Below are 144,179 nucleotides of genomic sequence, written 5' to 3'. Positions count from 1 at the left end.
AGAACAGGAAGTAATGGTCTGAAGTAGAAGAGGGAGAGGTGTAGGTTAGATATTAGAAAAAACAACTTCACCAGAAGGGTGGTGAAGCATTGGAGTGCGTTGCCTAGTGAGGTGGTGGATTCTCCGTACCTCGAGGTTTTTAAGTCCCAGCTAGACAAGGTCCTGGCTGGGATGACTTAGTCGGGGTTGATCCTGCTTGAAGTAGGGGGCTGGAATAAATGACCTCCTGAAGTCCCTTCCAGACCTATGATTCTGTGATTCCTTGCAGACGCCATGTTGGGGTAAGGGGCAACTAGATGTCAGGGATGGTGCTTCCCCCCCCGAGAAGGCCAGGCGCCTGGGCTAGATGGCCTCCAAGGTCCCTTCCAGTTCAAGAAGATATGTTTCCTTAGCAAACTCTCACTGCTTCAGGGAAAAAAAAGAATGTTAGGACACCAATACTAATATTATTTATTCCTATTTCTTATGAGGACATCATTACCAGAACAGTGGGATCATTACTGCTTCCTATCATTCAAACTGGACTAGCAGCATCATTATTATTGGTAGTGGAGGTATGAGACAGACGGGGAAATTTAAGCACTTTCTTACAGAGATTAAAAAATCCGAGGAATTCAGCAGTCCCTTGAAAACATGCCCTGAGGATCACCATTAGATACATTTTTTTTCAGCAGCTCTGCTAATGCATTCTAAATGCATGTTGAAGGACTTGCAGCTGTTTGTATTGGGGTTTTGCTCAGACATCTAATAGCACTGTTTTTTGCTTTGTTCTGGCTTTTTTAAAGCAAAAAACAGCCCAGTCCTTCAGAGCAAATATCTGAGAATCACTTATGTAAATTCTGAAAACACCTTTCACTTCCCATTTTTCTTTTCTCTGAAAGCTTAATTTCCTTGATGAACTAGCCTTGCCCACACTGATCTGGTAGTATTACTGTTGGAGTTGTTGCTTTTTCTATTACACTGTGTCTGAGCTTTCAGTGATGATGGTTGCTATTTTGGGCATTCCACTTCCCTCTCTTCAGTCATGGTGAAAATACAAGAATTTAGCACTTTGGTGTGGTAGCCCAGGGATAAAGCTGCATAGTGGGGCTGGCATCCCTGGTAGCTAAAATTTAAAATCCTTTCCCCAATTTTATCTTGAGCTAATCAAGATTTATTCCTTCTGGCAAGATGCACCCACAGTCCCACACTTAAACTGAATGTGAGCGAGACCCTAATACACTGCGCATGCACTTAGTGAGAAACCTGAAAAGCTTACAGACTCATTAGGTAAGGCAGTAGGAGAAATGGAATAGTACCTCCATCTGTGACACAGACCCCACCTGGCAATGAAGTGTCTAAGCACTTGCCCAATTAGATATATGAACAATCCCATGGAGACACTCGAGTGCAGGGACAGGCAAGGGCTGATGGAGCCTACTGAATCAGGGCCAGAGAGATAAAGGGTCTTGTCCAATTCTCTAACAGGCCAAGGAATTAAACTCAGATTTCTTGAAAGTCAATTGAGTGGCTTACCCACAGGACCTGCTTTCTTCTCAAATAGGTATTCTCTTTTTAAAAATACCTACATTTTGTTCGCTCTACTAGCCACACTTTTGAAGCAACCCTATTTTACTCAGAAGAAGAAAATTCTAACTCCTCTGTACAGATTTAATTCAGTATATTTTGGCTCCAGTTTATTTATTTCTTTTAGAAAAAGAGAAGGAAACATTCCTGTAAAATCCAAAAAGTGAAAACAGAATTGTTCATCTTCAAAACCCAGCACCAAGACAAAATACAGGGAGTCTGATTTCATTTTTTAAAGTATCAGAGAGGTAGCCGTATTAGTTTGTATCTTTGAGAACAACAAGAAGTCCTGTGGCACCTTATAGACTAACAGATATTTTAGAGCATAAGCTTTCGTGGGCAAAGACCCACTTTGTCAGATGCATGAGTGGCCCATTCATTTATCTGATGAAGCGGGTCTTTGCGCATGAACGCTTATGCTCCAAAATATCTGTTAGTCTATAACTGCCACAGGACTTCTTGTTCTCAATTTTTTAAAGTTTCCCATTAAAATATTGTTAAATGAAACTCAATTTTTCAACTGGAAAATTTGTTTGGTTAATATATTTTTGACCAGCTCTAATATAAATAGCTATCTCACATATGAAATATGAGTTTTTGGCACAGCTTTAAATACAGTTAAACATATCATTAACTGTTTGTTTAAAATTATGTAAACAAGTAACTCTAGGCAGAAATTTTGTGTCTAATTTTTCTGCATACCCAGCTTAGGATGTTTTTGATGACTAAGTCCCTGCAGTGACTGAGTTGAGTTTAAGACCATTCCAAAGTGGGCCAAAGAAGGAGAAAAAATGCTTTTGCAAAATGCATCTATTGCTACAAAGTGCAAGTCAGTATCCTACAAGCAAAGCAGCAGTGAGCTAAGGCAGTGCATTACCTTTTAAAGAAGTGTTCTGAATGGGTATCAAGAAACTAGAAATAGCAACAGGGTTTTTAGGGCAGGATAGGTGGTGGTTCCATACTGGCAGAAATTGCATTGAGTGATCTTGAGTAATTATAATAATCACATTTTAAAAACCACAGTATTGTCTACTCGTGGTAGTTGTTTTTTTTTCCCAGGTAAAGGGTAGGAAGTAAAAGTAGCCTTATAATAGTCACAGCATGATATTTTGAAGAAATGGTGACCATTATGCCACAGCTGGTGTAGAGATAGCCCTGTGATATGTTAGTCTGACCATCACTACTTTCCGCAAAAGTTTGAATGTATCTCTGGTCTTTATATAGCCCCATTATCATAGTGCCTCACAATTCTTTTATGTACTTTTCCTCACAGCACCCATGTGAGGTATGGAAGTACTACTGTCCCCACATGACAAGTGGGGAAGATAGAATTCATGCAGAGCCACTGGCCTGGGACTGGGATTTGGAGGTATGTACCTGAGGACTGAATCATGTGGACTGCATGTGGGGAAATGAATTAATTTCCTTTGGGCTGTGTTATGAAGAAGAAGGGGAAGGAGAAGAAAGAGACCATACAGTGACAGTTGGACATGAAGGGCCATTTAGGTGGTATCTAACCCCGATACAGAGTCCCAAGCTTAGCAGAGGCTTCTAGCTGCTACTGTAATGATAATAAACTTCAAAATATGGTGGTCGTTTAAAGAGCAGGAATAACTTGGAGTTTGGAAAGTAGCTTTGACCTTAAGTGTAACTGATCAGTTTTGAGCTAACTTTGTGTATATTGTAAGGTCACTGGTTTTCCTGCCCCCAAAGTTTCTCATTGGTTTCAGTGTTGTGTGCCATGCTTAGACACGCCCCCCCCCCCAAGCACATGTGGAATGGGGAGTGAGCAAGCCATTTTAAGTGGCTACATACTAGGAATTATGTGAAGCCTGCCTAACAGGAGGTTGCCCTAATTTGTGCTATTATTTGGGTCAAGAAATAAGGTGGTATTGGTGCAGCAAGAAGTAGCTATAAAATTCTTTAATATACCATGAGCAAGGTAAGTATAATGTTTGCCTGCTCAGTCAGTGCACTTGGGGTGGTGTGTGTCCATCCCTGCAGTCCCCAAGGTTTCCCTGTCTGACTATCCAGAATAGAGTTTGCACTTTGGAGAATATCTGAGTTGGCTTGTCCCCAGTAACAGACCGTATCTGAAGCAGGAAGTTAATTTCCTTGCAATAAGTAAAAGCTTAATAGAAACGAGATAAAAGTATCTAGAAATTCAGTGGGATTCAGAGCCAGTATACAGTCTAAAACCTGGAAGAGTTTGATTTATATCCATTGCCTGTATTGTGAAGCCCTGGGTTACCTAGGTAATCATTTTTGTCAATCCAAATCCATGTATTTTGTATGGTTTGGGATTCAGAAAGTGGAGAGTTTTGTATTCACTTTTCAGTGTAACTTATTCTTACAGCTTTTATGTTCCGAAGAAACAAACAAGAGTATATGATTCCAATAAAAAGAGTATAATAACTAAAGCAGAGTAGATTGGAATCCACTCCCATAAATAAATATGCTTATAGGTTCCATGACATACAGCTAGTCTGAGCAGATCAGGATCACAGAATTCCAAATACAACATTTAGCACTAATCTGTATATTTGTGCTCAAAAATATAACCATGTTAGTTAAAAAGCTCAGGAAACCATAAGAATCCAGGTACAGAGTTTTAGCTTTTGCATTACATCTCTGCTTACATGCTTGCCTGGATAAAAAAATCTCTTAACAGCTTCCATAATTATTGTTACAATAGCCAGCTTTACCATGAAGAACTTTTCCATAGATTATGATTCTAAGAGTACCAGTGCACAGCTATCATTGTTCTAGTTACTAGTCATAAAGAATTCATCCCTTCCTCCAGAAAACCCTTCAGGAATGCTCAAAGGCAGGCAAACTCCATGAAGCTTCTCTTGTGATTTCCTCAAATCCTCATTATTACGGCAGGAGACAATGTTTGCCTCCCATTGGAATCGGCATGGGAGGAGTTTTGGTTTCCAGATCCCCCAAGATTCTTTGGAGGCCAAAGCCATCTTCACAGAGACACACTTCTAGGCCTACCTTGGAGCCTATGGCAATTAATGTGGTTCCAAATGTTTTCCAGTCACCATCACCCCTCCCCGCCGATCTCTTTCTCACCTTCCCAAGCAAGATTTCACACAGCCAGAATGGCTGAAATCTGAAGGGGTATATTCACTGTTCATTAGATTCCCTCACTAATTACGAAGGAGATGAACAAAGCTAACCCATTCCCTTCACCGTGTGTGGATTTGCTGCCCAAAAAGGAATCTCTGTTGGGCAGAAGCCTTTATTCATTCTCCTCATGCTGAGAGCAAATCTGCAACCAGATCCCTGTAAAATGGTCCTTGCCAAAATGTTTTAATTCTCTTTTTCTAATCAAGTATGTTTACAGTTTATATTAATATCTGCATCTTCAATTTGGGGAACACATCCAAACCATGTCCCAGTTTTGTTTATTTGCTTACTTTATTATTTCTAATGTAAGAGTTTCTAGAAAAAGCTATCAAAGATCAGAAGAGATTTATTTTTGTCAGCAAGACACTCACGCAAAAAACAACAATATATAGAACACAAAAACCATTACTCTACTAAAAATAACCCTTCGATCAGGGTTATCTAGTAGAAGTAAAGTGATATTTTCAGTTAGCAGAAAAGATTTTTACGTAACAGAATAGTATGTGATCTTGCAGACACTCCTGGACTAGAAGGGAATCAATGAAGTTACTCACAATAAGTACCATAGTCCCCAGCCCTGCAATGAGCACCATATGTCTGACAGCACAGAGATTTCTGAAGGGCTGGGGTCTGCACTGGAAACAATCCTGTTTTTACATAGTTGGGGGTGGAAGGGAAGAAGGCAGTATTTCAAAAATTTGCCTGACACTAGATAAATCTGCAAATATTCCATGAGTTGTAACAGTTATTGAGCTTCCTCATACGGCTACACGTACCACAAAAAGTCAATTTAATATGTGACCCATCTGAAAATTTTGCAAAATAGCTTTAACTAGAAAATTATTCTGCTCGTACAGGCTACGTCTACACGTGCACGCTACATTGAAATAGCTTATTTCGATGTAGCGACATCGAAATAGTCTATTTAGTTGAATAACGTCTACACGTCCTCCAGGGCTGGCAACGTCGACGTTCAGCTTCGACGTTGGGCGGCACCACATCGAAATAGGCTCTGCGAGGGAACGTCTACACGACTAAGTAGCACACATCGAAATAAGGGTGCCAGGAACAGCTGCAGACAGGGTCACAGGGCAGACTCAACAGCAAGCCACTCCCTTAAAGGGCCCCTCCCAGACACAGTTGCACTAAACAACACAAGATCCACAGAGCCGACAACTGGTTGCAGACCCTGTGCATGCAGCATGGCTCCACAGCTGCGGCAGCAGCAGCCAGAAGCCCTGAGCTAAGGGCTGCTGCCCATGATGACCATAGAGCCCCGCAGGGGCTGGAGAGAGAGCGTCTCTCAACTCCTCAGCTGATGGCTGCCATGGCGGACCCCGCTATTTCGATGGTGTGGGACGCAGATCATCTACACATGCCCTACTTCAACGTTCAACTTCGAAGTAGGGCGCTATTCCCATCCCCTCATGGGGTTAGCGACTTCAATGTCTCGCCACCTAACGTCGATTTCAACTTCGAAATACTGCCCAACACGTGTAGCCGTGACGGACGCTATTTCGAAGTTGGCGCCGCTACTTCAAAGTAGCGTGCACGTGTAGACGCGGCCACATTGTGCTGCAGCATCAAAGTGCCCCTTGCATCCTTTTTGTGTGGGTTCCATGCCATTCTTAATCTATCGAGTTCTGACACGTTGGAAACGTTTTGCTTTTGAGAGCCCCACTGCAGTCATGTAGTATTTAACAGGTCAGACACTGTAGTGTAATAAACTCTTAACTTGGGTGTAGAAACAGCAGCTACAAGCAGCTTCTTTCCTCAGTTTGTGAGCCCTGCCTGGGCATTAATTGCTGGCTGGAAGAACTATTCAAAAACACTGATTAGACTAGCGGCGGGCAACCTGCAACCCACAGGCTACATGTATTCCATCATGTGGCCCACATGACAATCTTTTTACTGCTGCCCACACACAGGACTTCCTGATTCTGTTGGATTCTATCCAGTGGCACTGACAGCCACCACGGGCCCTGGGGCAAGGTGTGAAGGAGACCCAGTTCTGCGCCCCAGAAGGGGCAGGGCCAATGGCAGAAGGAGCAGGACCTAGGGCATTCAGCCCTCAGTGCCACTGGGATCATGCCACTCCCTCCCCCACCTCCACCCTCCTTCCTAGCCACAGGTAGATGGAGCTGCACTGGTGCAGCAATTCAAACAACCACTGCCACTGCTACTCTGGCGGCAGCAGTGGTTGGAGTTTCAAGCCCCTTCGGAAGGCCAGGCCCAGGGGCAACTGCCCCGTCTGCCTCCCCGTTGATGGGCCTGTTTGTATCTGAGTAGGTTTTTTTTTTCCTTCTGGTATTTCAAAGGTGACAAACATGTAAAGTGAGCACACGTGCAACCAGGTGGATCCTGACTGCACACACAGCATTGATCATAAGAACCGTGGGCTCCCTCTGCATCCAACCAGAGCGCTGCTACGGTTCCATCAGCACAGCCTGCAAATTCTAGGTGAGATTGTCTTGGTTATAATAACCTCGCGGCTTCTTGAGGTGAAGGAGGGCTACTCATGTGGCCCAACTGCTGGCATAGGTTGACCATAGCTGGATCAGACAGTCTTCTTTGGACCCAGCCAGAAAGCAAGAAAACCCTGCTGCTTCTCGTGAAGGCAAACCTCACTAACTTAAACAAGATCTCCAGAACTAAATAACATTCATTCCTATAGTGGACAGGCATCTAACAATCTTTACCACCTGCTGTCGATTAATAAGGCAGCAGTATCCTTATCAAAACACAAGCTTAAGATCAACTTTATGGCATACTGACAACACGATTGGATTGGTCCTTCCTGATCTGATCCCATTTTCTGTATAGTAAAACTCTGAGTTATGAGGGGGTTGTAGTCCTGCAATCCCTGCATAGCTCAAATTTTCACGGAAATCAGGGTGGGGAGCCAGGAACCAGGCTGTCGCTTGGTTCCCAGCTCCCTGCCACTTTCAGGACCCTGTAAACTGGGCTGGTCAGTTTCCTGACTGCTTCTCCTTGCCTTTCCCCAGCCACATGACTGGGGTAAGGCAGGGTGAGGGGGAATCTTAGCCTGCCTAGTGGCCCAGCAGGCGGGCAGACACAGAGCACCTTCAAGTTGTTCTTCACTCACTTTAAAGCGAGTTACATGGAACTTGAAGCTGTGTGTTTTGGGGGTTTACTGTACTTAATTGTGCTAAAAAGTGGGTGTTTGCCTTTCTTGACTTTCTCTAAAACAAGGTCCATGTACTGAATAGAGTCAAAACTCACCGACCTTTCTGGAAGTTCTTTGCTAATAAAGGAAAAAAGAGAGATGTTCAAAATTGTGCTAGTGAAAGTTTTCTCCTGGAAAACACTTGTGTTTAAAGAAAAAAAAAAGTGAAGTGTTTGGATTTTGTCCTGATTAATGACTAAACCAGATGCTGAAATCTTAATTTCCTGTGGGACAGATTCTTTTTTCAGCCAGCCTTATGGTTTAACAAAAAGGTAATAGCAAAATTAATCTCAAGATTCTCCCCAGGATTGGCCACTTCCAAAACTACTCTGAGAGAGAAACTTTAGCCCACCTCCTAGACCTCTATTACTTCCTTTACTTCTCATAGGCAAGGTGGGAAACAGTCATCGTTCTCATTTTGAGAAAAGTTGCCACTTAACTCTCTCCCTGGAGGGATCAATACCTGGTAACACAGTGAGGTGGTTGTTGCAAGTTTTGCCAGCCTGCTACAAGGGGTTCTCCATCCAACTTTGAGAAAAACTACCTGAGGGAAATCATTATCATTTTACATCTGTAACAGGGATTTAATACCACAGCTTTGGCTCCTGACAGGCTGGCATGAGTCACACAACTGTCAGAAAGCTCTCTTAGCTCTAAATGGGCAAGGCAGCACTTTTCAGGATCCAATCCAAAGGGATTTGATGTATCATTCATCCCATTCCCTTTGACTTCCACAAAAGAAAACTTAGAAGACCTGAAGAAAAGTGGTTACGACCTGGTTACTATCATCCTCACTTATCATAGTTTAAACTAAGCTCTGCCAGGGCAGTAGTTGATAGTGATTCTGAAATTTTAGTCCGTCTGTTTTCCCTAGACACAGCACGAAAGCAAGGAAATCCTTCTGTACATCACTCAGGAGAACATTCCTGTGCCCATTTTCAAGTTGCAGCGTCTGTTCACTTTCATTGCTTACCCCATATCTTCCATGCCAAAGCGATGCTTGCTAGCAGAGGATGGACTGTAAGCAAACACGCATGGTATTGTTCAACAGACTTATTTGCTTTTATAATTTTTCCTTACACTTTCAGGAATAATGGAAAAGAAAACAACTGTGATACAGGTGAGATGGTGAGAACTGAAGCTAATCCAGAGCTGGAAGTCCACCTTGCTATTGATATTGCAATGGTGTTTAGGACCCTCATTCATGGACAAGTATTCCATTGTTTTAAGGAATATACAAAGACAACGGAAAGCTCCCTGCCCTGTAGTATTTACAATCCAAGATACTGGTTTCAGACCCTTAGGTGAGTACAGCACATTAAGATGATGCTTAATAGCCATATTCCAGCACAAAAGAAATTAAGCACTCCAAACCTGTAGTAGCAGAGCAAAGAAATAAACAAAAAAAATACAAAAGTGAAACCAAACAAATGAACCTGTGCGTTGTATATTCTGCTGGACACTAATACAGACAAAATATGTCCATGCGAAAATCCACTAGAGGGCTGTTTCCTGTTCCATGTCTTAGGCTGGTGAGAAAAGTGTATGGTTTCCAATTAGAAAGTGTTAATTTAAAGCTACAGCCCAGGAGGAAAATAAAAGTAAGAACCACTCTGCAATTAAAAAGCCTCTGTGAGGAGGAAATGCAGTAGCACCAGATGCTCTTTCACGAGAGAAAACAAGAATTAATGCAGACCAGTGGGCAGATGGTAGCTAAGGGTAAGTGTGAGGCCACAGCATGTAATGAGAGGCTAAGCCTAGATGGGATAATTATGAAATGTAAATCAGTAATGGGATATACTGACAGGGTATTTTTACATGCAATGGATATTAAGAAACATCAAATGTGCACTCTTGGATTTTAAGTTCTCAGAGATGAGACTGAAGCAGAAGTGATGCCTAGTTTTGCTCAGACGCATATCAATAGTGTTGGAATTAGAAAAAGAGGAAATAGTTTATCTATGTGAAGCTCACTGATGTGAAAGGGCACTAAAGCCAATGTTTAAAAAGCAGCAACTGAGTTGGGGCACATAACTTTGGGATACTGAGTTTGCTTTTTGCTTTTTATTTTTTTCTTTTTCTATTTCTATTTCTATTTCTATTTCTATTTCAGAGATGCTGGACACCTATAATTTCTACTGAGGCTCAAACATAGAAACACCCCAGAATCAGAAGTCATGTCTGGAAACGTTGGCTTTGAGGACAATATTGTAGTTTTCCTGAAGCTGAGAATCACATGGGACAAACAGACATTTGAAATAGCTGAAGCAACTTAATGAAAAACAAGCACTGAAATTGGAAACCCCCAAACTGCTGCTTTGTCTGCAAGTCCTGTTGGTAAACCTTTACCAGTCCGTTCAAGGCAAAGGGATTATAGAGATGGCCTAATTGTGCAGAGTATCCATACATCTCTTTTAAAAATTAATAGCACAAAATGATTAAAAAAGTTTGGCTAGAAGACAAATTAATTTTCCAAGCTCAGTCCTTTAAAATTCTGTTATGGGAAAAAGGACTATATATTTAAAAATGAGACAATCAATTTAAGTTACAAATTCTAGCAAGGGAGTTAATCCATTAATCCAATTTAAGAGTCTTAAAATCCTATAGCCCATGTCTAGAAAATACGTTTGTCAGTTTAGAATAATTCAGCTGTAACATGAGCTTTTCACCTTGGAGAGTAAAATGTGTGTGTTGAATATTTTGTATAAACATAGACCTATTTTTTTCTGCAGACAAGTAAGGTTTTGAATACTTCCAAGGGAAGTGGGTACCTGAGGTTCCAATGATTTTAATGCAGATACACTGGAAGTTAGCAACCAAAGTGCAGGTTAGACTTCTAATTGTGTGTGATGAAGGAAATCTAGCATATGTTTGGGACTTTATCACCATCACATATTGGGCATGTTCCTGCCATCATCTGAGTACTTCTGAAAGGTACTGACCATCCTCAGCATCCCTACACAGAAACGTTTATGCGTAGCAAGTGGGTCTCAGTGGTAATTCATTGTTAGCCAGTACACACAATCCTCACTCAGCAGTGGAAAGTGTGCTGTAATTCCAGGTATGCTTTGAGCTCCAACCTGTATTTTCTTGGGCTGCACTGATTTAAACTGAAATTGTACACTTTTTCCCTGTTCCTTACCAGCATCACTTCAAAAGTGAATGCATTAGTGATTTAATACCAGAATAGAGTTCAAGAAATGTCTTACCTGAAGCTAAAAAGGAAATCCAATTGCAAGATTATAATGACCAAAAAGTTGTTTGGTCCAAGACCAAAGCTGAACATGCACATATCCAGTTGATGGGGCCTGATTAAATTTTTGTGGGCCAGGCTCCAAACATATTTTTGTGGCCTGGAGAATGATTGTAACAGAAACTGGAGCATGACAGGAGCATGTAGGGGGAGGTAGTGGGGAGAGGATGAGTCCCCCACTGGACTGAGGCAGGGGCTGGGGGCAGTAGAACAGTGAGGTGAGGGGGGCTAGGGTCAGCTTCTGGAGTGAGGGAGGACTCGGGTGCTGAGCACAGCAGGGCTGGGGGGAGGCAAACTGTCTCTCTCACTGATGTCATGCTCCTCCAGCAGCTGGGGTAGGGCGGGGCTAGGCTAACAGCAGTTTATTCTTATAACAGCTTTTTAGTTTCTGGTAAGCAGTGCTACCTAGATGGGACCCTGCCAGCTCTCCTTTTCTGTCAGAGGCTAGCGCTTATGATTAAAGAAAACTGAACACCTGGCATTGGGGGGAAGGGGGATGGGCACAGAAAAGCCAGCGGAGAGCCATCGTTTTTAAAAGCGGGAAGGGAGTGGAGCGGGAAACAAGGGAGTGGAGTGGGAAACAAGAAGTGGGAACAGGGAGGGAAGCAGAGGAGCTAGTGGGCAGGGCCATGTCTGCTGTGCTGCCCAGGGACGGACACTGTTGGCTGACCCTGGGGAGAGTGTCCAGCATACAGTAGGTTGGAAACTGTGAGATCAGCCAACTGTCCCCAGCCCACACAGGGCAGCACAGGGATCCCTGTTCCAAACACATTTCTTGGGTAGGGACCCCTGAAATAAGTCGTCCTTTTTCCTTCCTGATTCACACTTCCCTTCCTCTGCTGCTGCAGACTCAGAGCTGAGCAACAGCAGGGATTCAATCTGCTCCACTCTGTCCACTCTGCTCTGAGGCTTGGGGCTCCCTGACCCCAGAGGAGAAGGAAATGACCCAGGATCCTTCCTCAGCCCCCTCCCCATCCAGCAGCCTGCCTGTGTGTGGGTGAGGCGGGGGTGTGTGTGGAGACAGGAGCCATCAGCTGGCCACAGGCTGGGAAAAGAGCAAACCTGGGGGGTACAGAGCCAGGAGAAGCCCTGGGTTAGCTAACCAGGAGGAGAGGGGAGGGGCCAGAGAGGAGAGCCTGGGTTGTGGGCCCCATCATGCATGTGGATCTGGAGCTTTGGCTCTATTGGAAATCCAATATTGCTGGTTGTGTAATCAGAACCATTTGAAGCAGATGAATTAGGGACTTGTAGTGCAAGTTACCTTCTGGTTAATTCCCACGTCCTTAGGGGTTATTGTATTGTGTCTTTGCGGACGCTAGCTGAGAGCCAGATCTGGAAAGATGCTGATTGCCTCTTGATTTCAGTGAGACTTAAGGGTGCTCAGCACCACACACTCGGGCTAATAATTACTTGGATTTTATTGTACATAAAGGGCTACCTCAAGAAAGTGATCCTGCCGGGATCTGTCACACGATCCTTGACGCGCACAGGATCAGACCTGGACTTAGATGGTGCTACAGTTGTGCAGAAGCATAGCTCTTCAAAGATTTTGCAGTAAGGAAGACAAGAAGCAGGTGAATATGCGGCGCTAGGGTGGGGGGTTATTTCATTTGTATTTTAGCACTGCACCCTTCCAAACTACCCCTCCCCCGAAAAGCAGTTAAGACCTAAAGCTGGTTTTCATTTAGCAAAAGTTAAATATATGTCTCAAGCTGGAGAGGCTACTGCTCACTTCTGATTAACTGTGACTTGTTCTCAGTCAGCTGCAGTACCCTGGAGGAGGGGAGCGTCAAGTTTAAAGTCAAGACCAGCAACTTGTGGCCCAAAGGCTACGTCTACACATGCCCCAAACTTCGAAATGGCCACGCAAATGGCCATTTCGAAGTTTACTAATGAAGCGCTGACATGCATATTCAGCGCTTCATTAGCATGCGGGCGGCAGAGGCACTTCGAAATTGATGTGCCTTGCCGCCGCGAGGCGCGTCCAGATGAGGCTCCTTTTCAAAAGGACCCTGCCTACTTCGAAGTCCCTAGGACCCCACCTACTTCAAAGTCCCTTTCGAAAAGGAGCCCCGTCTGGACGCACCGCGCGGCGGCAAGGCGTGTCAATTTCGAAGTGCCGCTGCCGCCCGCATGCTAATGAAGCGCTGAATATGCATGTCAGCGCTTCATTAGTAAACTTCGAAATGGCCATTTGCGTGGCCATTTCGAAGTTTGGGGCATGTGTAGACATGGCCAAAATGCGTCATTATTGTTGCCACCTCTAACTTCTCAAATGATGAGAAAATCATAAGAGCTGTAGCAGGTTTATTACTTGTGCTGCTTCAAATGCTCTGCATGAAAAGTTATGCCATTTATTTTGACATTGTAAAATTTAGTTTGCTGTCCCAGTGAGCTCAGAAGGCGAGGCCAAGCAGAGAATAAGTCATATCCACAACATTATAAAATGTTTGTAAATTCAATCAATCAAATCAACACCTGCTGCAAACTACATTTAAATGTGTTCCAATAAATGCACATTCTTCAGGAGCCCTATTAAATTTAAATCTTCACATATCTAATAATTCATAGTAATTTCAATGAATAGGGAGCAGATTATTTCATAGAAGTAATCCAGACAAATGTTTTGTGTCAAACAAGACATACACCGGACTTTGCTGATCAGTCACTTTGCTTTTAGTTGCATCTCATTGTCCCATCTTTCATCTTTATATTATCAGTCCGTACATCTATACTTACTGGGAGACTGACCCAGTCAAAGTCAATCTCCTGGTGTTTGATTTTGTGTGCCTAGTGGAGATGCATGAAATTGAACTATCTGCGGTCAACAGCTAACCCCTGTACTCCTCATTCTCACAAGGAGTAAGGGGGGTCAACAGGAGAGTTTCTCCCATCAACCTCCCTCTGGGGGATGGCCAGAAAAGTTGATTGTAGATATATTAATTCCAGCTACACAATTGTCATAACTGGAATTGGATATCTAGGATTGACTCTGAGCTCTACTGTAGACCTGCTCTCAATTCATACTGCAGTCTGGTAGTGGAAATGTAATTGCACTTATGACAACATTAGGAAGATCTTGCATGTTAAGAAAAAGTCTAATGCCAAATTCAAGTTGACGTGTAATTCTGGGCCTCACTTACCTAAAGAAGAACTTTACTCCTTGAATAGTCTAGTGACTACTGCTACACTAAGGCTGTGTCTACACTGGCACAAAATTTTGAAATGGCTATGCAAATGGCCAAATTGAAGATCACTAATGAGGTGCTGAAATGCATATTCAGCGCCTCATGAGCATGCCACTGGCTGCAGCTCTTTGAAATTGCGGATTTTCGCTCCCACGCAGCTTGTTCATATGGGGGATCCTTTTTGAAAGGACCTTACCAACTTCAAAATCCCCTTATTCCTATCAGTTCATAGGAATAAGGGGATTTTGAAGTTGATGGGGGCCTTTCAAATAGGACCATCCTCTGGACGAGCCATGTTGGAGCAAAAAGCAGCAATTTCAAAGAGCTGTGGGCGGTGGCATGCTAATGAGGCGCTGAATATGCATTTCAGCGCCTCACTAGTATTCTTCGAAATGACTATTACCATGGCTATTTAGGAGAGTTCTGGAAGTGTAGACATAGCCTAAGTATTTCCAATTAGTCTTTTTAAAATCCATGAGAGCTTCAGGTCTTCTGTCTCTGAACTACATTCCCAAAGTCTTTTAATTTAGTCACCTACGTACTAGGCTAGTTTTGAGAAAACCTGCATTCACCTCAACTCGGCTTGAACTAGTGGAATACTATATAGACCTTGTATGTTCTGAGAGAGTAATTTCACCAGTGATATAGGTGAGTTTAAAATTTATCAGCTGGAATGTGCTATTGTAACGTGCCTTTTTCTATACTGTATTATTTCTAGTTCTCTCTGTCATAAAAAGAAAATCTTTTAGGGAAGAAAACAAGGACATCATTGGAAAAGGGACCTATAACTTGCTGCCATATTCTGTTAAGGTATCATTCCTCGAGGTTTCATGATGATCAGAATAATAGCTTAATACTTTTGTTAATCATTGTACATGCAGTGCAAAACTCCCACTTCTAAATGCTTGCTAAACAGTTATTCTAAAATCTACTTTATAACTCAATATGAAGCACTGAGAAGTACCTAGCAATTTCTTAAAAATCCGAAAAAAAACCAAAACAGGTCTCTTTGCAGCTCCCCTTCCGAAACTTCATATGTCATATTTGTGCATTAAGAGAAACTTTCGGCATGTTGCATGAAAAATTTGTCATGTGATTCCAGTTCAGAATAAAGAAAGTCTGGTGCTTCATTTCCCCAAAATGCTATGCTGTCTATAACAACAAGAAGTCCTGTGGCACCTTATAGACTAACAGATATTTTGGAGCATCAGCTTTTGTGGGCAAAGACCCACTTTTTCAGTGGGTCTTTGCCCATGAAAGCTTATGCTCCAAAATATCAGTTAGTCAAAAAGGTGCCACAGGACTTCTTCTTGTTCTCATTTTTTTAAAGTTTCCCATTACAGTGTTGTTAAATGAAACTCAATTTTCAACTGGAAAATTTGTTTGGTCAATATATTTTTGACCACCTCTAATATAAATAGCTATTGCGGCTACCTCTCTGATACTTATGCTTGATATGTTTCCCCTAATCTCATTTGTGGTCTGTAGTTTACAACAGCCATCTGCTAAGACCTCATGTCTTTCTCCAATTCATCCCAGATGAAATTGAAGTTGACAGAAACAACTTCCGCAGGGAGTGGAATTGGACAGGTGAATATAAAGTGTGCATGGCTACACTAGCCCCCACCTTTCAGAAGGGGCATGGTAATGAGCCACTTCTGCAGAGGTGAATGAGGTGCTGCCATGAATGTTAATATGCCTCATTGGCATAATGGTGGCTGCACGCGTTTAGAAAGTGCCGCTTTCAATATGTACACCACCCATGTAGACGGGCCTTTCTAAAGGACCTCCCTGGACTTTGAAAGCCCCTTCTTCCCAAAACCAAATGGCACTTTCGAAATGCATATGGTGGCCATTATGCTAATGAGGCACTGCATATTCATGGAAGCACTTCACTAGCATTTGCTGAGGTGGCTTATTACCATGCCCCTTCTGAAAGGTGGGGGCTAGTGTAGCCACAATCAGTATGTTTTTTGTTTAAGCATAATTTGTTCATTATAACAACTACTTTGGGAGCAACGAATTCAGAGGTGTTTTTTGAAGAGACATAAATAAATATTCAATATTATAAATTTAAACTACAAACAACACAGCAGAGTCATGGGACTGGAAGGGACCTCAAGAGTGCATCTATTCAAGAGTTGTACACTTGTGGCAAGATAAAGATCTTGTAAGGGCAGGGAGAGGTCAGTGGTTTGAGCATTGGCCTGCTGAATCCACAGTTGTGAGTTTAATCCTTGGGGGGGCCATTTAGTAATCTGGGGCAAGTAGATTATATTTAAAAAAATCTGTCAGGGATGGTGATATGTCCCGCTGTGAGTGCTGGGGACTGGACTTGATGACCTCTGAAGGTCCCTTCCAGTTCTATGCGATAGATATATCTCCATAAATTAATGAATATACCCTGGCAGGTGTTTGTCCAACCTGCTCTTAAATCCCCATTGTTGGAGATTTCACAACCTCCATAGGCCATTTATTCCAATATTTAATTATGCTGATAGCAAGTTTTTCCTAACGTCGAACCTAAACCATCCTCGCTCCAATTTAAGCCCATTGTTTCTTATCATATCCCCAAAGTTTAAGGAGAACAATTTTTCTCTCTGTGCTTGGTAACATCCTTTATGTACTTGAAAACTATTAACATGCCCCCTTCTATATCTTTCCTTTCCCAGACTAAACAGATCCAGTTTCTTCAATCTCCCTTATCATGTTTTCCAGACCTTGAATTATTTTTGTTCCTCTTCTCTAGATATTCTTAAGTTTGTCTACATTGCCCCTGGGGTGTTCAATTTAGAACTGGACAAAATACTGTAGCCCATAGGGCTAGCTTGCTTTTATTATATTCACTATGTTACTTCATTATAATCTGCCTTTATTACATTCAGCAGTAATGCAAGGAACCTACAAGCCTGTATCCTGTAAACCACTAGCTTCCACAGTTAAAATGAAGCTTGAAAGCTATGAGTTTTGGCACAGATAAACGAGGCAGTGATAATCCCTAAATTTTGTGGATCTGTGGACTTTTTCCATCAGCCAAACCACCAGAAACATGAGATAACATCTGCTTTTGACCATTTTAGGAAGGACACCCACCCATAGCAATGAATTGATGAATAAAATAATAAACGAAAGTAATTAATATGCTAACCTATAGAATAGTGGTTTCCAATTTTTGAGCACAAAATCACTTTTGAATTTCATTGCAAACCAAGATCTACCGGGCCCTGCTCTGGTCATTCCACCCCACTCCCTACATCACATTCTTGCTATTCCGTGTTCACTTGTGTTTGTCTGGTGCAGGTGGTTATAGTGTTGGTGTGGGCTGGGCATAAGGGGCTTGGAGTATAAGAGGGGTTTCCAGGCTGAGCTTGGGGCAGGGAGTTGGGATGCAGGCTGGGGCTTTGGGCTGGGGCAGAGTGTGAGCTCTGGGAGGGTGGCATGTTGGAGTTGAAAGTTTATTCTCTTTTATTCTCTTTTAAACTTTGAATTTTAAGCTTAACAAGGTAGTAGTGTAAGGTAACGTATTAACACATGTAACACATTGATTTTATTCATTAAGCCCTTTAGTTGAATATATGCCTCCTGTCTTAGAGTTCAGTGAATTTAGTAAGTAAATAAGAGACAGTTTGGTATTGTGTCTATGTTAATGAGATTACAGGATGATGTTGAAGGCTGGTGGAGAATGCGAAGGGGGAGAAGTGTGCTGTAATTATTGACAAATATTGCAGGAAAAGGTGTGCACACTCTGGTCAGGAGGTACTGGTTAATAAGGAACTTATTGGAATTAATTGTGATATTGATTGTTTGTATATGCACCCTCGGTCACAGCATGGGCGAGTAACAGGAGAAAGGTTTAGTATCCCTCTCTCCACCGTGGAGTGCCAAGGGGAAATTTGACTGCGGGGGGCTGTCTGCCTAGGGAAATACCCTGTATTCCTGTTATGCTTAAATGAAGCACATGAGATCTTTTATAGGGGATAAGGCAGTACACCACATTTATTGAGAATATAACAGTAGCATATGTTTTCACACACACACACACAGAGTCAGACTTGAGAGACCAGCAAATTCAAGGCAATCCCCCAGCATCAAAGACAGGGTAACACTCCTCAATGGCAAGAGGGTAAGAAATCTGCAGAGTTGGAGAGGTATTGAGGCTCAGATTGTTTCCTGTTTCTATCACCTAACTGGGCTGCTAATGGGTCCTGGGTGAACCTAGAGCAGGAACAAGAGGTAATGCCTTAACCTCTGCCGAGAGAAGCACAGGACCCACCATGCTGACATCAGCTGTTTAGCTACAAGACATAGATGGATATATAATCAATGATGAGAGTATGCCATTAATGAATGCAGCGTGTCACAACCAAACAAAGGAAATACAACCAAGATGGAGCTGCTGGGAGAAAAATTCCCATAGAGTAGTTATCAGTGGGACACAGTTGCACGGGTAGGGCATATCAGGTAGTGTTTCTCAGGGAGCAGGCCTGGTTCTTGTAGTGATCTATACCCTTTTTTCAAAGGCATAATATATAAATTATTGAAATGAGGAGATCTCAGTGGTAAAAATAAATACAATAAAATCTTTTGTAATTACCCTCTATCAGAGTATTTCAAATACTCTGTGTTATAAAACAAAATCAGTGCAAGTGCTTGCTCATGAGCTATTTAAAAGTATAGTAGGCAACTGGCTAGATGATGTCCAGTAGGGAACAGTCCTGCACTGGAGAGAAGATGGACTGGATAATCTAACAGCTCTTCTCTTTTTTTTGGTGACTATGACTTTGTGAAAATGGATGGAGGATACAAGGGGTCTTTTCTGTGTCCATGTTGTATTCTCCCTTATATAATATTAAAAATAGAGGGATGAATCATTTTCCCATTAAAGTGCAGTGGGAGCTTCATCACTGACATCAATGAGATTGGAATTTGGCCTAAACGGCTATAAAGCTAAACCATTTTCTTTTAAAAAGAAATCCTTCAGTAAAGACCGCAGGGTGTGACTTCGGTTTCAGTTGTCAGCATGTCTATAATTTGTCCTTCAAAATCAGTATCTTACTTTTTAAACTTAGATCTAGCACTGGAAGGTGACACCTTTGCTGAGCTTGTCTTTCATCTACAGGAAGCAGAAACTTCACAGTCTTCCTCACTATGTTCTCTGCCTTTGTTTTTTGCATCTCTTGTCCTAGAATAAACGGGCAGCATGCCATCCTGTTCCCGGTTTGCATGGCATTTGTAGTTCAAAGTTTCTCATTCCTTCTGTTTTTTTCTCTTTAGTCACTGATCAGCCTTTTCTTGCTCTCTTGCTTCTGGTCTATCTAATAATCTAATTTATCAAAGGCAGGGCATTTAAAATATTGATAGCTGGGATAAATGGCTCTATCTTCATTTTCCCTTTTTTAGCCACTCGTCTATCTTCATTCTTCCTATTCATAGGCTCCCCCTCCTCTGTCTCCCATAACAGTATCTTTCTTTGATATTGATCCTGTTCTCTCTTCCCTGGTTTCTTTCACTGATTTCACCTACTCATTGAGCATCTCCTCCTTTTCTGTAAGAAGAAACTGTTTGTGCTGCCATCTTCAGCTCTTCTGGTCTGTATGCAGAAATAAAAAGCACTGCGCATCATCCTCACAAGTTTATTCTGTAGCATTTTAGCTCCTGATCAGGGGTTTTCTTCTAATGATCGCCTCTCCGTTGCACCATGTCAGATTCCAAGCTACTGCATTTCACACTCTTGTGAGCACAACTACATATTGTTTTCCTAGTTGATGTTCAGTAAAAAAGCTGAGCCCTCCTTGTTGTACCTGCCTCTTCCCACTTGTGATCATTCACCACCTAGGGACTGAATGCCCAGCTCCTGCACAGAGCTTTCAAACAAAGCCCATTCAGTACATCATTCAGCAGCTACAAACATGGTGTTAGATAAACTAGCAGTTTTTCTGCCATCCACCATACGAAGTATGCACTTTACACCTGCTTCTGTGAACCAAGTCAACCACTATAGTTCCTGTTGTTTTCCTGCTCACTGCTAAGGTTTTGATTGTTTGTCCTTAGTCACTCACCTCCATCTGCTTAGTCTCAAGACTCCCACTCAGATCAGACTCATTTTCTTGATTAGGATTCACTCTATTTCTTTGTTTACTGGCTTGCTGCCTCTCAAGATGTTGAAATCAGTAGGAAAACATAAGAGGCTTACTTAACATTTCTTTTTATATTTATAACCTAGTTTTCTTACCAGCAGGTAAGTTTTTTAAACCTGGGGCCAGATCCTCAGGTTGTGTAAGCTGGTGTATTTCCACTGACTGTGCTGAATTACTGGCCCTTATTTGTAATGGAAAAAAAAACCACATAGTTCTATAGCTATTTTAATTTCTGACTAATACTTTCTTATTTCATGTTATTGTTTATGCCAAAGTATTACAATGTAGTATCTGCAGAAAGTAGTACATTAAACACACAGGTCAATTCACAGAATCACAGCTAGCTCTCTGACCCATATCAACACAGAGAAAATCTGTGGAATTCAGTGGAGTTACTCTATAATGTCACTATTGCTACTCAAAGTCAGTTCTAGACTAGTTTCCCTAGTTTCTGAGGGAAAGGTACTAACACATAATTTTAAATGGTTATTATTTATTGTTATGATTTTTTTCTCATGGCAGGTAAACGAAATAAACACTTGAAACAGACTTTAGCTTTCACCCCATGGGTTGCTAAGTTTTCAATTCCTTTACACAAAAAGAAGGAAGAAGATTGTTCTTCCGGTCTTCCTAATCTTTCTGTCCACTTCTTAAAAACCCTGTTTTGACCTCTCCATACTTTGGAACCACCATACCATCTTTATTTTTATTTTCTTTGTCAACAACATGTTTTCCATACAGTATTCTTCCACATATCTTTCAAATCTGAGATCAGAACATAATTTTTCTCTCTTGCCTATAACTCACGGTACTTCTTGCTAATGGTACTTACATCTTTACACACTTCAGGATATATGGGTACATTTATTTTACCACCCATCAGTCTGCTTCTCTCTCAGACTTTTCTACTTTCTTCTGCTTTTTCACTTAAGCATAGAAATAGCTCACTGTCAAACTCAGTAAAGCCTCCAGGTTTTGTGATTGCTGCCAAAGACTTATGCCCTTTGCAAAAATCACTGTGAGAGCAGCAGGTGAGAAGTGCTAGGCACTAGATTTGTCCATAGCTTTGCAGGTGGTAAGATCAGATGATTACTTATTAAGAAAATTATTATTTTATTGTTACCTTCTCTTCATTTTCATTTTTCTGTTCTCTCCATCTCCTCTACTTATTGCACCGTGCTCTCGGAGGTAGGGTTGGTACCACAGGTGTGCACACTATTTTTTAAAACTAGTTGGTATGATGTCAAACACAATGGACTATGAGCCTTATTAAAACCTGAGTGCCACAAGAATACACAAGAAATACAGCTTGCATGAGACAGTTACACAAAATAGGATATTTTGGTAGCAGGCACCACACCAAAGAAAAGGAATTGTTAAAACTGGGCTTTTAGTCCATGTTTTATTGTTCTTTGAACCCTGGGCAGTATAAATGTAAATGTGGGGAAAAAATCTGAAAAATGTGAACTGTGTTGATGACTTTGCTTTTTGCCAGCCTATTCAGAAAGTAATTTATCATTGAAAATATGTCATTGGAAATATTCTTGTAAAAGTCATGTAATATGTCGAGGTAGTTTTGAAAATGCAATATGATTGCAAATTTGTGTAGCTTCATTAAGTTAAGCTAAATGGTGCCTTGAAATTATCTTCATAAAATGTGTAAATCCGTACATACATGCAAGGATTTTGGGGGGATCAGAACAGATTCTTTCATGAGATATGTTTAAAGACTCAATTTTTAACAGTCAGTCACCTGCACCATTTTCTCAGTGTGTTCAATGTATGAGGGAAAATAAGTAAATACCTTGGCTCTTTTCTTTCCAAAAGCAATGTGGTTAACTTTTCCTTTAAAAGAATAGTGTAATTTTAAATAATTTATGCATCACTTCTTCTGGAAGTAAGAGTGATAGTGGATACAATACAGACTTTAACTCATTCCACATCAGTTGTTGTGTAGGTGTATGTGACAGCATATTCTATACCTCTAAAACTCTTAATTGTTCCTGGTGGGTTCCCTGCACAGCAGTGGAATAAATAATGTAATCACACGATCAGCTGTCCTGTTTGCTGATGCTCTTTCATCTTGTAAATGAGTTCACAACACCTTGACAAACCTACTTGTGCATTTGAACAGCCAAAGAAGAAAAATATGCAGTTCCATGAAGTGTCTAGTCTCACCTCATTGTTATGTAACTGAAGTCTGCTAATGTGGGGCTAAAAGGGGATCATTTTGTGGGTACTCAGGGCTTCTATAATTATATGAATCCTCTTCCCTGTCTTGCATTAAGCCAAAAACATGAGTTAGCTAACTGTTAAAAAAGGCTTCTAATTTGAACACCGGAGATTTTATAAATAAGTGAAGCCACAGCTGAATAATAAGAGAGAAGTAACCCTGTAAGTCTGTATTCTAACAAAACAAAACAGCAGGAACGTAGCACTTTAAAGACTAACTAAATGATTTATTTGTTGATGAGCTTTTGTGGGACAGACCCACTTCCTCAGCTCAATAGCATTTCCAGTACCGACTGACATCTATGAGTACAGGGGTCCAAAAAAATTAAAAAAAAACCTGATACATCAAGTACATAGGACTGAAGGAGGGAGGCAGGATGAGGGGTGGGAGGATGTTAGGCAGGACACTTAACATCTCCCACCCCTCACCCACCTTCTTCAGTCCTATGTGCTTGATTGGCCAGGTTTTTTTGCAATTTTTTGACCTCTGTAGTTCTGTAAGATTTTGTTAGTCTTTGAAGTGGTACATTACTGCTGTTTTGTTTTGAAGCCACAGCTAGCTAAGTGAACATTTAGAGCCCACCAAAGGGGCCTCGAAAGTTACTTCTGTGCTACATATCATCATTTAAATATTTTTTCAAATGATGTTTTAAATCATACATTTTTCATCCTGACCTGTGTTGTTAGATTTCACTACCTCTGTGTTCAGCCTTGCCACCAGGTGTGAAGGGGTAGTCACCGCACAGGATTAGAAGGGGTTCAAGTGCCCAGGTAGATCAATTTGCTGCCCAGTCTGCATTTCAAGGAGCAGCCAAGGAGCAGCAAGTCGAAGGAGTGTATAACACCCAGGAACTAAGAACAAACAGGCTGCTGGGGAGATTGTTTGAAGTTAATACTGCAAGTGTATTGAGAATATATTGGAATAGCTGGAATCAATCCAGGAAAGGAGCAGTGACATCTGAAGAGCAGAGCCCAGAATCTGGAGTAGAGGGGCTGACCTGGGTTTCCCTATTGACCACTGGGGAAATGCTGTCATCAGGAAAGTATAGGAGGAGACAGCCTGGAAGTGTTTGCATACAACTATGAGTACTTGTGGAAGGAGCAAACACAAACGGTGACCTGACTGGAGGGCCAAGTCATAAAGATGACACTGAAGTTGCTGAAGTGATGCTGGCCAGCAGGGTGAGATAGTGACACAAGAGGCACCATTTGAAGTGAGTGTATAGACTGGAAGCGCTAATCACCATGATCACCAGCAGGAAGTGCTATCTGCAGTGAGTGGACTCCATGCTTTTGTTTAATTTACCACACAAATGTTTGACCACTCTCCTAGCAGTGTCTTGCTAAATCAAATGCACAGGACATCACCATCATTCCCAGTACTTTATGTGCACCAAGGCATGTGCAAACGTGCACCACCAATAGAAACAGTTGTTGCCACCTGTGAGTGCTCTGAAAATCAGCTGGGCAGCACCTGAATCTCTTATGGGCAGACGCCCAAGTGCTCAGCTTATAGGAACAATGTTGTGGCATCACCTGGAGTATTGTGAGTAATTCTGGACCCTACAGTTTAGGAAAGATGTACACACATTGAAGAGGTTGGAGAGGAGAGCAAGAAAAATGATAAAAGTTCAGAAAATGTGACCTAGGAGAAAAGATACAAAAAGAAATCTGGGAAGGTTTAATGTTGAGAAAAGGTACGTCTTCAAATTTGTTAAAGACTGGTGAAAAGGATGGTCATCAATGTTCTCCATGTCCACAGAAGGTAGGACAAGAAGTAATGGGCTGTAATCCACGGAAGAGAGACTAAGGGAAGTTTTAGTAATATGTAACCTAAGAGGAAGAAAGTTACCTTCTGTTTTCCAAAGAAGTTTTGTGAATCTTTCACATTGGATGTAAAGAAAATATTGGATAACCACCTGTTAGAGGTGGTTTAGGTTTACTTGACTGGGCCTCCTTACAGAGGGTTAAGCTTGATGACTTCTCAAGGTCACATCTGGTCTAACGTTATTTATTTGTCCACTTTCTCTTCACTCTTTTCTACCAATTCTGACAAATTTCCTATATTTGACTGCATATTCCTGTAGGTCCAACTCATTTTTAATCTCCAGCCTTCATAGTTGTACTTCACCACAGTTTTAAAATCTAATTTAAAAGAAACTTAGCGTGCTGTACCCTTACAACTGGTGATGGTATACGAGAAGAAAAGAAACCAACTCATGTTTAAGGATTTTGGGTGAGTTTGTAGAGGTGACTGCATTTTAAGGAAGGCAACAACCCTACCATTCTGAGCTCATTTAATTTGAACATGAAAGGAAAATTGAGAATTCACCACAAGTGCAATCACACAATGCCATTTTAACATATGCTTTAGAGACTAAAACTATTCTTTAATGTAGAACTGTTTAATAAAAACCAATTCCTTTAAAATGGTATTTTCCAGGCTCTCTAACACAGTTAGCCTTAGTATTAATAACATCAGCTTTAACATCTAGCTTTTGACTTATGGCAGTTTTATCAAAGTGCTTCTGTGTATTACGCCCAATTTATTCACCTAAAACTATACCTCTGTCAGTTACTGTATGAAATACCGCATACAAGTAATATCTACAACTTCAAAAGTGCTTCACTGAACTGTTACATAATTTGTATAAGAAACAGTCATTTTAAATGTGCTGTTCCAAAAGTTATTTCAATGAATTCAGTTAATGTATTGCTGAAAGTGTTTTGTAAATGGAGAACAGCAGCAATTTTTATTCAATCACTTAAAAAAGCTGTATGCTTTACATTGAAGAAGCTAAAATACCCAGCAGCTACCCACCATTAATGGGTCCAGAGTGAATAAGCTTAAGAGCCTGGTTGTTTGAATAGCAATGAAAGACAACACAATCCTTTGCAACTACTGTACATCAAATAATCCTCACCTCACATCAAATGTTACCTGCATATTTAATAAAAGCCTTTTTGATTAATATTAAATGCAACTCTGCTAGTGATCATATTTCAAAGTGTGTGCAGTCAATAGCTCCTTGGGCAGCCGCAAATGTATGTCACAGAATCTGTCCACTGCTTTCTATTGCAACCTATAAATCTTTTTGAAAAATGAACAGATTATTCACTTTTGCATTTACAGATCCTCTACAATATTCAATATTTTGGTTAGTACGCAAAACTGCAGAAGTTACAGTTTACCAGGTTGGACACTTGTGCATCTTACAGAATCGTTCCTATTTGTCAAGGAGAGTAGCCTCTTTAAAATACTTATTCCTTAGTGAGATGTAGTCAAGACTGAAGGTTAAATTGCTTTCTACATAAAGGAAATGCAGCTTTTTCCAATGCAAATGAGATTTGTCATAGTGGGGAGAGAAAATGAAGGTCAAATACTAAATTCCACTCACTGAAGCTGATTTTCATGGGATTAATGATATAATGCAAATTAGCAAGCCTCAGCATGGCAGCTATTGAGCACTTTTTAAAGTGTCAAACTAAAATCCAAAAGTTGTACTTGGCGCTGCAATCTCTCTAAATCTCCCATTTAATTATGGAAATCAAAGCAGGGTGATCTGTCACCAATAAATCAAGCAAAAGCCCTTATTTTAAAAAGTGTGCTATTGTATTGGCATGTCAAGTTAGCGTATGCAACAATTTTGCAACTGATCATTTGTGTCACATCTAATTAAGCATGTTTCTGCCACTTAACAGGCAAGAGAGGTAAAATGAAATGTGAGGTTCAAAGGACGTGTAGGAAGGCTGCAGGCCTTTGTGTAGGAAGGCTGAAGTAGAGAAGTATGAAGTAAAGCTTATTTGTGTGTGAGTAGCCAAGGGAGGCAGAAACCATGTAACCAGTTTCTGAGGGAGTCTATATGGCTGTGGGGAATAGTATGGCTGTAGCAGGTATGAGGAAAGAGGTTGGGCAGGACTCTACATGGATGGCTTGAGTCATCTGGTCAGGATGTGGGTGGTCTGGCTTAGTGGTCAGACTGGCAATGGTCTTCAGAAGCTGGAGCCCAGGGTCTAGCTGAAGGGTAGAAAAGGGATTCCAGAGCTGAAGGTTAAGAAGGAGTTAGGAGTCAGAGGACTAAGCTATGAGTCAAGCTGGGAGTCAGTTCCTGGGTCAAGCAGGCTAGCAGGAAAGAAAGAATTCAAACAGGGGCAAGGCAGAGACAGGTCTGAATGCAAGGCAGAGGCAGCAGAAGTGAGGAAGGAGAGACAGTGGTAGTCATGAGCACTGGATAGCCAGTGAGCTCTAGCAGTGATACAGGCCTGCTGCACTGATGAGGCTGCCTGTGGATTAGCTCTGCTGCAGATCTTGATTCCTGACAGCAAGTTTCAGCTGTTGCTTGTGTTTGTCATGGTCACAGGGATGCTTTTTGGTGTACTAACACCTGAGCCAAAGGTGATGGGAAGCCCTTTTCCAACTGCTGTGGAGAAAGAGCCTTTTATTCACACTGTGCAGTATGTTACTCAGAGAGTAACCCTATTAACATCAAATGGAACTACAATACTCCAAGGTACCATTTTGGGAGAGCGGGAGTAGTGGGAGCAGCAGCCATGTGTACTAGGATGCTGCATGCTCTACTTCCCATTCCCCTGACTGTCAGGGAGTGAGGGGCAAGTGCACAGCTTGTGTGCATGCCTCTCACTCCTAGCGGCTGGAGGGAAGGAGCAGGGGAGCCTTTCACACAATCTGTGTACTTTCCCTCAGTCCCCAGTAGTCAGGGGACAAGGGGATAAGAACAAGAAGCATCTCATTGTGCATGGTTGCTGCTCCCCCTCCCCTGCACCCCAAAAATGGCACCCATGGAACTACTCAAGGAGAGAATGACTAGCTGCTGTGAATAACGATATCAGAATCTGGTCTCTGGAATATCAGAAACATGAAAGAAACAAAACTCTTAAAAGGGCTAAATCTTGCACTCTGGTGTGACTTCAGTGGGACATGTGCACATATAATAGCAAGCAGGATTTGGCAGCAGGTGGGTTACTGCGTATTGTTTTTCTGCTGTGTCCACAGTGTTGGGATAACCTCATCTCAGCAGAAGGGAGGAGTGTAGGAAATAAATGGAAGCACCTTTCCTTTAAAACCAACGGGCTTGTCTACACTAGCTCCCTAGTTCGAAGTGAGGATGGTAAGTAAGGTGTCAGGATATGCAGCACTTCATTAAGCTAATTCTCCCCCGTGGCAGCTCCGAAGTTTTAAACTTTGAAGTGCCGGCTCGCGTGTAGCTGTGTCTAATCCACCAGTACTTCAAAGTGCCTGAGCAACTTTGAAGTCCCTTTACTCCTCAAAATTTTGCTGAAGTGCTGCATATGCAGAGCAGCAGTTCATTAATAATCTCCTGACACCCTACTTTCCATCCTCTCTTCGAAGTAGGGAGGTAGTGTAGACACAGCCAACATGTTTGCTGCACCGTCAGAGAGAAATAGCTAAGGCACACACCTGTCCTCCATTGTGTTAAGTAACTTATGTTGGAGGAATATCCATGATACAGCCACTGCTAGACTCCTCTCTAGGGTTCTATCTACTATGTCTCCCCACATTTGCTTTTGAGCAACTACTGATTGATTTGACCTATCTGCCTCAGACAGCTGTAGGTATTTTACAAATACGTCCCTTCACTTCCCTATCTTTGTGATTTGCTACCAGGGAGGAGTTTGGGGCACCTTAAAATACATACAGGCTTACCCCTGTTGCAGTCAGCCTTAAATGACTTTTTCTTTATCTTTACTGCAGAGCTAAAAGATTTCCTCTGCCGCCCCCAGCCCCCCAACCCCCTCACCCCTGGTTCAGCAGAATATCCCTGTTGGTATTATTCTGAGTCCTAAAAAGGGGTATCCCAGTTTTCCAGCTAGGGAAGCACTGATTCCTCCCATCTCTGAGAAGCTGTCTGAGTGCCTTAAAACACAAATGGAGAACACAAGACTAATTTGTTAATGAAGGCTGACTTCCATTCCCTTCCCTTCTACGCAGTGACAGCTTGCCCTTTCACACTAATTAGCAAGGCGTTGTAAACAAAAATCAACTTATGCCACTCTTGCACACTGTTTATTGCAGTGTACTTCCCATGACCCTCACAATAATGGAAGAAATTCAATGTTTTTACATATTTCCTATGAATGAGGTCCGGTGAACTGACACAGCTTCAGTATTATAGAATGTTAATGAAGATTCTCCAAGCTGATGGAGCTCTCCCATGAGAACTATAGGCTCATAGAATCCTAGGGCTGGAAGGGACCTCAGGAGGTCATCGAGTCCAGTCCCCTGCCTAAAGCAGGGTCAACCCCATCTAAGTAATCCCAGCAAGGACTTTGTCAAACTGGGACTTAAAAACCTCTAGCAATGGAGATTCCACCACCTCTGTAGGTAACACATTCCAGTGCTTCATCACTCCCATGGTGAAATAGTTTTTCCTAATATCCAGTCTAATCCTCCCTCTCTGTAACTTTAGACCATTGCTCCTTGTTCTGCCAACAGTCATAATTGAGAACAGCATCTCTCCATCATCTTTAGAGCCCCCCTTCAGGAAGTTGAAGGCTGCTATCAAATTCCCCCTCACTTTTCTCTTCTGCAGACTATATGGCCATTTCTACACAGGCCACTTTCTTTGAACGTGGCATGGTAATACGCAGCCTGAAATATGCTAATGAGGTGCGGATGCAAATTCCCCACATCTCATTAGCATACGGTCACGTGATTTGGAGTCTGGAAGACCGTTCTTCCTGACTCCAAAATGCCGTGTAGAAGCATGGCCCCCCCAGGGGTCTTCCAGAAGGAAGTCCTTCTTCCGGAGGCCCCTTCTTCCCAAAAATTTTTGGGAAGAAGGGGCATCCAGAAGAAGGACTTCCTTCCAGAAATCCCTCCCGGCGCTGCGCTTCTACACAGCATTTTGGAGTCCAGAAGAATGATCTTCCGGACTCCAAATCACGTGACCGTATGCTAATGAGGCATGGGAAATTTGCATCCGCACCTCATTAGCATATTTTGGGCCACGTATTACCATGCCACTTTCAAAGAAAGTGGCCTGTGTAGAAATGACCTATAAGCCCAGATCCCTCAGCCTCTCCTTATAGGTGATGTGCTTCAGCCCCCTAATCATTTTTGTTGCCCTCCGCTGGACATACTCCAATGTATGCATATACTTTCTGTACTAGGGGAGCTGGGGGGCAGACCTGAATGCAATCCTCCAGATGTGGCCTTACCAGTGCTGAATAGAGGGGAATAACAAGTTCTCTAGATCTACTGGAAATGCTTCTCCTAATGTACCCCAATACAGGGTAGCCAAGTTAGCCTATAGCTTCACAAATTACAAGCAGTCCTGGAGCATCTTCAAGACTAACAAATTTATTAGGTCCTGAGCCTTGGTGAGTAGAATCCACTTCCTCAGATGAAGTTCCATCAGTGTAGTCTGTTCACCTCCCCAAGAGGTGATAATGCTGTCTGTGTTGGGGGGAGAAGGGCTTAGGGTAATAATTAGGTGTATGGATTTTTTCCAAACATCTGAGCTTATGTAGTTATATTGTTCTGTGCTGTAGCGTGGAGCAGATCTGTGTGACTGCACTGCACGCAGGGTGCCTTTTTGATCTATTTGAAATATTCCCTCCCAACATACCCAGACAACAACACCTAGGTTTCTCTTGAGGAATTCATAGTGGTGCTCATGCGTACTCACCGTCGAGAGTAAAAGTTGTACAGAACAGCTGTTAGTGCTTAATTCTGAAACGATTACCAGGAAGTGTTAAATTCCCTGGTCAATATGAATGGAATGAAAGCAGGCAGGCTGATAGGGGAGCACACAAAGGGTAATTGCATAGGGGACCAGCCTTTTAAATGGCCCTCTTCGAAATGCTGGGGAAGCACCTAGGTGCAGCTCTGAGGGCTGGGGAGGGAGGCCCAGCACAATGTTCCACAAAGTGCTAAAGGCTGGCTGCCCTCAATCCCCATCCCCGTTCTGCCCCAGGCTCCCCCTTCTGAGAGGGGACTGGGCCCCCACGCACCTGCCACCTGGCCTTCGGTGGCTGACAATTCTGCTGAATAAAAGGTAGCTTATTGCAAGGTGTGAGCTAACACTTTAGTGAACATAGTCAATTGTCTTGCTAATAAAGTTATATTGAAAGTGTTGAAAATAACAACAGCTGTTAGTTGATCATTGCTGACTCGGGCAAACTAACTCAGAAAAATTAATCACTATTAAAAATTAATCATGATTAATCACACTGTTAAACAGTAGAATGCCAATTGAAATGTGTTACATATTTAGGATGTTTTGCTCCATTTTCAAATATTGACTTCTATTATAACACAGAATATAAAGTGTAAAGTGCTCACATATTTTTCAATATAAGTATTTGTCTAGATGATCTAGACAGGGTTTGGTCCTGTTGTGAGGGTAGGGGACTGCAATCGATGGCCTCTAGAAGTCCCTTCCAGTTCTAATATTTTATGATTCTTCTGTAAAGTGATACAATATTTTCAACTCACCTCATACAAGTACTCTAGTGCAACTCTTTATTGTGAAAGTGTAATTTAATGAATAGATTTTTGTTACAAAACTGCATTCAAAACCAAAACAATGTAAGACTTTAGAGCCTAACGGTTTACTGAGTCTTACTTCCTCATCAGCCAGTTGCTAAAGATAAACATGTTTGTTTACATTGATGGAAGATACTTCTGCCTGCTTCTTACTTACGTCACCTGCAAGTGGGGTTAGATGTTCTCATATAACTTTTGTAGATGGCACTACGGTACTTTATATGCAGGATATACAAAGTGTTTGTATGTCCTTTCATGTTTGGCCATCATTCCAGAGGATGTGCTGATGATGCTCATTAAAAATATGTTAATTAAATTTGGGACTGAACTTTTTGGAGGAAAATTGTATGTCTCCTGTTCTGTATACCTGTATTCTGCCATATATTTCATGTTACAGCAGTCACATATAATGGTCCCACATATTTATTTTAAAGAACATTTCAAAAGCAAAGTTGATGAAATGCAAAGAAGGTATCAATGTGAGATTTCTAGAAACAGTTTCATCATTTGACACAAGGTTCAAGAATCTGAAGTGGCTTCCAAAAATCTGAGTGGGAGGAGGTGTGGTGCATGCTTTCAGGAGCCTTAAAAGAGCAACACTCTGATGCAGAAACTATAGAATCCAACCCACCAGAAAAAAAAATCAAACTTCTGCTGGTAGCATCTGACTCAAATGAACATGTCTGCTCTGCTTTGGACCATTATTTAACAGAACCAGTTGGCAATATGGCCGCATGTTCTCTGGAATGGTGGTTGAACCATGAAGGGACATTTTAAATCTTTAGCACTCATGTCACATAAATATCTTGCAGCATTGGCTACAAAAACACCACCTATGCCTGCTCTCACTTTTAGGTAACAGTGTGAACAAGAAGTGGGCAGCATTATATCCTACAAATTGTAACCAAACTTGTTTGTCTGAACAACTGGCTGAACAACAAATAGGACTGAGTGAATTAGTAGGCTCCAAAAAGTTTTAGATGTTTTTGTTTTATTTTTGAATGAAGATTTTCGTACATAATTCTATATTTGTAAATTCAAATCTCATGATAGAGATTGTACTACATGACTTGTGTTAGGTGAATTTAAAAAATACTCTTTCTTTCATTTTAACAGTCAAATATTTATAATCAAGAATAAAATAAGCAATGTATGCTATAATGCATTGTAATTTAAATCAGTATATTTGAAAATGTGGAAAACATCCAAAATTTAAATAAATGGTTTTCTATTAACAGCTTGATTAATCACGCAATTAATCCCATTTTAATTCCACCATTAATCATTATTTTAATCAATTGACACTCCTAAAATAATCAAATTACACAAATGAACTTTTCACTAAACAGAGAAATATAATTGTTTTTTTATTTTAATCATCTGAAAATAATTTGACTTCCTTGGACATATTCTTCTCCTAAGAGGTTCTAGTATATCTAAAATTTCAAAAACTCGTACGAAGATGTAAGTTGAGTTCTCCATGTAGGTGAACTCATGGAAAACATGAGCGCCTGGTTTACTAAACAAACTTTTAAGACAGTACACAAGAAAACATGCGAACCAACATCAAGCAGGTGTGTCGATATTGTGATTAGCTGCCTACAACACTGAGGGCTTGTCTACACTAGCTCCCTACTTCAAAGGGAGCATGGTAAGTAGGGTGTTGGGAGTTTATTAATGAAGTGCTGCGGTGCTTATGTAGCACTTCATAAAACAAATTCCCCCTCCCACCCACGACAACATCAAAGTGTTAAACTTTAAAGTGCTAGTTTGCTTCTAGCCGCAGCTCACCTGCCAGTACTACAAAGTGCCCGGAGTACTTCGAAGTCCCTTTACTCGTCAAAATGTACATTGGGCGAACTGGGCATGCATTTTGACCAAGAATGAATGGACACAGAGCTGACATTAGGAAGCTAAACACAAATAAGGCTTACAGTGAGCATTTCAGTGGAGTGGGCCATTTTGTTAAAGACCCGAGAATATGTGTCCTACAACAAAGAGATTTTAACAGCAGATTACATAGGGAGATTAGTCAACTGAGGTTCATACGCAAATTTGATACATTAACACTTGGTATGAATAGGGACAGAAATTACCTCATGCATTACAAGGACTGTTTCCCCTCCTTCGATGTTTGTAATTATCTTGGGCAAAACACTCAACATCCCCCACCCCTCCCCTGCCTCCTTCAGTTCCATGTATTTGATTTGTCAGTTTTTTTGTAATTGTTTTGGACCTCTGTTCTGTATAATCAAGTCTGGACTGGAAATGCTATAGATCTGAAGAAGTGGGTCTGTCCCATGAAAGCTTGTCACCTAATAAATTATTTTGTTAGTCTTTGAAGTGCTACATGACTGCTGTTTTGTTTTGTTACTTCTAAGAAAAGAACTGGATATTGAGATTGTTATACATATCACAGAACTGATCTGAAAATGGCACATGCATAAATTTAAGGGGAGAAGAAATGATTGTTAGAAACATGACAAAGGTACATGATTTAGACTGCTATGAGTTTATTAGTAAAATATAATTAAAATACTCCAAATAATTATTGGAAATGTTAACCTGTGTTCTACAAGGATTTGATCTCCAAACTGCATTTCTCAGTCTAGTACAAACATGATTAGATTAATTAAGTGCCATTATGTATTTGGTTGAGCATTAGGCCACAAGATAATTTTAATGATTTATTTATAACGGATTTGTCCCAAATTAAATCCTCATTAATGTGTGTCATTCTCAAACTTTTATGTATATTTGGTTTCTGCTATCAAAACATTGCTGGAGTAAACAGAGAGATGGTAAATACAACTAAATTTGGAGAATGGTAGCAAATGAAATTGGTCTTCCTTTCCACACTTTTTAAAAAGTCAGTTTGCGGAAAGGGGTATAGTGCAAATTGTCAGTCTAATGTTGGAGCACTTGATAAGTTTGATATTTTGCTGCTGTGATCAGCATAGTCATGAAGAGTTCAGAGAATAGATACACTTCTGTTTTATTGGTAGTTTGTTCCTAGGGACTGCTAATTGGAGGTTATTCTTGATTGTTCACTGCCTAGTGACTTAAGAGACAGGAAAAGAAGCAATACAATTCTTCTAAGGGAGATGGGTCATTAAAGTGTTCCCTGCTGTAGTACTGAAATAGAGCTCCCAGAAAAATTACTAATATCCCTCTGGTTTTAGCAAATGTGCATTTATGAGTATAATAACACCCTAGTTATGTCATCTCTGGACATTAATTCCAGGATCTCTGGTTGCACAGCACAAACCTCTGCCACTTAAGCCTTAATTTTTTCTTTTAGTTCATTAGTTGGGATAAGCAATAATCAGTCATGAATTGGCCACAGAAGGGGAACACATAATATTTTGCCAGTATTTTTACATGACAATATCCCACTGACAAATCTTCACTCACAACAGAAATAGTAACAGCAACGAAGGGTCCTGCGGCACCTTACAGACTAACAGAAAAGTTTTGAGCATGAGCTTTCATGAGCACAGATTCACTTCATCAGCTGCTGGTCTTGGAAATCTGCAGGGCCAGGTATAAATAAGCCAGAGCAAGGGTGGGGATAACAAGGTTAGCTCAGTCAGCAAGGGTGAGGCTTACTACCAGCAGTTGATCTGGAGGTGTGAACACCAAGGGAAGGGAAGCTGCTTCTGTATTTAGCCAGCCATTCACAGTCTTTGTTTAAGCCTGAGCTGAAGGCATTGAATTTGCAGATGAATTGTAGCTCAGAAATTTCTCTTTGAAGTCTGGTCCTGAAATTTCTTTGCTGTAGGATAGCTACTTTTAAGTCTGCTACTGTGTGGCCCGGGAGATTGAAGTGCTTTCCTATGGGTTTTTGTATATTGCCATTTCTGATATCTGATTTGTGTGCATTTATTCTTTTACGTAGAGACTGTCCAGTTTGTCCGATGTATATAGCAGAGGGGCATTGCTGGCACATGATGGCATAAATTATATTGGTAGATGTGCATCTGAATGAACCCACAATGGTGTGGCTGATCTGGTTAGGTCCTGTAGTGGTGTTGCAGGTGTAGATATGTGACTAGAGCTGGCAACGAGGTTTGTTGCATGGATGGGTCCCTGAGTTAGAGTGACTGTGGTGCGGTGTATAGTTGCTGGTTAGGATTTGCTTCAGGTTGGCAGGTTGTCTGTGGACAAGGACTGGTCTGCCTCCCAAGGCCTGTGAAAGTGGGGGATCATTGTCCAGGATGGGTTGTAAATTCCTGATGATGCGCTGTAGAGGTTTTAGCTGAGGACTGTAGGTGATGGCTAGTGGTGTTCTGTTGGTTTCTCTCTTGGGCTTGTCCTGTAGTAAGAGGCTTCGTGGCACACGTCTAGCTCTGTTGATCTGTTTTTTCACTTCCTCAGGTGGGTATTGCAGTTTCAAGAATGCTTGGTAGAGATCCTCGGAGGGGTTGGAGCAAATGCGGTTATATCTTAGTGCTTGGCTGTAGACAACGGATCGTGTGGTGTGTCTGGGATGGAAGCTGGAGGCATGAAGGTAGGTGTAGCGGTCGGTGGGTTTATGGTACAGGGTCATATTGATGTGGCCATCGAGTATTAGCACCATGGTGTCCAGGAAGTGGATCTCCTGTGCGGACTGTTCCAGGCTGAGGTTGATGTTGGGGTGAAAGTTGTTGAAGTCCCGGTGGAATTCCTCCAGAGTCTCCTTCCCATCAGTCCAGATGATGAAGATGTCATCAATGTAGTGTAAGTAAGTAAGTAAAGACGGGGTGTTAGTGGACAAGAGCTAAGGAAGCGCTGTTCCAGGTCAGCCATGAAAATATTGGCATATTGTATCCCTGATGATGCTACAGCACATCTGATGGCTGAGCTCTTTAACTTTATCCTCACACACAACTATTTCAGATTTGGTGACGATACATACCTTCAAATCAGGGGCACAGCTATGGGTACCTGCATGGCCCCTCAATATGCCAATATTTTCCATCCCAGACACACCACACAATCCGTTGTCTACAGCCAAGCACTAAGATATAACCGCATTTGCTCCAACCCCTCCGAGGATCTCTACCAAGCATTCTTGAAACTGCAATACCCACCTGAGGAAGTGAAAAAACAGATCAACAGAGCTAGACGTGTGCCACGAAGCCTCTTACTACAGGACAAGCCCAAGAGAGAAACCAACAGAACACCACTAGCCATCACCTACAGTCCTCAGCTAAAACCTCTACAGCGCATCATCAGGAATTTACAACCCATCCTGGACAATGATCCCCCACTTTCACAGGCCTTGGGAGGCAGACCAGTCCTTGTCCACAGACAACCTGCCAACCTGAAGCAAATCCTAACCAGCAACTATACACCGCACCACAGTCACTCTAACTCAGGGACCCATCCATGCAACAAACCTCGTTGCCAGCTCTAGTCACATATCTACACCTGCAACACCACTACAGGACCTAACCAGATCAGCCACACCATTGTGGGTTCATTCAGATGCACATCTACCAATATAATTTATGCCATCATGTGCCAGCAATGCCCCTCTGCTATATACATCGGACAAACTGGACAGTCTCTACGTAAAAGAATAAATGCACACAAATCAGATATCAGAAATGGCAATATACAAAAACCCATAGGAAAGCACTTCAATCTCCCGGGCCACACAGTAGCAGACTTAAAAGTAGCTATCCTACAGCAAAGAAATTTCAGGACCAGACTCCAAAGAGAAATTTCTGAGCTACAATTCATCTGCAAATTCAATGCCTTCAGCTCAGGCTTAAACAAAGACTGTGAATGGCTGGCTAAATACAGAAGCAGCTTCCCTTCCCTTGGTGTTCACACCTCCAGATCAACTGCTGGTAGTAAGCCTCACCCTTGCTGACTGAGCTAACCTTGTTAACCCCACCCTTGCTCTGGCTTATTTATACCTGGCCCTGCAGATTTCCAAGACCAGCAGCTGATGAAGTGAGTCTGTGCTCATGAAAGCTCATGCTCAAAACTTTTCTGTTAGTCTATAAGGTGCCACAGGACCCTTCGTTGCTGTTACAGATCCAGACTAACACGGCTACCCCTCCGATATTTAACAGAAATGTTGTGTCCCACTTTTCTCTAGCTTTGGAAAACTTCATGCATACACACAAATTCTGGCCTTTGGAGAACCAGATGACAGAGAGGTTTGGTGAAAGTGCACAGACACCTCTAGCTTAATGTCATTGGATTGACTCCTGCTCAAGTCTAGCAGTGACATGCTCTAAAAATATTTAGTGTGATGTACGAAGGGTTGATAAGCCCAGACAAGTTCCTAGTTAAACAGGAATCTGACCAATTTACACTATTTCACAATATAATTGACAATCTTAGCATAAAAGCCAAAAAATCAGTGGGACCAGAGGACGAAGAATCTTCTTGTGCTTGGAGAACATCCTTAGCAAGTTGATTTTAGTTAGCTGGATGACCACTTATCATGGGGTATGGCCAAATTTCCTGTGGCAGGTAAAGTTTCTTTCCAGCCACCAGTTCTGGCTCTCCCTTTCTGTGCTGTCATTTATCTGCAATTTACCCCTAAATGTATTCTAAGAGCCCAGTAAGCAGTGGAAGTGTTGATAATGTTGCTAGACAATGTTGACCTTCCATGGTTTGGAAAATTCTCTCCTCTGGCACTGGTCAGGTCCTGAAGGTGCCAAATTAGAGAGGTTCAACCTATAGTTTTCTTTTTGGATACCTCAGATTGTATGTTCACCTGGAGTTAGCTGAGTATGCCTAACGATGAAGGGCATGTATTCTCCCTAATGTTCATGGATTCTTCTGTGGCATGTTCCTAATTTCCTCTGGCTCTTAGAATCCTGTGAGTGGGCTTGAGAAGGGGCCATGACATAGTCACAGACTGGCAGAGGATTATCTCCCATACCAAACCTGCAGGCCACAGATGCAGAGTTACTGCATCTTACCACAACTCTTCTGTGCCATGGAAATCTTCTGTAACTGAGTAGCTACTGATGCCCCCCACCCACTGGCAAGTGGGGGGAAGGTGACTGCAGTGACCCTGACTCCTGGTTGCTATAGTGAGCCATTAGATGCAGTCACAGAGACCCCTCTCTATTAGTAGACCCCTGAAAGCCACACATTTATGAAGCAGAATGTCCAGACACTCCAATAATGGAGGGCATGCCCTACTCTGAAAGGAGGAAAAAATCCACTGAAGCATGAAAAGGATAGGGCCCCAACTGTTTTTCCTTCTTAACTAACTAAAAATTTCCATTTACACCATTATTCTTGTTGCTTCTAACCATCCCCAAGTCATCTTGCTCTTAAATAAAGTAACCTCTTTCATATCCAGCAGCCCTGGGAATGGGAGGGTGCCGGGTATTCAGATATTCTGGATAATAGAGAGGTATACCTAGCAATGCATAACACTAACGAAAAGCAAGATTAGATATTAAGAAGCAAACAAATGTATTCAGAGTACTTATATACTAACAGTAGTATTGTACACTGTAAACTTGTACTGTATTTGCTGTATTTATTTTGTATTTACTTTCACAACACTGTACTTACAGTAAACATAACTAAAATTTACTTATGGTGAAAAGGTCAGTTATTTGACAGTTCCAAATGATAGAATGCCAGAAAGAGTTTACTGTATTTAGGTCCACTTAAATGTGGAGACAAGGAAGGAGAGACAAATGCTTGTTTCAATATTTAGCTCACTAGTTAGTATCAAGTAGAGCCCTGTCACAGTTCATGATAAAGTTAAACAATACTAGACCCTCTTGTTATTCCATGCATCACTTGTATGCCTTTCCCCATTTTCATTCTGCTTTTTGAAAGTGACATTTTATTAAGCCACCTCATAGCTCCTAGGAAACACAAGCTTGTATGTCATGTAAAGACAACAGATGTCAAAGCACAAGAGGAATTTTCCTGGAGTGGACTCATCAGTTTCATAGTAACAGAGAGGTAGCTGTGTTAGTATATATCCTAACAAAACAAAAAAGCAGTCATGTAGCACTTTAAAGACTAACAGAATAATTTATTAGGTGATGAGCTTTCACGGGGAAGACCCACATCTGCAGATCTGAAGTGAGTCTGCGCCACGAAAGCTTGTCACCTAATAAATTATTTTGTTAGTCTTCAAAGTGCTACGTGGCTGCTTTTTTATTACATCAGTTTCAGTTGGCAACAAGGAACAATGAGCTGTAGCTCAGTCTAGGGTTCAGTTGGCATTCTACACTTGAAACATCTCAAGTTATTTCTCAACAGGAATTGGACCCAAACACTGAACTGTAGTGTAAGTACTTAGATACTTCTGTTCATCAGGAACAACTCCACTCAAGCCAGTGGAATTATTCCTAATTGATGTCATTAAGATCTGAATCTGGCTTCCCTTCATTTACTGAGGCTTACAAAAATACACATGACTAGAAGCACTTTTGCTAACTAAATATTTGTTAAATATACACACATAGCTGAGTACACGATATGCATCATCATCATCATCAGTAACCGTGGGCTCAGCACCGTTGGTGTCTGGTGCCTCTCTCGCTGTTTCCTTCCATCTTTCCCTGTCCAGTGCAGAGTGGCTTAGTTTCTGTGGCCTAGCTCTGCACCAATCTACTATATCATCTATCCATTCTCTGTGGGGTCTGCCACTCCTATTCGAACTGCTCAAATATGCCCAAATAGTTGTAGTTTCCATTTTATAACCTTCTGCAGCAGGTTCTCTTTCGGCTGCATCTTCCTCTATAATTCCTCATTGGTGAACACAATATGCAACAAACTATACTTAAAATGACAATGTGGCAAACCTCAGTGTTCAAAGGTTAAAAATTAATATTTTTGTGCACCTTTAATTCGATCGCCCTTGAGCCCATGTAGCATAATGCTGTCTTTAATTACATAACATGGTATTTTCCCCTTCTCCCGAATCGCTGCATCACTCTGTGCAAAGGATAGATTCTGCTTTCTCAGTATTTGTGTTTTATCCTTGTTGAATATATAGCTAGAGGCCTTATTTACCTCGCAGAGGTTTTTACCTCACAGAGCGAGGTCTTCATGGTTTTTTATAGGGGATTTATTTATCTTCGCTATGCCCTGCAAAATAAAGTGATGCTATTAACCGTATTTAACAGATGTGGGATTGAGATTCAGAGACATTGTCACATGTTTACTAGCTCTGGGAGTTCATGCTGAGAAGCCTTGTTTGAGAATGTCAGGCACCCTATCAGCCAAGACGAATGAGACAGAAAAAGTTCCGCTCAGCTTTTTCAGCTGCGGTATGGAGGATGCTCAGCATAGATGGAGTCTTTGCAGAACTTAGCTGCTACACACTAATGAGCCTGCTGAGCGTTTGCACCCAAACTTTGAAAAGTTTGTACCTGCCTCAAATTCGGCAGGACGTTCAGAGATGCAAAAAGCACATCCTGGCCGCTGATCATAACTACAAGAACTGTTATCAGCACCACCTATCAAATGCACATACCAAAAAGACCACTGCGTGTATAATATATGTACATACACATCTATTTCCACATTTCATTTAGCTGAAACAGTTAATGGAATGGGTCATGCTATTAAAACCGTGGCCTCAGTGTATGCGCAGGAAGTGAACTTCACTGTGGGGTGAGATAGAAAAAATAAATTGTTTAGACCACATTCAGCCAACCCAATGCACATAATTTAGTTATACCGTGTTTCCTTCATTTAATCCAAGATTGTAGACATAGGTCAGAATGAAATTTATTAGACCAATCTCAATTTCTCTGTGTGATGGGCTTGCTATTGTCACTGCCTGACAGTGTTGCCTGCTGGCTGTTTTGGAGACTAGCACAGTCAGGCATATACTCCTTCCTGTTGCTGAATCCTGTTATTTTCTCCTCTGCAGTGCCCCTCTCGCTCTTGGGAACCGCAGCTGTCCTCTTCATGACTCAGGTTGCTGTTGTGATTTCTCCTCTTCTGGGGGAGCATATCAAGGCTCCTACTCTTCAACACTGCCATTCACACAGTAGAAACAGAGAAACACAGGCCAATGCTTTGTTTAGGGTCTGGTTCACAGGTCCTCCATTTCTTGCACCCTGCTGCCTTTCCCTGACCACCTCAACTTCCTCACTCCTCTGGGGTTGCCACTCTCTTCACTCCTTCCTTCCAAGTACTCACTTTAGGCAACTTGCCTCCAAACACTTTCCTCAGGGTGTAACTGTAGCTTTTTTTTCAAACAGCTCTGTTGCCAGCTTGTCCTTCACAGGTGAATTCTCTAATTAGCTGCCTCTAGCCTAATGCTCCCTTATCTGTAGCCTAATTAGCTCAGTGGGCCCACCTGGCCCAATTCGGCTCTTGTAGGATTAGTGGGGGGAGCACATCTCATCACATACCTTTGAACGTGCAACTTTGCAAGCACCATAGTGCTATCTGTTAAAATAATCTTTGGACTATCTCTGTTGAACTCCAGGGTGACACACTGGAGATCCATTTACTCTTCTATGATTTGAACAGCTACAATTGCTAAAAGAAACCTTTTTGCAACAATTTCTCAAGTGAACTGCAAGTCCAAACAAAGACCCACCCAACTTTTGCCTTCAATTTTTTTAGTTTTTTGCCTTAAAGGAAATGAGATTGTCTCAGGCCAGACCAGTTCCTAGTAGTCAGCTGTACACATTACTGAAACCACACAAGTGGCACTCACTGGCAAACTTAGTGGCAGTTTCCACAAAATGAGTAGGTGAAGAATAACTATTTAGCTTTCAGATATGCCTCTTCTAAAGTCAGGCATAAGACACATAGAAAGGACATGGAAAATCTTGCCTACGTATTGCCTTTGTTCATCTATTCATAAGTTAGAGAGAAAAGAAATTCTTTATTTTCATTACGGTTGTGATTGAACGTTCGTGATGGCATAAAACAGTAAGACTATCATAGAGCTAGAATTCTCTCTTGGAACCACAGTTCAAGTAAGAATGTTACCTAAGAGCCCTGGAAATGGCTGGACATAGAAGGGGGGTTGCCCCCTTTATTATCGCCATTCCAAGACCTTTTGCAGATACTCCACAAACATGTTTGTCCAATTGCTGCCCTTAAGCAGTCTGGGCAGAAAAGAAGTGATTCCCAAAACTGAGCCCCCGCAATATGGCTCCTATCTCAGACACCAGCTGAGCTTAGGGGTTCCTTCAGCTGGTCCTTTGCCTGCCTTGGAATTCAACTGGCCCCTGTCCTACTCAGAGCTGACTTCTCGATCATCTCTGGTATAAGAAGCTTTATTCTTGTGATTCCTCCTTGTGCTGAGTGTCTTGGTTTAGCTAATGTAGCAAGCCTGCTCCAGGCTTCAAGTCTCCTGCACTCTTACTGTGGAGCTGAATGATAAAGAGAGGCAGGCCTCCAAACTGAGAGCAATGGTAAGAATTGCATAGGTGAGCAGTGGTTATGCTGCACACAATTTCCTCTGCCCGAATCATATGCCCCTGCAAATGCCTCCCCAGCACTAGATAAGCAAAATATTGACAAGGCAGTGACACCACAGCAGGGTTCCTGTTAACTTTTTCTGTCCATGGGCAGAATAAATTTTATGTGCACTAAGGCATATGGGGATGTACACAGCCAATAGGAACACCTGCGGTCATCCGTGGGTGCTGTGGGTTCTCTGCTAATTAGCTGGGCTGCACCTGACTCTCTCCTGGGTGGCCACCTATGCACTCAGCTTACAGGGAACACTGCACCACAGCCAAATGCACCAGGCATGGATTCAGCAATCATTAATACCCACCCTGGCACTTAATAAAATATTTTCTTAAGAATTGGAGGTTTATAGGTCAAAATGTGTTTTTTTAAAAAGTGATTTTGTACTATTGTCCCAAGAGCCAATAAAGATGTAAAGAAAGGGTGTTCTGAAAGGTGGTTTCTAAAGTAATGCAGCATCCCCTAAGAGCAGAGTCCTGTGACGGGTTAAGCATCTAGTAGTGAAATGAGTATGATTTGAAGTCCTGTCTTTGGCTTGAATTGTCATGCTGTTGCAGAGGAGCTGTTGCTGCTGACTGAATATAATTCAAGCCATAGTATTATGTCAGTTGTCTTCTGACATGTCTCCCTGCTATACAAGTTCCTAGCACTGTGGTGATATTTTCTTTTTAAACAGAAAGAAGGAATACAGAACCTAGAGAGTAAAGTGTTCCATCAATCAACCAATGCAAAAAAAAAAAAAAAAAAAGTGTGGTCATTTTGTTTCCCAGTGATTTTCTGAAAACAATTAAACCTCAACTTGTAAATTAGGAAATAATTCACAGACTTTCAAGCACAGAAGAGACACGCTAGAGCCCATTAGATGGTCAAAAAGCTGTCAGATATTTCTATGCGTCATCCCAGATTAGTGTCTTAATTCCTTTAATTCATTGCTCATGCCACTGGGACTAAAGCTTTGATAGAATTTTTATTCTAAATCATATTATTTGTTAGTTTTTACAACTAAGCTATTGGGGGGCGTGTTCTGGCAAGTCTATCACCTTGAGTTGTAGTCTTGTTTGACAGAAGGTCTTCTACAAAATACTATCTAAAGAAAACCTAGGTGCTGAAATAAATGATGGATGTACAATAGATGAACCTCTTCTCTCACGTATGAACTGAGCCAATTCAAAAAACTTAGAAGGGCCTATGTATTATTGTAGGTGGCAGGCACAATTCTTGGTGAGGAAGGGTGCAAAAATACCTTTAAACAATATTTGTGCTTCCCAGTCCTGGGACTGGTCTGCATTGTCACTAATTATGGGCTCAGGCTTCAGACTGCTTGATGTTCCTGCATGCGGGTTTGTGTTCACCTATTATCGTTTTATACTTAGATTATAAATGTTTTAGGGTAGGAAACACTTTGTATGTACAATTTGCAGCACAATGACTGACTGGCCTCTAGGTGGAAGAGTAAGCAAAATTATTACTTGCACCAGCCTGCCTGTGCTACTACAGCTATAGTTCTTCCCCCAGCTCTGCCTCCTCCATTTGCCGGATGCATGCCTTAGAAGCCATCACTCTAGCTCCATGCTATTCAAACACTTCTGTATGCATGGGAAATCTCAGGGGTGGGCAATAAGCAGCCTGCAGGCTGTCCTCAGTTTGCCAGGCTTAGCCTCTGGAAGGCTGCAAGTGCATTATTTACCTGCCAGTCCACAGGTACAGCCACTTGCAGCTCAAGTTAGCTGTGGCTGTGGTGTCCTGGTCCACACTGTTTCCTGCAGCTCCTGTTGGCCATGAACAGCAATCTGTAGCCAAGAGGAACTGCAAGTGGCCATACCTGTGGTAAATAAAGGTAAATAAAGTGGTAGCAGCCTGCCAGGGACTAACCCTGTTAAATTGCATCTAACTTATTGCCCATCCCAGCCTAGTATGCCAGCTCTTAAATGAGTTTGGCTGAGAGAATTTCATTTTTTTCCTCTTCACTTTCATACTCAGCCAGGCAAAAAGCAGGTTTTGTGTCATGCCCCTCCTGCTGCCAACCAGAGTGAGAGAGTGGAAATGGAGGAATCCTACAACAAAGGCTAGAACTGAAAAGAAAGCTGGCATGGGATTTGTCATGCCAGTACATCCTAAAACATAGAGGTCGTATCATACCATTAGACTTTCTATTCCACTGAGCATCTTTCTATACTTCTGGGAAGATTGACCTGGTAAGGGTTGATCTTCCAGAGTTTGATATAATTACTGCCAATCAACATGCACCCAGGGAAAATAGGGTATGGTGAGAGACTGGAATCAGGAGTGAGATCAGATGCAATGGACAAGGTAAATCAGAACCATATGTAGGATTCAGATACGGGCCAAAGGTGGAAGCCAGGTGGTTAGAATCCAAGCATCTAGGGGGGAAGGGGAGTCAGAAGGCAGAAACACTGCTAGGGAAAGGACAAAGCTGGCTCGAGCGGGGCTGAGTCAGAAACAGGAACCAGATCCCGAGCAAGCTGTGTCTCTGTTACTAGTTAAGTAGTGTCATTTCATATTCCACTGCCTATCTCCATGGTCTGCTCAGGGATAGGCTGCTGCCACATGCCTGAATCACTACAATCTCTTGGCAGTCCTAAGCCGGTGCAGATGAGTTGTCTGGGTCATGGTAGCTAATCAGCTGAACCTAAACTCTCATTATGATGCTGTGGCAGGAAGGGCTCAGGTGAGTCTTAGAGTCACATAGAAGTTATTTTACTTCTGTATTTTGCACTGATGCAAGTAAAGTTGGAACTGCCTGTCCATTTCTGGAACCTAAAATACAGGAAGGCTTTCAATAAGTTGGAGTGGGTTCAAAGAAGAGTCATGAGCAGTTAAAGGCTTAGAAAACTGCCTTTTAGTAGTAGAGTGCAGGATCTCAATCAATTTAGTTTAACAAAGAGAAAATGATGATTGACTGATCCCTTCATCTAGAAGTGTATGTGTGGGGAGAACAAATATTTAATAATGGTCTCTTCAGTCTACAGAGAATGGTATAACGCAATCCAATGGCTGGACGCCAAAGTGAGAGAAATTCAGGCTGGAAATAAGATGTACATTTTTAACATGAGATTTAACCACTGGAATGCTTTTCCAATGGTGGTGGCAGATTTCCCCCTGCTCATTCTTAAATAAAGATTGTGTGGTTTTGTTTTGCTTCTTTTCCTAAAAGATCTGCTCTAGGAATTACTTTGGGAAGTTCTGTGGCCTGTGTTACACAGGAGGTCAGACTAGATCATCACACTTCTCCGTTCTAGCCTCGGACTCTATGAATCTATTGTATTTCTGTTGTGTTCCAGTGTCTGATTTACACCTTGTTATAGTTTCTCCACAGATCTCTCTGCAGCCTTCTACTGTGAGAAGATGGAAGCAATCACAAACTTCTCCTGGGCATTCTTAACTCCCTTGGTAGAGCTCTACTATACCCTGAAAAGTCTTTGCAGTGGGCCACTGGTACTGCTCCAATAAAGAGGAAAAAGTCCCCCCAGGTCTGTTGAAGGCACAATCTCACCATACCGTCTCTCGCTCCTGTTTCACAGTCTTTCCAGGTCGTCTTTCCTAGCTTCCCACTTTCATATTTCCCACAGTGGCATCCAGAGTCAGCCAGACAAAAACCACAACAAACTGCTCATCATATTGGTCCACCTTGGAGACATCCCTTCCATTTTAACTCCCTCTTTGAGAAAACATTAGGCGGGGGTAGCACTTTCAAAAGCATAATTGGTAAATAGGACCCACAGCCCTGAGTGACTGACTGACCTGTTCAAGCTCTGATGGCTTTCCATCTCACTAGGTTGCTGAACCTGATTTCCAGCCTAAGCAGCAACTTCTATGCAGCTACTTTTACAGCTCTAATGCAAGCCCTGCTAACTCAAATCTGTTCCTACAAGCTCCAGAGTGCCATGTAGATCTACACTCAGTGTGAATCAGGCACTTAGCTGATATTTCTGCCTTTGAAAATGTTCTTCCTTGTTTAACATTGTTGTAAATATGCTTGTAGGATATTAATATAGTTATACATAAACAAAGGTGAGTAATGAAAATGTGGCCTCATTTCCCCTCAGTTTTACATAAGGCATCTCAGCAGTAGTCAGGGCTGGTATGCAGGTGGACGTTATCCTTCCAGAACAGCTTCCTTCTCCCAGCATTAACAATTCCAGGATATTAAGTACCAAGGTTATTTGAAATGCAAACTGTCCTATATTAGTGCCAATATGAGCTAATATTCTGGTCAGTCCATTCCAGGATTTAATGTGAGAGTCAGCTAGTTATTTATGCTAGGCTGCTTTTAACAAATAAAGTACTACAAAGCAAACACTTGAGTTTATTAAGCCCAGAGTGAACTGAAGCACCTTCTCTGACACCACAGTTCAAGATGCACCATTTTTTTATATAAATCATGTGGTCATAGGTGTGAATCACATATTTCACATTTAAAAGTTGTTAATGGATTGTACATGGGCGTGGATGTTGAGGGTCTTGTAGAATTACTGTATGTTTTAAACCTGCAATGCATCTCTCAATATCTGTTTTCTGTGCACCAACTGCTGTTCCAGATCTCTCAAATACAGGGACCCAAACTGCTGCCAAGTGCAACTTTCTGTCCATATTTTTATTATTGTATTACAGTAGCACCTACAGGTCTGGGGTTAGTTGGGCTGAGCAGTCCAGCCAACAGGAATTCCAGGTCCCAGGAGATAACAATTTCCCCTCCTTTGGCCAGAGCCCCAAGCACCACCACATCCCAACCAGTAGACCCTCCCTGCCCCCACTGCTTAGAGGAGCCCTGTGCCAGCTGTAACTGCACCTTTCCCAGACCAAACCCAGTGGTATTTGCTACTCAGCTGCCCCCAAACCTGTATAGGACACATAAAAGCATTTTTGAAGAGAGACTTCTCACAGCAAGTTGCATCTGGAGAAGGGGAGGAGGCATGGCTACAGCTGGTCTCAGACTTCTCTGGTGGTGGTGGGTGCTCTGGGGCTTCTCTGGATTGGGGATGGGTTGGAAGGAGCAGAGCTAACCTCCCTTAAGGGGGATCCACCAGCTGCCTGTGCTCCTATGCCTATGGCCCCCTGGGTGGTGCTACTGTGAGAGTGGCCAGCCACCCCACCCCCTCCAGTCCTTTTAAATTGCCCAAGTCCCTGGGCACTTGCCCCCTTTACCCTCCCCATTGCCACCCCTTGTTGGCAGGTCTGGCACTGGGTGGTGTATGTGTATATGTACAGAGTGAGAGAGACCGGTCATAAAGAGCAATCAGACATGGAAGATGCTCTGTCCATGATGCATTGGTGTAGCTACAGAGAAGGCACAGATGCTACTCTCAATACATAATAGCGAGGGAGTTATTGCAATACATGCTCTGAAACAGCCCCAGGTCCTGGAATGGGCTCACCTGGTCCGAAGTAGGCCAAATTTACTAGATGGATGCTGCTGGACTCTCGTTTTGCTTAGCCTTCGTGGGAGGAGGTGGAAGATGGGCTGAGATCTAGGTCAGTGTCTGGCAAAGGTAGTATTTAAGTATTGGCAGTGGTAGAGGCTGCTGTTTGGTGGAAAGATTGAGCTGATCTGCACTGCATTTAATTTTTGTAAATGTAAAATAAGTGGCATGATGATTAGAAGTTGTGAATGATCACGTGAGAGTTAGTAAAATGTGATCAGCTGAGGGACAGAGGTACAGGAAGATTATATGAGTGGACCAAAGTCATGAAACAGCCTATAGAAGAGCTAGGTCCTGAACCTAGCTGAGTTTCAATTCAGATTAAAAAGCAGCGGTAGTAATTTCTGCACATGGTTCTCTGTCAGTTCATTAAAGCCTATTAGATAAGGTTCCTTACCTATGCCTTAGAGGTCTTTATTGTGCAATATTAATAACAGAAAGCTTTATTGAGTAGAATGACTTTGGAGATGGTGCTTCTTAAATACCACACTGACTCCCCCGCTACCCTCAAGGGACCATTCTAACATGAAATGTGGGTCTGCATAGTCCAGGGGGCCTTCTGTCAACAGAAAGGCCTCCAGCATGCTGTTCAGGTGACCTGAGGAACACTCTGTCCACAGCAATCATCGCTCTATAGTTCCCGACTCCAGCCCGTCTTAAAGCCACAGGGAGCCCAAGAAACCCTGTGGCAGGAAGCTCAGAGCCTGTGAACAGAAGAGCAATGCACAGCTGTGTCCCATACCCTTGCAGTGACTCCTTACCAGCCAGCAGTCCACAGGACAGACCAGCAGAGATCCTGCAACTCCCCCTGGACCCTCAAGGGACTAGTCTGAGGGGAGCCAGGCAGCAAGAGGTGAGCCCCTTCCTGGACTGGGGCCACAGTCCAAGCCCTGTTGAACGTGTGGGGGGAGGAGGAGACCCTCCAAGATCCAAAGGCAAAGTGCCTCAACACCCCGATATATATGACAATAGCCAATGCCCCAGCTAAACAACCCTCTCCCACCTCTCGAAACATGGAGCACAGCCAGGCAAAAGTTAGGGCACTGCACCAGGGCTATGGCCAGGCCCTGCCTGCTGCCTGACACTTCAGGGCAGGACCTGCCCCCTAACTCTACTACAGGGAGCTCAGAGCCATCCTGTTTGGAGGAACATCCCCACCACACTGCAGCATAGATACAGTGCTCAAAGCCCCCCTGCACTGCAGCTGGAGCACCCTCAAGAGGAGGGGGAGACCTCCAAGCCCCAACCCCCACCAGAACCAGAGAGAGAGAGACAGAGTCAGAGGCCAGCTGCAGCCTGTACATTGCCCTGGATCTGGTCCCTGCCGGCCAGTCCATGTCCAGGGAATTGTCAGAGCTGGGTGAGACACCCCCCGCCACCCTTCAGCCACTAGCCTGTCAAGTGGGAAGAAGAGGCGCAGCAGTCAGCATGATCCCAGAGACACTGTGGAGCCCCTGTGCAGCAGGGTCCACTGCACAGGCCATGGATGGCTCTGCTTTCAAGACATCCCCATCCCTTGGCTTGGAGGTTGTTGACCAGTGCTCATGGTGGAGGGATACGGCCTCAGGGACAGCATTGCATAAATGACTCCTTGTCTTCCTTATAGCTGGACCTACACTGACTGAGGGCTGAGCCAACCCCACCTCAACACCAGGCTGACGCTGCAGCCAGAGGGGCCATTCATGGGTTTATGAAGAACTCTAGTGGGACCACAGTGCTGCCCTCTGGACCATGACGTGCCTCATGGAGCGGCAGCTGCAGGCCAATAATGGAGTGGTGGTCACAGGCCTGGGACCAACTCATATCCCACTTTGCCACTGTCACCAAAGCCTGGCTGGACATGATGACCCAGCTGCCTGCAGCCACCAGACCCATCTCTGCCTTACCCACCACTCTGCCCCCATCAGCCCTCCTGCAGGGCATCCTGGACCTGTCCAGTGGGCAATAGCCAGAGCTGCCTCCCTGCCCCTCGCCCTCCCACACACCCTATCCCCACCCAGACCCCCCAACGCAGTCCTACCTTGATCCCATCACGGTCCCTCCCTGCCCATACCTTCCCCTGTTCCCAGACCCATCCCAGCCCCAAGGGAGGCCCTGAACCCACAGCAGGAGGGGGTCCCAGGGATGTCACTGCTCAGAGTATCACTCCCTCTCAGGTTTGTGGCCTTCCCACCCACTCCATGTTCTGAGGCCCCACACCCCCTATCCCAAGCCCCCCCATTGTAAATAACTGTTTTCATGGCACTTGTTGTACATAGTTGTTTATTATAAAATTTCTTTTCAACACATTTTCCTTGTTCTGTTAAAGTAGTTAATTGTTCACCACACTCTCATGGTGAGTAATTAAGCTTTATGAATGTTTGGTAGAGATCTTGTATTTTTTGGTCTCTGTCAGTAGTATCAGAGCAGATGAGATCATATCTCCAGGCTTGACTGTAAAGGATAGATCACATGGTGTGTGGAGGATGGAAGCTCGAAGCATGTAGTAAGACTAGTGGTTAGTAGGTTTCTGATAGAGAGTGGCATTGATCAGTCCCTCGTAGATTTGTACTGTCGTGTCCAGGAAATGTACGTCTCATGTTGAGTGGTCAAGGCTGAAGTTGATGGTGGGGTGTAGACTGTTAAAGTCTCTGTGGAATTCTTCTAGAGTCTCTTTACCATGGGTCCAAATGATAAAGCTGTCATTGACATTTCATAAGTAAAGGTGGAGTAATAAAGGATGAGAGCTGATAACAATTTTTAGCCCTCTGTGCTTTGTATATTGAGTCTGTTCTGGTAGGGCTGTGGATCTGAAGAAGTGAGTTTTTTCCCTCAAAAGCTCATCCCCTAATAAATTATTTTGTTAGTCTTTAAAGTGCTACATGACTGCTATTTTGTCCCTTGAGGAGGTAGGCGTGCCCATAGCATAATCAGAGAACAGGTATCTTGGGGTGTCCTTTTAAGGGTGCATCTCATCACGGCTCCTGGAAGGAAATGGTGACTTGTGACCCTTTCTGCTGTGGTTCCAGGGAGCCGTTTTAGTGGTAGAGCAGCTGGGCAGTCTGGCTGCTCTCTGTCAGAGTGGATAGCATTTTCAATCCTTCTTGTGGTCTGGACGTGATCTGGCAACAGAAGTTTTGTCACAAGATATCTTCTGATACAAACTTCTGTCAACAAATCCTTGTAATCTAGACATAGCCAAACAGATCTTAAATTCGTTATTTGTCTAGACAAGTACTAGGAGGGGGCCCAGAGTGGTTTGTATTGAGTAGGTCTGTGGGAGGAGCAGAGTGGTTTGCCTTACCAGCCTGATGTTTCCCCATTGTTTCTTAGCCTGACTTCCCTGTACTTAATAAAGCCATGGCTATTGTTTTGTTACTCTGGGAATTAGGATAGCTTTTTTATTGTTCGTGTTTTTGGAGCAGCTTGTGTGTTAAATATTTCACCAGAGGACAAACCCCCTGTGTTCTCTGAACAAAAGAGAGGCTTTTTTGGGTAAGGGCACCGCTGACCCTTATCGGAGAACCCGGGATCCATACCCTTGAGAAGATAAGGGAGAAGACGGAAGTCATGCCCACGACAAGTAATCAGACCATGTGGAAACTGAAGATTACAAGAAACCTCATCTATTCTAAACAGATTAATCTTATACCATCTCAAGCTGCTGCTGCTGCTTCTACCCTTCTTGGGGACTGTTTTTTATGTAATTTACACACAGTTTAAAGACTGAGGCTTTGTCTAAACTGCAGGGCTCTGTCCACAGAACTTCTGTAGACAGAAGTCTTGTCAACAGAGCATGTGTCCAGATTTGCCAGTTGGGAGTGTTCTGTCGGTATCCCTGTGCACCACATTCCATGAGGAGGAAATGGTATCTCAACAGGGGCCTTTTTTCTGACATTTGGCCCTGTGCGGAGGGTCAAATGTTGGAAAAGTCTCTCCCAACAGAACTGTCAGCAAAATATATGTAAATGCATTGCACAATTTGTGTATCCTTTGCTGACAGTTCTCTGCAATCTAGACATAGCCTCAGAGAGTTAGCCAGGTTAGTCTGTATCTTCACAAAACAAAAAGGCAGTCCTGTAGCACCTTAAAGACTAACACAAAAGCTCATCACCTAATAAACAACATTGTTAGTCTTTGAGGTACTACAGAACTGCTTTTTCATTTTGTAAACACATATTCAAGGTTTATCATGGAAGGACAGGGAAGCTACAATACTCATTTTAAAACTATAGCAACGTTAGTTTCATTAGAATTCACTTGACAGCTTCAGTCTAAATTATGCTGAACAGCTATGTTATTTAGAGAAAGGAAAGCTAAGTGTATAGATATTGGAAAGCATTCCTTTAAATCAGTGGTTTTCAAACTGGGGTATGAGCTCTTATCTGTGAGAAATCCTGTAGTGGTGGACAAAGCTTTTTAGTTAGGAAGAGTTGGCAATCTAATCACAGGTGCATTACGACACTTTGGATTTTATTGGTGTCAGTCTAATTAATAGAATATCTCACTGTTCACTGAGGCACAGATAAGTAAATTTATCTAGACTGCCAATCAATGAAATCTCAATCCTATAATGGTGGACAATCCTTTTTATTTAGTAAGACTTGGCAATCTAATCATAGGTATATGGTGACACTATCTCACATGTGTACATTGTTTGGAAAGGTATATAGCCTAAAAATGTGTTAAAATGGCTGCTTTAAATAATGTGTGAGCTTCTAGTGATTCAGAGTATCTTCTACTTTTGAGAATTCCAGAGCAAAACTGTATTAATGTAGCTAGGCCTAGCACGTTGTGTGTAGTTAGTAAACATGGGTGTTAAGAGCCCATTATTTCCATGTATTTCCTTTTTTTGCCTCAGTCTTCGTGGACAAAGTCAACTTCCACATGACGGTCCTAGACGACGCAGTATGGGAAGGTGGAGGGCAGCCATCTGTGGGGAAGGAACAAGTTCTGAACTATCTAGAAAAACTAGATGTGCACAAGTCCATGGGTCTGGATTTAATGCACGCAAGGGTACTGAGGGAATTGACAGAGGTCATTGCTGAACCTTTGGCCATTATCCTTGAAGACTCTTGGAGATCATGGGAAATACCAGATGACTGGAACAAGGCAAATGTAATGCCCATCTTTAAAAAAGGAAAGAAGGACAATCCAGGGAACTATAGAGCCGTCAGTCTTACCTCATTTCCTGGGAAATAATGGAGGGAATCCTCAAGGAATCCGTTTTGAAGCACTTGGAAGAAGGGAAAGTGATCAAAAGTAGCCAACATGGATTCACCAGGGGCAAGTCCCGCCTGACCAACCTGATTAGCTTCTATAACGAGGTAACAAGCTCTGTGGACATGGGGAAGTCAGTGGATGTGATATACCTTGACTTCAGCAAGGCTTTTGATACGGTCTCCCACAACATTCTTGTCCATAAGTTAAGGAAATATGGATTGGATACTTGGACTATAAGATGGATAGAAAGCTGGCTTGATGGTCAGGTCCAACGGGTAGTGGTCAGTGGCTCAATATCTGGATGGCAGTCTGTTTTAAGCGGAGTGCCGCAAGGCTCGGTTCTGGGGCCGGTGTTATTCAACATCTTTATTAATGACCTGGATGAGGGACTGGATTGCACCCTCAGCAAGTTTGCAGATGACACAAAACTAGGGGGAGAGGTAGATTTGTTGGAGGGTAGAGAGAAAATCCAGAGGGACCTGGATAAATTGGAGGACTGGGCCAAAAGAAATCTGATGCGGCTCAATAAGGAGAAGTGTAGAGTCCTGCACCTGGGGCAGAAGAATCCCAAGCATTGTTACAGGCTGGGGACCAACTGGCTCAGCAGCAGTATGATGGAAAGGGACCTAGGGGTTATGGTGGATGAAAGGGTGGATATGAGTAAACAATGTGCCCTTGTAGCCAAGAAGGCTAACGGCATACTGGGGTGCATTAGGAGGAACATTTCGAGCAGATCTAGAGAAGTAGTTATTCCTCTTTATTTGGCAGTGGTGAGGCCACATCTGGAATATTGTGTCCAGTTTTGGGCCCCCCAGTATAAAAAGGGTGGGGATTTGCTGGAGCAGGTTCAGCGAAGGGCAACAAAAATAATTAAGCGTCTGGAGCACAAGACCTATGAGGATAGGCTGAAGGATTTGGGCTTGTTTAGTTTACAGAAGAGAAGACTTAGCGGTGATTTAATAGCAGCCTTCAGCTTCCTGAAAAATGTATAAATGTATATGTATATAAACATATGTATAAACATATTACCTGTTTGACACTTTTGTTTGTACTAACTTCGCTAGTGCTTTTTATGTAGCTTGCTGTAAACTTAGGCAAATATCTAGATGTATTGATGTATCCCCTGGAAGACCTCTGCATACCCCCAGGGTACGTACCATGTATCCTTGGTTTATAACCACTTTTGTAGAAAAGCAAAAGAGACAGGCCTCATTAATTTGTGAACAAATACTTCTGCTACATTATGGACTCCTAAAGCAACAAGAGCACCTCTGTAGTAAGATACCCTTCAAACCGCAAATATGGTCTGTCATTCATGGGAAGGCAGAATAAAAAATAAGAGGGTAGGCCAAAGTTATTTAAATGAGAAGCACTGAGAGGTTTTCCTGGAGGAAAATACTTCCTTAGACATTGTCATTACATATTTTCTCAAGTCACCTTTTCTCTAAACTTAGGCTTCTCACTGCTGAATATGGAATGTGGGCAGACAGTTCCCACTAATTTCAGTTTGAGTTGTGTGGCTAAGTCCCCTAATCAATTTTGAAAATCTCAGCATTAGTGTCTTTGTGTATAAAATTTACCCTGTGTATTTTGAACATAGGACACACATAGTAAGACTGCTGCAGCTGTCATAATAGTTCAGTATTCTGGGTGCAAATAAAATATTTTATATTGGAGATGGGTTGAAGAGACAAATTTCAGATCTAGCATTTTGGCTCTTGCCTTTCTCCCATAGCCATTCACTTTGCTACTTATTTGGATAGCATTTTGCTTAATTAAGGGCCGGCTCTGTTCCCAGTGAAGTCAATGAGAGTTCTGATGTTTAATTCCATGGAAGCAGGATTGGGTCTGAAGACGTCCTAGGCAATATGGAGCCCTTATTTCTATTGTATGCAAACTGCTTACTTTAATTCATAAATGCATGAGATTGCTGAATATTTTGTTTTCTTTAATTTGTGAATGAAATTTGTACTAAGGAAACTAATAGTATAATAATACTGTTTTAAGACCGACACACTGAAGACAGGAATTGTGGAAGATATCACAAACAGCACAAGAATATCTCTGCAATCCCAGGCCTGGACTTTGTGCCAAATTGTGTGGTGACTCTTTGATGTGCAATCATAGAGACTAGGATGAACTCCCTAAAATATTTTCACTTGAGGCAGAAGACAGGATCCATTTTTAATATATAATAAATTAAATCAAAACTTTGGAGCCCAACAAACCCAAATACAGACATGGAAGTTAGAGGCTGGAGCCCCTCTGATACTTTAGAACAACTATTGGCTTGTCCACACAGGGGACTGGGGAAGATGACTAAATCAAATTAATTCAGTCTGAAAATGCATGAGTACACATGACATAACTCCTGATAGCACACTGACTCCACATTTCTTCTGAACTCTTCAGTTCACTTTGAAAGTGAACTGAACTTGGCTGCAATGATAAAGCCATGCGTATTGATGATGGGCCTCTAATGCTGCTATGAACTTTTCTGTTTCTCTTTCAATAGCTATCCTCCTCCACTTCATGGGCACGCTGTCTATTCACCAGTGTGCTATTCCCTGTTCTAGAGTCAAGTTGTTCAGATAGCTTCTCCTCCATTTATAAGCCAGCACACAGATGGATTTTGGCTGTTTGATCCAAGATTCCAGTATATCATAGTAGCTGTGATGATACTGCAGATTCCTGACAACGTTCCTTGAGAAACTGCTTAAAGGTGTGCCCCCATACTGGATCATCTCACCATTAGGAGAGATTCCACAGTGCAAGAAGCTCTGGTAACTACCCACCAGAGTGAAGATCTTTTTGTGGACACTTCAAGGCAGATATCCCTGAGGGGTCATTATTAGGATGCCAGACAGTGACAAGTGGAGAGAAACAAAAACCTGCCCAGGAGTATGCACAATAAAATGAGGGGTGATGGGAGAAAGTAACCAATCTATTGTTTTGATGAGCTGAACGGGATTTTGTGTAACTATATAAACCCCCAACCAAGAAAGCTTGTGAAGCTGATTGGCTGTGTTCTAACCCTGCCACTCCTACATAGGATGACCACTAAAACTCAGCAGAAGATGTGCTTGAATATGTCAATGAAGAGAACACCTCAGAGAGCCTGGATTTCTTCAGGGTCTAGTACCCTGACACCGGCCAGATGGGAGAGTCCAATTTTTACCCCTCATTAGCCAACTGCTATTCCCAGGCAGCAAACTAGACTAGGAACAAGGCGGATGATCATCTGGAGAAAACCTTGTTTTCATATATTTAAAAATATTTTAAATTCTATTATTATTCTATATTGCCACAATACCACCTATTCTAGATGCCCCAGGTATACAACCATTGTAGGTGGATATGAGCAAAAAGCCTTTCCAAGTCCTTGGCTCTGGCCTCTTATCTTTCCCCCTTCCTTCCTTGGCTCACACTGTCTATTTGCATGCCCCTGTTCTCCCCCAGGCACCTTTCTGGCCAGGTAATTGGTCTCTGTCTTATTTTTAAAGCCCCAGTTACCCACCATTTCCATTTTTTTTACATGAAAGCCAGATGGACCTATTTTCTTTTCTTCTTCCTTCAGCTGACCTGCCTTCCAACTATGGCTGCCATTTCAAAATGGCAGCCAGCAGCCTGGAGCAGCTGCAAGCTCTACACCATCTGCTCCTAAAGCAGGTTGGAATAAGGAAAATGTTCTCTTGCATGAAATGCACAAGTTGGAGACTGATTGAGCAAAAGAAGTTTTAGTGTTTTATCCTGACATGAGGTAGTCCTTATTCTGAGTGCCTGTAAAGTATAGTTCCCAGCTGCAGTCTGAATGCTCTGTAACATGCATTATAATGAATGCTTCAAGCAATCAGCGCTGAACTCTATTTTTCTCTTAACATTCACAGCATGCCTTCTTGGGAGATGCCTTTTTATTGCTCAGAGATTATGCGGAACAGCTGCATGGCCATCACCTCCAGTGTTTCATGACTCTCTTCCACTCCTGCAACACTTCTGCAGAAATCATCTTGGCGAACAGCTTCACAGCATTTCCTGCTGGTCTGCCACTTGCCTTCTTAACTTAGCCATTCTCTGCCTCCCAATCACCTGTCCCAATGTAACGTCATCCAGAGCCAGAACAGGCCAAAGAGGAGGTAAAGAGGATTGTTATGCAGATTACCTCCATATTCACCCCTCTGAAACAATATCATCACCTCCAAACACAACAAAACCCCAGAGCCAGACTTGGACAGAGGGAATCCAACAAGGTTTCCAGGAAGGCCATTGTATTGGCAGAGGACAGCAGGGTAGTTGCCAGGGAAAAACATTGGCATAGCCAAAGACAGTATGGAGAGGAAGAGACACCTCCTGAAGGCATTACAAAACCAGCATGTCACTATCAGGCCAGCAGGCAATGTAATACTGTATACTAACATGCATCCATGTTATGCATGCAACACAAGCTACTATGCAAAACTGCAGTCCCAGAAGCCTTACATCTGTGCTCCCAGAGGCCAGTCCTTCCACAGACTCCAGGTCACTGGCAACTAGGTATCCAACTTTTTTGAATTCTCTATCACTGTTTGCATCCTCAAGCCTTGACGCTCACACACAGATGTTTCATGAACAAGAAATGGCAGAGCCAAAAGACACATACCTATATCTTTCAGCCCTCCTACTCATCAGTACATCAGTTCTCCCACTGCCAAAGACCCCATTGTGTGCAAGGTAAAGTCCCAAGCCAAATTTATCCAGCTCTGAGCTTGAAATATAGCCAAAGCAGCCTCTGCATGTTTGAGGGTGCCAGCATAGCAACATGGAGAATTGTTGGAGGCATTCTGTCTGACAGCAGTTCAGAAAATGCACTTGTCTGCTCATAAAGGAATTATGGGTTGGAAACAGATGAATTATGGGTTTTTTAAAAATGCAAAATAGCGTGGCTTTCGCTGTGGCTTTTACTGTGCAATACATGCCATTCAGTAGCAATACAAAAGAGCTTGGGATACCAGAGAACACCACACCTTCTGTTTGTAGCAAATTGCTACTGTGTGTACACACAGTGATGTGAACTGACAGATGGCACAGTGTCTAGTGTGCACAATATTTCTTGTGCAGCTTATGTTTTGTGCGTTTTTGTTCGTGAAACCAAGGTGCTTGTTACTCAGATGATGAAAGCAAGCTAGCTAATGAGAATCACTGTTTACAAGAGTGTGTATAAACCATGAGACACATCTATCTAGAGTACTCAAGGCTCCAAATGCTAGAGATAAAAACAGCTACTTAACAATGTACTGAAAATCATGATTTTTTGTTATCACAGATTTTACTGTTTCACCCAGAAACCTGTCCATAAGGTGGTGACAATTGACACAGTAACCAGTCCATCTCTCCAACTATTTCTAATCCTCAGACTTTGTTCTTGGCTATAGCTTGCACTGTATATTGAGTTCTCTAACGCAGGATGGGAATCCATGATTGTATCTCTGAATTTCTTTTATGATCAATGTGGGTCACGATGGAGGTTTTGGTCATAGAATGCTACTGAATTTTTTTCAAGAGGAAATTTCTCACTCAAATAGCAGAAAGGTTATTCACATTAACCACTTGTGAAACAGCACTCTGAACCTGCTATGTATAATGAGCATGTCAGCTGGGAGAAGTAGCACACAGAATAAAGTAAACATAACAATAAAGAGCAGAAGAGGGAAATCTGGCATCAATAGTACCTCTATAGGGCTCTACGAAGGTTGGAATAAATGCAAAGAAGCAGGTACAAAGTTCATGTAGATTAGGTGAAGGAAAAAATCATTCTTAAAGCCTGGTTTAATTTTTTTCCCTTGTAATATAGATGAACGCAAAACAGATCTACATTAAAGATGTTTGCACTAGTGTATTATACATGCACCAGTCTTGTAAATCCCCCAGGTAAGATGCATTGGTGTACAGTAGTGCCTTGATTTACACAAAAGTTAAGTTCCCATGCACTCTCGTGTAACTGGAGCTTCAGGTAAGTCAGGGGAGGCTTTTTTCTCTGGCAGAACACACATTCTGCAGCCGGGGAAGAAGCAGAAGCACCTGGAGCTGATTTTGAAAGAGAAGTGCTGGGGTTGTGGGGGCAGTTGGGGTGGGTTAAGCCTGGTGGTGGGTTGAGGCAGTGAGTGGGGAGTTAAGCCTGGGGTGGGTTAGGGCTGCTGGGGGACTGGAGTTGAGAGGGGGCTGCATGGGGGGGGGATGGTTCAACCAGAGCTGGGGGTAGGGGGAGGTGCTCAAGCCATGCGCAGGGGTGGTAAGCCAGAGCCATGCTCAGATGGTGAGCCAGGCTGTGGGGGGTATGAACTGGGGCTGTGCATAGCGGGTTTGAACTGGGGCGGAGGGGTTAAACTAGGGCCACGGGCAGTGGGGGTTGAACCAGGACAGGGGGATTGATCTGGACCCATGCACCTGGGGAGGGAGGTTTGAGATGGAGCCGGTTGAGGGTTGAGCCAGAGCCATGCACGGGTGGTGAGCTGGGCTGTGGGGGCTTTGAACTGGGATCGGGGGGGTTGAGCTGAGCCACACGTGAGTGGTGGGGAGATGGAGTCAGACCCAGGGGTGGGGGTGGGGTGTGAGCCAGAGCTATGAATGGCTGGTGAGTGGGGCTGGGGGAAGGGTTTGAAACAGGGCCATATGGGAGAGCTACGGGTTTGAGTGAGGGCTGGGAGAAGCAAGATTTTGAGACGCACTTTACTCACATTAATGAGAGTTAAGCACAACTCCAATTTACCCATTTCGAGGGTTTACTGTGTAGGGGTACCATATTTGAACTTTCAAAAAAGAGGCCACCCATGAGAGGGAGTGTATCAGTATCAGTATCTACTGACTCATGTTATGAGAACAAGAAGTCTTGTGGCACCTTATAGACTAACAGATATTTTGGAGCATAAGCTTTCATGGGCAAAGACCCACTTCATCAGATGCTTAATTGGGGGGGTGGTTTCAGAAGGGCATTTAAAGAGTGGGGTCCCAGTAAGAGGGAAGGCCAGATCTGACAAGGTCTATTCAGCAAGGTGGAAATGGCCCAGTATCAACAGGACTTATCAAAAGAGGAAAAAACAAGTCAGATCAGACAGGGGGATGTGAGCCTTTGTCAGAGTCTAATGGGGAGCTATTAGAACCCAAAGCAGAGAAACTGTCTTTGTAAACGGTGAGCCACTCCCAGTCTCTGTTTAATCCATGGCTGTGGATGAGGGGGACCAGAAGCTGCGGTATACCTAGATTTAGTAAAGTATTTGATGCAGTCTTATATAACATTCTTCTTAACAAACTAGGGAAATGAAACATAGATGTGACTACTATAAGGCGGATGCATAAATGGTTAGATCACTGCTCTCAGAGGTTGTGCCTCCATGATGTGTACTATTTCAGGCATGCTAATCCAGTTCCAGTGTCCCTTGTCATAAGGGGATTAATGGAAAATTAGGAATAGCACATTATTCCAAAATTTGGTGCCTTTTGGATGGCCCCAAGTTTGGAATAAGGTACTTCAAAATAATTTCAAAGTATTTTTAAAAATAACCTAGCTGTGTAGACATCGCCAAAGAGTGGTTGTCAATGGTTCTCAGTCATGCTGGTAAGGCATAACTGGGGTTCTGCAGGGATCAGTTTGGGAGCCGGTTCCATTCAATTTTCATAAATGATTTAGGTAATGGCACAGAGAGTATGCTTATTAATTTTGCATTTGATGCCAAGATAGGAAGGGCTGCAAGATGGAAAATATAATTCAAAGTGGCCTGGACAAACTGGAGAAATAGTCTGAGGTAAATAGGATGAAGATCAAAAGGATAAATGCAAAGTACTTCACTTAGGAAAGAACAATCAGTTTCACGTGTACAAAATGAGAAGTGGTAGCCTAGGAAGGAGTGCTGCAGAAAGGGATCCAGGGTTCATAGTGGATCACAAGCTAAATATGAATCAACAGTGTGACATGGCAGACAGACAAACAAACAAATATCTATCAAGTGTCTAGTTCTGTGTGCTGTGTTTCAAGAAAGATATGGAGGAATTGGAGAAGGTCCAGAAAAGAGCGACAAAAGTTATTAACAGTCTAGAAAATATGACCTATGAGGGATGATTTAAAGAATTAAGTTTGTTTAGTTTGGAAAAGAGAAGCCTGAGAGGGTACCTAAAAGGGTGTTACAAGAAGGAGGGAGAACAAATATTCTCTTTAACTTCTGATGATAGAACAGGGAGCAATGAGCTTAAATTGCAATATCAAAGACTGTTTGGACATTAGGAAAAACTTCCTGTCAGGATGGTTAAGCAATGGACTTGGTTGCCTAGGGAGGTTGTGGAATCTTCATTATTTGAGACATTTAAGAACAGGTGAGATAAACATCTGTCAAGGATAATCTAGATGGTACTTGGTCCTGCTGTGAGTGCAGGGAACTATACTCAGTGACCTCCCTTTCACTTCTAGTATTCTATGATCATAAAATAAAATGTAAGGTCTCTTGTTTTTAGATCTCTTTTTACAAGATTCAGGAAATAGATCTCTTTGATTCTCCCCCATCCCATTCCTTTATGATTAACCTTGCCTTATTCTGGGTTTCCTTATAATCTTTTTTGTACCGTTTTCTATGATAAACATAGTGATTAGTTCTTATACCTTAAACAGCTGCATAATTACTATTAAAATAGGCAATAATCTAAATTATAATGCTGACTTTTAAAAACTACATTCTCCAGAGCCAGTGGGCTTTTTTGGTTGTTGCAACTCCTAAATACAAACAGCTATTGGATTGTCAACTCTCCCAGCTAGATGGACTGACATCATTTGCAGCAATGGCATCTAGGCCAGCAGGGTCAGCAACCCTATAAAACTAGTCCACCTCCACAGTTAGGTTAAATGGGTGGAGAGAAAGGGGTTAAGAGAAACTTATGGAAAAAGATAAACCAGTTTTTATTCCTCAAGACTGTTATGTAAATCATACCAGTGGCAGGTACCGGTTTCAGTTTCAATGAAAGGTAAATCAGGATAGAGAAGGAGAAGCACAAACAATTGAGTTTTTTAACTGCTCCTTCCTACAGAGTTCCAAGCAAGCTACCCACAGAGAAATAGCACGAGGGTCAATAGTCATATTTAAGCCAAGTTCCATTGTAATAACTCAGATCATGTTTCCCCTTCTATATGTGTTTTGAATACACAAGGGAAGCTAAAAACTTTCACTATTTCTGTAACATCAGTTCTAATATCTAGTACTAGGAAATATGTAGAAATATGCTGTGTCCTGCAGTCTTTACTCGCATGAGGGAGTAGCATTGCAAGAAAGCATTGCAAGATTGGCACAATTACAAATATTTTTCAGAGTAAACCATAGCTAAATTAGCAAAAGAGCCAAGCAAAATACAAGCATTGTTCTTTGGACAATAATGCACCTCTGGGCATTTAAATGTTGAGTAAAATGTCTTATCACAAACTATTCAAAATCACTTATGCCAGAAAAAGGGCTTGTGCTTAATTTAATAATGTACGAGACAGCTGTGAGCAGACCAACCATGTAGCTGAGCTTGTGTACTACATGCATTTGTGACCACTTCCATCTTGCCCAATGCATGAGGGACTGAACTACGGTCTTCAAGCACAACATGAGAGTCTCTACAGCCTGAGTTAGGCTTGCAAGCTCAGAGCCGTAATAGAATCATAACCCAATGGATTCAGCTAGTAGTGAAGACACAAAACCCACTGCCAAGGAGGTTACGTTAAGATGTGTTTGCAGCACTAGGGGCTGCAGTGGAGGTGATCCCAGGGAGTGGCATATACAGCCCTGATCCAGCAAACACTTGCGTTGACTTTTATGCTAAGAAACCATATGATTGATTTCAATGGGGCTACTTATGTGCATGAGGTTAAGTATGTATGTTTGCAGGCTCAAGGGCCTAAATTGTCAGAAAAAAAACCTAAAAATGGTTATTTTGATCAGTTACTTTCTCTTCTTTTTCTTTTGGCTGCTGACTCATTACTATGCACTGCATTTTGCCCAGGTAGTAAGTATTTAGAATCTGAGTATCAAAATGTTATATATCCTTCCTGAGTATAAAATAATATGCCATAATAGTAAAAAAAATATTACCCCCTTTCCCAACTATCATCAATGCAAGCAAAATTAAAATATCCATGTTTAATATATGCTATTAAAAAGAAAATAGTACGGCAGTAACTTCGCTTTCTTTACTATCGTTCATGTTTTTATCATCCAGATTTTATACAGTCCACAAAACTAGCATGGTGAAATTGCATCTGAGTCCTGTTTTTAAATGTTCTTCAGACCTTTATTTATTTATGCATTATATTTGCATTGGTGTATTTTTTGGAATCATACAAAAAGGTAATCATTGTGTCTCCAACATACATTCTCCAATTCAATGAATTGCCTCAAAATACCTATCCACATTGGGGATGAACTTCTAGTCTTTTTTGTTTTGATAACCATAGTGCTGTCAGTCAGTCTGAATCTGGTTTTTTTTTTGTTTTTTGTTTTATTTTTTGGTGGTGCATTGATGCTAGCATTGTCTGCCCTTTGCTTATGCCCCTAGTGCAAGGTGAGACCAACCGATTCTGTCCATCTCTAAGATTAGCTTTGCAAATAAATATTTTTGTCTTGTCTAGTAGCAGAAGTGGGGCCAGATTGAAGCCATTGCCCACGATAGAACCAGGTGGAGGAGCCTTGTGGGTGACCTATGCCCCACTTGGGGTTCGCGGGTTTAACTAGTAGCAGAAGAGTAGCCATATTAATCTGTATCCACAAAAACAACAAGAAGTCCTGTGGCACCTTATAGACTAACAGTTTTTGGAGCATAAGCTTTTGTGGGGAGAGACCCACTTCATCAGATGCCTTGCAAAGACATACTTCATCAGAAGTCCTGTGTTACTTTTTAGACTAAGATTTGTTTTGCAGCATAAGCTTTCATGGGCAAAAACTCACTATGTCAGATGCATCGTTTTTTCTGCTTTGTCTGACTCGCAATGTTTTTCTTCAACTGTGTCTGTTGAAAGAGCTCACCTTGGGCTACATAAAGTGCACTTATGAAAAATGAAGGTGGTGATGCAAGATCTGTTTAAAAGTTTTAACTAATGTGGAGAAGTACGTTACAATGCAACAAGAAAACACAGGTATTTCAAATGACTAGCTCTCTCTGTACACCCAATAATGGAATAATGACCCTGCCCAGGTGAACCATTTGTATGAATTTCATGAACATATACACAAACATGAGGGACCAAAGGAGACAAATTTGTGACAATTATTAAAGTTCACTTAAATAAAATACTTTAAGTAAAAGGAGGTGTTTTAATATAGATAGATAGATAGATATGAATGGTCATGAATGTATTTAAAAAACCTTTTTTTCATTCATGACCCATCAAGAACAAATTTTTAAAGAGGTATTATGATAAATGCCCATGAAATCCTTTCAAAAGTTGCATGAACACATTAATTTATTCAGTAATTTGGTGCTTTTTCAAAGATCTAATCAACCTAGAAAGTATATTTTCTATACCTTTCCCATAAATATCTTCCATAATTTTATATAATGTACATGCATATTTACAAAAGACACAGCTAGGGATAATTTTTATCCCTTCTCCCCAGTTATGTGTCCCATGTGCTGGCTTATTAACTGTAAGACGTGAGAAATATTAGCTCTACTTTGTCATGTGTAATCAGAGAAAAGATTTCATTGTATGTTAACAGTTAGTATTTTTGTAGCTTTCTAGATATGACTGATGGGTTTATTTCCCAGCTTGGATTTGTACATTGAAAATAGCAGCTCCAGTAGGAGAATAAAGGTCATGTTTGGCGGTTTCTTTTTTTTATTTTTTTCCCCAAAGCTGAGTTAACATCTTTGAAAGAAAAAATGTTCTGCTTCCTTCCTCTCAATCTTTTCACAATCAGAAAGTCTCCAAAAGCTGCCTTTCACTTCTATGAGTGGATAGTACTGAGATGCATGTAGATCTGTATTGGTGGCTGGGGCAGATTAAGAACAGGTGGGGCTCTGAGATGAGACAGTCACAGAGGGTCCCCCCAATATATTAAAATATTAATGCAACATCATTATTTATGCTTAAAAATCCATTTATGTTTATTATTACTCATAACGCATAAGAAAATGGCACTTAAGTTAATTTTAAAGTAAGAATGACGTGGCACTCATCCTTTGTTCCATTAAAGCAAATTGTTTGAACACAATGGAGTTATGGAGTCTTGGGACCCTTCACATTCTTATGTTAATGAGCCACTGTTGGTGGCAAGAGAGGTGGGAATGTTGAACCATTCTCTTTCTGCTCTTAGCTGGGGTCACATGAAAGGCTTAACCCAGTGGAGGGAAAGAAGGGGAGCCAGTGGGTTCTGGAACTGTGGCTGAAGAAAAGGTAAGATAGATGAGTAGCCCAGTCACTTTCTGTAACCCCCAAGTGCCTGTGCATTTCTGTTTGAAAATCTCATTGGGCACTTGAGCCTAGTCTACCCTCTTGGTGGTGTGCAGGATATGTGTAGTTACATACTGTGGTGAAAAGCCCTGAAGCCTTGCCTTGCATCTTGCTCCCTTCCAGAGTCCTTCCCTGCTGCTAGAATCTTTATCTGCAGTGGGACATTAGAATGCTAAAAATAGCACCCCCAGAGACCCTGTTCCAGCACCTATATAGGGGAAACTCTGCTTGGACAGGTGGAGAATGGTGCAGAACACATGCTCTGGCACCTAAGCAGGCCTTTGCCATCTATGCTGCTATTTGTACTTCTGCTAGGTATATGTGCCATGCACAGTGCTTTTTCTGTTTAAAAAAATGTAAAAGAAGAGGAGCCGGTATTCAGCAAGCTCCCTGCCACAGCCAATCCTGTGACTGGGGCTGCTGAGGTGCCAGTACTCAGGAATGGTAAGTACTACAAAAAAAAACACTAGCAGTGCATATATATTCAACCCATTGCTATAAGTGCAAGCATAACTTTAAGTTAGCATTAACACCTGCTGGCTTTGTGGCTGCTGCCATGAAGTCAATGGACACCTCTCTGTGGCATCATGGTTTCTAAAGAAACCAAGATCTGAGAGGACGAAACTCCCTACATGCTGTTCTGCCTTTGTGTCTCAGGCTTACCTACTATACTTAGCATTCATTGTCATGGGGACCTCACCCTTGTCCATAATTATGTTCTCAAAGTCCCTCTGAGTCACAGTGATCATTTTTAAAAACTAAAACAGGTTAACATCATGGTGTTTTCTTTTACTAAAATTTCCTTTCCTGAGGTCTCTCCCTGGGAGGAGAGGAATTGGCCTGTAGAATAATTTTTTTAAAGTCCTCCCTTCTTGTAGGGTAGCTCCAGGCCAGGCACACACCCTTGCTTTTAGGCTTCCCCTACACACCGAGGAAAACCAGATATTACACTAGTATAATACCTCAACTTTAGTCAAGAAGCCCGGAACCATCAGTCCTGGACTACTAGGTTAGAGGCAAACTCTACTATTCTAGCTCAATCTTCATGCACATCCTCATGTGCACACACACATATCCATGCCCCTTCAGTTGGAAACAATTGGTTTCCTGTCAAAATACTTCAGAAAGATTCATCGTTTACTTTCCAAAGAAGGCTGTGGTTTGACCTTGGGCTATCAGTTCTTGGACAGTTCTGACTGCAGCGCTCAAAAAATAAATGTCTCTGCCAAAACCAAGTTCTAAAACCTTACTGACAGCTGCTTTTCCCCCAGCTATTATCCACAGAAGAATTCATTAAAAAAAAAAACAAATAAACTTAATCCTTGAACACCAGAGAAATCATCAAGTTTTAATTTGGGTAAAAACTTCAAGCTTATTAATAAAGTAAAGGGGAAAGAGAAAGGTCTATTCTGCATGAAAACGAAAGACAGATCAATAAACAACATCACTAATGAAAACATATGGATTAAAATAAACATTTCCCTTCCTTTCACATAAGCCATTGCAGGCCAACTTCATTTCCTCTCACCAATTTGTAGCAAGCAGTGATCAGTCTGTGTGAATTCTGTCATGTGGGAATATATTAGTTACACTTCTTTAACACCTAACCTGGCTGTTTTTCAGACTGAAATATTACTTTGTAACCTAGTTTGCACATGTTACAGTAAACGTTCAATTTAACGGATCTCGAGTTAGTGGACTTTGGAAGTAACAGAGGCTGTCTGCCAGCCACCCACCCCCAAATAAGTGCCAGTGATGCCAGAGCTGCCACTGCCACTGGAGCTGCCAGGGCTGGAAAAACCGCTGCTGTGGCTGGGTCTGCTGGGGTGGCTGGGACCCACCCAAGTCAGGAGCATCTGGGGCTGCCAGGGCCACAGGAGCCACTGGGGCCACTGCAGTGGCTGGGGCTGCTGGAGTCACCAGGTGCTATCAGGCCTGGAGGAGCTGCTGGGGCTGGAGGACAGGGTCCAGGCAGTCTGGTGGGGCTGAGGAAGACGCCAGAGCCACCACAGAGGTGAGGCCATCAGGGCCACTGCAGTAGCTGGGTCTGCCAGGGTCAGAGGAGCTGCCAGGGCCGCTGCCACTGAAGCTGCTACACGCTCGTCAACAGGGTGGGTGCCTGGACCAGACAGCTGGCAGGTGTCCATCCTGCTGGAGTCCTGGGCAGAGGCAGATCCACTCCAGGGAAACTCAGCTTCTGTGGGAGTGCCCAGCCTTGGGTGGGTGATGAGCAGCTTGTGGTAGGCAAGCCCAGAGGTTCTGCTCTGTAAACAGTGGAAAGAGATGAGCTCTCTCTCCCGAACGTGCTGCATTCCTCACAGATCTCAGATGGAGCGCTCCCTAGTGCTCCCTGCAAGGTGCCTTCAGTCCTGCAGATTTGGATTTAACAAACTTTCAGCATTAACGGACATCTTTTCCCCCCTCATTACTCCATTAAATCGAGGGTTTACTGTACACACAGTCTGGGCAATGGGTTTTTCTGTGCATCAAAACAACAATTAATTGCATTCATAGAGTCCTTTCTTTGAATAATTAGAGTCTGCTAAAGCCCTGAGGCTCAGCCTCTTCCCTAGGCTTCGGACCCCAACTCACAAAATCTACATAGCTTTGTTTAGCAGCATAGCAGGAACCCCAGTAGCCTAAGCCTGTTGACCCAGGTTAGGAGGCTTACTTACATAGGATGCACCTCAACTGTTCAATATGTCTCCAGTGGCCATTTCACAGAGGGAATGAAGGTTCACTGGAGCAGCCAACTTGAGAAGTAACTCCTCTAGCTCAAGAAATTGAAGTTTAAGCTGTTAGTATTGGAAACATCATGTCCTGTGGACCTCAGTCTGCATTCATAGGAGCAGCCATGCTTTAGTCCACCACTTGGCAGCCCACTAGCAACTGCTGACTCAGAACCAGTCAGGTCAGTCTCAGTTTGATTCTGTGCCTCATGTCCTATTGGCAGAACCCTAGGGCAGTTGATTGGCCCCAGGCCTACTTAAGAAATAGGAAAAGATTGCTGTCTGGGATTCCCCTAGCTTTGCATTTTTGTATTTTGTGTCTCCCCCTCCCCATATTTGATTTTCTGGCATGCTAATCTGGCATGGTGCCTGACCTCTGACTTGTAGTTCTCACTGCCAGTTTGTCTGCTGCCCCTGACTCCCTGGGATCCTGACCACAGACTAACTCTGGTTACTGACGTGGTTCAGATCACAAGTTTGTCTCTTGCATCTGATTTCTTAGTATCATAATCCAACTATTTCTTGATTATGGCTTGATTATGGCTCTGGTCATGACCTAGCCTTGAAAGCAGGCCCCAAACCCACAGGGATTGTTTTTCATATGGAATTACTAAATGCCAGGCCTCTCAGGTGATGGATTTGCTGGTTCTCCTACATGTTCCTGTAGCCCAGGTGAGGTGTCATGCATTCCAAGTGGGCTTTATAAATTACTGCAATTTGAAACTCAAGGCTGCCAGACACTACTATGTTGGTTGGCAGGGCAACCAAGCAGCTTTTTGGCTCGCAATTTTATCAACTGTATCCAACTGGAGAAAGTGCAGAAAGAGTAAATAGGTAAGCAATGCCAGGTAGAGCCCTGAAAATCCATGGATACCCCATTATTCCACCAGATATCTGCACCCATGGATATGGAAGCCAGTGTCTGCAGCTCATTTTTACAGATACAGATGCAGATGTGAACACAAAGTTTGTATCACCTAGTGCACTAAAGACAGGGGCAAAAGACATTGGAAGTTCCAAGCTTCCTTCCTCCCATTAACCAGCCAGCTTCCACAACAGACACCAACTCTCACATTTTCCCTGATACTCTCAGAAAACTTGGCTGTTCCCATATTTTTCCCCCAAACTCCTATCCCTTTCAGCTTCCCCACATTCTTCATGGCTCCCATCTTTCTCTCCTCAAGAATCCTAAATATCCAACTATCTAGCTGCCTCCAGTCTTGTACTCTTCACGTCTTCAATTAATTCTCCTAGCTACTCCTCCAGCTTTCCTTTTAAACTAGCATAAAATATTGTATCAGGAGCTGCATACAATATGTCAGCTACAATAGCTAAGAAATTATTTTTCATGATAAAGTGTTTATGTCCACAGGCTTGCTCATTCTCAACTTTTAGGATTCTGACAGCAAGTTGGCAAGAACTAGAGAAAGCAGGAATGCCAAAAAATGCCAAAAAGATACAAAATATCTGAAGTATAAACAATAGCAGATAAAATGTCAGCCATAACTATATAATTAGAAAAGTGTGACCTGTTAAATTACAGAGTTAACCAATGCTGTATGAAGTGATGGACCTAGGTAGGTGGGTAAGTAGTCTCAGAGGGGTAGCCAGGTTAGTCTATAGCCTCAAAAATAACATGCAATCCTGTGGCACCTTAGAAACCAAAATATTTCTTAGGTCATGGGCTTTAATAGGTAAAAGCTCATCTGAGGAAGTGGGTTTCATGCACAGAAGTTCATAATTTAATGAATTTGTTAGTCTGTAAGGTGGGTAAATTAATACCTTTTATGGGATGAACTACTGTTGGTGAGTCTAAGAAAACCTCTCTCTCTCTGGCTTTCACCAAGTGTAGGTGGCCTAATAAATGTATTAGTTCACCCACCTAGTCGCTAGAGTTAAACAATGTATGTTTAGTGCTAATTTGGACTCTCCATTTTTTGAGTTATGAACAAAATTATGAATTTGAAAGGTGCTTTTTTTGAGCTTGATGAAGTAAATGGTTAAATCATCTCTAGTGTGGAAAAAGGTTTTAAATATATAGCCTTATACAACGAAATCACTGTTGAGTCTGAGCCAATACATGTGATTTAAATACTTTAAATGACTTGGGAACACTGTGTGTTGTGGAGGAAAGAGCACAGGAAAGCAACCATTAACCTGGCATGTGTTCAGGGAAACAGTAAGGCTCTTCTTTGTAAGTAAACAAGACTGAGTGAAAGCAATACCTGACTCGTCACTTTGTCCTTCTAATGGAAATAACTCAACAAGGCTCTAAATTTTGCTAACCAGGTGGGCCACAAAGGGGTCACCCTATGTTTTTGGGGATGGTAGATGTGATTAGAGTTTGAAAGTTCAGTGACCAATATGGTGCGGATAATTGAAATATAGGACCTGAAAAAAAATTCTTATAGCAAACACCAGACTATTAAGAGGATGTAAATTAATTAGCTTTGTGTAATAAAGCAGAAATTTTGCTCACTACATCACATGTTTTTTGGTTAAATTTTGTAGAAGATGACTATGTAAAACTGAGTGTCTCCTTGTTTTCTGAATGCCACAGACACATATTGGCCTTGATGGTCAACGTTCCTACAAGGCGTACAGAAAAATAACTGTCTGTGCTGCAGTCAAGGTGCTAACAGAAGAGAGAATGGTCAGAAGGACCTTACTTTGATATGGCATAAGTGTGAATACAGACGTATTAGGGAATGATATGTTGGAGGATGATGTGATTTTAAATGTGATCGTGAACATGAAAATGCCAGTAAGAGCTTTTGGTGAACAGAATCAATGCCACTGAGCAAGATAAAGAAATAGTAATAATAATGTTAGTATATGGTATGTGGAGTTCAATTTAGGCCTTTTCTCTAGTTGATGCTAAGGCCACAGTGCCCAGAAGATTGAACCTCTTAAGATCTTTCAGGGTTCCATTTTGAACATCTGCTAGGGAAGTGTAAAACTGACCTATCAGTGGTCGGCAGTCAACCCTTGTACAAGATTTAGTGGCTATTTTGCATCATCTACTTTATAACCTTCACAATTCAGTAGTAGTAGTAGTAGTAGGCATCCTTCAGTCTGCACAGACTATGGATTGCGCCCTTTATAGTTTCAATTGAGGACTTCATTTACAGCGTCTATTGTGACTATGAAGATCCACATGAGAGCGACAGTCCTTGCTGCATCTCTTGCAGATGTGGTGGGTGTCTGGCAAGTTCTTAGTGTGCTTTCTGTGCTCTTGCTTCTCCTCTGCTAGTTGTCTGATCCTCATTTCGCCCTTCTGAAGGCCCTTGTGTAACCCCTGCCTCCATCTGCTGCGGTCGTCTGCTAGTTCTTCCCAGTTGTCCAGCTCGACGTCTAACTCTCTGAGGTCTCTCTTGCAGACATCTTTGTAGCGCAACTGGGGGTGTCTGGGAGGTCTTTTGCCAGAGGCTAGCTCACCATACAGGATGTCTTTTGGAATCCTTCCATCATTCATCCTGTGGACATGGCCAAGCCGGCGGAGCCAAAGCTGCCTGAGGAGGGTGTGCATGGTTGGGATTCCAGCTTGCTCGAGGACGGCGGCGTTGGTCATTCTGTCCTTCCATGATATTCCAAGGATGCACCTGAGGCAGCGCAAGTGGAAGACGTTCAGCCTCTTTTCCTGGCGGGCATACAGGGTCCAAGTCTCGCTGCCATAAAGGAGGGTGCTGAGGATGCAGGCTCTGTAGACTTGCATTCTGGTGTGAGTGTACAGCTTGTTGTTATTCTACACTCTCTTGCTGAGTCTGGACAGAGTTGTGGCCGCTTTTCCGATCCTGCTATTTAGCTCAGTGTCCAACGACAGGGAGTCAGTGATGGTGGACCCAAGGTAAACGAACTCGTGGACGAATTCAGAAGAAAACAATTTCAGAAGAAAACTTAAGGCTTTGATTGAGTAAACATTTGATAGAGTAAACATTTCTCCTTAAATAAGGGACCTATTTAAATGATTTTTTGTTTGCAGGTGCTGTAAGCTCTATTACTTGAGGACTGTGCAAAAACCCCACGAGAAAATAGTCCTTGGTGTTTTTCAGAGCACTGCCTGTATTTACATTCTCTGAGCTGAACAGACTGTTATTTTAAACCAAAAGTATAATAGCATACCACTTTTGTAAGAATGGAAGTCTTCTGGATGCATACATCTTTATTTTCAATAAGGGCCAGAGAATCACAATTTTCTTGGGTCACACTGTTTCCCATTTTTCTCAAATAAATCTAAATCATAATGCAGAAATAACAGAAAATCAGCTGTTTCTAGTGAATTTTTTACTCTCTTGAATCATATTCTGCCATTCTTCCTGCTGAATGCCAGGATTACACACCATTTACTTCCTTCAGCAGATGTGTCATGTAATAGTAAGTGATCTGTGCTCAGAGCGTAGAAGTAAACTAATAGGCAAGTGGGCATTCCAGACCTTTAAGGGAGCCCTTGAGTGTTTGCTTAGCTTACAGCCCAAACAGAAAATCAATTTATTGCAACATTTGCAAACACAGTCATCCCCTAGGCCTTCCACATATAGTTAGGTGATACTAAAGAGGCAGAAGCCATTCTTAACTTTTCCCAGTATCAGTCACAGGCTCCAGCTTCTTGCCAACCTCATTTTGTAAAGCATATAGCAACAAGTTTCTGACTGACTTATGGACCATGTATGAGTAGGAAGGTAAGAAAGTGGGATGCACTTGCAGAGGTAGTGAGCAATGTTACAAATATTCCTAACATTACTCCATATGCTATGATTACTACAACAGGGCACATCATCCTTCGATAGTATATATGCAAACCATGCAAATGAAATTCTTAGAAGGAAAAACTCTCAGATTCCAGCATTCAGAAAGACTGACATGCAGTTATTGCAATCCACTATGCAAATCTAATATTGGACAGATAAGCTACAAGACAAGCTGCAGACTCAAACACTGCCCATAGATCCTCACGTCTGCTGCCAACCACCATCTCTTGAGACGAAAAGGGGCCATAGTATTCCATATGCTATGCTGCTGTACTATGATTAACATGCAAGTTCAGCCTACTCACAGAGTGTCTTGAAGGAAGAGGAAGTCATGTAAAATATGGTTTCAGGAATTAGAGAACACTGCAATGTATCGTACAACAAGCTCTTCAAATAAAGAAAATCTTGATAAATCAGAGAAGTCTGTAAAGTTTTGGATAACTGAGGAAATTTTCAGCGTGTTTATTATTGGCTACCCCCTCCTCCAAGTACCTCTTCTCATCATAATGCCATCTCTGACCAAGGAGGATGGATAGAGTCCTTTCCTATTCTAAAGCTACAACTAAGGTGTCCGATTGCTCCTGGAATCATTTGTCTTGAGATTTTAGGATCTCAACTTCAATCCACATAATAGTGAGCCACACTGCCACCTAATTCCAAGTTCCTTGTTAAACTACCAGAGGCAGTGCAGTGGGGAGGGAAAGTTGTCAAGTAGTTGTACCATGACCTACCAGTCACTTTGTATTGCTCATGGTCTTACACTACAAGAAATAATTAGAAAATGTGGAAAAATTAATGAACACTCTTGCAAAAATGTTGTTTCCAACTTTTGTCTAAGTTTTGATTTTGATGAATTATTTCTTCCTAGCTCTAGTTATATTCTCTGGCTACATCTAGATTAGAGAGTTTTGTCTACAAAACTAGGGTTTTGTTAACAAAAACTAAGGGAGGGTCTATACATAAAATGCATTTTGTTGACAGAAACTGTCAACAAAAAAGCCATGTAGATGCTCCCAGGGCCATTTTGTGGGGGACCAAAAGCTCAGTCCTCTTTTATATACAGATATGATAAGTCAACAGAAGTTTTATCTGAACAACTCTTCTGACATAGCCTCTGTGGGCTTCAACGTATGATGAGAATAATCCTATTGAATGCACCTGCTTTCTACCAACATTTAATATTTGTTAAGCTCTTTGGGATTCTTGGGTGAACAGATGGCATACAATGAGTGTCTAAAAATTATTCCTGTGTTTTAGAAATATTCCAGATGTAAGTGATATCTCCTACATTGAGACTGCAAAGTGCATCTAGAACTGGTTAATACTGTTAATTTTATTAATAACTATTTTATTTGTATTGAAGTTGGGCTTGGAGGCCCCAGTGCCATTGTGCTAGGTAGTGTAGAAATTGTAATATTGTGACAGAACAAATATACAATATTATAATGAAATTATTTAGCTATTGAGAAGATTATCTGTGCATGGATAATCATATGTAAGATGAAGGTTCTCTGTCAAATGTGTCTTTGTAAATAAACATGAATGCAACAAAGAAATACCTGACTCAACAGTGTCACTAGTCCTTTTATTTATTTGAGGTTATCTTTCACTGTATCTGATTTTTCAGAGCCACATTATCTCCTGGCTCAAGTCCTCATCTCATTTCCAGTGGGCTTTGCACATCTCTGCAATTCTGGTAAACTCAGATACCTAACCAGGTTTTCAGGACATATCTCATCTACCTTTAATAAATATGTCCATTCCCTGTCCATTATGCAGTTTAAGTAATGTGAGAGGATGAAGCAGACCCAGAGGCCCGGTCTTGCAAGCCTCAGATTCCTGCCACACCTGTCCTAAGAAAGGAGCAGTTGAGCTAATCCTCCAGGAGAACTTAAAGAGTCTTTGGAGGAAAGTAGTCTACCAGGGGAGGCTGCAATGGACTAGCCAATCAGAGGCTTTCAGGCTATTAAAAATGAGCTGCAGCCCAGGCTGGATTCAGAGGAGTGAAGGTGGAGCTCCTGGAAGGCCAAAGGAAATTGCAGTACCATGGACAGCTCAGTTAGCAAGGAACAGTTCCTTGTGGCTGGTCCTGAAAACAGAAGAGGCCTGAGATAAGGGTGGAGTGTTGGTGAAAGCTGAGGCAATGGAGAAGTGGCCCAGAGAGCTGAAGTCAGTTTTGTTAAAGGAACACAGTTGCTAATGGTTTGTGTTTTTAGGGTCCCAAGGCTGATCTGAACTACTTACTGACCCACAGGGAACAAGAAGGGCTCAGAGATGGCAAACCTGTTAGCTCTAGGGAAGAAGCCCTGGGTGTGCAGCTCAATACCAGGTCCAGGACCATATAAGGTATGCAGCCACACCCAAGCAGAAGGAGGTCCTTGTCAGAGGCAGCCAGAAAGACAGTTATGCCATCACAGGTAGTGTTTACATCATGGTATAACTACTGGGTTCTACCGCTGGTGTTTTACTTTATTTGCACTACATGATGTTCCTGTATCCTAAAGTAATGGGTCTCCAAATATTTGTTTTTGAAATATGAAAACAGAATAATTGACACATTGAGCAATATATATGTGATGAATGAATAATCAAAAGTAGGTTGTTCATGGGGATCACTGCAGGTTTCAGAATCTCAGGCTTTGAGGGAGGTAACCTAAAATCACCAAGGAATTGCTGGAATGAAAACTAACATTTTGTTGAAAAGGAACTGAGGACCTGACTTCCAGGGGTCTGGTTGGAGGAAATTGGGTGTGGAGTGGTGGTGGTGTCCTATTTGTTTTCAGGAACCTAAAAACTTTGGGTTCAGTTTGATTCCAGGGGCTGTGAAAACATTTCATCCATTTCTTGTTTACTTATACCAGCTTGCCTTGTTTTATCTTCCTGTTTTACAACTTCTTTGCTAGCTTGGCAGCATGCTTATATGAAAAGAGATTGCATTATAGGCAGTGAAACAGATCCTTGGTTGCACCAGCCCTTTTCTCAGTGCAGCTGAAGAATGGCAGAGGGTGGCCAAGATGGATTTAAATCACCTCTGTATTCACCCAATGTATGGGGGTTCTGTGAACCTCAGAGCTACTGTGATTTATACATGTTTTCAACAACATTCTAGAGGTCTTTTCACCAGCCAGAGAGCACCTCAGTTCTGCTTGTCCCCAGCACAAATATGACATCCCTTGCTGCATGGGGAAGATTTGTAGAGAGAGTCAGAGCATCAATTAAAAGTAGTTACATCATGGAAATTATCTGCAGCCTATTAGGACATCTTGCTAACCATTGTACTAAATTGGAGTGGTTTGAAGGGCCACAAAATAATACATAATTTCAGGTGAAATGAAACAAAAATGACTTTTTTCCATTGTAGGTATTTAGGTACCATTTCTATTCCTCCTTTCATTGTTTGTAATAGTATTTAAAACTTGAAGTAATTTTCCCCTGATTGATTTAATGTTTTCATTCAAGTCAGGCCAGTAAACAGCTTTATAATCCATCTAGTGGATTATTTAATTTCTAAATACCCCTGATGAATTCCCTCTTGGATTACATTTAATGGATAAACAATTACTATGATTTCATGAACTTGTGCTGCCTTTTCAAATTGCTCAGGTTCAGGAATGGAACAAGAACAAGGGAAAAGCACTTATGTGAGAGAAACTATTTACTCTGAAACATGAAGAATGTACGAATTGCCATACCGGATCAGACAAAAGTTCCATCTACCACCATACCTGTCTTCCAACACTCCCTGGTGCAGGATGCTTCAAGGTAAATTAAGAGAATGGGACAATTTATCAAGTGATCTACTCCTCGTTGTCTAGTTCTGGCAATCAGAAGTTTAGGGACACCTATACTGTGCTGTTGTGTCCCTGACCATCTTGGTCAGTAGCCATGGCTGGATCTATCCTCCCATAAATATATCTAATTCTGTTTTCAAACCAGATATTATTGTGGCCTTCACAAATACACTGCCAATAACTTCCACAGGTTAACTGTATCTTGTATGAAGTATTTCCTTTGATTTATTTCTTTAAACCTGCCACCTATTGATTTTATCAGGTGATCCCTAGTTCTTATGATATGAGAAGTAAATAACACTTCCTTATTTACTTTCTCTACAACAGTCATGATATTAAATATATCTACCATATCCTCCTCAGTGGTCTCCTTCGCACACTAAAAAATCCAATCAAAACAAAAAGCAGTCAAGTAGCACTTTAGAGACTACCAAAATAATTTATTAGGTGAGCTTCAGTGGGACAGACCCACTTCTTCCACATCTGTCCCACGAAAGCTCACCTAATAAATTATTTTGCTAGCCTTTAAAGTGCTACTTGACTGCTTTTTGTTTTGATAGTATATAGACTAGCACGGCTCCCTCTCTGTTACTAAAAAATCCAAATCTTATTAATCTCTCTTCCCATGGAAACTGTTCCTTGCCCCCAAATAATTTTTGTTGTTCTTTTGGTACTAAGACAAATGTACTCGGTCAGGATGTTGCTGAATCCCCATCAATCAGCATTGACCACTATACATTAGAGGTCGTCCACGAGTTCGTTTACCTCGGGTCCACCATCACTGACACCCTGTCGTTGGACACTGAGCTAAATAGCAGGATCGGAAAAGTGGCCACAACTCTGTCCAGACTCAGCAAGAGAGTGTAGAATAACAACAAGCTGTACACTCACACCAAAATGCAAGTCTACAGAGCCTGCATCCTCAGCACCCTCCTTTATGGCAGCGAGACTTGGACCATGTATGCCCGCCAGGAAAAGAGGCTGAACGTCTTCCACTTGCGCTGCCTCAGGCACATCCTTGGAATATCATGGAAGGACAGAGTGACCAACGCTGCCGTCCTCGAGCAAGCTGGAATCCCAACCATGCACACCCTCCTCAGGCAGCTTTGGCTCCGCTGGCTTGGCCATGTCCACAGGATGAATGATGGAAGGATTCCAAAAGACATCCTGTATGGTGAGCTAGCCTCTGACAAAAGACCTCCCAGACACCCCCAGTTGCGCTACAAAGATGTCTGCAAGAGAGACCTCAGAGAGTTAGACGTTGAGCTGGACAACTGGGAAGAACTAGCAGACGACCGCAGCAGATGGAGGCAGGGGTTACACAAGGGCCTTCAGAAGGGCGAGATGAGGATCAGACAGCTAGGAGAGGAGAAGCAAGCACACAGAAAGCACAATAAGGACTTACCAGACACCGACTACATCTGCAAGAGATGCAGCAAGGACTGTCACTCTCGTGTGGGTCTTCATAGTCACAATAGACGCTGTAAATGAAGTCCTCAATTGAAACTTTAAAGGGCGCGATCCATAGTCTGTGCAGACTGAAGGACGCCTACTACTACTACTACTGGTACTTCTTCTAATTCCAATATATCTTTACTGAGATTGGGCTATCAGCTCCACATGCAGGGCGCCTTAGATTTATGTAGTGTCAATATGGTATTTTCTGTCTTGGTGTCTATTCCTTTCCTAATGATTTCCAACAATCTATTAGCTTTTTAGACTGCCACTGCACATCGAGTGGTTATTATCAGAATATTATCCACAGTGACGCCGAGATCTTTCCTGAATGATAACAGCAAATTTAGTCTTCATGGTTTTGTATGTATAATGGTATTTTTTTCTAATGTGTATTACTTTTCATTTATCAACATTGAATTTAATCTATTTTGTTAACCAGTCACACAGTTTTCGAGATCCCTGTGTAGCTCTTTGCAGTCAGATTTGGACTTAACTATCCTGAGTTGTCACTTTTTACTACCTCATTGTTTATCACTTTTCCCAGACTTTTATAAATATGTTGCACTGAAGTGCTCTGAATACATATCCTGGGGGTTTCCACAGTGTACCTCTCTCCAGTGTGAAAACAGACCAATTACTACTATCCTCTGTTTCCTAGGTTTCAGCTAGTTATTGATCCATGAGAGGATTTCCCCTCTTGTCCCATGACTGCTTATTTGCTTGAGACCCTTTGGTGAAGGACCTTGTCAAAGGCTTTTAAAAATCTAAGTACACTATGTTCTCTCAATCATTCTTTCCAACATGTTTGTTAATCCACACTCAAAGAATTTTATTAGATTATTAACTCTTCCCCAATCTATGATGTTCATTTTCATGTCTGACAATTCTGTTTTCTATAGTTTCAATTAATTCATGTGGTTCTAAATTTAGGTTTGTGGGCTTGTAATTGACATGATTGCTCCTGGAGCCTTTTTCAAAAATTAGCATTAAGTTATCAGTCCTCCAGTATTCTGGTACAGAGGCTGATTTAAGCAATAGGCAACACACAACATCTAGTAGCACTGCAATTTCATACATGTTCATTCAGAACTCTTGGATGAATACCATCTGAATCTGATGACTTATTACTGTTAAATTTATCAATTTGTTTCAACACACCTCAATTTTGGACAGTTCCTCAGACTTGTGAGCTTAAAGTAGTGGCTTATGTGTGGAACTCTTCCTTCTTGCTTTGGTGTTGTAGACCAATGCAAAGAATTATTTAGTTTCTCTTCAGCAGCCTTGTCTTCCCAGAATACTCCCTGAGGAACTTGGTCATCCATAGGCCTCACTAATTGTTGGCATGTTTCTTGTTTCTGGTATGCTTAATGGTAGTGCTTTTGGTAGTAGTTGGTCATGTAATTCTTTTTGGCTGTCTAATTATACTTTTACATTTGAGTTTCCTGGAGTTCATTCCTTTCTATTTTACTCAGTTGTATTTGGCGTCCAGTTTTTACAGGATGTCTGTCAGTAACTCCTCTTTTCACTTTATTGTTTAGCCAAAGTGGCAATTTTGGCTCTTTCAATGCATTTGCAATGGGGGATTTGAGCAAGGGGTATAAATGCAGATTGAGCCTTTATTGTGATTGTTTTTTTTAAAAAAATAGCTTGCAGACATTTCACTCTTAGGATTGATCCTCCTAACTACCATTTAAATAGCCTCCTCATTTTGGTGTAGTTACTCATTTTTCAAAGTTCAGCACTACTGTGGTGATTTCCTTTCAGTATTTCCCCCCATAATAGATATGAAATTTAATCACGTAATGATTACTATTACTGAACAGTTCAGTGATGTTCACTTCTTGGACAAGATCCCATACAATTCAATTTCTGATGGAAGTAATTTACAATAGTAAAAATGAATTAAGAATACACCAGATCTTTAGATGGAGTGAAATTAATTGAGATCTACAGAAAGGGATATTTAGGAGCTATGTAATATTATTTAATAATATTCATTGTTCTCTGGCAGATTGTTCAAAATATTAAAACTCTATCTGACCTTGGTTCTCTTCCAGCTTGTCCACTGGCCTCTGAGTGACTTTGGATGAGTCTACAGTTTCCCCATCTATTAAATCAGGGCAAAGATGCTGACGTCCTTTGAAAAATGGTTTGAAGTTTACAGATGAACAGCACTATACAGGTATTATTATTAATTACTAACAGTTCATCCAAAAATGTACAGTTCCATGAGCCTTTGGGATACCAACATATTAAGGTGGAGATCACTTTCTATAGCACTTGTGCTGGTTCTACAACTATGTTTTTCGTCTGTCACTGAAGCAAGAAGAATAGCAAGCCACTGACAGATAAATACAAATCTTTTCTCCAGTGGTGCTCATAGTTCTACCATATCATGTCTATATTTCTGTGACCTCACTTAGCTAGCCTAGTTGTTCTGTCCAATTACAACAAATAAGTTTTAAAATTTGCAGAGACTATGCACTATTGTTGCTACAGTGGTTGGCATTACATTCATGAAGCACAAGCTCCTAGTTTATGAGTTGGTGAATTTCCCAAAAGGGGGGTTGAATTAGATTGGGTTGTTGCACTTTTTAAATAGAATACTTTTCTTCAGGCTTGTCTGATGCTGGAGTGCAGAGTCTTTGAGGATGTAGTTGATCCCTACTGCCTGCTGCACAGGTAGGCACAGAGATGAGGGAAAAGCGAAGGAAATGGCCATCCCTCTTCCTTGCCCTGTCCCCACCCCAAAAGTGCACAAATATCTGCAGAACGAAGGCTTTAAGGATGGGATTTTAAAAGCGCTTAGCTTATATGCACTGTTGATGAAATCAAGGGTAAAACTCCTACTGACTTCAATAGCAGAAGTGTGATTAATGCCGAATGCTTCGGGAAATCCTGGCTGAGACTTGCTACCAGATTTTACTTAAGCTTGCTTAAATCTTCGGTAACCTGATTATAATTTAAATTGCTTTAGACTCCCTTTTACTTTCATAGTGGTTCAAATGGGCTGTAGTGCAAATGAGCATTGGACCCATTTACTATTGTAGTGTCATTAGATTTACACTGGTGTAAGCAGGAAGAATCTAGCCAGAGTACAGATAGTATTCTAGTACTCTTTATGGATTCATAACAAAAGTATTTTATCATTAGTAATAATTAATGTTATGAACTCTAACTAAATAACAATGCAAAAAGGTCAAACCAACTATCAGAAGAGAAAAGCCTGTAAGCAGCACAAATTTAAATAACATGATTGGCATACAAATCCAACACTGGCCTGGAAAGTATTAATATGACTCAATAGTCCCACCTTGCTATATCTACCATAGATATCAGGATTGGACAGAGGAGCTCAAAGGGAGGAACCCAGCTATGTTGGTAGGGGGAGATAGTTATAGCTCTCCCTCCATAAGAGGAGCTGGATTGGGCTAGGCCATCAGTTGCTCAAAACCTCTTTGCTTGTCACAGCCTCCCTGAGAGAAGGTCATCTTGATGCTCGACTGTTGCTTTACTTGGCTGTTGGAACAAAGTCTGGACACCATGTATGAAGCAAGCAGGAGGGTTTATTACACACAGTGCTGGTGGAGTGCCACTTCACCCATCAGGATTCAGTGAAGCACTGCCAGACAATAGATTGCAATTGATTAAATACATTATTAGTGGGATGGGGAGGGGGACTACAGCATGGGTGTCACCCAAGCCTGGATAGGTCTTAGCAGCAAGATGAAATGAGCACATTAAGCCAATAATCTAAAAAGGTTACATGGTATCCCCACCCATTGGTTATAGACCATTTTGTCTCTAGTACAAGTTGTTTTCCTTAACAAGTCACTTAAATAAAGCAGACATGCAATAACATCTACGTGTCTAACTGGATGGATGATGCATCTGTAAGAGTGATGATGGAGCCTTTACATGGGCACATTCAGGGGTGCTATCTAGAAGATTAAAGGAAAAAAAGCAGTAGCATAGAGCAATAACACATTTGTTTTGAGTGCCAGTCTGGGATGGCAGATGAGAAAACACCATAACTTGGTTCTCATATTCTGGGCCTCCCTTTAGAATGCAGTTGCTGAGGCAACTATCTCTCCCTTCAGACTCCAAGGTCCTGTCCGAGCTGGGAGAAGCTGGGATGACAACCTTCCCTGGATCTGATGAGTGAAGTCGGGGAGGGCTCAGCTAGGTATTTCTCCACTTACGCTAACTAGGTTTTTGAACTATAGTATTATAGGTGTACTCCAGACTTTAGAATTTGAATAGGGGGTTGTTAACAGAATACCATAACCTTCCTCAGAAATGTCCATCCTACATTGGCCACCAGTGTTTTACCTGCTGGTGCTTTGAAAGATTGTTACAGGAAGGGAATGACAGCTAAGTTACCTTTGTGTTGTGCACAAAGGACAGTGGACAGTTGATAGTCTTAATTAAAAGTTTCTTCAGAATTCTGGGATGTCATTTTTTAAAAAAAGTCTGAGAAGATGTAATGATGGGTAAAATACATAGAATAAAAGAGGCACGGATCAAAATGAGATTCATTCTTTCATTTTATTTGATCTTTATTTTGTGCTCTAATTGGCAACTCTATTATTAATAGACTGGCATAGAGAGTCACACCTAATTAACACCTGGATAAACATCACTTAAATGTGGTTCTGCTTTAAAAAGTGATCAAGAATGGTGTTGCAAGGTTCCAAATTTACTTTGTATGAGATTTTCTCAGTTTACCAAAAGTTTCCCTTACTGACACAATGGAGAACTGAAAGCTAATTCTTCCTAGTTCTATGCATCACTTTCAGTCACAAAGATTCTGCTCTCACAACTCCTTGTTTTGTTCTGAGTTTTAGCCATTGATCTAGCTACAGCATTCATAGCTGCACCAAGTGCACAATTCAAGGCTAGATGCAATGCATCTCGCATAATTTGTCTCTTGCAGCACTGCAGCCACATCCAGTTCTCCTCCCAATGCCTATTCACCTCAGCAAGTGTTCTCTTACGCTACGTCTACACGTGCACCCTACATCGAAGTAGCTTATTTCGATGTTGCGACATCGAAATAGGCTATTTTGATGAATAACATCTACACGTCCTCCAGGGCCGGCAACGTCGATGTTCAACTTCGACGTTGCGCAGCCCGACATCGAAATAGGCGCAGCGAGGGAACGTCTACACGTCAAAGTAGCACACATCGAAATAGGGATGCCAGGCACAGCTGCAGACAGGGTCAACGGGCGGACTAGCGCTTCCGGGGCAACAGCTAGCCGCTCCCTTAAAGGGCCCCTCCCACATACACTCAGCCTGCACAGCACGCAGTCTGACGAGCCATATAGGCACACAGACCCCGAGCGCCGCAGGCATGGACCCCCAGCAGCAGCAGCAGCAGCAGCAGCAGCAGCAGCAGCAGCAGCAGCAGCTAGATGTCCACCCAGCCCTCCCGGCAGAAGCAGGGCTTGCCCTGGCTCTTGTCATGTTGGGGGCAGCTGGGCACCTTCTTGCCCCAGGGGAGGACATGCCCCCAGGGCAGCAGGGCTCAGCCCCTACCCTTGCAGCACCCCGCTCCACCCCCTGCCTCACACGCCGGCGGCTGTGGAGCTACCCCACCAGCACCGACTGGTGGGAGCGGCTGGTGCTTGGGGAGTGGGACGACGACCACTGGGTCCGCCACTTCAGGATGACCCGACAGACATTCCTGGAGCTGTGCCAGTGGCTCAGCCCCGCACTCAGGCACCGGGACACTGCCATGCGGTGTGCCCTCCCTGTGGAGAAACGGGTCGGCATCGCTGTCTGGAAGCTGGCCACTCCGGACAGCTACCGATCCATGGGGCAGCAGTTTGGCGTCGGAAAGGCCACCGTCGGGGCTGTGTTCATGGAGGTAAGAGAACCCACAGGGGGAGGCCAGGGCAGGCCAGGGGGGCCAGGGCAGGGCAGGGCAGGGCAGGGCAGGGGAGCCAGGGCAGGGCTGGGCAGGGCAGGGGAGCCAGGGCAGGGCAGAGCAGGCCAGGGCAGGGCAGGCCAGGGGGGCCAGGGCAGAGCAGGGCAGGGCAGGGGAGCCAGGGCGGGGCAGGCCAGGGGGGCCAGGGCAGGGCAGGGCAGGGCAGGGGGGCCAGGGCAGAGCAGGGCAGGGCAGGGGAGCCAGGGCAGGGCAGAGCAGGGCAGGGGGGCCAGGGCAGGGGAGCCAGGGCAGGGGGGCCAGGGCAGGGCAGAGCAGGGCAGGGGGGCCAGGGCAGGGCAGGGCAGGGGGGCCAGGGCAGAGCAGGGCAGGGCAGGGGAGCCAGGGCAGGGCAGGGCAGGGCAGAGCAGGCCAGGGGGGCCAGGGCAGAGCAGGGCAGGGGGGCCAGGGCAGGGCAGGGGAGAGTAGGGGAGCCAGGGCAGGGGGGCCAGGGCAGGGCAGAGCAGGGCAGGGGGGCCAGGGCAGGGCAGGGCAGGGGGGCCAGGGCAGAGCAGGGCAGTGCAGGGGAGCCAGGGCAGGGCAGGGCAGGGCAGAGCAGGCCAGGGGGGCCAGGGCAGAGCAGGGCAGGGGGGCCAGGGCAGGGCAGGGGAGAGTAGGGGAGCCAGGGCAGGGCAGGGCAGGGCAGAGCAGGCCAGGGGGGCCAGGGCAGGGCAGGGCAGGGCCATGCACACCCTGCTCACCCCTCATTGGGGCTGTCCCATGTGCTTTCTCTGCAGGTCGTGCGTGCCATCAACTCCATGCTCCTGCACACGCTCGTGAGGCTGGGGGACCCACGTGCCACTGTCGCCGCCTTTGCCACCCTGGGCTTCCCCAACTGCTTCGGGGCTCTGGATGGGACTCACATCCCCATCCGCGCCCCGGACCACAGTGGAGGCCGATATGTCAATCGGAAGGGCTACCATTCAGTCGTCCTGCAAGCCTTGGTGGACAGCCGGGGACGGTTCCAGGACATTTACGTGGGCTGGCCTGGCAGCACCCACGACGCCCGGGTGTTCCGCAACTCGGGCCTGTGCCACCGGCTGGAGGCAGGGACCTACATCCCCCAGCAGGAGATCCCTCTGGGGGACACCACCATGCCCTTCTGCATCATCGCGGATGCGGCCTACCCCCTCCGGCCGTGGCTCATGTGCCCCTACACGGGCCACCTCTCCGCCAGCCAGGAGCGCTTCAACGGGTGCCTGAACCGTGCGCGCCAGGTGGTGGAGCGCTCATTTGGCCGCCTCAAGGGATGATGGCGATGTCTCCTGACCCGCCTGGATGCCAGCCCCAACAACATCCCCCAGATTGTGGGTGCCTGCTGCGCCCTGCACAACCTTGTCGAGAGCAAGGGGGAGACCTTCCTTCAGGGCTGGGCCGCCGAGGCCGGCAGGGCACACCTCCAGCCACCTGCTGCCCCCAGTCGGCAGGTGGACCCAGAGGGGACCCGGGTCCGGGAGGCCCTGCGGGCCCACTTCGACGACCAGGCCGCAGGGTGAACTGTGCCCAGGCCCCCTACTGCCCGCCCCTTCCTCCCCCACACTCCTGCCCCAACGCCCACACCACCATGGAGCACCCCACCGCCCCCCCCGCCACTTGTCCGGGAGAAATGACAGCACGAACTTGTGGGTGAACGTAAATGTTTTTTTTGTCCTCACGTTTTTTTTTTTTTTTAAATAAAAAAATATATATATGTGAGACAGAAACCAAAAAGGAGGGACAAACGTTCAACAAAACCAAGATGGGCACAAATAAAACTATGTACAACAATAAAAATGAAAGCACTGTGCGCCATCAAAAGAAAAACAAAAGGCAGGGAGGAGAACGGGGAGAACTATGTACAGGGGGGGACGGGGCAAACAGGGGAAACACCCACACCACCCACCCAGTCCCCAAAGTCTGTCCAACAAGGGGGGGGGCCACGTCCTGGGCCCCTCGCCCCTACAGCCCAGCAGTGGGCGTGCCCGGCCGGGAGCTCCGCCGGGCCTGCAGTCTGGTGCGCGGCTGGGTGGGAGCGGGCTCCACCGGAAGGTAGCGGCGCCGGCGAGTCGCGGGTGGCTCCAGGGGTCCCTCGGCACGGTGGCCCTCGCGGGGAGGTGGTGGGGCGACGGCGGATGGCCCGGCGACGGCTGGAGCAGCCGGTGGTGGGGCTGCAGGAGCGGGCATGGCGGGCGGTGGCGCGGCCGGCGCGGCATGGGGGTCAGGAAATCAATCAGCCGATTGATGGTATCCAGAAAGGCCCCCCATGCCTCTCTGCGCCAGGCCAGCGCCTGCTCCTGCAGCCGGAGGTGCTGCTCCGACACCTCCAGCTGCCGGCGCTGGATGGCCAGCAGCTGGGGGTCTGTGGCCGCCGCCGGTAGCAGGCGCGGGGTCCGCCGTCTGGCCCTCCGCGGGGCCGGTCGTTCCTCGGCCAAGGGGCTGCCCTGGAGCGAGGATCCCGGAGGGGTCTCTGGGACGACCGATGCCTCGCCGGCACTCTCTTCCGGTCCTTCGGATGGTGCAGGTGCAGGTGCAGGACACAGGAGAGGAGGGGGCAAAGAAGAATGGAGACAGGCGTTAGTGCGGGCCCGAGCCGTGGCCTTTGTCCCCCCCACCCTGTGCTGCAGGTTCCCCATCCCCGTCCCCGGGAGATGCTGCTGTGATGGATGGGGTTCAGGGGTCCCCCTGCCCTGCACCCCGTCCCCTGGTGGGAGCGACTCTCACTTCACCCCGCAGGGTCTGACAGCAGGAGAGGTTTCTTAGGCCACAGATGGCCAGTTTCTGGCAGGAGTGACAGCACCAGCTGTCGGAAGAGACAGTCCTTCCAACCTGTCGTGGGGAGAATACCCCAAGGGGGGCCCCTCTGGGATGCAGCTTTCCCCCTCCTCTGGCTGGCTGCCTACCAGCTCTCCCTTCCCCTAGCCTCTACCTGTGGCCCCCGCCCTCGCCCCCCAATTCCAAGCCAGCTCGGCTCCTCCCTCCTGTTTGTTCAGGGCAGAGGTGTCACCTGCCAGCTGTAGCGCCAGGATCCTCCTTTGGCCCTGGGAGCTCCTCGGCTCGGGTGGCTCATATGTAGCCTGAGTCTCCCTTTGGCACTCCCCCCACTCCATCACATGCTGCTGCTGCGGGGTGTCCGACCCCCTCTGCCCGGGGGCCCCTCGAGGTTCCGCTCCCCCCTGGCCCGGGGATGGGGCATGGCACTGTCATGCAGGGTGGCGGGGGTCAGGGGCTGATGGCTGCAGTGCTGTGAGGGCCATGGCCCTGGTGTCCTTGGGGCCATGGCCATGTGAGCGTGTGGGGGGCCCTGGACACATCTCTGTTCCCCCCGCCCCTCAAGCCCCGGGGTGTCCACCAGAGAGGGGTACCTACCTGTGGGTCCGCTCCCACGGTCCGGAGATCCCCGGGGGTCGGAGGCCCTGCTGCTGCTCCGGGATGGCAGGAGGAGGATCTGCAGGCTGGAATCGGTGGAGGAGGAGCCCCCCTCCTCCTCCTCCTGCCGCGATGTCCCGGGGATGGCCTCTGGGGGGGACCCCCGGGGTGCGGGGCTTACCTCCGGGGCGGAGCCCGGCTGCAGGGCCTGCTGGGGCTCGTCAGCCGAGGTGTCAAGGGTGGCCGGAGGGGAGGAGGTGTGCCGGGGGCCCAGGATGTCCCTGAGCTCCCTGTAAAAGGGGCAAGTGACGGGGGCGGCCCCAGATCGGCTGGCCGCATCCCGGGCCCGGGCATAACCCTGCCGCAGCTCCTTGACCTTACTCCGGACATGGTCCGGAGTGCGGGCAGGGTGACCCTGGGCAGCCAGGCCCTCGGCCAGCCGAGCGAACGCATCCGCGTTCCGCCTCTTGCTCCCCATTACCTGGAGCACCTCCTCCTCACTCCAGAGCCCCAGCAGGTCCCGCATCTCGGCCTCCGTACAAGAGGGGCCCCGCTGCCGCTTCCCAGACTGCGTGGTCCTCTGGCTGCCCTGGCTGCTCTGGCTGCTGTGGCTCCTCTTGGGGGCGGTCCCCTGGGGGCGCTGGGGGGGCTGCTGGGCAGCCATGTCTGCTGTCAGGGGCTGAGGGCTGTGCAGGCTCGCCGCCGCGTGTACAGGCAGGAGCCTGCACGTTGCCTCAGCCTCCTGCAGTCAGGGCGGGGGAGGGGCCCTTTAAGGGGCCTCTCCACGCGGCCACCAGTGAGCTGCGGGGCTGGAGAGAGCGTCTCTCAACCCCCCAGCTGATGGCTGCCATGGAGGACCCGTCAATTTCGACGTTGCGGGACACGGATCGTCTACACTGTCCCTACTTCGACGTTGAACGTCGAAGTAGGGCGCTATTCCTATCTCCTCATGAGGTTAGCGACTTCGACGTCTCGCCGCCTAACGTCGAAGTTAACTTCGAAATAGCGCCCGACGCGTGTAGACGTGACGGGCGCTATTTCGAAGTTGGTGCCGCTACTTCGAAGTAGCGTGCACGTGTAGACGCAGCTTTAATGATTAACGGAAATGTAGTGAAAGTGAACAGGCATCCTCAAAGACATATTGCAGTGCAAAGTCATGCACTTAAAAGTTAGTGAATTATAGTTCATGTAGGCTACAGCTACATAGTAGCTGTAACTTGAAATAACTTACACAATTTGCACAACGTGCTTCTCTTTTACCTAAGGAACAGGGTTGGTGCATTCACAGCCAAGTTTCTGACACAAGGCATGTGGTCTTTGATGTTGATACTACTAGGAAAGAATCTTGCCTCCTATTTGGCTTTCAGATTAGGAAACAAATGTTATCATCAATGCTTCTGTGGCTCTGGCAGAGTGCACCGTGACAGTTTTCTTCATGAGACATATTTATGCCTAATCTGGGAATTTTCTATGAGAGTTTCCTGGATCTTCAGTATAAATACCATAATGTACACAACTGTGTACATCTTTTTTCTTAAAAGATGTTGATTTTTTTATATATTTGTTGTACGCAAGTACATTCTTCTTTTTAAAAAAATCTCTCAAACATCAATCCGTAGCATTCCATTTGATGGCTGAAACAATGTGGCATACCTGTGTGTAGATGGAACACTGCAGGTAACAATGTACGATAATGCAAATATAATAGCATTTCCACAGGGCCACCAGTCTTCTGACTGTTTTAATTCTGCAGCCCAAGGCTGGTCAAAATTAAAGGAGATATATAACAGTCATTTGTTCATTAGAGATGTGAGACTTTACTTATTGTTTATTTCCAGTCTGATGAGAAGCCAGAGTTCCTTCTGCTCTAGAAGCTTGTTTTATTCTATTGAAAGGACATATCCAAAGTTCATCCCCATCTCTCATCAAACTTAAAGAGTGGTTAATAGGAAAAGATAAGGCTAATAGCCAGGGAGAGAGAGGAAGTGGCTAAAAATCAAGTGGAAATTTTACATTGTTCCTTCTCTAAAATGCTAAGTTACCCTTTTTTGTATCACTGCAAAGATGTTAGCTAACCACTTGTCCTTAAATGCTCCCTAACAATATGACTACACAGACTATCAGACCTATTGTTACGGAGAGTTGTATAACATTGTTAGCCAAGTTATACTGAACTGACTTGTGTTTCCGGTAGTGTCAACTTGCTTGTGTTTTTCAAGGAATGATACTTGCTCTACACTACAGGTGAAGTTGGAATTAAGACATACAATTTCATCTACGTTAATTACATAGTTAACATCCGTGTACCTTAATTCAGGCTTCCACTCAGTCTCCACTAAGTCGATGGGATACTGCACTCCCATTGACTTTACCTTATTTCCAATGGGGGGAAGGGGCAAAAGTACTATGGACCATGGATGTGCCCTGTAAATTTGATTTAGTGCATCCCCACAAGGAGTGCTAAATCAAACTCTGGAAGATCAACCATGGCAGGGACAATCTTCCCTACAGTGTAGCTGTACCTTCAGACAGCAACTGAGGTACAGAGGGCTGAACCAATCACTTCACTGTTCTTACACTTGAGGCTGATTATTTGAAATTCTTTCAGAGAGAGAGCGAGAGAGAGAGAGCTATGTAACAAATGAGTATGCATGCAGTAATATAAGCCACTTAAAATCTTAGCAAGGGCGTAAAATATATCTGCCCTGCACTATGGTAGCAACATTCCATAGCACTGAAAAGATGCATCTTTGAAATCCTGTGTTTCTTTGATTTGGACATAATTATTTTTATAATCACTCAAACTCCACAAACTTGACATTTTCCTTGTTTTAGTCTGCTTTTTAGATCCAACAAGGGGAAAAATCTTAGACAATCAGCTTTGGAGAATAAAATGATATCTTCCTCCAGGGTTTCAAGAGCGGATAATGTCTCATTTACAAATCTGTACTTCTGGCAGGATTCAATAAAATATATACAGCTTTTGCAGCCTTATGAGATTCTGCAGTGCGGAAACTAGTTATATTTTTATTGAACCTATCTTTTCGAAATTTATCGAGTAACAGACATGAGGTTTTGTTTCAACTCTAGAGGAGTGTTGCAGTAGTATTATATTGGCATTCAGTAGTGTTGGTCTGTTTATGACTGATCAGCCGGGTATGTTGTAAACCACCTTTACTCAAAAGTTATAAAGCTGACTGAGCCCCAAATACTATATTTTGGGCTCATAAATAGTATTTAAAGAGAGGTTATCTTCTGATGCATCAGAGGGATAGCGGTGTTAGTCTGTATCTGCAAACACAACAAGAAGTCCTGTGGCACCTTTTAGACTAACAGATATTTCTGATGAAGCAGGTCTTTGCTCATGAAAGCTTATGCTCCAAAATATCTGTTAGTCTGGAAAGTACCAAAGGACTTCTTGTTATTGTCTGATGTGAAATTATTGCAGTTAAAATTAACCATAAGCATCCTTGCCCCCTCACTTTCACTTCTGGTTCAGCTAACATCTAATATTCTCTTTCATTTTTGTTGCCTCACATGGCTGATCACTTTAATTCTATACCAGCTGTGTTTTTTTGTGTTCCTCACTGCCAAACAGCTAAAGTTAAGTTAGAGTTGGCTGAATTCAACATTTTTATTTACATAGTTTAGATAGATAACATTAATATTTATTTTCAGACTTTTTTCTATTTAAATTTTCAAGGTTTCAGGGAATAATAGGGGTGTTAAACAGTCTATCTCGTGATAGTCTAAGTTCTCAAACAGCTTTTTTTTTTACTTTGCCTTTTGTAAATTTTGATTATGGATGGAGATATTTCTGTTTGTTTCAGTGTGTGTGGTGAAATTCACATTTACTGATAAATCTAATCCTTTCAAGTCTAAATAAAGCCCACAGAGTCCCTCCTGCTTTGTCTATCTTCTTATCTAACCATGCTTGGGCCCAGTAGGAAACCTGTACTGGGCAATGCTAACCATAAAGAGGTACAAGGACGAAAACGACTCAGATGTCTGCAGGATGCTGCACCTACACCCTGGCAACGACACCCCACAGTGGACAGGCATTTCTGGATGCTCCACACCAGTTCAGACCACTGGGACCAGCTGGTCATGGAGTGGTGGGATGACTAGCATTGGATCCAAAACTTCTGCATGCATGACATCCACCTGAGGCCCACTATCCCCCCTAGCGAAGTAGGTAACAATCACCATCTGGAAACTCACCACCCCTGAAAACTACCAGTCAGTGGGCAACTAGTTTGGCATGGGGAAGTCCACTGTCAGGGCTCTCCTCATGGAAGTAAGGCACTCTTGGGCTGCAGGCCCTGGATTGGGGGTGGGTGATATCCTGGAAAAGAGGGACCCTTGGGAAGGGTAGCTGGGGGATGTGAGGGATATAGTGGGCTTAGAGGGGAAGCCCTGTCCCTGCATATTGTGCCATCCTGACTTCCTACACCCTTGCTGCTGGGCAGGGAGTGGCCTCAGAGGGAAGGCTCCTGGAGTGCTCTGGGGATGGAAATGGGAGGGGAATGGACACCTTCCAAGGACTCAGGCACTCCCTCTCTCATTCTCTGTCTTATGTGTTTGTTTGTCTCCTTCTACAGGTCATGAGGGCCATTAGCTCAATACTACTGTGGAGGGTCATCTGCTTGGGAGATCTGGACCCCATCGTGGCTGAATTCTCTGCCCTGGAGTTCCCAAAATGTGCTAGAGACATTGATGGCCATATCCTGATCTGCACACTGGAACACTTCATGGCCCAGTATTTCAACAGGAAGGGCTACTTACTATGATGCTGAAGGCCCAGGTTGACCTCTGTGAACATTATGCAGACATTTTAGTTTAGTGGTCAAGCAGAGTGCATAATGCCCATGTGTGCTGCAATTACAGCCTGTGCAGGAAGCTGGAGGTGGGCACTTTCATCTCCCACCATGAGTTGGTGGTTGTGGATATGCAGATGCCAGTGAGCATAGTGGAGGACACAGCTTACCCATCATGCCACAGCTGATCAAGCTGTATACTAGACACTTGGACCCCAGCAGGGAACAATTCAATGGCTGCCTGAACTGCTGCTTCAAGGCACATTTCAGGTGCCTGCTAATCTGCCTCGAGGTGGGTGAGTGCAAGATCCTTGAAGTTGTGGTGGCATTTTGTGTTCCCCACAGCATCGTGGAGAGAAGTAGGGAGGTCTTCCTCCTTCAGTGGCAGACAGATGTGAGGGGCAAGCCTTTGAACCACTTAGGAAAGCTGCCATCCAACAGGCCAATCAGACCAGGGTGCAGATCCAGGAGGCCCTGAGGAAGAGGTTCTCTCAAGGACCCCAGTTACTCTCCCCAGGGCCCTGGTTTGCAGTCCTATCCCATCTCCACCATGATCCCTCCCTTTAACTCTTCCCTGACTCCTGAATAAAAACACTCATTTTGTTTGTAACAAACTAAAGTATCTATTAATCTATTTACAATAGTGGACAGGGGGAAAGGAGCTGAGAGCCTGGAGGGAGCCTGGGAACCTGGAGAGGAGGGGGCTCAGAGTGGTGTGGGGCCCAGGTGTGGAGATCCCATTGGGGGTGTGTCAGTCTGGGGAACTCAGGGGAGTAGCAGGAGGCAGGGCTGGAGTGGGCTCAGGAATGGCAGGAGGGGTAAAGGGTATGGGCATTGCTTGGGGAGCAGGCAGGTGGGAATGGGCATAGTGGGGGGGAAGAAGGGTGGTGGGCAGGTGTAGTGGGTAGGCAGATGTGCCATCGTGTCATGCCAGATGGCACACATGTTGTCATACCACTCCATAAGCTGGTCCCATGGGCAATCACTCTGAATCCTTGCAGACCTTCTGGGAGTGGGTCTACTGCATGTCACGGAGGATGCTGATGTGATGGTGCATGAACGCCTCCTGGACCCTGGCATACCTTCGAGTGCCCCAGTCTCCAGTAGCTGGCTATGGTGGTGCGGCGTGCCCCTCTGTCCCCACTGGCCCAGCTGCATAGAACACAAGGAGAGAGAGCTAGTCAGACATTCATGCAGACACTGTCCCTGTGGCCATGCCCTCCTCTGTGAGCAGTGACCAACACCCCTTGGGGCAGGGGAGGGGGATGTGCTGGAAGCAAGGCCATGTACAGCCTGCACAGTGGGCCCACCACACAGGAGCCCCATGATGCCTATGGGACTGTGCCGCCCACTTACAACCCCCCACTGCACTACAGACATTCTGGCAAGGGAAGTGTCTGGCCACAGTGGGATCCCCTCATGGGTGGCACATGGGGTTCACGCACACACCTGAAGCTTGCAGCACTGCCCATGGGAGTGGGTGCTTCCTCGCACAGGCAGGCACGCCTGTGAACTGTGTGTGGCGCTCTTCAGTGTGCTGGGGTCATGGCTGCATCCTTGTGGGTAACCTGCTTCCAGCCATGGCAGGTGCTCATAGACGGCCTCCCTCACGGGGCCAGCTGTGTGTCTGGCCTCCCATAAACCTAGCAGCTGCTTGCCACCAATACTCAGCGGCTGCCTGCTGAGTCCACATGGTGCACAGTAATTCTGCACATGGCTCCATGTGGGAGGACTGCATTGTGATGTCCAGTCTGAGCAGGCCGAGCAACATTTGCACCCCCAGCCCCCGTGCCTGCCTCCCCGCCATGTGTGTGTGCCGAATGGAGTGCTCACCTGACGAGCCTTTCCCAGCATTGCATGAGGCCTTGGAGATGTCCTGCGTGGCAGGGACCACCTCCAGAGTGAGATTGACAGTGCCTTCATCCTTCACTGACTCCACGTCCTCCTGCTGCCCCAGTCCTGGTCCTCCTCCACCATGTCTTCCAGACAGATGACCATGGGGGTCTCAGTGTGAGAGTCCACCAGGTGGGGTGGGGATGATGTTTCTCCCCATCCCCCAGGATTTGCTGTAGATCCTGGTAATATGACCATCTGTAGGGTCCTTCTCCTGAGTGCAAGCTGTGTTCTCACAGCCTGACATATCCCTGGTGGATCTCCTTCACTTTACTTGCTCCATGGCCCTGGGTGGATGTCCATGCTCCACTAGGGCCTTGGCTATGCAGCCATAGATTCCTGCATCATGGCACTTGGAATCCCAGTCCCAGTCCCAAGTGCCTCATATCCAGGCCACAGCCGACTTGGCTCCAGCTGGTGGAACACAGGACACCTCTGAGGCTGGAAGTCCCTGATGAAACTAAGCTGGGGTGGGGTTTTGTAAGTTTTTATCCCTTAGCTGTTTAGTGGGTGTGTGCATCACTGGCTCAAGGCCACTTTTTGCATTCTCAGGAGGCTGAAGTCAAGATTGCCCTGTTTACTGGTTTCCCAGGTTCTCAGGTCAAACGAAGGTGTCAGGGCTGATGTGCCTATCTGGTGTTTATGTTTGCAGCGTTTAAGGCTGTAATAGGCTATAACACAGAGATGGAAACTTGACTGTACTACAGGAATGGAAGTTTCCACTTTTGCTCTCTGTGGCCTGCAGGCTGCTCTTTAAGGCCTTTAGGCATGCAGACAGGCCTACTGGTGTGTTACATGATAGGGTGCCTGCCACTTGGTCCCCTTGGGTGGGTGTTGGGACCCCTGCAGCTGCTCCACTTGTGGGCCAGGGGGATTGCCGGGGGCATGTGGCTCGGTGATGGAACTGGGCTGCTGTGAGAGTCATGAGGCCAGTTGCTGCTACCTACGCCAGTTTCCAGCCACAAGGCTTGTCCAGGGTGTCTGCAGCTTTAAGAGGGCCCAGGAGACAGGAACCATTCAGCTGTGCTTGGTGTGGATGGGTGTCCACTGGGGCACCTATGTTGTTTCCTGCAGGCCTCTTCTGTTGACAGAAGACCCTCTTCCACATCCACTCATGCCTTCTTCCAAGAGATATCTCTCAGAAGAGGCATTCTTCCTTGTTGCAAGTGGGGTACAGCTGTCAACAAAACCCCTGAGTTCTTTCAATTTACTGTCAAAAGAAAATGCTTGAAGTGTGGATGCAGACTGAGTTTTGTTGGGAAAATGGCCATATTCCTAACAAAACTCTGTAGTGTAGACGTAGCTCGAAAGGTGGAACTATGGGCAAAATAAATTCACTCCTAGTGCATGTATGGCATTTATTAAGGGATGCACAAAGACATAATATGATTGGCAAATGTGCCACCCCGGAAAGCCTGCTTAGCCCTATTAATCATTTTTAAATATAATCAATTAATTACGGAAATTAGAGACTTGTGAAGAGCAAACCTGCACATTCTGGCTGCTTTTTGTCAATTTTGCATTCAGAAAGAGAATGAATTTCTCTCCAATCTTTTTGCAAACTGCCTTTCACAGTTTAACACAGAAAAGCTCCAGCCGACGGTGTGAAAATGGTTACGCAATCCTCCCAAACAAGGCCATGATGTAACTGCGAACAATCTTGTACTTCAAAAATATTAAAAACTTGCTGTACTCAAAACAAAACCATTCCACCCTGACATTTTTGGAATGGTAAGATTGATGTGCATGCATCTTAATCTATGTTTACTTCTTTGTGTAAAGCTCAGTTATTATTAAAGGTGAGTTATATGTAGAAATACTAGGATGAAAATAAGAAGAGAAAAAATTTGTCTGAATAGCCAGAGAAATGTTTAAAGGTTAGTTGTGGGCTGTAAAAGTGTCTAACTATTCATTTGTTCTGTACTTTCCTAGGGCAGGGGTCTGCAACCAAAATAGTGAAAAGAGCCATTTTTTCAAATTTGATTACAAAAATCAGTACTTCAAGAGTCACAATGCATGAAAGTATGAGACAGTCATTAATAAATAACATCAAACCATGCTTTTTGTAACACCCTATTTTAAGAACAGAGCGCACACAATAAGGTGTACCACTTGGAAATTTTAAGTTACGTTCACCCCTGGACTGGAGAGCAAATGAGAACAAGGAAAACTCTACACCTGAGGATAGGCTCTTAAGCAGGAAAGAACAATGTTTGCATCAACGGTCCAAGATGAGAAGGAGAAATTGGGCAACAAGTTCCCTTCAGGTGGTGTTCAATGTCACACCCACTCTGCCAAGAACTGATACTGCTGCTGGTTTGAGGCAATACAAGCTCCTGTGCTCCCAGGAGCAGCAGCATGCAGAAGCAGCAAGCTGCTCTGCACAAGACCCAGCAGCATCTCCTGGCCCAGCTGCTAGGTGGTTGCAGCATGCACTGTCTCCTCTCTGCCCCAGGTGCTGCGCGGAGCCTATCTGAGGCAAGCTCTGTGGATGGGCCTTGCCTGGGCGGTACTTGTTGCCCACAGCAGAGGGAGACAGGCAGAGGGGCCAATTCTCTCTCCACATCCTGAGGCTCATTCCACCTTCCCCTCCCCTCTCAGCCCCTGGAGTCGCTGGTCTGCACTGGGCGGAGGGAGACAGCCAGAGCCAGGCAGCATGGATGATGCAGGTGGGCCAGGGAGGGAGGATGTAGAATCACCCCCTCTAGTTCCCCCCTCCAATGCCAGACCACTCTCTCCCCAGGTCCGAATGGAGTTATTGCAGCTCTGGACACTGCCACCACTGACTCCTTTGCAGCTCCCTGCCCTGCTGCCGCTGAAATAATAGAATTAAATTCAGTTGGTTTAATAGCCAGATTCCTCCTGCTGCCCTGCCAGTTGTTAAACCAACTGAATTTAGTTTTATTGTTTCAGCTGTGGCAGGGCAGGGAGCTGCAAAAGAGTCAGTGGCAGCAGTGCCCAGAGCTGCAATTAACTCCTTAAAGAGCCACACACAGCTCAGGAGCCGCAGGTTGCCGACCCCTGTCCTAGAGTTAGTAGTAAATCAACCCCATTGCCGGAGACTTTTAACATAAATACAGAGAGCACCATCCTAACAAACCTTAAATACATATTTACTTTCACAACAACAGACAATTTATTAAAACATGAATTTTTAAGCTTGGAAAATACCTGTCACCATCTCAGTAGCACAATTCAGTGAATGACGCTTGTGTATCTCAGTGGGTGCTGACATTTGCTGGTATTTTTATCAGACGGTACCTCCTGCTGGGAAGCACATTAAGATAAAGGACAAGCGGTTCCTCTTTGAATATGAATGAATGCATAATATTTTTCTAAACTGTTATAAGGCAGTTTCTTAACCAATCCTTTATTTTATGGGGCTTTCACAATTAGGGTACAGAAGGGCATGTGAATTATCTAAATGTATACTTATAACTGACCAGTTTTATCTGAGATCATCTTTATAGAATCCCAACTCCCCAATAAGCACATCAAGGATTTCATCATTTAAAAAGAAATTCCTTTTATCCATTATGTAGTCTGGGAAGGGCAGAAGTTGGAGAGAAGGGTTGTTAATGAGGGGTTAACGGGAGAAGACAAACGTATCAGCTAAGGTGGGAGAGGAAGAGACTAGAGAAGTGTTTCTTAAACTTTTTGAGACCACAGACCACTCAACAATAATAACTTGTATACGGAATGCCTATGAAAATTTTCTTCAAAAAATTGTCATCATATAAAAAAACAGCAATAAACACAAAATGAAATACATTAATCAAGCATCATAGCAATGAAGAAGGAGCAGTGTATCTGGTCTTAATAGAAATAGTTATGTACAAATAACTTTGAAAATATGGCCCTAATTCACAATGGTAGAATATGAAATATAGAGGGATACACTGCATATTCATGAAATCCATGGAAACCACACCACTGTGTATGGTGGCTGAATTCATAGGCTTGCCATACCCATACTGGGCTTTGTTCAATCCTATGAATTCAGTCTTCATACACAGCAGTGCAGTTTCCATGGATTTCATGAATATGTAATTTAACTGGGAAAGACTGGGAATGGCTGGCCAACTACAAAAGCAGTTTCCCTTCTCTTGGGGTTCACACCTCCGCATCAGCTGCTGGAAGTGGACCGAATCCTCTCTGATTTAATTAACCTCATCAGCTCTGGCCTTCCTCTTGATTGGTGCTCCCTTATTTTCATGAGCCTGTGTATTTATACCTGACTCTGGAATTTCCAATACATCCATCTGACGAAGCGGGTCTGCCATGAAAGCTTATGCTCCAAAAAAATCTGTTAGTTTATAAGGTGCCACAGGACTTCTTGTTTTTGCAGATACAGACTAACACAGCTACCCCTCTGATACTTGTCCGCACATTGGGGAAGCACAAGCAGAAGAGGAGGACATGTGACTTCCTTCCTGCTCTGTGACTAGCCAAATTTGCAGTGCTCTCCCTATGCCACTTTACCGGTGGGCTGCAGGTGTCTCTCTGTCCTTCTCTTCACATTTGGCCGTCCTTCCTGGCAGTTGGATGAGAATCAAAATGGAGCCACTTCCACCTGACAGCTCTGCCTCTCACTCAGGGTTTTTCAGGCAGTGGGTCTATGTGACCCCCATCCCTCTGGCTTCAAGGCTAATAGTTGAATGTGATGGGGATGAGGCTGAGGGAGAGTACAGACTTCTTCTCCCTCCTTCCCTCCCTCCATCCCACAAGCAAAGCAGTATGGGAATGGGCACTTCACACCCTCCACCCATGTCTCCCCATGCATGACCTCTGGTTGACTTTTACCCGTAGTTTTTAAAAAAGAAAGAGAATGGCACCACAAACAGCTGCTAACAGAACAAGTGGACCTTTAGAGAAGAGAAAGGAGATTTTCAAAAAATCCAGAAATCTCTGTGTTCCAAGCCCCATCACACACACACACACACACACACACATGCACACACACACACATGAAGTAAAAAGTAGTTAAAATGTAACAGAATGGACCAGGCCTTTTCATAGGTGTAAGGACCACACATCCTGCACATAAGGGTGTATGTATATAGAGGTGGTACAAAGCTCAGGTGTAAATTCTATCATTCCTGGGGCTGGAGTCTGCTGGTCCAGTCCCCTGGCAAAAGAGAAGCCTTAGAGCTCCTCTAATTTACGCTGACTGTTAATGGTCTGATGAACCCAAAACCACACCAAGGACTGGCTTAGCAGAGGTGTGGTCACTGTGGCCCAGGGATACTGGAACAATTTATATAGTGAGTATCCTGAGATCAGTTGAAACAAACTTTAATCCTAGTATGAAAAGGAAACCACTTCAAGCCAGGTGATGCAGCAAAAACAACAGTTCCAGCACTTATTACAGTGGATGAAAAGCTAGATATGAGTCAACAGTGTGCCCTTGTAGCCAAGAAAGCTAATAGCATATTGGGCTGCATGAGAAGCATTTACAGCAGATCTAGAGAAATTATTATTCCACTCTAGTCAGCACTGGTGAGGCCACGTCTGGCATATTGCATTCAGTTCTGCCCTTTCCCCCCAAGTATAGACAGGATGTGGATACATTGGAGAAAGTTCAGTGGAGGGCAACAAAAATGGTTAGGGGGGTGGATCACATGACCTATGAGGACAAGCTGAGGGATTTGGGTTTATTTAGCTTGCAGAAGAGAAGAGTGAGGGGCGATTTGATAGCAACCTTCAACTTCCTGACGGAGGGATCTAAAGAGGATGGAGAGAGGCTGTTCTCAGTAGTTATGGAAGGTAGAACAAGGAGCAATGGTCTCGAGTTACAGAGGGAGAGGTGTAGGTTTGATATTAGGAAAAACTATTTCACCAGGAGGGTGGTGAAGCACAGGAATGCATTACCTACAGAGGAGTTGGAATTACCATCCCAAGAGGTTTTAAAGACCCACCTTGACAAAGACCTGCCCAGGATGATTTAGTTAAGTTGATCCTCCTTTGGGTAGGGGGCTGGACTTGATGATGCCCTAAGATTGATTCTGTGATTCTATGATAAGAGTATAAATGGGCACAAATTGGACATTTAGAATGGTAACAAATAAAAACCAGTGGGGGAACACTTTAATGTCCCTGAATGCACACAGTTATTACAATCATTTGGAAGTTGCCATTCTTCCATTCAAAAAAAAAAAGAACCTTCAAAAGCAGACTACAGCATGAAACTGCTGAGCTGGAATTCAATTGCAAATTTGATACCAACCTAAATGGGTTCTAATAGAGACATGGAATGGGCCTCATTACCATATGTAATTTCCCTTCCAGGTACTCTTCTTCTAATCACTTTTGGAAGTGAGCCAGAGCTACCTTCTTTTAATTGGCACTCATGTTTCACTTCCATCTCTGTATCCCTTTCTGTCACTTCAAGCATCCGAGGAAGTGAGTTGTATCTCACAAAATCTTATGCCCTAATACATTTGCAAGTATTTAAGGTGCCTTTAAGACTCCTTGTTGTTTTTGCTGAAACAGACTAACATAGCTGCCTCTCTAAAACCTCAGTGTGACTCTTTGAAGCATTACTTCTTGATAGTCTCCCTCACTAGGGGTGGATGAACATGGACGTGAAACTCCAGAAAGAGAAAACAACCATAAATGAAAGTGTTTTGAGCATCAAAACAGCAACAATAACTTCTATGTATTTGTATCAGTTCGTGGGTAGGCAAGTGATCAGTATTTCTCATTCATACTAATTATTACATATATGGTGAGTCCTGTGCAAAGTCTTATAAATAATTTTTAGCCAAAGAAGTAAGGTCTGAAAGCAAGATCTTTGGTTTTATTGCTATTGGTACTTTGCTTGGTTCTTCAGTTTTTCGTGTTCCTTGTGTTTTTTTCCCCAGACCTTACAGATGAAATACAGTGAGTCTGTTTTTAAAAAGGTTTTATTTAGTTGCTTGCTTCCTATTACCTGCTTTAATCAGAACAGTGAATAATTTGAGAAAATAACTGTTCTCTGTTGTTGATAGCAATTCTCACCCCCTGGAAGTCTCACAGAGGGCAATGGGCCTGTCATTTTCCCTTCATGAGCGTAAAGAGAAAGAGGGGGTAGTCACGTTCTTCTTTACAAGAAAGAGTATGCTCTGTCAGAATTGAGGCCTATGGAATTTCAGGGGAGACCACCATGTGCTCAGTATTTTGTTTCTACTTTGGATGATAAGCCAATCTACTCCCTGCAATTTCGAGACGCCTCATCACTGCAGTCAAACATGCCCCTGCATTGCTGTCACTCCCTGTATAAAGCTCCTAGAGTCTGCTTTGATTTGCTGTTATGGCATTTGTATTTTTTTAGTACTGACCCTTTTCACGATCTTGCATGTGTTTCTGTTGTGTGAATACTGTACATTGTGCATGCTTGTATATGTATTTGACTTATTTTGATGTATTTTGGTACTCTTGGGAGCAGGTCATAAATCATTGTGAATTAAAAAGGCGATTATTATTTCAGATGGAGAATTAGAAATGAAAAGAGGAAATGCAGAAAGAAAAAGTTAGACTATATCTCAATCCAAAGTACACAGATAAAAATGCAAAAAAGCAGTCCTGTAGTACTTAACAGTAGATTGACAGTATAATTGATTAGGTGATGAACTTTCGTGGCACCAACCTACTTTTTCAGATCTGGAAAATTCTGATGTTCAGAACCAGACACTGAACCAGAAAAATTAAGGCTAAATGACCCCAAGTCAACCTTTCAAGGTATGTTAGGAAAGGCAATCCATGGTAATTAGAGCCATTCCTTATAAATAGCTTAAAAAGTCATGTTAGATAGACTTGAGCTTTGAAATGTAGACTTGGATTGTTAGAGAATTAAAAGTTACTGACTGTGTATGTCTGTGTTTAACTATACTTTGTTAGATGTAACCGGATTAGCTTGTAGATGATAATCTTCTGTTCCCATCTGTTACTATATTCTGTTGATTCACAGATCAAAAGGAAAGATTAATGTTTAGATGAAAAGTAGTGTAATAATAACAAAATCTTTATTCCTCTTTGTTGTTTAGAATGAACTACCTATGAATTACTTGAATGAATGATTACCTTTGGCTAATGAATGCAACTAATTACATGTATATCCACAGGAACTAAAACTGACTTCAAAGCCACAATGTATATTATCTGTTCGTCAGTCAGCCTGCTATGTTGACTCTTAGAGATTTCTAAAAAACTCAAGGATCCAGTCCTCATATCTCAGGGCTACTTAGGTCATGGTCATGAGAAGCTGGTCTGAATTGCCCTGCTAATTCTTATGGAAGAATTTGAACTCTCTAGATGAACTCCCTGTTTGGACTATAACCTATAGAACAGATTCTGATGGAACTTCTTGCAGCTCAGCAGTTCATCATCTTGACTATGAAAGTGACATAACTTTAGCTATATCTATACGCATAATGGTATTTGATCACAATAATTCTTTTTTCAAAATAAATCTTAGGTTTGACTATAAACCTGTACGTAGCTGAAGTCTTAAACATCAAGGCTGTGTCTACACTTGCCCCCAACTTCGAAGGGGGCATGGTAATCAGGGCCATAGGAGGTTACTAATGAAGTACTGCAGTGAATACGCAGCACTGCATTAGGCTAATTTTCCCTCATGGCAACTTTGAAGTGGCAAACTTCGAAGTGCCGGCATCCATATAATCGTGGGCACTTAGAAGTGCCAGTGCTACTTTGAAGTGTCTTTTTGAGGAATAAAGGCACTTCGAAGTAGCGTGGGCACTTCAAAGTGTCTGTGGCTGCATGCATGCCAGCACTTCAAAGTTTGCTGTTTCAAAGTTGCCACGGGGGAAAATTAGCCTAATGAAGTGCTGTGTATTCACCACAGCACTTCCTTAGTAACCACCCTTGGCCCTGACTACTATGCCTCCTTTGAAGTTGGGGGCAAGAATAGACACAGCCCAAGTGACCTATTCAGTAATTTGTCTAATCTCTTGGGGTTGGTGCAACTTTATAAAAGGTGACCACGATTTTAAATAATCCTCAACATATTTGAATTCACTGTCTATGTGGGAGCTGAGGGCTTAAAGGAGCTATCTTTTTGGTTTCTGGGTAATCAGTAAGGTATTATAGAAGCTGCTTTGTTGCTGACTTAGTGATTCTAATCATTAGAATAGCCACCCATTTGGGGGATCATCTGCCCCATTCTTTTCAGTTTCCCATGGTTGAGAAACCTCGGTGCCCCCTGCCTCCCACAGATCATAGCCACATACTGTTTGAAGGCAAAAACTACAATAAAGCCAAACTGTGTGTGCCTGGGAGAAAAAAAATTATTTGTGATATTGACATAGATGAAATAGAGCTAGATAAATAAAGGTGAAATTGCGCTATTGCACTAGCATATCTTGCACTGTGAGATATGAAGCAGTTGTTATAATTTAAACAATCTTCCACTCTTTTTCAAGCATATGGGTCCTGCCTTAATAAAATTGCTGTACTTCCTGCAAATGACAAAGCCCTCATGACTCCATGTTCTATTGCTCCTGAAGGAAAAAGAGAAACTCATTTTGCTACTGTTGTTGCTGTCATTGTGGAAATTGCAGCAAAGATTTTTTAAAGTGAGCTGTGCAATAGTCGTTCTTTGCAGAAACCTGCTCCAAATGCGTCAGAAATTTTATTTATCTGAATTAACAAAATATTACGCAAAACTGAAAACAGAAGGAAATGTTCAGGGTCTCAGTGTGCATGTTGCTTTTAATATGCGATCCTGCTGCTGCTGCCCGCTTACAACAAGATGGTGTTTAAAGGAATTGTGAGCATGGTGGATCCAAGCAAAGCATCATAGCCAGGCTAATTTTATATTTTTCAAAAGCAGCATGGATCAGAGGAGTGGGCACAGGGTCTGTCACAGACCTTCACTATTACCTTGGGGAAGTCACATAACTTCCCTGGGCTTTTTTCCCCTCTGATCCTTTGTCAGTCTTTGTCTTCCTGACAGCAGCTGTCTCTAGTTACGTGTTTACAATGCTGGGAAGAATGGGGCCGTGGTTTCAGATACAGTCTACATGCACTACTCTAATAATAATCTCTTTACCCAGAGAACAGATACAGCCCAGACAGTGGCACCTATGTCACCCCTATCTTGGGGTAATCAATCACATTGATAAATCTAATTTAAAATGTCATTAACTGTATTACTCATATAAGAACCAAAGGTTCCTTGAAATAGGTTGGATTGAAATCCCAGCCTTATTTAAGTCAATGGGAGTTTTGCTGCTGATGAGAAATAAGGCCAGGATTTTTTTCTTTGTCAGTTTTATATTCTGGCTCTTCCTAAACATGTTGGCAGTGTCCACACTAGCAAATTCTGTCAGAAAATCAGGCCCTTTTTTGAAAGAACACACCAAGCGTCCACACACACAATGTCCTCTTTTGATCCAAAAATGAAAGAATGCATCTCTTCTTCCAGAAGCCCTTTTCCGCTCCCAGATCAGGAAAAGCACCTCCTTTCGAAAGCTTCTTTTCAAAAAAACCATGAGTAGGTGCTCCATGGACCCTTTTTTTCCAAAGAGGTGTCCTCATGGCACTGGATTTTTTGATCCCTGGACTGTTCCTTCCAACGAGCAGATTGAACTTTCAGTCTGCTTTTTTGTGTGTGGAGGTACTCTTTCAAAAGAATTTTTTTGGAATAGATCTTCCAGAAGAACTTCTTTTGAAAGCAACAAGAAATCTTGTGGCACCTTATAGACTAACAGATATTTTGGAGCATAAGCTATCATGGGCAAAGACCCGCTTCATCAGATGCATGAGATCTGACTGCTGTTTGATACATTGCTGGTGGTTCACTGATCACATCATGAGCCCTGCATAGATCCAGGGTGTAGGAGTCCTCCTCTCTAGTAATATAATGGAATGACTGGATATTTCCCCATTCAGCCCTGTCCTGCCACTCCCACTCCATCCCTGCAAGAAAGGGTGTTACAATGACAATACATGGGGTTATCTCACATAATGAAGTGAACATCATTACATTTCTGAGTTTTGCCACAGTTGGTTTCAAGTTCATCGGCAAAGCTTCATTGCTAACTATACTTACTCAAATCTGTAACAGAGAGGGAGCCATGTTAGTCTATATACTATCAAAACAAAAAAGCAGTCAAATAGCACTTTAAAGACTAACAAAATAATTTATTAGGTGAGCTTTCATGGGACAGACCCACTTCTTCAGACATCCAGGAATACCAGTCCTGGAACCTTTCCTTGCAACAAAGCCTGCTGCCAGCTTTGTCCACATATCTTCTCTGGAAATACCATCACTGGACCTAACCAGGTTATTCACAGAATCACAGGCACATTCTCATGTTCCTCAACTAACATAATTTATGCCATCATGTGCCAACAATGCTCCGATGCTTTGTGCATTGGACAGACTTCTAACTCCCTTAGACAAAGAGTTAATGGACACAAAACAGACGTAAAAACACTCCAGACCCACAAACCGATTAGTCAACATTTTAATGCAGTGGGCCATTCTGTTAATGACTTAAGAGTTTGCGTGTTACTGAAAAAAAAATTCACACCACTATTCAAAGCGAGACAGCCAAGCTGTCTTTTATATTCAAATTTGGCATATTAACACGTAATTTGAACCGGAATGGGAACTTTAGAGGCTCATTTGCATACTTGGCTTAATCTAATTCTTGACCTTCCCCTAGCTTCTACCCCTCTACTCTCTGATTTGCTCACCTTGATCATTTTTTTTTTCTGATTTGTCTTCCTTGATTACTGTTTTTGGTTCTCTGTGCCTGAAATACTGAGTCTGTTCTGATATGGCTATGGTCTGAAGAAGTGGGTCTGTCCCACGAAAGCTTACCTAATAAATTATTTTGTTAGTCTTTAAAGTGCTACTTGACTGCTTTTTTGTTTTACTCAAATCTGTGGCTCTACCTCAAAGACTCAGAGCATGAACCTAATCATTTTATTTCTTCATTCGTGTCCCTAAGTGAAAAAATAATGGGCTCAATGGATTCAAGGCTTCTTGTATAGTCTTTTCCCACTTGTCAGCCATCCATGGGTCCATTGCACCTGGCACACCCACTGTGTGTCTGTATTAAAACACAGGGGCTACATCTACACTGCAGTGATCTTTCAAAATTATCAGAGAGTAGCCGTGTTAGTCTGTAGCTTTGAGAACAACAAGAAATCTTGTGGCACCTTATAGACTGACAGATATTTTGGAGCATAAGCTGTCATGGGCAAAGACCTGCTTCATCAGATACATGAGTGTGGGGAGACAGATGGTTCAGAGGAGTATTTAAAGAGTGGGGTCCTAGTAAAAGGGGGGAGTGAGAGCTGACAAGGTCTATTCAGTCAAGGTGGAAATGGCCCATTATCAGTAGTATAGATCAAGCAAGGAGAAAAAAACAAGTCAGATCATTCAGGGGGGATCTGGCCCATTGTCAGATTCTAATGTGGAGGTGTGACCTTCAATCATAGAGAAACTGTTTTGTAAGGGGTCAGCCTCTCCCAGTCTCTGTTTAATCCTTGGTTGATGGAGTCAAATTTGTAAATGAATTGCAGTTCAGAGATTTCTCTCCATTTTATTTCTCAAATTTTTTAGTTGTAAGACTGCTACTTTTAAATCTGTTACTGAGTGGCCAGGGAGATTGAAGTGGTCTCCTACGGGTTTGTGTATGTTGCTGTTCCTGATGCCTGATTTATGTCCATTTATTCTTTTAGCTAGAGACTGTCCAGTTTGGCCAATGTAAATTGCAGTTGGGCATTGCTGGCACATATTATGTTAGTAGATGTGCAGGTAAAGGAGCCTCTGGTGGTCTGGTTGATGTTAGGTCCTGTGATGATATCACTGGCGTAGATATATGAGCAGAATTGGCATCAAGGTTTTTTGCAGGGATTGGCTCCAGGTTACTGTGTTGTGGTCTATAGTTGCTAGTGAGAATTTGTTTAAGGTTGGCAGGCTGTCTGTAGGCAAGGACAGGCCTGCCTCCCAAGGTTTGTGAGAGTGAAGGATCCTTGTCCAGGATGAGTTGCAGATCCCTGATGATGCATTGGAGAGGCTTCAGTTGGGGGCTGTGTGTGATGGCCAGTAGTGTTCTCATATTTCCTTGCAAGGGCTGTCTTTCAGCAGGTGGCTTCTGATTCTGTCAATCTGTTTCTTCACTTCCTTAGGTGGGTATTGTAGCTTGAGGAAAACTTGGTGAAGGTCTTGTAGGTGTTTGTCTCTGTCTGATGGATGAGAGCAAATGTGGTTGTACCTCAGTGCCTGGCTGTATACAATGGACCCTAGCATGCCCTGGGAAAGGGCCTTCTGTTTTTCTAGAACTTGTAACTGTTTTTATGTGGAAGTACACCTGTCTCATAGAGCTGGAAAGGCTCCTCAGAAGTCATTGAGTCCAATCCCCTGCACTCCCAGGACTTATTCCCCACCCCCTTGAGAGGTTTTTTTAATGAAATGTTTACCTCAGATCCCTAAATGGCCTACTCAGGAGTAGGAAGTGAACTTGCAACCCTGGGTTCAGGGCTCAAACCACTAAGCTATCTTTCCCCCTGCTATGGAAAGGCTTCCACATGAGTCTCCACTCTGTGCAGCCTGTGCTTGGCAAAAAAGCATAGGAAAAGATGAGGAGGTTTTAAGACATCTTATCCAATCTCAGGCCATTCAGGGCTGCTCCAATTGGTGACATAAGCTCAAGGGACAATTTGAGCAACTAGGAATTAGCCTCTCCCTGTTATCAAAATATTATGCCTCCATCAGAGTTGGTATAGAAGAAGCAGGTGGTATAGAAGCTCCTAAATCACTTTAAAATATGGGATATCTGACACTGGAAAAAATCATGGAAATGAACTATGCAAATTATGCTAGAATCATAAAAATGTAGGGCCAGAAGAAACCCTGAAGTCATCAAGTCCAGCCCCCTGTGTTAAGCAGGACCAAGTAAACCTAAACCACCACTAACAGGTATTTGTCCAACCTTTTCTAAAAAATCACCAATGACAGGGATCCCACAACCTTCTTGGAAAGACTGTTCCAAGGTTTAACTACCATTATAGTTATAAAGTTTTTCCTAATATGTAACTCTCTTTTGCTGCAGATGAAGCCCATTGCTTTTTGTACTGCATTCTGTGAACATGAAAAAATATTTGTTCACTCTCCTCTTGACAGCAGTCTATAACTTATTTGAAGATTTGTATCAAGTTCCCCCTTAGTCCTTTCTTTTTTGAAGATGAAACATGCCCATTTTTGTAGCATTTTTCACATATTAACCTTTTGTATTTTTTGTTGCTTTCCTCTGAACTACCTCAAATTTGTCTACATCTTTCTTAGAGCATGGTGCCTAGAACTGAACACACTACTCCAGCTGAAGCCTCATAAGTGCTGAGTAGGGTACGACAATTTATGATCCTTATCTTACTCACAACATTTCTGTTGATGCTGCCCAGAACGTTAGCCTTTTCTGCAACTGCATCCTTGTGTTGACTCATATTCAGTTTGTGATCAGCTATAACCCCCAGACTCTTATTTGCAGTATTGACACTGAGCCACTTATTCACCATTTTGAAGCTGATTTGGCATCCTAAACGTAGTACTTTGCACTTGTCTTTACTGACTTTCACCTTGTTTAGTTCAAACCAGTTCTGCAATTTAATAAGACTGTTTGAATTCTAATTCTGTCCTCTAAAATGCTTGTAACCACTTTCATCTTGGTGTCATCTGCAAGTTCTGAAAGCATACTCTTTGCTTCTCTATACAGACCATTAATGACAATATTAAAGAAAATGATGGACCCTAGGGAAATCTGAAAGATATGCTATCCCAGATTGATACCAAATTATTGATAGCCAGTCTTTCAGTGTGACCTTTCATACAGTTGGCTATCTACTTTTTATATAATTTCATCTAGATGATATTTCCCTTCTTCAGTTATGAGACTGTCTTGTGGGACTATGTTAAAAGTCTTTATAAATATCAAGATATTTTACTTCTACTGCTACCCCTGCCATCCACTAGTTCAGTGGCCTTATCAAAGAAGAAAATTAGGTTGTTTTTGTATGATTTGTTCCTGATGAATCAATGTTAATGATTTATTACTCTATTATCCTCCAGAGACTTATACATTTACTGTTTAATAATTTGTTCAAGTATCTTTCCCAGTATCAAAGCTAGCCTGATGGATTTAAAAATCCCTATGTCCTCTTCTGCCCCCTCCTATATTTGCCCTTTTCTGGCCTTCTGGAACCTCACGAATCTTCCATAAATTCTTGAAGATAATTACTAATGGTTCCAACATGGCATCAGCTGGTTTATTTATCCTAACATAGGATGAATTTTCTATCTGCTTGAATATATCTAACATTCATGAATATTAGTTGACTTGTTCTTTCCCCATTCTGGTTTGCGTTTGTACTCCCTTGTTGTTAATATTAACTTTGTGGAATATGTGGCTGCTGTTACCTCTTTTTTAGTGAAGAGTGAAGCAAAATAGTCATTAAATACCTCAATCTTCTTCATGTCATCAGGTACAAGCTCTTCTTTCTCCCTAAGCAGAGGACATGTGGTTCCTTTATCTTTCTCTTACTCCTAGTCTGCTTAAAGAACCTCTCCCTATTGCCTTTTATGTCCCTTGCTATGTATAACACATTTATGCTGTTGCCTTTCTTAAAATGTCCCTACATGCTCATGCTATTTTTTGTACTCCATAGTACTTAGTCCATTAGCAATTAGTCCATTAGCAATTGACTTTCTGTAGGATCCTTTTTGGGTTTTTCAGGTCATTAAAGAGATTCTGATGACGCCATGTTGGCCTTCTCCTGTTCTTCCTCTCTTTCTTTGCATCAGATAGAGCTTTTAATATTGTCTTCTTGAGAAACTCCCAGTCTCCTGAATTCCCTTTTCCTGAGATTTTTCTTCCCATGGGACCTTACATATCAGTTCTGTACTCTTTTTTAAGTTGGTTGTCCTTATTCTGCTGGTATCACATTTTCCCTAGAATGAAATAGGAATCCATGGGATTCTTTTCTGAAATTCACCAAGCAGACCAGTATTTGAGTCCCCAGCTGCCATTGTATTTTCATTTGTATAGCTCCCACACCATGGTAGATGCTGTACAAACTAGTAAGGAAACATAGTTCTTGCCCCGTAGGCAATTCTAATATATGCTAGAAACCAATGCTAAAGTGTGTTAGAATGACACTTTCCATACTAAAACAGAAGTATGGGGAAAAGATAATATAGTCCTGGCGTATCATCTTTTATTCTCATACTAATAATGAACCTGCTTCTCCTTCATGTATTATTTTTAGCTCTGTTGAAAACAATTATCTTTTAGAATTACATATGCCTTGTATTTGTGTTCTGTTTTGGGTTTTGTTTTATTTTTATTTTTTTATTTTTGTAAGTGTTAAAGTGCATATGTTAGAGTCTTTTCTCACTGTGATGAGACTCCCAATGACATCGTTGCTCCAGGGCTGTACCAAAGAATAATGGGGTTAATGGCTTAGTCTTAACATAGTTATTATTGTTTCATTAATAGTGCCTCTTTGGTGTATTCAAAACTTTAAATTGGTATGACAGAGGGGAAAGGTTGAATATATTCCCTCATCATTTTTCATTGCTTTCCTCTCTCTTTATGCAGCTCATCATCTCCTCTTTGATTGTTTGTTCTCTTCCTTCCCTTTGTAGTCAGTATTTCCCCTGTGAGAAGCATTAAGATTGTACTCCTATCTTCCTTCATTAATGTGTCAGACAGTGCAACTGCTGTAAATAAACAGGAATTGAGTATAGCTCAATGAAAATATTAATTGATATACTGTAAATGCACCTCATGCATCATTGTGATGCATATATTATCATTTAAAGTACCATCTAGTGCTACATTTGTGAACCAGCCAGGGGTTTTACATATACTCTGAATTTTGGGTATTTTCAGATGCTGCTATTGATATAGTTGGCTATGTGTTAAATGTATTAAATGTACCAAAACATAGATTTTACTGTCCAGCATAGAGAAAACTCCTTATCTTGTATTGATAGTCCAGTGCTGCTATGTTAATGATGAGTTGTATTGCTGATGTGGCTAGCTCACTGTTTTAAATCTATAGTATCACACTGTGCAAAACGTTGGCAGTGGCATAGGTCTTTTGCTTATTGTTTATGTTAACTTCGACCTAGGGCAAATTTTAGTTATAAAATTCTTCTTTGAACTACTCTATTGCACAGCAGGTGCCTCTCTCATCTGGCACCCTCAAAATCTGACTAGTGCCGAATGAGAGAATTTGCCAAATCACAGGAGGGCAATAGTGTCTAGCACATTGCCAACACTTCCACTGTTTACTGGGTTCTTAGAAGACATTTACTAATGAAGTTTACTAATGAAGTTAACTAATGAAGTTTACTAATGAAGCGCTGAAATACATATTCAGTGCCTCATTAACATGAGGGCGGTTGCAGCACTTTGACATTGACGTGGCTCGCCACCTCTCGGCTCGTCCACAGGGGGCTCCTTTTCGAAAGGACCCCGCCTACTTCAAAGTCCCCTTATTCCTATGAGCATATGGGAATAAGGGGACTTCAAAGTAGGCGGGGTCCTTTTGAAAAGGAGCCCCATCGGGATGAGCCATGCGGCGGTGAGCCGCGTCAATTTCGAAGTGCCGCGGCCGCCCGCATGCTAATGAAGCACTGAATATGTATTTCAATGCTTCATTTGTAAACTTCGAAATGGCCATTTGCATGGCCATTTCGAAGTTTTTGGCTAGTGTAGACACGGCCTTAGGGTTAAATTCCAGCTAAATAACAGCACAGAACACTGAAAGCCATGACTGGTGGCTTGTAAATAAATTTGACCGCACCCATGATAAGTGGGCATTCGGCTAACTAAAAGCATGCTGTATTATGGATATTTCTGGACAAGAGAGTTCTGGATTATAGAGGTTCAACCTGTATTGCTTTTCGTCATCTTCTTAACATAGTCTTCTATTCTATTTCACCAGATGCGAATGAAAGTTAGGCTTGGCTAATGACAGGAGCAGCTGGGAGGTAAGGAGGAGACTGGTAAAGGTCTCTTTATTCTACAGAAGATTTTCTTCTATTGTGAAGCCTTGGGGTACAAGGGTAGTGGTTCAAGTCATCTTTCTGCACCAGGACCTATCCTAGCTAATTGGCAGCCCCAGGAAAATGGGTGCTGCCTGATAGAGGGGTGCTGGTGCACCCTCCCATCTGCTGTGTCCTCCTGTGGGAGGAGTGGGGGCAGCATGTGCACCCTGCCAGCTCCTGTCTCCTTCCTCCAGGCCTTGCTGCAGCCCTGGCTGCCCGCAGCCTACCCCACCCACCAGGCTGCTCAGCTTCAGCCCTGTCCCTCCCCCATCCCCATGTTGCAAGTGCTTGATGGCTCTGGCACCATACATGCTGGTCCATTTTGGCAGACCCTTGAAATTGGCAGCCCTTGGAGACCACCTGGCTTGCCCACCCCTAGGACCAGCTTTTTTTCTGCTCCACCAGGGCTGTAAGTAGGCATTTCAGAACCAAGCATGAACAAGCATATTTGTGTCCTCTATTGCTCTTTTGACCCAACACTAGACGTTGCCAACTATAGCCAATATAATCTTGCTCGAAGGGCACCTTTGGCGGGTTATAGCTCATAAATGAGAGTCAGATGGTTTGATAAGCCTTTTAAGCACCTGTACCTCCATGCCCTATTCTTCCAAATGACAATGACAATACACATTTGTGAGGCTGAAGAAATATTTTTATCTCCCCCATGGAAAGTGGTATAAAACAACACATGATTTTTAGACACTTCACAGTGGGGGTGAGTTTTCCTGTGTTCCAGTTCCCTATCTGAGTCATATATACGAGCAAAGACTTGACACTAGCTGTAAACTTCCAACAACTCAACCATGGCTGAACTGCACCTTCTTACCGAAGACAAGAGTGTGTTTTTATAGCTTTTCCCTTAGCCATCATACAAATGGCTACAGGACTCTTTCTAAAAAGACGCTTGCTGTTGTTGCAAAGAAAACTATTCCAAGTGCTTTTGGTATCAGGCAAGATTTTTTTCATCCCTTGCCAACCAGTTTAAAAACCACATACTCTGAAAATTCATATATAATATAGCCAGCAGGAAGTTAGACCATACTAAAATGCTTCTTGAAGGACCTAAGATTTGTTTAAAGCCTCACAGGTATGGATCAGCTCTAGCCCTGAAGTGCAGATGGTGTAATTTCAGTATCTGATCTCAAATAGCAAGGCCTCCGAAATCTTTTTCTTGACCCTGAGAAAAAGGATATCAGGAGGCCATAAGGAGCAGATGTTAAAGCTGCACTTCACCTTCTCCTTTTTCATCTTTTATCATCCTTCAATATATGTAAATTTACAGACACAGGAGCACAAGAGACTTGTGGGAGTGTGAGGATTAGCTTGGCTTTATCATATCTGAATAAAAACATTTCACATGGTAAACCAAGTGGGTGAGCAAAAAGAGAGAGGAGTTCATTTTTATAAAGATGCACTAGCTAGAAACACTTTCTGCTAGCAAAAAGTTAGCAGTTAAAATGGTCAATTTACCCCAAACATAATTTGACTGAACATAGCCAACAACAAAGCATTTCAGAATGTGGACATGTGAGCTCTGAACTGGGGAAATGATACTGCAAATGTGGATGTTGAAGAACTCAAAGTCACGAAACAGATATGCATAAATGCTTGTAACATTGGAGCCAAGTAAGCTCTATGTATTGTTTTCTTTTTTACTAATTGAATGACTAACCTATTTCTAGCACCACTTTTTTAATAGGTGACTTGGACCCACTGCTGTTTGCTAAAACCAGTTTTAAATGGACAAACTACTAATGTTTTTAATGATTCCTCATTTTGAGCCTGATCCAAATATAAATGAATTATGTCTAATGGATTCCATTTAACATGGAACAATTTATCGGTGGTGGATTCTCTGTCTATGATAATTTTAAAACTAAATAAGGGTGTTCTAAAACATATGCTGCATTTCAAACAAGAACTAGTTCAAGGAAGTCCTATGGCCTGCTATATGAGAGGTCAGAGTATATAATCAATGGCCTCTTCTGATCTATGCATTTCAGTGAGCTTTGGACCTTTTCCTCCTTATCAGAATAGAATCAAGTCCACAGCCTTGTGGTTGAACTGCTCTTTTTCTAATTTAAATTGTATATGAAATTAATCGGAATAGATTCTGCCCCCTCCCCAGTAACCCTTTTGGAAAAGTGTACAAAGAATGTCATAACTTTAATGGGAAAAATTGATACATATATGCTTTCTAAAACTTATACTCTTCATACAAAATACAAATCATCTGTAGAAATATAATCCCTTCCAATATAATTATAAGTAATAAAACTGAGTAATATCGGAACAAAGTATGCATTAATTAGCTTCAGGTTTATAATGATCAGATATTAAATATGCTATCCATAAAAGTCCAAAATATTTAACATTAAATAGCCATCTGTTTTCTTGTATGAAATCCTTGTCATCTTTATGTAATTAATATTAATGTTGTCTTATTGTGCTAATCTCGTGGGTGAGATAATAAAGTAAAGAAGCAATGAAGTATGTACAAGAATAATTTCCCAAGTAAAAGACAAAGCTAATGAATATAAACAAGTAATTAAGAGTAAGATCCCATAGCTCTTACCCTCTTACTCATATAAGAGGAATTAGCCATAAAAGAGGATAAAGAACAAGAGGGAGAGGGAAATACCCGATGGGTATAACCTGTTAATACCTGCTCCATCAATACATAAGCTACTATATATTTTAGAGCATTTGTCTGTTTGTCCAGGAACTCCTTCTAAACAGTCTCAGAGAGGTAGCCATGTAAGTCTGTATCTTCACCAAACAAAGAAACAGTCCTGTAGTACCTTAAAGACTAACAATATTATTTATTAGGTGATGAGCTTCTGTGGGAAAAGACCCACTTCCTCAGATCTGTAGGATTACTGACAGGAAAAAAAACCTGAGAGAGAAAAAATAATGAGGAACCAGCTAAGTCGAGGAACAACTAAGGGACCTCTGCAAATTGTCTATTATATTATAGCCGTGTCTACACGTGCACGCTACTTCGAAGTAGCGGCACTAACTTCGAAATAGCGCCCGTCATGGCTACACGCGCCGGGCGCTATTTCGAAGTTAACTTCGACGTTAGGTGGCGAGACATCGAAGTCGCTAACCCCATGAGGGGATAGGAATAGCGCCCTACTTCGACATTCAACGTCGAAGTAGGGACCGTGTAGTTGTTGCGCGTCCCACAACTTCAAAATAGCGGGGTCTGCCATGGTGACCATCAGCTGAGGGGTTGAGAGACGCTCTCTCTCGAGCCCCTGCGGGGCTGTATGGTCACCGTGGGCGGCAGCCCTTAGCCCAGGGCTTCTGGCTGCTGCTGCGGCGGCTGGGGATCCATGCTGCAGGCACAGGGTCTGCAACCAGTTGTCAGCTCTGTGTATTTTGTGTTGTTTAGTGCAACTGTGTCTGGGAGGGGCCCTTTAAGGGAGCGGCTTGCTGTTGAGTCCGCCCTGTGACCCTGTCTGCAGCTGTGCCTGGCACCCTTATTTCGATGTGTGCTACTTTGGCATGTAGACGTTCCCTCGCAGCGCCTATTTCGATGTGGTGCCGCGCAACGTCGAAGTTGAACATCGACGTTGCCAGCCCTGGAGGACGTGTAGACGTTATTCATCGAAATAAGCTATTTCGATGTAGGCTTCACGTGTAGACGTAGCCTATGTGGAATATCTACCATCTCTACGAACATCAAAGGTAGGGAAATTGTCCTTGTAATGCATAAGATAATTGAGATCTTTGTTGAGTCCATGGTAATAGGTATCAAACTTGAAAATGAATTCTAATTCAGAGGTCTACCTTCACAATCTGGGCTAAAATCTCTTTATTGTAATACACAGACCAGTAAGCCCTCAATAGTGTGTCCTGCCAAGTTAAAGTGCTCACTTACTGGTTTATGCATATTCTGACTCTTAGGCTATGTCTACACTTGCCCCAAGCTTTGAAGGGGGCATGATAATCAGGCTGATGGGAGAATACTAAAGAAGTGCTGTGATGAATATGCAGCACTTCATTAGGCTAATTCTCCCCTGTGGCAGGGAGTAAAGGCACTTTGGAGTAGCACAGGCACTTCAAAGTGCCCACGGCTACATGGCATGCTGGCTGTTTGAATTTTGACACTCTGAAGTTGCTGTGGGGGAGAATTAGCCTAATAAGATCCTGAATATTCATGATAGCACTTCATTAGCAATCTCCCAGCAGCCTTATTACCATGTCCCCTTTGAAGAAGGAGGCAAGTGTAGACATAGCCCTAATGTCTGATTTGTGTCCATTCATTCTTTGGTGAAGGGATTGTCCATTTTCTCCAATGTACATGGCAGAGAGGTATTGCTGGCACATGATGGCATATATCAGGTTTGCAAAATGCAGGAATATGAACCCTTGATCTCGTGACTGATGTGGTTAGGTCCCGTGATAGTGTCTATAGTGTAAATATGTGGACAAATAAATATATGTCACCTTGCAGAGGTTTTGTTCTCTTCCCCCCTTGCCCTACTTGCCCCCATTTAGCCAATTCCTCAGTTTTAGCTCAGGACTGCTTTCTTTGTTTTCCTCCTGAACTGTGAGAGCTAGGACCACCAAATTTGGTATACATCTTCTTGACACAAAGAAATATAAATGTTTGGTTGTGCCAGGAAAATGGGACATGCCTGGGATGGGACTGCATCTCATAAACCAAACATAACTTAGAGAATGTTGAAATACACGGAACCAACATGAGCCAGAAAAATAGGATGAACCTGGAATGGGCTTGCTTCTCAATAAACTTTACAGAAAAGGGAGAAAATTGGGGCATTTGGAGTAGTACTGTTTTGCCACAGCTAAACCAATGCTTAATTTTTGCAAACTAAAGGTTGAACCTCTCTAGTGCTGCACACTCTCATATAGCAGTGTCTGTAATCCTGCATGATTTTAGTTAGCTGGATGACCACTTCTCCTGGGTGTGGCCTACTTTCCTGTGGTCCCATAAAGTTTGTTTATACCCAACAGTCCTGACTTTCAGTGTTCTGTGCTGTTATTCGATTGTAATTTACCCCTACGTGCTTCTCACAGACCAATAAGCAGTGGAAGTGTTGGTAATGCTGCTAGACAATATTGACCTCCCATGGTCTGGCAAATTCTCTCATTCGGCATTGGTCAGGTCCCTAGGGTGCAGAACTGGAGAGGTTCAGCCTCTAGAAATAAATGTTATTGGAAACCAAATTGACTGTAGCCCTATTTGTTAAAATATAGTAACTGTAAAGAGTTTATAGGGATGAAGAAAAATACAGTAGATGGAATTCCCATTTAAAATATATTAAAATTAATTGGGAAAAATAATAATCTCTTTTGAAAGAAATCTGAAATAAAAATTAACATCTGTTGAAATAACACTGGGCTTTAAATAAAATGTTTACTTTATCCTTTTATTTCCCACTCCCCACCCCCAAAAACAAACCTTTAATTAAGGACTCAAGCAATGCTGAGTAATTCTGCTAGTTTTCATATTTAACTACTTCTATGAACTATATAAATTGCTTATGTGGTTAATTTAGTGTGATAAATTCTCATTCGTGGCATTTGAGGCTAACAGTCCACTATGGGGAGATCAGTCTTTTAAAATTTTTACTGTGTCTTCAATTCAATTACTTAAAATCATGGCTTCAAATAGAAAGCCTTACTTTTACTCCTTTTAGCCCAGGCTGCTATTACAAAAAAAATGGGTTTTATAACTTCTTTCAATTAGGAGCTCAAATTGATGATGGACCTGGTTACTTTTGGTTAGAACCATGTGTTTTTACATGGAGTGTACAAAGCCCTCTTTTCCTGTAGAGAAGATGGTTTTATTGCTTACAGACCCATATTTCATTTAGACAGCATCAGATGCAAATCTTTTTCTCTAGGCTTCTCTCAGGCCCAGACACTGTCCTTATCCAGGCTGTGTTGAAGGCATCCTTCTCACGTTTTTGTGTGTGCCTCCTTCCTGCTTCTCACCTTGTTTTGTTCTGTGCATTCACTCTCTCACACACACTTTACCTGGCAGAAGCCTTCTACGCGCATAGTTAAGTACCATTAATTCAAATTCATGAATGGCCTTTGTTTTAGTTTGAAGACTGACTGCTGCTTCCACAACCTTAAATGTAGGACTTCAGTTGTGAGGATTGTGTCTTTTTAAGAGTAAGCCTGTGATCCAGCTCTCTCTCTTTCTGTACGTCTTCCCTTAGCAGCCCTAATGAGTCAGTGCATTCTACTCACAGAGATTTCAAGTTTTGATTTCTGCAGCTCTTACATGCTGGGAAAGGCTCAGTGTTAACTTCAATAAACAATCATCTTCTCAAGCACCAGCTTCAGACTCCTTCATCAGAACACTAAAAAGAACACATCAGCAGTAACACCCTGCAGCTTCAGCATGGTTTAACCTGTCTTGTAGCAGTATATCCTCATCATCATGGCAAAAATCAAAGGACTGTGGCTTCTTCACAGATAAGGGCCACCAGTTCAGTTTCTGTCTAATTTCTTAAAGGAGTCTAGCTGGATATTCAGCAGATCCATTACCAGCATCTTATGATGCCACTGAATTTCTTGGCACCCAGGTGATGATCAACCTTTTAGTATAGTTTGGTAGACATGCTTCAGAAATCATTCTAGTATATCCTTGCCAAGAAAGCTGCTGAAACTGAGCAAGTGCTGATAAAAAGATTGATGGATTTGACTTTGAACAGCCTCAATTTGTCCTGCCACTTAATAAGAAATAGCTGAGAAAGACAATGAAAACAAATAGCATCTGATACAACTTGGTTGGTTTCACTGTGGCTCTATAAATCTGTAGCTTTGCAGCAAATGTGTCTAAACAGTTCTTTCCCAAAGTGTTCACTGAAGTAGCTTTGAATACACATTTATACTATACATTCTTCAGCTCTATGGATATTTGACTGCCCAGTTGTTTGACAACTGTCACATGTTTAGTCTCCTATTTGAATAAGTTAAATTACATTATTTGTAAATTGGCTTCTGCTTCCTGACAATGAAGAGGAACTTAGTTTTATGATGATTCATAGTCAGGCTGATGTTCTCTGCTTCTTGCCTGACCAGACTGTACCAAGTCACCAAATTTACCCAACAAGAAAATGTCATCAGCGTATTTGAGATCTCAAAGCACGATGATGTTCACCTCAGTGCCACCGAAAGCTGCCTCCTCAAGCTTATTTATCAACAAATCAGTGATAATTTCCAGGACCTGGAACTGTAGTGAAAGACCCTCACACCGGGCCGGGGGGCAGTGCCCAGGGTTTGCTGGGTGGAAAGCCACAGGCTGGGGGAGCTGTGGCTGTGGCTGGATGCAAAGCCCCAAGCCAGGGATCAACGGCTCATGGAGCTCATCCCCAGGGACAGGTGGGAAGCCGCAGCCCTGGGAAGCCATGGCTGGGGTTAGGTGGGAAGCCACAGCCTCATGAAACCACAGCAGGGGCCATGAGCTGGCAGCCAGGGATCCTGCTGGGAGGACGAGGAGGAGTGTGGGGCAGAAGGAACTGGGGAGCTGCAGGAAACAGTGAAGACAGGGGCTGGAGGCCAGCAGGGTGGCATAATTAAACACCCTTGGTCTGGCAAAATCCCTGTTCTGGAACTGCTCGGGTGCTGGACAAGAAAGGTTAAATCTGTACTATATTAGCAGTCTTAACACTAGATAGGAGGCACAATATGTCTCATAATTTAGAAAGTACACTTTTAATTTTTATTCCAGCCTAATTATATCATCGGGCTAAAAAGTCTAGCAGCTCTGTTTCCCCCATATACTGTCATTTGCTTCTCCAACTCTATAAACACATTTTGGGTGAAAATTTAAACCAGTGGGAGTTTCATATTTGATTTCAGTGGGGATTTCACTCGTGATTTCTTTATAAAATATTTAAGAAATGATTCTCAACCAATGCTTGAACTGTAAAATCAGGAAAGGAGGGGTTATTTGCAGTGCCTTAAACAATAGGGAAAGAATGCCTAGGGATTACAAACTTGCTTAGTCTTAATGATCTTAACAATAAAGGTAATTTTACAATGTAATTATCTCTCTAATGTGAGGTATCAATATTAGAAGTCTTTAAGAGTTGATAAAATAAAAAACTGAGAGAACAGGTAGAAATGGGACTAAATAGATTGTAATATTGGAGAAGATATCTTAGACTATGATTTTTATGTTTAAAGGGATTCTACTGAGGTATAGATGAGGCTAAATCTTCAAACTGCCTGAGGATGAATAATTTTAAAGAGGTATGAGCTATACTAATTTCAAAATCAGAAAGTTATGGGCTTTCCTTCCATCTATTGATAGAATTATGACCTACGTATTTGGGAGAGTTTGAGCATCTGTGTCCATCAGTTTGTCCATCTGTCTTTGAGTCTACTTGCTCCACAATTCCTTCTAAAGAGTAAGAGCTAGGACCACTGAATTTGGTATGCCACTTCCTCTTAGCATAACTTAAAGCAAGGTAGGGATTTGGTTGTGCCACTGCAATGGGATGTGCATGGAAAGCAAGTGTTTTTCATCAAATGGAAAGGGAGGGCTCTGGTACCAGGAACAGTTATATTCCAGATTGATCACAGGGGGCAGCAAGAAAGCATTCCTCTAACAGCCATGGAGGGCCAAGGAGCAGCCACTGGCCAACCAGTGCAGGCACCAAAGTCTCAGCCCCACCCCTGGAATCCAATGCCAGCAGCCAGGCAGTTCATCCCCCATTGACCCAGGCCACCCAGGGGAGCAACACCAGCGGCCATCCCCACCCTTTGACTTGAGACCTCCCGACTTCCCAACCCCCTTCCCTGACCCCTGCACCCACTGCCCCCTCCCCTGAGCCTCCCCATGCCTCTCAATCCCCTTCCCTGACTCCTGCACTCCCCTCACATCCTCAGCCCCTGCTCTGAAGGACCCTCTAACACTGTTTATATCTTCTAGTCTAAAATTACAGAAAGAGGCCTGTCAGATCATGTAGACCATCTCCTTGCCAATGTAGCACTCTTCTTATTGTGTATTTTTGCAACTTTACACAGGCCAGCTTTCAGTGTCTCTTGGAATAGCATTGCGCAATCTAATAAAATAGTAATTCACATGGATTCGGAACAGAAGATGGACCTTCAATCTGATCTCATGCCTAAGTAACACCTTTGAGTAATTCTCATTAGTGTGTGAGACTAAGGTCAGAATTTGGACCTACCCAAATTAAACTTAAGAGTTAAATCATCTTAAAATTCTAAATGGAATATATTTATTCATCCTTAGCTTGCTTTGAAGGCCAGGCCCTTATTTTGTTATATGACTGGGTTAGCTCTTTGCTCTACATTTTGTCTGTTGCCCTTCAACACCATCTATTTTAAGCAAGATTTTTTTCAAACTAATTTTATTGATCATGCATTAGATGTCTTGATGAGGAATGTGCCATGAGATGAATCAGTTGATTTTGAAATTTCAGCAACAGGATTTACAACTCATTTTTGCTCATAAAACTGCTTTTTGTGATTTTTTTTCCTAAAGCTATTGAAAGTGGCTTAAATCATCCTGTATTATTTATTACTTTTCTTTTCTTTTTATTATTTCACAGTATCAATCATTTTTTAACAGGCAAAGGCCAGCTATTCAGTTTCCTCATCTGTGGACTCCTAACTCCTTTCCTTAGTCCTTTTGTGAATGAAGTGCCATCTTTTCAAAGCTTTGTTGCATTGTAGGTCATTCTGGATAATATTCTTCCTGGAATACTCAGAAAAATACAATGTGTATTTTTGAGATCACATAAGACCAAACAATAATATTTTTATTCGTAACACCTATGAAAATTGTCTTTAAAATATTATTGTCAGACAAAAAAAAATTAACATACACAGCAAAAACAAAATGAAGTAATTTTATCAGGTGTCACAGCAATGAAGAAGTAACATTGTAGGTGGTTTTAATAAAAGTAAGTATATACCGTCAGTGTCTGATGTCGAGAGCATGTCAGCCCTCACGGCACACCAGTGAGTTGTTCACGGAACCCCAGTGTTTCCCAGAACATAGCTTAAGAAACACTGGTCGTAAGTTGTCACAAAGCTTTCGCAGCAGCAGGTATCCACCAGGATTTGGATTTGTAGTCACAGGTGATGTATGATGCCCTAAGCACAAGTGGATGCAAGAGAAAAGGAGTCAGAAAAATAAGTGGCCATCTCCCAGCTTTCTTCAGTAATGGAAATAGTTCTTTCCAGTTAGGATACAAACTGAACAACAAGAAACTGAAAGGAGAAGGTGTTTTAATGTTTAAGATTAATCTGGGAATGAAAAGTGAAGGTTAAAAAAGGATTTACTGCTGTGCAGCTCCTTTCAAAAACGAAGACTCTTGCAGAGCCCAAACAAGAAGCAACAAGCCTTAACCCTAACCCTAATCCAGCAAGAATAACACAGAATTGGGAGTAGGAGAGATGGCTCAGTTGTTGGCCATCTGCCAGGCTTAAAAATCTGTCTGGGTTGGCAAAGACCACAAACAGTCTTCTGTTGAGATTCAGTTTATCATTGCAGCTCTCAGTGAGTGGAACTCTAGTTGCTCTGCCTACAAAGCACCAGGTAAGATTGCAGGAGAGTCCAGCTGAGAACAATTGTTGTCATGAAACCATGCTCTATCATGGCATCAGTCTTGCAAAATATGGTCCTGGGTAGTAAGTTTGGGTATGCTACTCAGCACATCTGGTGCTGCTTCATCTTGACTCCTCTTTTTTAACGTCAGCTCCAAAAATATAAAATAAAATTCAATACTAGTTCTTAGCAAAGGTAAATTAGTCATGCATGAGCCAGGGTGCTGTGAATAGAACTACTGGCTGGGGATAGTTTTATGTTTGACTCTTAATCTTCCTCATTTATTGAAGATGGGGCTTGTAAAAGGCCACTAGAAGAATTGCAATATAGCAATGGATTTGCTTCTTTCTTCCCTCTACATTTTATCCCTAGTAGGCCAATGAAGGTTACAAAACTCGTTTCACAGCAGGCTGAAGGAGGGAGAGATGTGGATTACTTCAGTAAATGCAAGATGGAAGTGTCCGTTTCAAGGTAAGTGCACTTGGAATCCCACTCTATGGTCCTTCAAGGGCTTCCATTTAAAGGTTTCCAAAACCCAGCCATCATCTGTCTTGGGTAGACATGTGACCTTTTCCCTCCTAAGCAGGGTTTTTTCCAGGCTGCACAGTTCCCTACTTCCACTGTGATATTCCCAGCAAGTCAGACTGCTTGAAGGGGTCAGCCATCTGTGCTTTCCTTTTTTCTCTGAGAACGGTGAACAGTGTAATTGGTTGTACTTATGAGTCACAGTTCTTCATAAGGGGGAAAAATAAAGTCATTGACTAAGGTGCAAGCATTACAGAAAAAATGTACCAAAACCACGACTAAAAATTCCCCTACACACCTAGGGTTAAAAGCTTATCAGAGATCACTCACCTCTCAGCTCTGGTTCTGGTAACTGTCAGCCCTTCAAAACCCGCAATTGATTACAGGTTCATAGCTCTGATTCAGAATCAGCACCCAGATTGCCAGTTAAGCCACTTCTTTGTACATAAGAACATAAGAACATAAGAATGGGCATACTGGGTCAGACCAAAGGTCCATCCAGCCCAGCATCCCATCTGCCGACGGTGGCCAATGCCAGGTGCCCCAGAGAAGGAGAACAGAAGACAATGATCAAGTGATTTATCTCCTGCCATCCATCTCTTGCCCTTGTTCTGAAGGCTAGGGGCACCATACTTTATCCCTGGCTAATAGCCATTTATGGACCTAACCTGCAAAAATTTATCAAGCTCTTTTTTAAACCCTAATAGAGTCCTGGCCTTCACAGCCTCCTCGGGCAAGGAGTTCCACAGGTTGACTGTGCGCTGTGTGAAGAAAAATTTCCTTTTATTAGTTTTGAACCTACTACCCATCAATTTCATTTGGTGTCCCCTAGTTCTTGTATTATGGGAAAAGGTAAATAATTTTTCTATATTCACTTTCTCCACACTATTCATGATTTTATATACCTCTATCATATCGCCCCTCAATCGCCTCTTTTCCAAACTGAAAAGTCCCAGTCTCTCTAGCCTCTCCCCATATGGGACCCGTTCCAAGCCCCTAATCATCTTAGTTGCCCTTTTCTGAACCTTTTCTAATGCCAATATATCTTTTTTGAGGTGAGGAGACCACATCTGCACGCAGTACTCAAGATGTGGGCGTACCATAGTTTTATATAGGGGAAGTATGATATCTTTTGTCTTATTATCGATCCCTTTTTTAATAATTCCTAACATCCTATTTGCCTTACTAACTGCCGCTGCACACTGCGTGGATGTCTTCAGAGAACTATCCACTATAACTCCAAGATCCCTTTCCTGATCTGTCGTAGCTAAATTTGACCCCATCATGTAGTACGTGTAATTTGGGTTATTTTTTCCAACATGCATTACCTTACACTTACCCACATTAAATTTCATTTGCCATTTTGCTGCCCAATCACTCAGTTTGCTGAGATCTTTTTGTAGTTCTTCACAATCCCTTTTGGTTTTGACTGTCCTGAACAACTTGGTGTCATCTGCAAACTTTGCCACCTCACTGCTTACCTCATTTTCTAGATCATTGATGAACAAGTTGAACAGGATCGGTCCCAGGACTGACCCCTGGGGAACACCACTAGTTACCCTCCTCCATTGTGAAAATTTACCATTTATTCCCACCCTTTGTTTTCTGTCTTTTAACCAATTCCCGATCCATGAAAGGATCTTTCCTCCTATCCCATGACCACCTAATTTACATAAAAGCCTTTGGTGTGGGACCGTGTCAAAGGCTTTCTGGAAATCTAGGTATATTATGTCCACTGGGTGCCCCTTGTCCGCATGTTTATTAACCCCTTCAAAGAATTCTAATAGATTAGTTAGACACGACTTCCCTCTGCAGAAACCATGCTGACTTTTGCCCAACAATTCGTGCTCTTCTACGTGCCTTGCAATTTTATTCTTTACTAGTGTTTCTACTAATTTGCCTGGTACTGATGTTAAACTTATCGGTCTATAATTGCCAGGGTCTCCTCTAGAGCCTTTTTTAAATATTGGTGTTATATTGGCCATCTTCCAGTCATTTGGTACCAAAGTGGATTTAAAGGATAGGTTACAAACCACTGTTAATAACTCCGCAATTTCACATTTGAGTTCTTTCAGAACCCTTGGGTGAATGCCGTCTGGTCCTGGAGACTTGGGCCTCCGACTTTTCATCTCTGGGGAAAAAATAATCTGCTGACAATTATCTTCTCAGAGCTTTGCTTTCAAAAAGCTGGTATTTTGCAAATCAGAAGTGGGGACTTTGCATCCTTGGAACTCCCAGGTCTCACATCCGTTATGTCTCCCACTAAGACAACAGTATATATACAATTGCGTATCGTACAGGTTGAACCTCTCTAGTCTGGCTCCCTCAAGATCTGACTGGTGCCGAACAAGAGAATTTGCCAGACCACGGGAAGTCAATATTGCCTAGGAGCATTACCAACATTTCCACTGCTTACTGGTGAGTATACACAAACAATGGGACCATGGGAAACTAGCTAAAATCATGCGGGATAGTAGATGTTGCCGGATGAGAGAGTGCCAGAATAGAGAGGTTCAACCTCTATTACATATACAATTAGTTTAATGCAATGGGCCCCAAAGATACTTAATTTGAATTTAATAATGTTTCCAAAAGATATGCAGGAAATTGCCGTATCTCTAACATGCAGCAAATGGGATACAAATCAAACTTTCTTCTAAGGAGGAGTAGCAGAGAGGTAGCCATGTTAGTCTGTATTCTAACAAAACAATTCAGCACTCATGTAGCACTTTAAAAACTAACACAATAATTTATCAGGTGATGAGCTTTTGCAGGACAGACCCACAGTAGATCTGCAGAAGTGGGTCTGTCCCATGAAAGCTCATCACCTAATAAATATATTTTGCTAGTCTTTAAAGTGCTACATGACTGCTGGTTGTTTTTTTTTATGGAGGAGGTTTAACATCAGGGGTTATATACTGCTTGGGCAAAGACAACAGCCTAGTAATGTTTCCCCCATCATCAAAAGATGATTTCAGTTAAATTCGACTAGTTTATCCTCTTCTTTCAACTACTGAAATATATCAATATGAACTGGAAGAACTGTATGAGAAAAGGATGACAAAGTCATAACCAAATTGTTGTTAATACCTCCAAGCAGTTCCTGAAGGAGGCAGCTGAAGAGGCATTTCCAGACATAGCAATGCAGGCCACATTCAGATAAAAAAAATTATAAATAACAGCTTTTGAGAACACTGTACGAAATAATTAGAAGCCCAGGTTCACAGATGAAACCATGTGGACAGCCTTGAACACAATTTATTTTCAAATAATAAATATAGCCACCTCCTGGAATGGGGCATAGAAACACCAGGTGGGTAACAAGGGACTCAGCCAGCCCCACTCATGCAAGAGATGCCTGGACTGGCAGTGTGTCAGTTTCAAGGTAAGTGCACTTGGAATCCCCTTCCATGGTCCTTCAGGGGCTCCCACTTAAAGATATTCAGAACCCAGACATCATCTATCTTGGGCAGACATGTGACATCTTCTGTCCTGAGCAGGGTGTTTCCAGGCTGGCACAGTTCCCTACTTCCACTGTGACATTCCCAGCAAGTCAGACTGCCTGAAGCAGTCAGCTTTGAAAAGGAGCAGAAAAGCTCACTTGGTGGCAAACTAAGGAGCAGGTCTGAAACTCCTCAGGGAAGGCAGGATCTTTCCCAACAACAAAGGCCTGAAGATCCCTCCCTGAGAGAAAGGAGGACCTGCTTCAGCTGCACCCTGAAAGAGAGGCATTCCCCTCCTGCCCATATGAACTGCAAACTTTCAGCAATATCAGAGTGCTAAGAAGTGGCTTGGGGAGGGCACCCTCAAGGTGCTCCTGACTGTCAGACCTTTGACAACCTGAGCCAATGCAGTCGGAAGGTCTGGGCTCCCCTACCAACACCACAGTTCACTGCATGTCACCTGACCACAAGGCATTGAAGCCATCACACTTCTGTGTGATTACCATTCTTCAAGCTTTGACAAACAAGAGGCATTTGAGGTGAATTTTACCTAAGTGCAGAGAATCAACACACAATATGTTCAGCGCTTGCATTTTCTGTCAGCCTTTCAGGGCTGATCTTTTGCAGCAAACCTACACTGATTGGCCTTCCTGAAGGGACAAATGGCCCAAAATAATCATGTTATTACAAAGCACACCGCTACAAGTGCTTCATCTTTGTACTGGTTTATAAACCTGTAGATGAGAGAGAGCTTGTCAGACACAATGGCTATGTCTACATAGCAAGTTGGCTTTGATATAATTTACTCAATTTGTGCTATGTAAATTTCATAAATTATTTCAAAATCCCTTATTCTGAACTTGGTGCTGTTCAAATGGCGCCAAAGTTTGGAATAAACAGCTATTCCAAAACTTCTGTTACCCCTTGTGCAACAAGGAGAACCGGAATACTGTGCTCAAACTGAGAGTACTACATTTGTATCCTGAAATAGCAATCACTGTGTGGACATAACCCATGGCAGAGAAACTCATTGTCTCAGAACTGACTGGTTCTCACATCTGATATTCAAACCATTTTCCTTCTAATCATAAAGTGAGGATCCTTCCTGCAGCCAGGTTGATAGAGAATTTAACTTCATACAAGATTTTTGACCACCAGGATTTTTTTGCAGACTTATTTGGGGAAATATGTTACTAGTTGATTTCAAAGGCATTAAGTACCTACAGTTTACTTTCCCATTAGTGGGTTCTGGGAATACTTAGCATGCTGAAAATCTAGCAATATATTCAGACAATGGCAGGGAGAAACATTTCAGAAAAGATGTGGTTTGTAGTTAAGAAAATCCTGCTGTTGTTTTTGTAGGCTGGCGTAAGTCCTTCACCGTGCCAAAAGAAATCTTAAAAACTCTTCTACTGTATGTTAAATGCATCTAGCGAACATTTAGTTTACCAAAAATATTAAAAGTGTTTAGGAATGGCTCTGAGACTCAGAACTGTAGTTTGTTATGTCAGTGAAGGGTCTGATGACTATTGGATGTGTGCGCTTTCCTCTGACTCACAATCAACACCCTGTTTAGCTACTTTATTTTAGGTATTCAAGTTTGAAAATGTTTAATATGCTTATTTTCTGCTGTGATTAGTGCAAGTCGAAACATAGTCCCAAACTGAGACTTCCTTTGGTTGACATAATACACTTGAAAACAAAAAGTTCCCTCTATCTTCCTTTCTTTATGCCAATTTGTTTTATATTTCCATATTGAACATAGCCAGATAAGTCACCAGCATCACATTCCTTCATCAAGTTTGTTCTTCAAAGTCCTATTTGTTTCACTTTCCATGTCTATGGTAGATACAATGGACTTTCATTTTATGGTAGACCTTTCCTTAGATTTTTGTATAGATAAATTACTACTTAAAATTTTCATTGTATTGTTACGAATTCCTTAGGTATTAAGTCATACAATTTAACTTCCAGTGAAGCCTTTGGCTTTATTATTCCACACTCCCAAAATCAGAAGCATTGAATGAGACCCGAACACATTTGAAGTCCAATTCCACAGCCCCCAAAGTGTATAGTAAAGATCATTGGAATATCGAAAATGTAATATAATTCCCTGCCTATTCTATGTACGACTTCCTTAAAAATACTGGCTCACACTTCCCATAAAATAGTCATAGATTGCCAGGCTAGAAGAGATCATTGTGATCATCCAGTATGAACTATGCTACAGGCCTTAGAACTTCCCCATAATAATTTCTGGAAAATATATTAGAAAAAAATCTGACATTGATTTTAAAATTCTCTGATGAAGAATCAGCCATGATTCTAGGTAAATGGCCCCAATGGTTAATTAAGTTGACCATTCAGATTTCCATCTTTATTTCCAGTCCAAGATATCACCATGACTTTAGTTTGGCTTCCACAGTCTTAAAGGAACCATTAAGACATGGAAAACTTCCTTTGCTGAACATTATTATTGCTTATCATGGAGTAAACATTTGTGCATGCAAAGGAAGACAAGTTGAACAGAAACAGGTTGGTGATCATTAGCTGATTTTGAACTAATACCTATTTATATTGCCTTGGGAATTTGATAGTGGGTGTATTCAGACTTTCTTACCCATAGCTCTTGCCAGAAACAGACATCTCCCAAGGTTTTGCTCCTCTGTAGGTTGAAAACAACTTGCTTTTATGGGGTGTGGTTGGACTTTTCTTAGTAATCAAACTTTGCAAAACTGAAACTTATTAAGGAAGATTTCAAAAGGAGAGAGAGATCTTGGCAAAAGAAATTACCTGAAAACAGCTGGCATGGTACATCAATAACATAGATTTCTGACCTATTTCTCCTAAGCCCATGATGCTTTCTATCTCCCATCTGTATTATTTCTAATGGGACTAACCAAAACCCAGATCAGGACACTTTTCGTATTTGAATCCAATCTTAGAGATTGGTTTCTAACTCTAGAATAGAATGAGCTAATTTCCAAACAAACCTGAACTGAGGGGAAGTTAGGAACTGAATCTCATAGATCGGATCCATTTCTCTTTTCACAGCCATTGTGGTGCTCCTGATCAATTCTTTAAAGAAAAATATTGAGGTTTTCAAGAATAAGCATAAATAAATTCATTGATTTGACTTAGCTTACAGATGCTTATTAGAAGCTTGTGTGAACAAAACTGCTCCTTCAAATTGGACTTTTGGTATCTCCTTTCTCCTCACAATAAAAGAAGAGTTCCAGTAGAAATCAAGCTATGCAGAAGCATGTCACAATTTAGCATGAGAAAAAATTATCAAAAATTTTTAAACTTTGAAAAAGCTTTGGTTCAACTTGAGTTAGGGCATCTTAATAATTAATCTGGATTTACCCTTTTCTAACTGTGTGTCCGCTTTTTCCACAAAAAATATTTTCTTTCTTTGTGCTTCTTACAATGGAAGACCACATTTGACCCTCAACTTCCTATTTAGTAATTGGGTCTGATGGTCTCTAATACATAAATTTGTGGCTATTTGCTTCATATCCACAATATCCACATCTGCAGATGTGTATCTGAGTATTGCAGATATGGATGTAGATATAAATTTTGTATCTGCAAAGGGCTGTACTAGCACTCGTGACACTTGTACTCTGCACATACAACCAAGAGTGTAAAAAGTCTCACACTGTATCTCCCTGTATTCATTCCTATGGGTTCCTAATGCCTAAAGTTAACTGAACAGATTCTTGCATTCTGACCAAACATTATATTTGGCTGAGTCACTGAACACCTGTTCCAAACTCATTTATCCCTTCTGTGTTCATCAGTGCTTGAATCACCTCACAGATCAAGTATTATAATTCCTCATTGTTCAAGAACAGGCTTGGAGGTCAATTATAGCTGGTCCAGATTCTAATACAGATGAAAATTTAAAGTGATGCTACCAAGATAAGTTACCATTGATTATTGAAAGCAAAAGAATGTTAAATTCCTAGTTTACTTTTTCTTTAAAAAAATTGAGGAAATATAAAAATCAAATTGGACAATGCAACCAAACCACCTAACTTAAATTCCTCTTTTTTATACGTTAGCACAATGTTCCTGTAGGTTAGTGTCCTATACATCAAGGAAGTTTTTAAAGGAGCAAAATAGAAATATTTTGTTTTTATTTAAATCAAATAATACTAAAATGCTTTAATGTTGGGGGGGATGCTAAAACTGGCAATGTCACTGGACAATAGCAAGAAGTCTAATTATTCAACTCTGAATCTTTTTTTTTCTTTTTGCAAGACTATACCATTGCAATCTCTAGGGCACTATATTCAAAACTGGAATACCCTACCATGACAGGCATGTGGCTCAGTGACTGGAGAACAAGCTTTTGAATCTGGGAACTTTGAGCCCTCTTCTGACACTGATTCCCTCTGTGACCCACTGAAAGTAATGCACTAGTCCTGTGGACTTCCATGGGCAGGATTAAGAAAAAGAGCCATAGTTCTTTCTCAGTGCTTATTTAGCAATATTTACTTAGGACTTTATTAATTATACACCTCAGGGTGCACCATTAATCACAAAGGGAAAAAAGCAGGGAATAACCTCTTCCTTGTCCTCTGGGCTTTTCACCAAAAGGTTAACACTAGGTTAACAAGACAGCATTTTATGTCTTTAGTTAAGATGGACGTTTTCCCTTCTCAATTTTTTCTCTCATTATTGTTGCCACTAGCACGGAGCCATTGCTAGTATCAGTTGCAAATACCATTGCTAGTATCATTGCAAGTGGAGCCAAGAAAAGGCTTTCTGAGCAGTGTAGAATGTCACGCTGGTTAAGTGTACATATCTTGGCTAGTGTGGACAGGCTGTTATACACCCATTGTTTGGATCTTCCATTCATTTTGCGGTCAGCACACCCACTCACAGAAGTCTCTGCCGGATCTCATGAGGGGCAGTGACAGCTGAGAATGTTCAGTATTTCTCAGCATCCTTGGACCATGAGCATGTAAGAGTACCAACACACAACATTGAGTCATCTTGTGTATTAGAAGATGAATTTCCTTCCCTTTGCTAGCCCAGTGTTTAGAAATGTCCTTATACATTGATACGAAGTAATCTGATACTTACATGATTTACATAATCTGATTTCTTTCAGGTACAGTAGGGCATGATTTTACTGTGTCTTGAACTCTTTACATGAAGCTCAAAGGGATTCTGAAGAGGATGAGCAACTCCATCTTTCCCTTTCAAAAGACTATCAATATATCTTGCATGGTATTGTTTTCTTCAGTTTATCCCATATTTGTTGTAGTAAGAAACTTGTTCCACTGTTGCCTAAAAGTTAATCCTTTGCTTGTCAAGTTTTAACTGTAGCTGAACTTTGTAAAAAATACTTGGACTAAGAGCAGCCAGCTTCAGAATTTTCAGTTGTTCCATGCCAACATCGTATCTGTTCCGTCACTTCTAAGCAGGTTCATTAAAATAGCTGGTGAGTAACATGTACTTGAATGGGTGTTACTTTTGGCACAGGGTCTGAAACAGTTTCAGCTTTGGACTGATCTTGAAAGCTACTCTGGTTCTGGTTTTCCTATACAGCCCCTTCTGGCATATTTTTTGTTCTCTCACTGAGATTCATCACAGCCAGATTTTTCAAGCTATTTAAAACCTTCTGGGCATCTTTTGCATTACTCCTCATTTTAAAGTTCAGTGAGGTTTTCAGCTCTGAGGTTAGATTGGTACAGAACGCTAGTATGAGGTTGTTTCTGTTCTCTGCAGTCATCTACTTTCAACAGTTCATCTTTCACAAGTTACCAGCTGTAAAACACTACTCCCACACTGAGGGCAGATCCCTGGCTGGTGTGAATTCTCTCAGCTGAACTGATACCAGTTTGCAAAAGTGGAAGAGCTGTCCTTGTGGTTTTTACCTTCAGTTCTGGTGGCTGACTTCTACTCTGTTATTCCTTTATCAATCAAATGGATGGCTATTAGCTCAGTAGAATGGGATTGACACTGTGTTAATCAAGAGGGCCTAAAATGTCTTTTCCTTCCCAAACTGATTATTCTATAAAAAGGATCATTTCTAGATTTCATGTCTCTTTGCTTTTGAAAGGTGCTAAGCATTCATATAAGTATGCCCTGAATTAGAAAATATTTTTAAATGGAGACATGCTTCATTTGTTTTATTGTTTGTTTCTGGGACACTGATAACATGTGACTAGTATCAGAGAGGCAGCTGTGTTAGTCTGTAGCTTGGAGAACAACAATAAGTCTTGTGGCACCTTATAGACTGACAGATATTTTGGAACATAAGCTTTCATGGGCAAAGACCTGCTTCATCAGGTGCATCATCTGATGAAGCGGGTCTTTGCCCACAAAAGCATATGCTCCAAAATATCTGTTAGTCTGTAAGGTGCCACAAGACTTCTTGTTGTTCTGATAACATGTGGAATACTGTAAGTTTCTCTCAATCTTATTGCTAACAAAGTAAAAACCATCTCTGACCTAATTTTTGCTCATATAACATGGGTGTATTGGAGTGAAAATTTCCTCTCCATGGCCATTGTCACTACTTATTTTAATGTTACTGCAGTGCTTACGAGCCCGGGACATGGACCAGGAGTCCATTGTGCTAAGTGACAATTTTCAGAGGTGTAGTCTGTTTCAGCAAAAATGACGAGCAGTCCTGTGGCATCTTTTGTGCTAACAGATTTATTTGGGCATAAGCATTTATGGGCTGGATCCCACTTTGACAAATGCATTGTGCTAGGTGCTATCAAACACAGAACAAAAAGTATCTCAACTATTTTACAATCCAAGTCTAAGCCAAGAGACAATATATAGATATGGGTACAAGGGGCGGGGACAAGGAAATACTGAGACAGCATTGGTCAACATAAGGGGCTGTGGTCTCAACACATCAAAAGCTCAGCCATTGCCAAGTACTTTTAAGTATTGTAAGAAAGAAAAGTTGTAGGAGTGTTTGAAGAAGGCTAACGAAGTAGCTTTGTGAATATTCACAGGGAGAGCCTCCTAAACAGGAGGAGCAACTGGCTCAGATTTTCTCTTCTAAAGAGAACCTTCCCCAGTCTGGTAAGGTGACAATGATTAGCCCTTTGTCCAAAGCAATTTTTTCCCTTCCTAGGCAAAGATTTCACTCCTCCACTTCCTTGTCCAAAAAAGTGTTCATGTAGATAATCCCACTGAAGTCAAAGGACTTTCCTTGAGAGTAGCTGTTCACCTGTGTGAGTAAAGGCATCATGCTTTCATCCTTAGTGTTCACTCTTTGTATGAATGAGAACAATTGTCCTATGAAGTCGCCTCGCTTATTTCACTGCTTGATCCCTAGACACATTGTACCTCTCTAATCTGGAACTCTCTTAGCCAGCAACATTGTTAATCCAGCATGATGTTAGTTAGCCAGACTTCCACTTTGCATGAGCATGGGCAAGTTTCCTGTGGTCCCTTAAAGTTTGTTTACAGCCACCAGTCATGGCTCTCAGTGTTCTGTGCTGTTATTCAGTTGTAATTTACCCCAAATGTCTTCTAAGAGCCCAGTAACCAGTGGAAATTTTGGTAATGTGCCAGATAATATTGACCTCCCGGGGTCCAGCAAATTCTCTCATTCAGCACCAGTCAGGTCCTGAGTTGCTGGATGAGAGAAATTCAACCTGCGGTATGTTCTCTCTTCCTTTGCGTATATCCTCTTTTTAAAAGATTCAGGTCATTGAGCTCCCACTGTTTCTGTCCATGACCCATTCCATAGTCACATAGGTTATCACTGGGTATTTTCTAATGTTCAGCCTACATGTCCTCTGACTTGCATCCCATTGGTTCTATTTACTTCACCTTGAGCCACCCTCAGTAATTCTTGTTTTACGTCACATTAAGAAACTCTCTAGGGTTATATCTATACTTAAACCACTACAGTGGCACTGCTGTAGCAATTCAGTTTTGATACTACCCATGCCAACAAGAGGGGGTCTCCCATTGGTTTATGTAATCCTTCTTCCTGAGAGGCAGAAGTTAGGTCAATGGAAGAATTATGCAATTTGACCTAGTGTTTTCTATGCCAGGGGTTAGGCCAGCATAGCTATATTCCTCACTCATGTTGATTTTGACTGTGTAAATTCCCAGTGTAGACTAGCCCTATGTTTTCAGATGAAAGTTTTGATGTGCCTTCAACTTCTTTTGCTGACTATTAAATTTGCACTTGCAATGCTGTCTTCAGTACAGCTTTGTAACTGCATTCAACACCCAGTCAGAAGGGAATTTAACTGTCAGTTCTCTCCTCTCACAGTCTCTTCTGAAACTGGCATGTGTGGGAGCTTTCCCTTTGGCTTCTAATCTCTAAATTTCTGTAGAAATATTTGAACATTCAAAAATAACAATATTCTAAAATTAAAGTAATCTAGACAGAAGGGTAGCTCAAGATTTCCCCCTGTGCCTTCTTTCAGTCCTTCTTTCATGCCTTTGCTCTCTTTTTATGCCTAGTCTCTTCCTCAGGGATGATGCTACCCTGCCTTATTCATGCTGCATTGTATCTCACCCTAAGTAACCCCGTTGAAATTGCTAGTGCTACTTCTGGAGGCGTGTGTATATGTGCTCTGCTTATTAAAAATCAACATACTTTAATTATACTACATCTGTGATTGCAGTAAGTGATACTGCTTTTCCATGAATGTGTCTCCCACTAAGATGCTCCCACCAGGAGGATGAACAGAGTCACTTTGCCCCTGGGCAAAGTGGAGGGGGGAGCTGGTTCTATGCTCCCAGAAGTGGCAGGGCCTTGCACGATGGGGGCAGGGCTGGGGGCAGCCATCCCTCAGTGCCACCCAGATTCATACTGCACCCCCATTCTAGCCTTCAGCATAATGGGCCACCTGGGACTCTGAAATGCATCTCATGGTACTCCAAAAGCAATTTAAAGGGCCTAAGGCAGCGTGCCTGGGAGCCTGAGCCTCCTTTGAGTTGCTGGACCCTGGGAAAATTGCCCTCTTTGCCCTCAACTGTCATTGGGCCTGCCTTCTGCACACTCACTTACAAACCCACCTAGCCTTCTCTCTTTTCCCTGTTTCTCTCTTACAAACACTTTCCTCCATGCACCTTTACCACTTCCAAACTGATTGCTCTTGCCAATGCCTGTGGATCTTGATTCTGAAATCCTTCATCAAACTGAGTAGCAATTCAAAGAAACTACTTTCAGTCTGAGAAGCAGTGGCCAGTTCTTAATTTCTACAGTACTATTATCTGATAATGAAAGTGGCCTGGGCTATATAGCATATATTCACAGATGAGCACCCATCACATGGATTGTGTTCTGATGATTCTTTATGGAACTGAAAAACAAAAATCCACATATCCTGAAATGCTGGAAGTTCTGAAAGGAACTATGATTAAATTTAAGAGATCTGTGATTATGTGACAAGGTAACTGGTTCTGTGGACATGGGGAAGTCAGTGCATGTAATATACCTTTACTTTAGCAAAGTTTTTTATGTGGAATTCCACCTATTACTTGCCAGCAAGTTAAAGAAGGTTGGATTGGATAAATTTACTGTAAATTGGATAGAAAGCTGGCTAGACTGTCAGGTTCAAGAGGTTTTAAAGGCTCGAAGTCTGGTTTGTGGTCGGTTTGAAGCAGAGCATGCCAAGTTTTGGTTCTAGGGCCGGTTTTGTCCGACATCTTTATTAATGATCTGGATGAGGGAATGGATTGAACCCTCAGAAAGTTTATGGATGACACTAAGCTAGGGGGAGAGGTAGATATGGGAGAGGGGAGGGATAGGGTCCAGGCTGACCTGGATAAATTGGAGGATTGGGCCGAAAGGAATCTGATGAGGTTCAACAAACACAAGTGCAGTGTTCCGCAATTGGTATGGAAGAATCCCCAAGCACTGTTACAGGTTAGAGACTGACTGGCTAAGCAGCAGTTTGGCAGAAAAGTACCTGGGGATTACAGTGGGTGAGAGGCTGGGTATGAGTCAACAGTGTGCCATTGTAGCCAAGACAGATAATGGCATATTAGGGTACATTAGCAGGACTATTTCCAGCAGAACTAGAGAACTGATTATTCCCCTTCATTTGACACTGGTGTGGTCACATCTGGAGTATTGTGTTCATTTCTGGGTCCCCACTACAGAAAGGATGTGGATAGCAAAGGATAACTAAAACAAGGGTAAAAAGAAAATGATTGGGAGACTAGAGCACATGATTTATGAGGAGAGATTGAGGGATTTGGGTTTATTTAGTTTGCAGAAGAGAAGAGTGAGTGAGGATTTGATATCAGTCCAACTACCTGAAGGGAAGTCCGAAAGAGGATGAAGAGATGTTGTTCTCAGTGATGATGGGTGGCAGAACAAGGAGCCATGGTTTCAAGCTGCAGTGAGATGGGTCTGGGTTGGTTAATAGGAAAAAAAAAAGTATTTCACTAGAAGAGTGGTGAAGCTCTGGAATGGGTTACCTAGGCAGGTGATAGAATCTCCATTCCCTATGGCTACACTATAGTTGCTATGTTGGGATACAAATGTAATTTAGCGCTGTGTGGATGGCACCAAGTTTGAAATAAGTTAACTTGTAATAAATTACACAATTTGAGCAATGCAAATAGTGTAAGTTATTTCAAGTTATGGCTACAGCATAGCCATAGCCTAGAAGTTTTTAAGTCCTTGCTTGACAAAATCCTGGCTGGGATGATTTAGTTAGGGTTGGTCCTTCTTTGGGCAAGGGGCTGGACTAGATGACCTCCTGAGGTTTCTTGCAGCCGTAGGATTTGACAAAGCTTATCAAAATGTTGCTTCCACTTTTAAAACATGACCCCATGAAGGCTGAGTTCTCTTGTCCCTAGTTTGTAATTCCAGTCCCAGTTTGCCATGTGCTCCTCTTCTCTATCAAAAGGAATAGAGTGATTACCTTTGTATAATTTAATTTGTATGATTTTATTTCATGTTCAAAATCTCTCTTCAAACTACAGAATAGTGATTTGGCTACATAAAATATATATGGATGTGTCACTGTGTGTGAGATAACAGAGAATTTATAAACCGAGGTTGTTCTACAGGAGCATGCAAGATCTGTTATATGCATCTCTTCGAGTTCATAACGCAAGAACCTATGTTCTTAAAGTCCGCAAATGGAGAGGAGCTTTCTCTCTATAACGAGCCTTTCATCAGTTCTGTAATAAACACGTCTATCTCATGGAAATCTTTAAAATGCTCACTGATAACTGCAGTACCTGCATTTTTCTGTTGTATAAGTTGGTTTCATAACGTAAAAAGACAAAGGTACATTCCTTAACCTGATAATAAAATTCCCTTACACAGCCAAAAGAGTACAGTACGGGCAGGTATACCACAGAATAACTGAAGCGTAGCAAAGAAAAAGTAGGAAATATCCAGTTCCCCACATAGATCTTTCATCTTCTATCTTTTATTTTGGAAGGTATTGATCCTTTAATCAAAGAGTGCCAGATCCTGATATTCTTAGTTTAATTCGGTAACATATTACTCTTATTCTCCTGCTATTCACTCAAGCTACATCTACACTAACAGCTTATTTCAAAAGGTGAGTTTCTGAACACCAGCTGGCCAGTGCCATGGAGGACCACTCGCTCGAAAGAGCAGCCGGCAGGGCACGTACATATGTTTTCTTTTGAAAGAAGGCGCTCTCCTGAAAGGGGAGTGGAAGAGTGTTTTTGAAAGGAGCACCTTGTTTGTTCGAAATTACTTCAGAAAGAAGACATTTTATGTGTAGCCACTGTGTTAACAATTTTGAAAGAGCAGCTTCTTTTGAAAAATACTTCAGAAGAACATGCCGGTGTAGATATAGCCTAAGACTACTCATGGAGTTAAGTTACTACTGAATGAGGGTAAAGAGTCAGAAGCTGACTGAGAATTGTGCATTCTTCCTGATCTCTGTTCTGGTACTGTGCAAAGCTCATTTGGCAAGGTAGTTGATAAATCTGAAACAAAGAGGAATGTTATGTAATTCTTTCTGAAATTCATGCCATCTATTTTCATTTGCAGTATTTATTTGAGCATAAATTTCAGCAAGTTCATGGCTGTGATCAGATAGCTGTGCACACTTAGGCAACCTAATATACTGGTGCACTGAGAAAACAAAGCAGAAGAAGGTTACTGGATGTTATGACCCACTCTATCTTTGTGGCAGAAACAAAACCATTTGCACATACAATTAAAATTAGAAAATTAGATTTTAACTTCTAATGTGTTTTCAAACATAACTAGCACATAAGTAACCAGCTGGCCTTATTATAGATCCAGAACCTTCACAATTAAATACCAGGCTTAAAAAAAATTGAATCTGTGATATGTAACCCTGTGAATTGCGGAACTCGATTAGCTCCCAGTGAAGACCATGGAAATCAGTGCATTGCATTTGAAAATATCAAATCTAAAGAGACTACCATTTTGTTCTTTAATATTATTCAGTAATATTTAATACCCAACAAATGCAAACTGCCAGCTGTTACATATCTTTTTGTAATAATACCAGACAAGCTACATCTACACAGAGCTGTGCTACTGACAGTGTGATGCAAAGGAGGTCTCTCAAAAAAGAAGATGACTGCTCATTTGCATAGTTGCATGACTAATTTGCATAATCCCATGGGATTGACCTGCCAGCAAAGGCTGCTGTCATCAGAAAATGTTCTGTGTTGCTGTGGTTCTGTTGGTGAAACCTCCCTTTGTCAGAAGTCCTTTATCTCTGATTTTTTAGCCATGCAACTAGGCAAATGAGCAGCTATTTGCATTTTTGAGAACCCTCCTTTGCATCATGCTGCCGGCAGCATGGCTCCATGTAGATGTAGCCATAGTGAGGTGTTATTTGCCATAGTTTCTGGTGTAAGAGATCATCAGGAGTAACAGAAGAGCTTTGTAAATATTTTCCTTGCAGTTTAGCCTGTATATTGGTGTAGCTGGATTGATCCCAGGGTGTCCATAGTTTCAGCTTCAGCACCAAACATCTAGAAAGATCTAAGGACCATGACAGAAAGAGAGTTTTTAGCTCGTTTCAAAACATTAATGCTGCAAAAGTAACAAAAATTATGCTGCTCCCAGTTCATGGAAGTAACCAGTGGGTGTACAGTTGGAGTACTTGGTTCTTATGTTCCATTCCATGACTGCAGCCAACCAGTGCAAGTTAGAGCAGCCCCAAGTTAGAGCAGCCCCACCGCAGCTCTGATCATGGGTGGAACAGGGAATCCTCATTGCTATTTCTTCTCAATTCCTTCTGCTCCCCTCAACTGCTCTGGTTCCCTATTTGGAGAAAGGAAGCCAACTTTCACTGGCCATTTCCTGTGCTAAGACAGAGCCAGCTGAGCTTCTATCCTCAGTGTTCCAGACCCAAGCCAGAAACCAGGCAATCCAGAAACCAGAAGTCCTCTCCTTTCTCTTCTGTGATACACCAGGCATGTATGAGAAGCCACATAACACCCTAGTGATGTGGTTGAGTCAAACACTTCAGTTACAGATTCACAGGGTGAACTTCAGAGCACACATTTTCAATTAATTCTATTACACATTATTTAAAGCAAAAATATCAATATCCTCATGCAGGGTAAGATTCCACCAAGACTATAAAGATTAGCCTAGCAGCTCTAGCAAGAGTTACAATACTACGATCCTTCTCAGTCATGAGATTCCATTCATACACAACTTTACTTGGAATTTTTGGACCAAATTTTCCAAAAACAAGTGTCCGCTTGTGGTTGGAAAAATGCCTAGTGCAGTTGCAATGACTGAATAAATGAATAAGATTGTTTTTCTGCCTACAAGTTGTGTTTAAAACACTTAAAGGCATTTGAACATGTGACATATCCAAACAATACCCTCTTACACATGCAAATATGGTTTTGGAAATATGGCCCTTAGCACTTTTCATTTCCTAAGCATATCTGAAAGCACTTTACATACATTTAGTTTAGCTTCACATCAGTTCTGTGAGGTAGGTAAATATTGTTTCCCATATTTTACAGGTGGGAGAGCTCTGGCACAAAAAGGTTGAACGACATGCCAAGGTCATGCAGCAAGTCAGGTAAAGAACACACATAAGAATGATGACTTTATCCACTTTGCTTTACCCACTTGACAACAGACTTCAGTATGGACCAGATTTCTAGAGTAAGTTTGCTCAGAATAGAGAACAGTCTGATTGCAGAAAGACTGATGAAGAGATGAAGTAGTTTGAATTTATAGGGTTATTAGAGGATTTACCTGGTTTTCCTCAGGTCCTTGTGGGGACTCAGAACTGGGGGCAGAGGTGCAGGAGAAAGAGCAGTGGGCTGGGAGGTGGGAATGGCTTAAAGCAGGGTATGGCGAGCGCAGAAGTTAGGGGAGGATGTAGTGGAAGCAAAAATCTGGGCAGGGGTTTAGGTGTGTGGCGGGGGTGTCTGATTGCGGTGGAGATGTAGAAGTCAGGACAGTGAAGTGGGAGATTGGGGAGGCTGAAGGTAGGGGATGAGGTGCAGGAGTCAGGTCAGTAGGTGGGAGCTCAGGCCTGGGGAGCTCACTGGTGAGAGAAATATTGTTCTGGCAACAGCAGATCCTTGGGGTACTCTCAGCCATGCTGGCTAGCCCTGGTTGGAGTTTCCTATGGAGGGGTGGTGTTGTGCTGCCTGGCCCTAGTTCCCAGCTTCTCAGGTGAGAGAAGACAACGCTGCACTACACACACCCCTCTGCCAGCTCCTCTGGCAGGAGCAGGCGGGTTCTTTGTGAGGAGAGAGGGGTAGGACTGCACTGCCTGGCCCCAGGGCTGCTGGCTGGCAAGGCTCTTCCTCAACTCTCAGGAGTGCAACCAAGGGCTGGGGGGAGATTTGGACAGGGATGCAACTTGCCTGGGCCAGTGGCCCACAACATGGAAAGACCTGATCCCAGCTGGCCACACCCTTCCATGAGATATTTTTTCAGTCCTCAAGGAGATCATAATTACATCTGTGAAGTAGGGTTTGCTGTATCTTCTCTACATTTACCTTGTAACATCCTACATAGAACAGAAGAATCTGTCTGCAGCTGACCAGCCCTCTGTTGTGAAGTGACAGTGGAATTACCGTATCCCACAACTCACAGAATTCAATTTTTCTACCAATAGGCCTAAAACAGAGAATTTACAGTAAGTGCTATTGGATCCTGCTTAGTAAATTGGTGATCAGAGAGGCTGCATTCAGGAACTCTGGAAACCATGTGAAGATTTATCATTGCCCCTAATTCCAGACAGTACTTTTTTTCACCAACTGACCCCATACCTTATGCACAGTTGCTTTCCTCTCCAGCTTCCGCTACCCACTGTACTATCTCTCACCTCACCCTTCTACCAGCTTCTTTGTTTTTGCTTAACACCATTGTACTTGAATAAGGATTCATATAAGCAGTCTGTGAGGTGATCATATTTCCCTAAGCTGAACATGGGACACCTGGTAAAAATTGCTTGTAGTCAAGCAATCAAGGTAATCAGAATGATGCAGAACTAAAACTGAAATTAACATTAAGCTGAAATTAACATTAAATTTGAAAAGTACTGCATAGTTAGATTCTTTGTATTTACCTTCTTATCTTGAAAGCTTTGGGGTTCACACGAGGAGAGGCAATACAATACCTGTATCCTTCTCTCACCCCATGGGGGTGAGAGAATGAGTCACCCTCCCTGCAAATGTTCTTCACTCGCTGTGTCTGGCTGGACCAGAGGCATGGACCCACCTCTCCAATAGCAAAGCAATAGTCTGGAGATGGGTGGAAGAATGCAGGGTCAGCCCCCCCACAAACACACACCCACCAGTTTGTGCCAGGATTCACACCAGAATGTGGCCAGGAGCTTTTTCCTTCCTGCCTACACAGTTTTAAAAGTCAGCTAACACCTCCAGGCTGCCGCTGATCAATAACATAACACAGCCACCATCTGTCCCCAGCTATAGCGTAGTCAGGAAAGGGTTAAAACTAAGACTCAAGGAATTTGATTTCAGTGGCTTCAGTGAACCCTGCCAGAGAGGTGGCTGAGCAGGGGAAGGTGCCTAGGGACAGAGCAGACCCTCATGCTCTATGGAGGGTACCCAATGTGGAGTTCAGGTGGCTGCTGAAGAGCAGGGGCACCATTTCAGATTTTTGTCAAGGATGGGGAAAACTTGTGCCTGCCATGATGGTGGGGGGACAGAGTGAGGGCATGGGAGGGGGCAAAGTGAGGACAATGGCTTCAGCGGTGTTACTGAGTATGCTCAGTACAAGCCAAGCAGCAAATCAGGAAGCTGGGGGGGCTGACCCTGATGGCCCCCACCACAAACACTCATCACCTCTTTCCAGGGGCTGCTAGGACATTTGAAAACTCTAAATTTTTGACAAATAACTTAGCAATTACCTGACAGGAGCACAGTATCTAATTATGTTATTTGAATGCTAAGTTATGCCTATGCCCTCTTGAAGGGCACTTGTTGAAACAACTGGTTCAGATCAATTCCCCACCTTCAGCTTATCCCATCTCCAAACAGTGTCTCCCCCTAACAAGACTATGGAGAAGGCAGGTTGGAGTAGGCTGGGAGGGATAGCTCAGTGGTTTGAGCATTAGCCTGCATAAACCCAGGGTTGTAAGCTCAGCCCTTGAGGAGGGCATTGAGACAAATAGATGTCAGGGATGATTCTTGGCCCTACCAAGAAGGCAGGGGACTGGATTTAATCACTTCCCAAGGTCCCTTCCAGTTCCATGAGATGTATATCTCCAATTATAATTATGGAGAAAGAGCTCTTATGGAGAACAATTAAACACATGGGAGGACTCTAGAATGGGATTTATGCACTAGGAAACCATTAAGAGAGTGTGTAAGGAAGTATCCCTAGGAAAAAATAAATTGGGGTTTAAAAATAGACAGTTGCTTATAACAAAAGAGTCTTGGGGATTGAAAAAGGGGGAGGGCTGATGAGCAGTGGCACAGAAAAAAAAGAGAATCCCTTGGAAATCAGGGTAAAAGCCTAGAGGACAGGAAAAGTGTGTCATATCACAGAGGAGAAAAGGTAGACAGCTTGGGATGGAGGGAGGGAGGGGCTATCCAGGAGAAGCCTCTGACCCAGTAAAGAAATGACAGAAGCTTTCTGGAATGTTCACTTCAGTTTGGCTCTTAAAATGACTCTGTTTCCTGAAGGTGAAAAATTCCGGGACTTGC

This window comes from Carettochelys insculpta, chromosome 4, assembly GCF_033958435.1.
Source record: "Carettochelys insculpta isolate YL-2023 chromosome 4, ASM3395843v1, whole genome shotgun sequence".
Taxonomy (NCBI): domain Eukaryota; kingdom Metazoa; phylum Chordata; order Testudines; family Carettochelyidae; genus Carettochelys; species Carettochelys insculpta.
This window is presented reverse-complemented; position numbering follows the sequence as displayed.